The following is a 113,262-nucleotide window of genomic DNA, read 5'->3' on the forward strand; positions in this document are numbered from 1 at the left end:
TTCATCAACTTGTTATCCACTGGTACTAACGTTATTTATACATACATTCATGGAAAGAATAAAAACAAAGACATTAAGGAAATTTTTTACTCATTCATTATCAAATGTCTTGTTGATACTATGCAGGCTTAGAGCTCACTGTTGCATGGAGCCGTATGCCATCGCCACAAATAGGCAATTGAGTACATTGCACCCAATATATAGACTATTGCATCCACATTTTCGTTACAATATGCGCATAAATGCAAATGCTCGTGAAAGCCTCATCAATGCCGGAGGCATCATCGAGGGCACATTTTCTACAGCATCTTATTCCATGGAACTTAGCTCTTCAGTGTACAGAGATCAGTGGCGATTTGATGAACAAGCATTCCCTGAGGACTTAATTCGCAGGTAAATTAACCAATTGAATTTAATTAGCAAAGACAGCTTAATAATTGAATGAAATTAGTGACAATATATGTTTTGGTCACTGAATTTAAAACTAGGGGGATGGCGGAAAGAAAGAAAGATGAATATGGTCGTGATATTCTTGAGTTGACCATCAAAGACTACCCTTTTGCAAATGATGGTCTCATATTATGGAATGCTCTGTTGGAATGGGTGACAGAATATGTGAACCACTATTATGGAGATGATGAGAATGCAGTAATTAATGATAAAGAGCTGCAAGCTTGGTGGAATGAAATCCAAGAAAAAGGGCACCCAGATAAAAAGGAAGGATGGCCTACATTAAAAACCCGAAACGATCTCATTAAGATTGCATCAACCATAGCATGGGTAGGAAGTGGGCACCATGCATCTGTCAACTTCATTCAATATGCATATGCAGGCTATACTCCCAACCGACCGAGTATTGCAAGGACCAACATCCTCACAGAGGATTATCACCAACTTCCAGAAGAATTTATTGACCTGCCTGAAAATGTGCTACTTCAAGTTTTTCCTTCAGTAGATCAGGCTACTATGGTGACAACAACTATGATTTTGTTGTCAGCACATTCTCCAGATGAGGAGTATATTGGGGTCGAGGTAGAGCCAGCTTGGGCTCTTGAGCCTGCCATAGATAAGGCCTTCAAAAGGTTTCAAGCCAACTTGAAGGATCTAGAGCAACAAATTGATGAAAATAATAAAAATAAAAGCTTGAAGAATAGGCATGGAGCTGGTGTTGTGCCTTATGAGGTTCTAAAACCAACTTCAACTGATGGAATCACTGGAAGGGGAGTTCCATACAGCGTTTCCACCTAAGTCCACAACCTGAGGCCTCTCTTTCCCTTCCTACCAATAAGATATGGATTTGTTCCATTTTTGTTCGTGTGTGTCTTTCATCTCCCATTTCTTGTTAAACAACTATTGTGTGAGACATTTATGTTCATCACCATATTCCACATGTTCTTAATCACAAAATAAAGCAGGAAGGAAATGCACTTCTTCTTTCTTGATATTATCATTCTTCGTGATGTTTTAATTTTCTTTTTCAGTTACATATATCAACCAAGTTGTTATTTATTACATTTACACAGGTTAATTCGCATCCGTATTAAAATTAAAAAACGCATATGCAATGAGACTTTCGATGTTATCGATTATCTAAGTCTTTATTCATTTTCATTTATATTTGACAAACATTTTACACTCTATACAGAACAAAACTACTAAAAACAAAATTCATTACACTTGATCTTTTCATGAAGTATAAATATTTTGTCAAGAATTTTATTCTTAATAACTTTTCTTTTGTTATTTATTAATTTTCATTTATATTCACTTAATGTAGAATATTTTTAAATTATGTTTCTTTCATGTTAGAAAATTTTGTTTATTTTCATCTACATTTCTAGCTGAAAATAATTAACAAAAGAAAAATTATGAAGAATGCCTAAGTAATACAAGTATAGAAAAAGAAAAAAGAAACTAAATATTTAAATTAAATAGCAATATTATTTTTTATTAAATTTTTAATAACATCAATATGCAATGTCGAAGATCTAATTGATGACCATAGTATTATACGTTGGAGATCTAGTGGAGATATTCGGGTGCACCTATTGATCCAACGTATCTTTTTCAAAAAAAATATTTTACATGATTTTTTTTCTTTTTTGCAATTTCTATAATCATAATAAAATGGTTATTTAAAGGGATATTTTGTAAACAATTAAAACTACGCACTAAAAAATAACAAAATCTATCCAATATAATTCTTTGCAGCTTATTTAAGTTTGGGAAATTACATCCGATGACAAAAAAATTTAGAAAAAAATAGCTCATAGTACCTCTTTTTTTTTATATTGCGAATATGACAAATATGACAAACAATTAATGATATCAAATGCACAGAGCTATAAAAGGGTTATCCAATTTTAAATTTGTTACCTTTGCAATTTAAAAAATGTAATAACATAAGCACCTTATTATCATAAATTCTTTTCATATTTTTGCAAATGCCTCTTTAAGTTTTTTTTACTATATTTTGTAAATACTTTTATTTTTTTTCTTTTTATAAGAATTTCTTTTTTTTTTTTATATACATATACACTTCATTATTTTCAATTGATAAAAGAATTTTATACAATTCTAGTAACATTTCCATTTCCACCTATAACCAAACACCTGATTCTCCGCAATCCTAATCCAAGTTATATTTTAAAGTATTTCTTAGTTTTATTGGAAATGTCTGGAAGCGTTGAAATAGCTTAAATGTAATTAAAATTATTGAAAATCATAAGAAGGTTGGAAAGCGTTTGAACACAAATACAAAACGAAAATGAGATAGAGTACGAGAAAAAGAGAGTTGGATTCAACTCTCGAAACGTATTATAAGTTTTGCATTAGAGATGGAGTTCACTCATGGCTAGCAATGGCACGTGGATCAAGCTAGAAAGAAGGTTTGGAAGAAAGAAGACCGTTAATACTATTAAGTTAAGTTTAGAAAAGAGGTTTTTCAAAAATAGAAAAATTTCAAGTACTATGACATTCATTAAACAAAACCTTTCAAAGACAAAGTTAATTACGCTTCGTAGAAAATGAAGCGTAAATATTTTGTTGATATAATTTTGAGATTTGTAATTCTGTAAATGGGACAAAACATTCAACTTTATATCCTTATAAACAAAGATCCCTATGTGTTTTCTCTTCCTCCCTCGATCCACACAACAATTAAATCCCTTTCCATCATCTTCCATTATCGCTTCAATCACACTCTGCTTCATCTTCTCGTTCTTGAATTTCTTCTACATATATTTTTAAAAAACGAAGAAACTAGACTTGATGTGCAAAAAGAAATGGAAAATCCAAGATCCCCAACTTCACCATCCTGTCTAACGCAGATGAATATTCTATATTCTATTATTTTCTTGTCTTCTCCGATGAAGGTGCTCGTACAGGATTTGGATGGATAGGATTGTTGAGAAACAAAATCTTCATCAAAACCTTGTCTTATTGAAGTTGCTCAACTTTGGTAGAAGACTATCTGATTATTGCATCCATTTTGTGGAAAGCTGAATAAATATAATAAAATTTCGAGTTCAAGAAAAAAAAAAAAAAAAAAAAAACTGCAAGCAGTTTTAGTTTCAATTTTTGTTGTGTTCAATTCCACAATGAACCATGAAGAAGATGCTTCCAGTTCGTTATTCATACCCTCAAAATTCCTCCATTACCAATCCCCCATCCCCACCTCCAAATTCCTCTTCAATTATATAAACGTTGATATATCTAGCTCATTGTCACGATGTAAATTTAGAATAAAATATATATATCTGGAATAAGTTTGTCGTTACGATGATTAGATAAGGTTGGTACGTAGAATGAGTAATTTTGATATTATGGCATATTGGTTTAGAAGAAAGCAACAACATAGCCTGAATGCGATGGGGAGGTGAGATAACAATACACGAGGCAGGACGTGAGGTACATATAATTTTATGGGATTCAAATTCACATTTAAAAGAGAAATAACGATCCTGGGCATGGTGGAGACAAGATCGATGGACACTGGACAGTAGTGGACAGGACCACCGTATATGGTTTTTTCCCCATGTTTATAATATTGCATTCTTTTTCTCACTTTATGGAAATATTGAGGTATTGATCTCATAGAAATATCTATGAAAATTTTATAAAAATTGTTACAATTAATTAAAACTTTGATTATAATTTAATTAGATATCTATTGTGAATGCTCATGAGAAATGTAAGGTAATTACGAATTCATATAAAAATTCTGTCGTTTTTCCAAATCCAATTCTTTTAGAATATGTAAGTTTTGGGGTTTAGAATAAGCTAAGGTTGAAATTTGAGAAAAGTCCAAAGCGGGAAGATATATATATAGCAAAAATAATTATAGAATTGTCTGTAATTTAGACCCTGAAATTTAAAAAGTTGAATTGGGTAGTTAAATTAATTCCAAAAACAAAAAGAAAAGACAAATTTTCTCGAAATATTAAAATTATTTTGTCGAAATATGAAGGCCATCAAAATCTCAAAATTTCAAAATTTTCCACATGTTTTTCTCCACCTTTTAAATATCTTATTTGTGTATTTTAATTGAACAAAATTGAATAAAAGACTAAAATTATCATAATACCTCAATCTTGGTGTGTTCTTGATAAGAGTTTTATTGTCCGAATCCTCCCTCCTCCATTTATACTTAAAAACTTATTATATAGTTCAACCAACGATAATTCTTATATTATTATTTGGGAATCAGAGGCTTGAATATTATAAATAATAATAATTAACACTAGAAAATGATGGTTGCATGTTTAATTATAAACATTTACTCATATGCTTTTAGTGTGTGTTTAGTCTAAAGAATTTTGAAGTAAAAGTTGTAAACTTAATCTAAATTGCTTCACACGAAAAGATCTCTGTAATAGATGAATAGAATAACTTGTTGACTACCATATAAATGACTCAGTTACACATAATTATACATAAACTTGGTCATTTATATAAAATAATTGCATGTACAACACAATCTCGTATAAAAAAGTTTTAGAACTTTATAAAAATTGCTTTCATTTTTAGTTTTTGACTAGCATATAGACGAACGAACTCTCAAAAACTCTATAATAGATGAAAAGAATAGGACATATACACGACTTTACTAGTACAAACTTGGGTTTTAACGACATAAAATTTGCGTCATAAAGATATTCGATGACACAATTTTTATATCATTGAAACTTATATAGAAATCGTATTTTGAATCACTCAACGACTTTTTTATTCAATAAAAGGAACCGTCATGTAATGTTGAGAACATCTCACTAAATAATCATATCTTTAGGAAATTAGCAAATATAGACCAAAAGTAGTGGCCAGTAACCAAGGAAGGAAACAATCTAGAGAAGTGAGGATGCATAGACTAAAAATGCAATAGGAGAGAATTTCTGGACAAAAATGGTACATACGAAGGAACATCATTCTTAACATCACAGATGACAAGTTGTAGAATAACACACTCTTGAAGATCGTCATTACATGCAGAAACAATCATATGGGCAACGTCAGTGCAGTAACATCCTATCAAGTAAACACAAAAATGGAAGTTTAAAACTTAATGTACACATATTAAAAGACTAGCGTTGGCATATTATGCTACTTGAGATGCAATTGAATTAGTGCAAGGGGTAGTATGGATCGAAGTTCTTTGGGATCATAAAGTCCGATCATTTTGCAACAAGTGGGAAGACTATACCAAGGTTCATTTAGTTATTGTCTTTTGAAACTATCTGAAGGTTTGCTGTCGAATTACAAAAAGTAGGTAGGTTCAACAGGATCACAATGAGACTATTGATAGGTGTAAAAGATCGTGTTAACCTCAGAGAAATAGGTGGCGTAAGACATTTTGTTAGTGAGCAGTGAGATATCCAATTTCATAATATTCAATGATCTTAGAATATGTTGATTTATGGTAATATGAACTGTGGAGGCATCAAATTATTAAATACACAATATGAAATTCCCTAGGAATCTCAATCACTAAAACTTCAAACCAACTCAATTTCGATCCTAACAAATTAGCTAGACACAAATTTCCTACTTAAACTAAGATCAATATCTTAGACAAATAACAAATTCTGTACCCAAGATGCGAATGCTCCCCAGATAGTAAGATCAATCCCACTTCAATTTGATATCCATTGTAATCTCATTAAAATAATCTAATGACAAGACTTAGACTAATGCATTATAAATAGGGTATACTAGCAAATTTTAGAATAATGATTAAATATATAGCAATACTTTTAAAAAATTACAAATATAGCAAAGTCTATCAGTGATAAACTAACATTTGCAACATGATTTACTAGTGATAAAATTTCTATCATTAGTAGATTTTAACAGATTTTACTATATTTGTCATCTTTTTAAAATGTTGTTATATACTTAATTATTTTAAATATAATTGCTATATATGCAACTATCCATTTAAACCTGAGTTAAGAAAGGATAAAATAAAGAACAAAATACTAAAATTACATAAAAGATTATTAAATAAATTAATTTAATTAATAATTTGATGCTCAACGGTTGATATTGGATTGATAATGTGGCTAAAATTTCAACATTGGTGATTTCCTTAATTAGCTTTGTCTTTATATAACATCAATCTCAATATCGTTGTAATTATATTTATCCTTATTGATGATGATGATGATTGAAGATTTTAAAATATGTAATGGAATTTATGAATATTTTTGTGGATACTTGAAGCCAAACTTTTATATTGTCCTTAGTACTACTTGGTAGTACTACTTGGCATCAATCCACGTTTGAAACACCATGGACAAGTATACGTGAATAAATTAATAGTTATCTCCTCTACAATCCATATGCACCAATTTAGTTTCATAAACAATTTAGTTCAAAGAGAAGAGAGAATCAATGTATGGTCAATTTCTCTTTTCACTAATGGACAAAGTTGGCATTAAAAGTACGAGGCATCCATTCACTAATGGACTAATCGACCACCATCACACTTTTTCTTTTAAAATAAAAAGATGCATTGGATCAATAAGTGTATTCGGACATCTTTACTAAGTGGACACTCCCTTAATACCATAATCATTTCTGCTTCATTAATAAATCAAAGTACAAAAAATAAGGAGAGACGAAAAGAAGGGTTAGAGATAAATCCAGACAAACCCAAAAAGAAAGAAAAAAAAAAAGAAACAAAAGCATGAAAGTTTAGAGCAATAGATGAGGTCGAATAGTTGGTGCAGCTTTTAGATCTAATTGACCATAATCCTGTGAGTGCTTTTACATCTTCCCAGGACGTCCAATGTAGTCTTTTCTTTATCATTGAAAGTTATGTTGTTTCTCGCTAGCCAAATTTTCTAGAGTGTAATCGACCACCGTCACACTTCAATTTTTCATTTTTAAATTTTCTAAAAGTAACTTTTTTTTTACAAATATTTATCAAATTTTCGTTAATACAATTTTTTTTTACTGTATTCTGTGAATAGTTTTAATATATACGTGTTTGTTTGCATCTATAGGATTTTCTCTCTTCCTTTTTTTAATATTTTTTAAATTGAAAATGAGATTGTCCTTTGTCTTAAAGAAGGAGAAAAAGAAAAAAGAAATTGTCTTTGATTACATTCGATTATTTTTTTTAATTGAGCATTTTTGTGGCATTATGCTTTTGAGTTTTGTATGATTTATTACTTAATGTTAATATTTTTTTCATATTTCATTTTCCAAAATATTTTTAGATTATGATATTTCATTATATTTGTAAATATTTTCACAAATTGTCATTTAAAATATTTTTTCTATTTTAAATTTTGATTTATAAATAGAAGAAGGTAGAAGAGGATAGAAGAGGTTGGGATAAAAAATAAAAATAATAAAGCCAAATTATTATGAATGATAAAAAGATAAAACCATTTACAAAATATATATATAGCAAAAAAACTCAAAAGGGCTATATAAACGTTGAGGAATTGTAATTTCGGAATTCGAATCTCCAATATTGTTTTGCATCCCTATAATTCAATTTCGACATTGATGGCAAATTTGAATGTATTTTCATATAAAATTATGGAGTTTAGTAATTTAAAGTTTAAATGTTTCGTTTTATTAAACATAGTTTTGAATATGCATGCATGGCAATACCGACACCAATTAGAGACCATGAGAAGTCGAGTCCTATAAATAAATATTTTTTTTTTAAAGTTTAACGTTCAAAATGGAGTATTGTTTGATTCGTTGAATATTTAAATATTAGAATTTAGTTTTTTTATAAGATGAAAATTTGATTTTTTTTTTTTTAGAATCAGAAAAGAAAAGGGTTGATTTCAAATGCACTTTTAAGTATTAAATATACATGTTAAACCAAATTAATTCCTTTGCTAGCCAAAGTTGCCTCATTCTTAGGAAGAAAATGGAAACTTATTTTCCAAAAAGAAAAAAAAAAAGAAAAAAGAAACAAATCCTTTTCTGAAATAAATCTAATTTAAGAAAAAAATGGTTGTAATTAATTAAAAGAGTGAAAAGATAAATTAAATTGTTGAGATGAAATGATAAACTCATTTTTGTTGAATGCTACATTTTAGGAATCATATCCTCTTCCAATGGTTGAAAAGACAGATATCTACCAGAAATACTTTCTTCAATTTGGAAAAAAAAGAAATTGAAATTTGTTGTTTATTACTTTGGGTCACCAATTCCTATTTTTTATTTATTTCTTTTCCTTCAAAGATCATTCTCTCTCTTAATAAATTTTGTTGTTTTTTCTCTCAGGAAGAAATTTATGAGACAAAAGAACATAATACAAATAATTTTCCATACTACTTTTTTTTTTTGTCATACTAAAAGACATTTAAAAACCATGTAATATGTAGTTTCTAAAATAGAATAATAAATTATATGTTTACATTTTAATTTTGGCTTAAAAAAACAATTTATCCTTTTAAAAAAATTAGATTAATTTGAGAAATCAGCATACTTACATACATGATGTATATATACATTTCTTCTTCTTCTTTTTAGAACGTGGAGAGGGCCGTGTTTTCTTTTATCGGTATCAAACACTCTTTTAAGTGACGGGTTGCTTTCTTCCTCGTAAAAAGCAAATGTATAGTGTCATTTACTTTAATTAATTAAGCGATATAGTTTATCCACTAACATGAATATAATTTATTTTAATCGATAAATAATATAACTATCTCGATTTTGATTACATGACATGTCACAAAATGATTTATTAATTTATTAAATATTTTATTGTATGAATCCCACGTAATTCTTAATAACTCTTAGTAGTAAGAAAAAATATCCATAGTATTGACAAACTACCCGAAACTTCGTTTATATTTGTTGTATTGCGCGTTAGGAGATGTGACAAAATAAATTGAATGCGATGGGATGTTAATAAAACCACATATCAATTATTTTCTTTGATTCACATTTAAAAGAAAACCACTGTTGGATTGACAGGAACACCACATGGGTTTTCTCCATGCTTAAATATTTATTTTAAATTGACTTGACTTTCTATCCCGGTTGGAAATAATAATCGATACTAAATGAAAATATTGAAGTCTCGACTTTATAGAAGAATTGATGGTATTTTACGAATTTTTTTTTATGATAGAAAAATATTATAATTAATTATCAAAGTTTGAGTACGACTTAATTAGACTACTATTTTTAATTTCCGTTTCTACAAAACAAAGATAACATTTGCATATTTATTTTTAAGGAAAATTATATAAAAAAAACATTTGATGAAAAAATAAACATTTGATAAAATGTGTACACTTCGTAACAAATTCAATTTTAACAAATTTTATCGTTTTGTTCTATGGAGTATAAATAGTTTGTCATTTTTTTTATTTTTAAAAAATTCTCCTTTTTAATTTGTGTAATGTACATAAAAATTTAATAAAATAATAAATAATTACAAATTAATATAAATTTTAGAAATATTTTTAGGAGAAATAACGTGAAATTTTAATTAAAAACAAGTTTAAATGAACTTTAAAATAAATATAGGTTTCCTTTTTGTGTTGTTTTTTCAAATCCAATTTCTTTTATAAATGAAAGTTTTGGATTAAAATTAAAGTTGAAATTTGAAAAAAAAGTTGAAAATTGAAAAATTAATTCTTTCAGTACTGAAAAATTATGTTCAATCATCACAAAAAAAAAAAAAAAATAGAGTTGGTTAAATAAATGTAAAAAAAACAATCCAAAATAATAGCATATATAATACATGGATAAATTAATTGCATAATGGCACAACAACGTTATACTTATCTATTGAAAAAGAACATTGCAAATACTAACAAACAATTTAACTTTAGTCCCCTATAAGTGTGAGACTCTTTCAAGTTTCACAACCATTATCGACCTAAGGTTTTCTTGTCTCGTAAAGGATACCCTTCAGTTGAGAAACTTAGGTCACCTTAAAGTGTGAAAAACTCTCTCACAACAAGTTGCTTCATACGAAAAAAATAATGATCTAGAGAAACTCTACGATGAATGAAAGAAAATAATAATTTGTTGACTAGCACAGTTACATAGGAACTTTAGGTATTCATATATATATATAAAAAAATTGTTTCTTCAGCACAATCTCGTATAATAAAACTAAAGCATATATAAAATTACTTCATCTTTGAAACATACGAACCACTCATTTAGAAACTCTCTTTCGAATCACTTCTAATAACTTTTTTATTCGACAAGGGGCAACCATAAATTAGTGTAGGAAGGAAATAATCCAAAATTTGTGATAGGAATGCTCTTCTCTAGCTCCCTTCACTGGTATCCTTTCAAAAAAAAAAAGAAAAATGGACCAATGGCATCAACAGTAAGGGCACCTTATCTACATCTCACACTTCAAACAATTTTATTTTTAATGTGATAGTTATTTTTTTAGAACAATACGAAGAAGAGAAATTATCCGATGTATTCCGATATCTCAACTAGGTTAACATAAAATGTGACACTTGTTAAACCAAATTAATTCCTTTGCTTCACTGGTCCGATCATGTTTTGGTGAAACATTTTCCTTATTTGGTTGAGTCTTCTGCTTGTTGGATTTTTTTGGTTGCTGAGTCCTTAATTTTGTTTTTGTTTTTGTTTTTTTTGGTCGAAAGATAATAAAATTTTGTCATTCAATTTCTAACACACACGTATAGATAATGTTTTTAGTTTTTTTGTTCTCATACATATAGAATATGTAGACCCCTAAATCTGTACCAAAATTTGTTTCTTTCTGCAATATTTTGGTGTCTTTTTCAATACGTTTTAAAATCCAACTTTTTAAATAAATAAAAAATTCATTTTCTTCTTCTGTTTTTGAATAAAATGATTTTTTTCAAAAAAAAAAAATCTTTTTGTTTCATTTTTTAATTTTCAAGAGAATAATATTTTTGTATTCTTTTTCATTTTTTGCCTTTATTGAAGAATAAAATTTTGAGTTTTAATTCAAATATTTTACAAAAATGAAAATAAAATTTTTGTATGGAGAATAAAAGTTTTATTGCTCAATATTCTTTTATTTGAAAAATAAAATAAAATTCTGACAATTTTTTTTTTAAAATCAATCAAACAAATTCTCAAATTATTTTATTTTATTTCTTACTTCTAAATTTGATTTGATTTACTTTTTCACATTCAACACACAACATGAAAAACCCTAGCCATTATCTCTCTCAAAATTTCTTGTTTTCCCATTGTTCCATAAATATCTAAAAAACCACAACTAATTTCTTGTATTTAATTTAACTATGTTCTCTTTCTTTTCTTTTCTTTTTTTTTTTTTTATTTTTCAATGTCTTATTAAGATTGACTTGAAGTGGAGATTTGAATTCGAGACATTTTGTCTTCGAAAGCATCAAATGTGTCAGTGAAACTGAGTTTATCACATTCTCTTTCTTTTGCTCCCAACAAATCTCTATACTTTTTTCTTCCTTGTCCGCATTTTCTCATTAAAGTAAGTTGTTATAATTTATTTCTTATTATTGATTTTCATCTACTAATTTTAAACACAACTTTTTTTAAAATTTAATTGTATGTACATATTATTTTTTTGTGAAGTCTTATATATGTATGTTAAATCTCTAGGTTATTAATATTTTTTCGCAATATTTAGTTTGTTTAGTCCATGTTATTTTCATATTCTTATTTGTTTGCATTTTTATAGATATCTAAGATTGATTCTTGAAATATTTCTCCTAATATGTATTATGATATTCAATCAATGATATATATATTTTGGATTATTTTAGTATTTGGCTTTCTTTTTACAAAAACCAAACTTTTTTAATGACGAAATCTTAAAAGCAATTGGGATGCCGATTTCTCAAGGTAGAAATCAATATTTTGGGATGATAGGGTTTGATCTTAATATGTTTTCTTCTAAATTTTTTTTGATAAAAAAATCCTTTTACACGCATACACATATATATTTTAAGGTAAATTGTCAAAAATAAAATATTTGACAAAACACGTACATTTCATACAAAAATCAATTATAATTAATTTTATCAGTTTTATTCTATGGAATGTAAATAGTTTGTCAATCTATATTTTATTTATGTAAAAGAATACAAATTATTAAGAAAATCGTTTTCATAAAAGGATTTTCTTTTCTTAAAAAGAATCAACTTTAAATTATATCCTTTTAAAAATCATCCATAAGTACTTTTTACAAAATAATAAATTTAAAAGTAAATAGGATTTCACAATTTCCCCCCCTAAAGACGTGGTTTTAATTTCCTTAAAAGATTTACTTTTTCATTTATTTTTAAAATAAATAAACAAAATTAAAAACGATTTATAACTAATTCTTAAAACAATTTTCAAAATATTTATTTTTACACATTTTCTAAATAAACCAAAATCATTTTCAAAGTATTTTTCAAAAAATAAAAAATTTCCTATGACTGGAGATTTAAAAAGTCGGAATCTTTTATTTGCGCACCAATTTAACATATTTTAGGTGTTCAGTCACACCCTCTAAATCAAGAGGGGTGGTGACTTCATTTTTCTCCTCTGGGAGCAACGTCAGCTGCTCTACGTCTGATAGTGACATAATAGTTATATAGATCTTTAATAAAATATTATACAAAAAAAAAAAATTGAATGTAAAATTTTAGTATTTTTAAAAATTACTTCGATATATCTCCATTAGATACATCCGGGTGTACCTACTGATCCATCATATCCTTAATGAAAAATTTAGATATTATTTACCAATATACTTAAAAATTACAATCTAACTATGATGATTAAATTATAGGTTTGGTTACGTTCTAAATTTTGAGATTGTGTGTAATAATTCCTTAAACATTTAATTTATTCCAATAAGTCTCTTGAAAATGTTTGATAATCTTTAAATTTTTATTAAGATCTACAAAAATTTAAAATATTTCAAAACCATTTGTTTAATTAGATAAAAAAAAAACAAAAATATACAATTGTGTCTAAATAGTAGAACATTTGATATTTTTTTATTTTTAAATTAATAATTACATTAATCGTAAATAAAGCACAACTATTATAAATGTAAAACTTAAATTTAGAATATTCTAATATATTTTAGAGTGGAAGGATGAGAATGTTAAGGGGTGTTTACCTAATAAGATATATAGACGCACTTGTTAACTTGATCCGTATCTTTTTTCAAGAAAAAAAAAATAAAATCTAACATAACATTTTAGTTTTAAAAAGTTTTGAAATGTAAGAGAGAAAAAAGAAAAAAGATATTTTAGACATCTATCAAACACAAAATCAAGAATTAGAAAATCTATTAAATGTATGACTTTATGGTGTGTGTATATATTATAAACGTAAATGTGAACATGACATGTAAATTTGAATTAGCGACACAAAATGGGACATATATAATTTTGAAGTTCATGTCCTAAAATTTTATTAAATTTATATAAAATTATGTAAAGTGAAACGTGTAATTTACAGATTTGTGATCCACTGCCTTCAAAAGAAGGCAAGTCTTCTTGTGGACGATTGTGCAAGATGACCTCAGGACAAAGGTCATAATAAAACCTCAACGTGTGTGTATATTATATGTGTATATATTAATGATCCTAAGATTATGATAATCCTATTATTATGATAATATGTATTTGAGGAAAAGATTATTATTGGTAGTGTTATGGTAATATGTGTTTGGGAGAAAGAATAATATGAAATATAGTGTTATGATAGTATGTGTTTGAGGGAAGGATTATGATAATAGTGTTATAGTAATATGTATTTGGAGGTCCGAGGAGACAGATCTATGGGTGGAGGATAAGAGGACACAGATAGTGGGCCAGTTGGGTGTCTTCTAAAGGAGCTTAGAGATGGACACGTGGGTTAATGGGATTGGCTTTGGTATCAGATGCTTTTGTGGAAAACTTAGGTGGTTGGTTGGTTCTTTTGGTGAGAGAGAGTGATTTGTAAATTCATTCTTTACCTGAATTCTTCGTAATAATATGTATTTGGAGGAAGAGTTATGATTGTAGTAATTTAAAAAACAATAATATAATTTGGATTGGATTATTTGGGCAGGATAATGCAAGATTGTAAGAAAGTAAAAAGAGGATAAAAGAGGATAAGATAGGGTTATTTAGGGATCAGGATAACCCTAAACCCATTTATCATAATTCTTGGGCTAAATACGGTTTGGTCCAATTTCCTAATCCTTTTCCCCCAACCCCACCCCAAATATGCCCTAAAGTTTTATGGGCTTGTTTGCAGCCACCACAAACTATATCCTTCTTATTTGATAATTTTCTACAACATTAAACGAACACTGAGGTCACAATGTTGGAGATGTTGAGAGTTTCACATTAAAAAAACCAAGAAGACTCAAACTCTCCATATAATATATAGATGAGCTACTTCTCTCATTGCCAATTGGCTTTGAGATGGAACCCCTTACTATCAAACACATAGATCTTATGGATCAACTAACGACCTCACTGTCACTATTCTTTGGAATATATCTAGCTTGAAACAAATAGACCATTTCAAGGTGTAGACAGCCAACACAACCATTTTTGAGATGATATTCTTCTCATGGCTAGTCTAATGCAGAGTTACTAAATCAAATCCTTTTATAATTATGATGTATTTATCTTTGCACTAAACTTAAAGGGTTTTCTCTAGTTTTCTCACTTTTTTAGTTGGAGCTCCCTCTAGTTCTTCGTGTACTTTGTATTCACCTCTCGTTTTTTTGCATCTCTTTTGGCCTTAGAATATGATGCGGATGCTAGAAAAAAAAGTTTATCAATTTGTTTCCTAAATAATTAATAATATAGATGTTAGGAAAAATAATAATTCCGCAGCTTTTAATAAATGAATCCAAACCTACATTAAAATTTTGTTGACTCTAAACTTTAGCATTAAAAATTTTGTTAAAGAGAAAGCAGAAAAGTTATTATTATTTTTAATATTAATAATAATGCAAATGTGAACGTGAGGTTTGAAACTTCGATATCTCACCTAAGTTTTTGCATGGAGAGAAAAGACACAAATGGCTGAAATAAGAAAGAAAGAAAGAGGTAAAAAATGGGAATTAGTGAGGGCAGACCAGTAATTTGAAGCTTCAACAACTATTATATAAAGGCCTTCTTATGGAGAACCAAACTCACAAGTTTCCCTTCTCACCTTCCCCTTCATTCTCTACATATAATAATAATGTTGAAATCTCCAGCCTGTGGGTCTTCAACTCAGGTGGCTCTGGTGACTCTCTGCCATTTGCGGAGGTCTTCGAACCGCAGCGGTGCTTTGTTTCAGCCATATCCAAATGATATTAACTTGAAGAAGCAGCTGAGGGGGAAAAAGAGTAAGAATAATGGAGTGTTGAGATTAGTGTCCGGAGGTGGGATAATCAAAGCAGCCTTAGCCACAGCCGCCGAACCCACAACTACGGTCATCACGAAAGTGATTGTGAAGAAGATCACCGGAGAAACCACCTCGTCCAACCTTATGGAAGCAAGCCAACCCCCTCAAAAGTTGCTACAGCTTGGGTTCGCTAGCATTTTACTAGATCCCAGTAACTTTCTCTTTCCTTACACACTTAATTAATTATCTAAACAGAAACTATAATAATCTTCATTTTATAACGCCAAACTTTTTAAACCCTTTTTCTTTTTCTTTTTCTAACACATGGTATTTGCTCATTTCCTCCTATCCCTCCGTCCAAGCTATGGTTTCAGTTAGAATCATATGGACAAATAAAATTACGAGCAAATATTAAGTGCAACCTTATCACCTGTACTACCCACATTTTCTATCACACAAAAAGATCAGAGTTGGAAAAAAAACTTATTTTTCTGAAAAATAAAAATGAAACGTGGAAACATTTAATTTAATGGACCATGCACCAAGATAAGTGCATCCGAGGGAGTATCCAAGCTTTTCTCTAAAATTATTGAACTTTATGTTTTATAATAAAGATAGTTTATCACTCTCTCACTCTCACCAGTGACATCATAAATAATTGCATTTATTGACAACTAACTGATTTGATAATTAAAAAAAAAAAAAGTTTGTGGAGAATCTATATAGACATCATTTTTATAAGATCTACCATTATATCCTTGTCAATTAACTTTAAGGTTAAATTTTAATGTGTGTTACCTTATATAGTTTTCGAGTCCATGATGAATCCAAGTGTCTTAGAAATCATACTGTGTGTGGTTTGAATTGTCAATCTAAATTCTCATACTAAAAAGGAAAAAGAAAAAAAAAATCCATAATGAATTCGAAACTACTTTTAAGTAAAAGGACACACATAAGATTAGAAGTATCAATCATGAACATCTGAAGTATTTATTATATAAAAGTTAAGATTAAGTCAATGATATACTTTCCCAAGTTGTTGTTTGAGAATAAGAAACATTTATATAGTTGTAGATCGTAGAAAACGAAAAGGTGATATATATACCTTTACAAACTCTCGTTGAGATCGAGAAGAGAATGTAGTCATTTTATAGTTCTAATTAAGATAGCAAATGTAGAATAGGAAGATTCTAAAAATTTTGACGATTTTAATAATGATCGATGATGATAATAAGAAATTTGGTTGTATTTGGTGAAATAAGGAACTGGATCAGAGAAACCCCCGATCACTGTTCAAGCAAAATTAATAAGTGAGGATGAGGTGGAAGAAATTTACGAGGCTAGTTTGGAAGTTCGCTCAGATTTTGGAGAGATTGGGGCCGTAATTGTTGAGCACCACAATGAAAAGGAGATGTTCATCAAAGAGGTTCATCTCAACGGCCTTACTTCTGGTCCACTCAACATCAGTTGCAATTCATGGGTTCAACCCAAGACTTTGGTTCCCACCCAGAAGAGAGTCTTCTTCACTAACAAGGTAATGCTTAACCCATTTCTTAATCGTTCAAATTTTAACTCTATGATAGTTTTAAATTTGTTTTATTTTCCTCTTTGATGGCGTACAGTCATACTTGCCATCGCAAACACCTGCTGGTCTTAAATCCATGAGAGAAACAGAGTTGATGAATTTGCGAGGGAATGGTACTGGAGAGCGTCAGAGTTATGATAGAATATATGATTATGATGTATACAATGACCTAGGAGATCCTGACAAGAGTGAAGATCTCAAAAGATCTATTCTCGGTGGCCCTGATAATAGTCCTTATCCTAGACGTTGTAGAACCGGTCGTCCAGCTACTAAGACAGGTTTACATTACTCTTGGATCTCTATTCTCTCCATCTCTATTAGGATTGCATCCATCCTTATTAAAATGTCTATGTAATGATTATGTAGATCCAAATTCAGAGCAAAGGGCAACAGAAAGCATATACGTTCCTCGAGATGAGGCATTCTCTGATATAAAGAGCAAGGCGTTCAATGCAAATCAGTTATCAGCTGCGTTACAGACCCTTATACCTAGACTCCAAGTACATTTTGACCCAAACGCAGGATTCCCCAACTTCAAGGCAATTGATGCACTTTTTGATGTTGATGGTTTCAACTTGTCCCCTCCTGACTCCAGTATATCGTCTTTCAAAGATCTTTTACCTTGGATTTTCAAACTCATCTATGAGACTGGAGAATTTCTCTTCCGCTTTAAGCCTCCTGTACCTATGGATAGTGAGCACCTTATCTCTCATTCTCCCCCCTCTACTTCTTTAACTCTTATGCCCCTATATTTAAACTTTCTTATCATCATTATATTAAATAAATAGGGGACAAGTTTTTTTGGTTGAGAGATGAAGAATTCGCGAGGCAAACTCTTGCTGGTCCTAACCCATGCAGCATTCAATTAGTTAAGGTATTGTATTGGACTATGATACTTAAATCTTGTGAATTTGTAATTCATACACACTGCTTAAAATAATATACATCGCAGGAGTGGCCATTAAGTAGCCAACTTGATCCTAAAGTCTATGGTCCTCCCGAGTCTGCATTCAACACCCAAATGATTGATCAAGAAATCGGATCCATGACCGTTCATGAGGTGTTTCTTCTCATTTAATCAGTTGATATTAATTCTTAGTCACGACCAACATTAGCATTTAATTTTGTACTAATATATCTTTCCAAATAATCCAAAAATGAATGCAGGCAATACAAAAGAAAAAGCTATATATGTTGGATTACCACGACATGTTGTTGCCATATGTGCAAAAAGTAAGAGCCCTTAAGGGAACAACCCTGTATGGATCAAGAACATTATTCTTTTTAAATGAGGATGAAACACTCAGGCCACTAGCTATTGAGCTGACACGACCGCCTATGAATGGAAAGCCTCAATGGAAAAGAGTTTATGGACCCAGCGAGAAGGCTACTAGCCTCTGGCTTTGGAGGTTTGCTAAAGCTCATGTTCTTGCCCATGACGCTGGTTATCATCAACTTGTCAGCCATTGGTTGAGAACTCATTGTGCTGTGGAGCCGTATGTTATAGCCACAAATAGACAATTGAGTGCAATGCACCCTATCTATAGACTCCTACATCCTCATTTTAGATACACTATGGAGATCAATGCATCTGCTCGCACCAATCTTATCAATGGGGGTGGAACAATCGAGTCCACATTCTCACCTCTTAAATATTCTATGGAGTTGAGTTCTACCGCATATGATCTTCAATGGCAGTTTGACTTGCAAGCCTTACCAGCTGACCTAATTCACAGGTAAAATTAAAGCTTACGAGTCTTAATTTTGAGTAATTTGACATGTTATCAAAGCTTAAGGTCTCGTGTTATTCGAACTTCTTGTTCTCTATTGATATACAAAAGGTGACCCTTTCTATGGCCTGTTGGGCAGGGGATTAGCTGAGGAGGATCCAACTGCTTCACATGGTCTAAAACTGCACATAAAAGATTATCCTTTTGCTAATGATGGATTGATCTTGTGGGATGCTCTAAAACAATGGGTGACAGAGTATGTGAATCATTACTATCCAGACCCATACCTTGTAACAACTGACACAGAGCTACAAGCATGGTGGACTGAGATTAGAACGGTAGGACATGCTGACAAACAAGAAAAGCCATGGTGGCCACTCCTCAACACGCCTCAAGATCTAATAGACATAGTGACAAACATCGCTTGGGTAGCATCAGCACACCATGCAGCTGTGAACTTTGGGCAATATGCATACTCAGGGTATTTTCCAAATAGGCCAAGTATAACAAGAACCAACATGCCCACAGAAGACAATAACCCCGCACTTTGGAAAAGCTTCTTAGAAAAGCCAGAGGAGTTGCTTCTAGATTCTTTCCCTTCGCAATTTCAAGCAACACAGGTAATGTTGGTGATGAATATGCTATCAAGTCATTCTCCTGATGAAGAGTATATTGGAAAGGATATGGAGCCATCGTGGGGCGATAATCCAACAATAAAAGCAGCATTTGAGAGGTTTAGTACAAGTATAAAAAACATGGAGCTAATAATTGATCATAGGAATTCTGATTCAAACTTGAAGAATAGAACTGGAGCTGGGGTTACTCCCTATGAACTTTTAAAGCCATTTTCAGAGTCCGGGGTGACAGGAAAGGGAGTTCCATACAGTATTTCTATTTAAATAATGACAAAGGCCAGATGATGCAGAAACTAAGTACTGAAAGCTTTGAAATACTAAGATGATTTGAATTTATGTATCAGATATTAGTGTGTGATGTATTATATATCAATGTGTTCAAAATAAATATCAACTTTTGTTGTACCTTTAATCAAGATATATAAAACCAAACTCATCTCATTGCCTGCCAATGCCACATAGATTGAGCAACACCATGTGGAAGCAAAATCGTTTTTTAATAATATTCTTTTAAAATATAATTGAATCAATAAGCCCAATTGTTTGCTAAAAAAAAACTAAACCAAACAAACAAATTGACTTAGATAGATTGGGTTTTTTCATTTTTAGTTTTTTATTTTTCTATTTTCAAGATAAGGCCGGGTGTGGTTGCACCCATACATCTCAATTATGCATTGACATATCTTGTAGCAGTTTCATCTCATACTTCGACTAATTTAGATTACTCGTGAATTTAATTTTAGAGTACTAAATAATCAAGTGCAACCCCAGTCCCCCCCAAAAATTTAACATTAATCAATTTTGATTAGTTCGTTGATGTTTAAATTAATGCAGCTATAGAAAAAGATCGAGAGAAAATCAACATTTAAATTAAATGGCAGCAATATTTTATTTAAAAGAAAAATTGATCTCACAAATGTACAATATAAAAATCTAATTGGTAATAAATGTATTAATTTTAGGAGTACTCGCAAAAATAGTAAAATAAATAAATAAATATATATATATATATGATAATAGAACACATGTCACTACATTTTATAAATTACAAAAAATAACAAATTTAAAAGCGGATAATCATCTAATAACCCTCTAATAGTCTTTCAATAGTCGTTTGATATCACTAATTACTTATCATATTTGTCATCTTCTTATATGAAAAAAAGAGGTGTCATGAGCTGTTTTTTTTTTTTTTTCCTAAATTTTTCTATTATCTGATGCAATTTTTCTTAAATTTACGTAGATGTTTTTGCAATTCAATCCTAATATAATAATGATTAATTAGTTAATTACTTGTTTAAATTAGAAATAATTAGTTCGAATGGATAAGAAAGAATATAGTATATAATTTTATTGACATTTCTATTTTCATGTGCAATAACCAAGGAATAAAAACAAGGATAGGAAAAGTAATAACGGCACGTGATATTGCCTCATTGGAACATTATATCTTTTTAGTTCAATCACACATTATTATTAATGGAGTTTGACCTTGATGAAGGTGGAGACAAAAATATATTTATTTAAAATAATATCATCATGGAATATATATTAAACATATATATTTTATTTGTCACGTTTATAAATTTTAGAATAAAAAATTATTTTTTTGTATTCTTTTGTGCTATATAATGCCAAAAATGAAGTGACAAAATAGTAAAATCATTATATAATTTAGGTAAGAGATGATCCGCTAAACAAATAAATATGACTTTGTCGATAAAAGAAGGTCAATTTATCTGAATGTAACGAAAATAAAAAATATTTATAGTTCGTACAACGAAAAATGAAAGCTCATGAAACTATCATTATTCCATGCAATTTATTCTTCTCCTCTTCATATTATTATTTTTTCTTCTTCATATTCCCACTTCTTCTTGTTTACGATTTTTTCATTTCCTCTTCTAGAATTTCTTCCTTCTTCTTCAACTCTCATCTTCTTTTTTTCTTCTTGGTATAAGATCTAAACAATATTTGTATAGGATATAAACGATCGTGTACTAATACTAAACGATTAGTTATTTATCTCAGTTTGACAGAGATAGACCACTATCACTAATAGATTGTATATTTGGTACAAGATCGTTTAAACTGGCCGGTATAAGGTTGTTTAGACTAAGTACAAGATCATTTACACTTGGTACAAGATCCTTTAGATTGGGTACAAGGGTATAAGATCGTGTAGGAAGATCGTTTTTTCACGTTGTGTGAATGAGAGATATTTTTGTTGTTGTAGACTTGTGGGCTTGTGGTTTTTTTAATTTTTAAAATTGTTCTATACAGTACAAATATTTCGCACTTTGTTCTATTTTTTTAAAATCCGAATAAAAGAAACTATATATATAAAAAAAAACAAATCAATAAGAACATTATTATTATTATTATTATTATTATTATTTATTATTATTATTATTATTATTATTTATTATTATTATTTGGTGGTGTATTGTTTAGGAGATGTGGGAAGATAAATGGAAGATGATATAATTCAATTTAATATAAACTTGTCAGCTCTAATTGTATCTGAAACATCAGGAGATGGCATGCAGTGAGTAGACATCGATATCATTGACAGGAAACACCACGTTGCTTCCCTCTATTTTATTCGTTTATTTTTAATTGGGGTTGGCCTTTCATACACATTTCATATCTATCTATATATATGTCTTATTCATTTTTTCTCAATTCAACAATATATATTGCATAAATTGTTGCTTTGATAATTTTGTGCATAATTTTCAGAGCTTTTCTTCTTTCTACTCTAAAGAAGTTGTTGAGTTTAGTTTCTTCCTTCTTCTTCTTCTTCTTTTTTTTTTTTTTTTTTTTTTTTGTCTGAGTAATTTATTTCAATTATAATTATTTTTAAGGTGAGTCTTGTATTTCTATTATTAACTTAATTAGCTAGAGTAATGCTTGTATTATATTACTCCAAAATTAGAGGTTGAATTTCCATCAGGTAAATTATATTAAAAATCATAATAATAATTAAAAAAAAAGCTAACAAAACATTATACAATGGCGGTGACAATTTAAATTTTCCAACTCTTTTAAACTAAATTTGAACACTTGTGTTCTCTTTTTAAATAATAATTAACGAAACATTTTCTTAACATGCATGCATCATAATAACAATTAACAATATAGACTATCGTTAATCGAACATATATAATACAATATTACTAATACAACGTTACTTAAATTTTTAAGGGTGAAAGAGAAACACACACATATATATATATTGGTTTTATTCCCATACCTGCCCATATGGATAAGTCCATAACAAAACAAATAAAGTGACTTAGATCGATTTAGTTTTTCGAGGAATAGTTTTTTTTATTAACAAATATTAGTATCTCTAAATTATGAAATTGTATCGATTCTGACCTTGAACTAATAATTGTATTAATTTAAACGATCTTCAATTTTGAGTGTTGTGTTAATTTAAATCTTCAACTTTTATAAGTGTACTTAAATAAAAGATAAAAAGGAGTTAAGTCGATACAATCATGTAAGTTCGAGGTTTAAATTGATACACCTATAAAAGTTTAGAGCATGAATTGATACAACTATTAGCCTGAGGTTTAAATTGATAAAGTGATCACTATGTCAATTTTCTTAATGGATATCTTTTATTTCTTTCCCTTTCCTACAACTTTTTTTTTGGAAATATAATATACATTTTTTTTTTGTGTTTTTAGATATATTGAGTTAAACAAATACGTATCTGATAGACAGTTTAGTTTATTTTATTTTATAAAAAAACTGATTTTAGATTTTGTATATGGTAAAAATTTTGAACAACATATTTATATTTTTCGGAGTGTATTAGATATGAATGATAAAAAAGGGAAATTCTTACTGATAGGAAAAAATTGAAACTATTTATAAAATACAGCAAAAATAAATAAATAAATAAAATGTGCTAACGAAAATTTGATAGATTGTGAATTGTCTGGTAAATAATTTCAATTTTTTTTGTTATTTTTAAAAATGTCTCTGAAAAACTAAAATAATATCAATATAGCCTAATGATAAAATAATTGTATATATATCACAAAAATCCAAAATCGAGCTTAAAACAATGTCTTTAATTTATTGTTTGTATTTTTTAAACCTAATATTTACCGGTTTTTTAAGAATAATAATAAAAAAATAAACTATTTACAATTTATGAAAAAAACCACTAAAATAAAAATCAGCTACACTTAATTTTTTTACGAAGTATAAATATTTTGTCTATTTTGGTATCTCTCACAATTTTCATTCCCTAATTTATATTATTTATATAATTTTTGGCTGCAATCATATATTAACATTATCAATACACCAGATCCCATCAAATAAGCTTCATAGTTAAACATGCTTGGGCGAAGATGATAATTTGAAAAGTCCACGTGTTGCATTCACATCTAAAGAGACAAAATGTTTGGATCGGAGTAATAAACAAAGGTTAAAAAAGTATATTAATATTTAAATATGAATGATTGAGATTCGATCTCATGAAACATGTGCATAAAATCATAAACCAATTAAAAAATGTGACTGCACTATCATCACATTATTCAACTCATCAACTTGAACTGAACCATTATAAATGAAAATGTGTAACATGCATATCATTTTTTGCATTATGTTATTCTAACTTTATCACCTTGAAATTTTAAATTTTGTAAAAAGATGCAAATCACGACCACTTCTCAAGATCAGGTCATCCAACATACTTACTATTACTTTCGTCTAAACATGTTTAATTACAGAATTATGGTGGGATTGATGCATTAGGGTTTTGTCTCTACTCTATTTCAAAATGTTTATTAGAAAAAAAAAGATGAGATTTTTTTTTTTAAAGGAAACAGCTAGATGGGACTTAGGACTGTGCCTAAGACCGCACTAGACACACAATTTTATTAATGAGGGGCTAGAGAAAAGCCCAAGATCTAATTACTGAAGGTGCTAAGGTTTAAAGCAATTGAAGCAGCCGAATAATTTTTAAAATAAGGATCTCTACTGCACCAATTGCCTATAAGGATTTTACAGTCCTCCCACATATTAGCAATTGTTTTATGAGAGCTAGAGGTTCCAAAAATTCTAAAGTTCCTTTCACACCAAATTTCCCAAAATAAAGCTATAATTCCACAAAAAAAATAACCTTATGTTTCGGGATGGAGCAATTTAGAGAGCGGAAGAAGGAGAACATACCATTTCCATACCAAAATTCAACATAATGTGTTATATGATATATTATTTTAAATCATATGTCCACACAAATTGTTACATTTTGTTTTTATATGTTGGAAAATATATAAAGGTAATATGACAAATAATGGTAGAACTTTGATATTGTGATCATATAAGATATTGTTCAATGCACATGCACTTCAGCACACACACCCATACATATATATACACACACACCCCTTTAAATCTTATCCATAGATCCAATGCAACCAATAACAATTTAAAATAATAATATATGATCAAGAAGATAGCATTTATTTTTCAAACTATATAATATATGATCAAGAAGATAGCATTTATTTTTCAAACTATATATATACTAACTATTGAATAATATATTATGGTAAAATTGACAATAAAAACACGGTTCTATTTACATAAAATATGTTGTTTTAAAGATGAATAGGGTTAGAGGTTAGAATCTCACATCTAAAGAAAAAAAATCATATTGCAAAAATGAATAATTTTTCTGTAAATTTTTATTTATTTCATATTGTAAACATGTTTTCATAATTCATTGAGCTCATTCATGTCAGATAAAACAAGAATAATATATCAAATTCCATCGAAGATTGATGATGGCTATAAAGTAACTATTGTTTTCTTCAACTAAAACTTCGAATGTGTGTCCTGGGGCTGGGCGAGATCTTTCTTTGATTCAAGGAAAAATTACTACTTTTATATAGGATTTCCATTAAATTCTAATCGATGAATGAGCATTTACATATTTAGTTCATACTTAATTAGGAATCTGGAGTCTTAATTAAATAGATGGAATATTAGAGTTCAATCCACTAAAATAACTAAATGTGATAAATTATTAACTTATATACGTAGTCCATGTTTCAATTATGCGTACGTATTATTTTTCAAATATACAAATGACCATTATATTTTTATATCATTAGTTTTATGCATTGATTAAGGAATATTTCTATAAGGAGGTTTGTAATCATTTTGTAAAAGTATATGAAGTTTAATTAGTTTTTTATATTACAGTATAAATTGTGACAAATAAATCCTTTATTTTATTAGAAAAAAAATTGTGTCTTATTGAACAATCAAAGGTAAATTAAATTTTAAAAGTTGTTGAACCTTAACTATTAAACATAAAATTAATAGTAAAAAGTGATATTCATAACATTTAGTTGATGTGAAACGAGCTTAATTCATCTATAATTAATATGATCTCTTATATTCTTAAGACGATAGGTAATCAATAATCATCATTTTTACTATTGTTATACTCAATATAATATTTAATTTTTATAAGTAAAAAGAAATATATTATTACATACAAAATCGATATATTAGAGATCTAATAGCAAAAAAGAATTGAAAACCCAAAAAGAAATTAGATTTAAAAATAAAAATTGAATTATATATATATATATATAGACATATGTGTTATACTTCTAATTTTATATAAATCTCTGCTGGTGGCACAAAGTTTTAAAAATGCCATTGAAACATGTGTAATTAATTTATTGGTCCTGTTCATAAATAATTAACAATATATAAATTTGGGGCAGCATTTAATTCCATAGATTTTAAATTTCAATGGATGAACTCGAAATTAGAACTAAATTTTTGTTAAAGTTGAGGAGGAAAGGTTATTATTATAAATCTTATGAACCTACATGTGAGATTCGAAGCTTTAAACTCTCCTCGTAGTTTTTGTTAGAGTTTTTTTAAAGGGGTGTAACACGAGGACTTCTTAGTGGTCATCCAACTTAGTAATACTTTCGTTCAAGCACGTTTAACTGCGGAGTTTTGATGGGATCCGGTGCATTAGTAGTGTCGGTATGATCGCACCCATAGTTTTTGTTAGAGTTATTCTCACCTTCGAAACAAAAATATTTGAGTGAAAAAGAAAGAGATATTTAAAAATATATATTAAATTATTTCAAAAGAAATGAAAAATACCAATTTTTTTATAACAAAATATATTATAACGATATAATTGAATGTTTTTTAAATAATATATTTTTTAAAAATAATATCAAAAATATGGTAAAAGACAAACTATTGACAAAAATAAGATAATATGTACATACGACTTTGTTTGGAAGTCGTGGATAGTGTCCACACGTTGAAGTCATGGACCCCACACCACTTCGCCCAAATTATCATATTTTTGTCTGTAATTTACCTTCTATCCTATTTTGAAATTATTTTTTAAAAATACATTATTCAAAAAAAGATTCCATTGTTCGGTAACCATTTTTTTTTTTTTTTGGCTTTTGTAAATTAAACATATCTCTTCTCAATTTCTTGCCATAATTTGCCATTATTAAATACAATAATTGAATTTTTAGATAAGTTTCTAAACGGAAATAAAATTTTAATAGCTATCTTTTTTTCTAATTTTCAAAATTTGACTTGTTTTCTTAAACTTTGAAAAAGGTAGAAATGTAGAGTTTAAGGAGTGTCTTAATTATCAAAACCAAATAATTACCAAACAGGTTCGCGGGTGAAATGTCGTCTTTGATAATTTTAATTAAGAAAATAGGGGTTAGTGAGGGCAATTTCGTAACTTGAAGCTCCAACACTACTATATAAAGACCATTGATGAAGAACCAAAAACTCACACCAATACCAAATACATATATTCTGCATTCCATCTTCATAAAAGAAAAAAACAAAAGAATTATTACAATGTTGAAATCTCAAGGCCTTGGTTCATCCATAGGGGTGGCGCCGGTGACTCTCCGCCATATGCAGACATCGTTGGCACGTCGTCGCAACATTGATGGCAGTGCTTTGGTTCCTTACCAGAATAATAATGATCTCCAAAAGAAACTAAGAGGGATTAAGATCAAGAACAATGATAATAATGGAGGTTTGAGATTGATGTCTGGGCCGAGTGGAACAATCAAAGCAGCCTTAGCAACAGCCACTGAACTAACCACTAGTGTCATTACAAAAGTTGTTGTGAAGAAGATCACAGGAGAAATCACTTCATCCACCATTATCAAAGAAAACCAATTAGCCACTCAAAAAGTTCTCCAGCTTGGGTTCGCCAGCATTCTCACTGATCCTAGTAAGTTTAATTCTCTTCTCATTAATGAGTTATACAACTTGGATTTTAGTTCCATAAGTACCTAGCTAACGATAGAAATTTAACGAACTCCATAAGTGGACTTTGTCGTTTCAAAATTTGGAAGAATCTATCTTGTTCAGTATGTGTATATATTTTTTTTGAAACACAGCTTTATCTTATAAAAAATTACGAATGATACAAAAAATCCATTAAACTTTGATCATTTTAGATCTAGTAGTATTTTTCAAGGCAAAATAAAATAGAAGATATATTTTTTATATGGTAACCTATTAAAATATATTTCAATTATACACATCCATACTTCTAAATTAACAGTGTTAAAATAAATAAATTATGGAGCAATTGATTTTGTATAGATTTAGATGGTTGAATTTTTCCTCAATAACCTTTTTAATTTTTGATAAGGAAATAAACATTTATACTTTGATTCCACTCCCTAGCATATAATAGTATTATAGTGTATAAAGAAAGTTCGTTTTGCTTGGTGGAATAAGGCACTGGAGCAGAGAAGCCCCCCATTATGGTTCAGGCAAATTTGATACATGAGGATGTGGTAGAAGAAATTTATGTAGCAAAGTTGGAGGTTCCCTCAAATTTTGGGGAGATTGGGGCTGTCATTGTTGAGAACTTCAATCAAAAAGAGATGTTCATCAAAGAAGTTGACCTCGATGGCCTTACTTCTGGTTCACTCACCATCCCTTGCAACTCATGGGTTCAACCCAAGACCGTAGATCCCACACAGAGAGTCTTCTTCACCAACAAGGTCGTGTTCAACCCATTTTCCTTTTCTTTTTTTTTTTTCTTTTTTTGTTACCTTCCAAATTCAAACAAAAAGATTTTGTTTGACGTTTTCCACTTTTGGTGTGGTGGGTACAGTCATACTTGCCATCGCAAACTCCTGCCGGACTTATATCCATGAGGGAAGCAGAGTTGGTGAATTTACGAGGTAATGGTACTGGAGAGCGTCAGAGTTACGATAGAATATACGATTATGATGTGTACAATGACCTTGGAGATCCCAACAAGAACGAGGATCTCAAAAGACCCGTTCTCGGTGGCCCTACCCGCCCTTATCCTAGACGTTGCAGAACTGGTCGTCCACCTTGTCAAACAGGTGTCTCTATTTCTTCATTTATATATAACTAGTCACACCCTTATCCCATACTAAGTTTATGTATTTAAATTTTTATGTAATAATCATGTAGATCCACAATCAGAGCAAAAGGCAAAAGGAAGCATATATGTCCCTCGAGATGAGACATTCTCTGATATAAAGCAGGCACAGTTCAATGCATCAACTTTGTTGAGTGTGTTACGAACGATTATACCCAATCTTCAGGTGCATTTCGATCGAAATGCTGGATTCCCAAACTTCGAGTCAATTGATGCACTTTTTGATGTTGATGGTTTCAACTTGCCCCCTCTTGAATCCACTACGTCTTTCAAAGATCTTTTACCTTGGATTTTCAAACTCATCTCTGAAACTGGAGAATTTTTCCTTCGCTTTCAGATTCCTGAACCTATGGATAGTGAGCACATCATCTTTTATCTTCTCCCCGTCTCTCTACTTATCTTAACTCTCTCTTTCTCTCTATCTTAACTTTTCTTTATGCTCATTAAATAAATAGGGAATAAGTTCTTTTGGTTGAGCGATGAAGAATTTGCAAGGCAGACTCTTGCTGGTCTTAACCCACACAGCATCCAATTGGTCACGGTATGAATGAACTAACTATCATGCTTATTGAATTCATAATCGATACTCAATGCTTTAGTAATATTGTAGGAGTGGCCGTTAACTAGCCAACTCGACCCTGCTGTCTATGGTCCTCCTGAGTCCGCATTCAAAACCTTAAATATAGATCGCCAAATTGGCTCCATGACAGTTCAAGAGGTATGTTTTTCATCTTCAATGTATATTAATTCATAGCTATACAACGAATAATGTTAGCATTTGTACTAATATCTTGCCAAATATGCACAAATGGGTTCCAGGCAATTGAAAAGAAAAAGTTGTTTATTTTGGATTACCACGATCTTTTGTTGCCATATGTCCAACCAGTGAGAGCCCTTAAAGGAACAACCCTTTATGGATCAAGAACATTGTTCTTTCTCGACGAGGATGGAACACTTAGGCCATTAGCGATTGAGCTAACACGACCACCTATGGATGGAAAGCCTCAATGGAAAAGAGTTTATGAACCTAGCGAGAAAGCCACTAGCCTCTGGCTTTGGAGATTTGCCAAAGCTCATGTTCTTGCCCATGACGCTGGTTATCACCAACTTGTCAGCCATTGGTTGAGGACTCACTGTGCTGTAGAGCCTTACGTTATAGCCACAAATAGACAATTGAGTGCAATGCACCCTATCTATAGACTTCTACATCCTCATTTTAGGTACACTATGGAAATCAATGCATCTGCTCGTAGTACTCTTATTGATGCAGGTGGAATAATCGAGAGCACATTTTCACCTCTTAAGTATTCCATGGAGTTAAGTTCTTCAGCATACGATCTCCAATGGCAGTTCGATTTGCAAGCTTTACCGGCTGATCTAATTCACAGGTAAAATTAAACATTTTTAGTTGATTTTTTATTTAACATGATACCATAGCAAGAGGTTTGGAGTTTAAACTCTTGTAATACCATTTTTCCTAGTAATATACGAAAGGTGACACTTTTATGGCATGATTGTCAGAGGATTGGCTGAGGAGGATCCAACTGCTTCACATGGTCTGAAATTACACATTAAAGATTATCCTTATGCTAACGATGGTTTGATTTTATGGGATGCTCTAAAACAATGGGTGACAGAGTATGTGAATCATTACTATCCATCCTCGTACCTTGTAACATCTGACACAGAGCTCCAAGCATGGTGGAATGAGATCAGAACAAAGGGACATGCAGACAAACAAAACGAGCCATGGTGGCCAGTTCTCAACACTCCTCAAGATCTAATAGACATAGTGACAAGCATTGCTTGGGTGGCATCAGCGCACCATGCAGCCGTGAACTTTGGGCAATATGCATATTCAGGGTATTTCCCAAACAGACCAAGTATAACAAGAACCAACATGCCCACGGAAGATTATAACCCTACTCTTTGGAAAAGCTTTTTGGAAAAGCCAGAAGATTTGCTGCTAAATTCCTTCCCTTCACAATATCAAGCAACACAGGTAATGTTCACATTGAATGTGTTGTCAAGTCACTCTCCAGATGAAGAGTATCTTGGTAAGAATATGGAGCCATCGTGGAACGATAATCCTGCAATAAAGGCAGCATTTGAAAGGTTTAGTGCAAGGCTAAAAGAATTGGAGTTGATAATTGATACTAGGAATGTTGATCCCATCTTGAAGAACAGAACTGGTGCAGGAGTTACACCCTATGAACTTTTGAAGCCATTATCAGGACCTGGAGTAACTGGAAAGGGTGTTCCATATAGTATTTCTATTTAATCGTTTGAAATACTAAAATCTATAATTATATGTACCAGACATTAGTCTATACTGATGTATTCTATCGTATTGCAAATGCAAATAAATGCTTTTGTTGTTGTTTAAGACATTGGATATATATATTATATTCTATAATTTTACACACAAAAATGTCGGATTCCAATGTATCAAAAAGAACTAACTATGAATTTGTTGAATTTGGCTAAAGCAAAACTAAAACAACTTGTATTCATTAACTAGGAATTTGTTAATCTTTTGTTTGCCTTGAAATAATAGTTAGAAATTTGAATTTATTTCATTGATAATGGGCTTGATGTAAAAAGTTAAAAATGCCTCTTATTTTTTAAAACAATTTGATTGTTATGCGATTGCTATCGGATAGTTGATTACCTTCTGCATTTATTTTAAAATTTTAGTTAGCTTTGTGAAATAGTCATTTGTGAGTATTTTCTAATTGTCATCTGATTACCTTCGATTGTTTTACTTATCTTGAGATTGTTAGTTGATTGCCAGATGAGATTGTCAATTGATTACCTTCGAATTGTCATCTAATTACATTTTATTTATTTATTTTTTCAATTTTAGTTAGACTTGGGAAACAATCACTTCATTATTTTTTTATTATTATTTTTGCCATAATAAACTTTTATATTGTTTGATTGCAACTTCTATTCTTTGACATGCATTACAATAATTTTCGTTTTTGCTGACACAGAAAAACATGGACAGTTCTTAGGAAAAACGTGGGCAAAGCTTCTGCCAATGTTTTTTCTACGTGGGCATGGTGCGTGGTCGAAAAACCGTCGTCTTTCTACCTATTTGATATTTGATTATTGTCTAATTGTTATTGTATATTTATTTATTATCTGATGGTTGTTTGATTGATTTTTTATTACTATTTGATATAGATGTATATATATTTATTTGTTTCCTTAACTTCACGTGACTTTAGTTTTCTTTTGTTAATATTGTTAAACCCTAAACCATAAGTCTAGTACCTAATATGTAATGAAAATAACTTGAAAAATAAAAAAATAATCGAAAAGAATTTGTAACATACTTTAATATCATACAATCATATAGCAATGAGATAGAAAACATATAGCAATCAAATCGAAATTCCAATGTTATTTTTATTTTGAGGAAAATGAATCACGCATCTCATTCTCTTCTATTCATTTTACAAAACAATTCAAACATTTGACAAAAAGAATTTTTAGAAAATTTAGAATCACAAGTTAAAAGAAAAATGATTTTCCAAATACATTTACAAATATAAATTCAATTCAAAATGATCTTCGGACTCCATTGTAACGTACATATACAAAGAATGAAATTTGTACTAAATGAAATAACACAAATTAGAAAAATGAAAGAATTTTTAATTTTCTCTGATTTTGGTCTTAATAATAAATCAATTAATGGTGAAAAATGGATGATAAATGAAGAATAATCTGAAGAAGAACATGCTTGCCAATGCCCAGAAGATGACAACGATGAAAAAGAAACCAGGAGAGAACAAAATAAGAAAGAATTTAGGCATTGACCAACAATTGTTGAAAAGACAAAATTTGTTAAACGGGCAAAATGGGAACAGAGAGAACAACAATTTGAATCTGACCAACGACACACTTCAATTATTTCTTAATTTCTTTGGCCATATGTTGCAGTTTCCCATTTTGATGTTGTTATCATCTCTCTTAACTCATGGAATTTAGTTTAGGGTTCCTTATCTGTCTGCTTCATAATTCAAGTTCATTCTAGTTAGTTCTGAACAAAATAATTGAAGAAAGACCCCAACATCTTTTATGTTTAAACTACGAGTTCAATGATCAGAATAATTTATTTGAGATATGCAATATGAAGTTTTAATTTCTAATAGATATCAAAGGCCCTACAAAACTCAAATGCATATTCATTTAAATCGTGAAATTCGATCCAAGAATAGTAAACATAAAAAAGCATTATCTTGTAAATAATGGTGATCGATCTCACATTTTTTATAGCTTTTTGAATAGTCGAATTAATGTCATATATATCATTTGAATTATTAAATTAGGCATATTTAATACATTTGAGTTTTGGGTATGGAAAGTCGAATTTTTTAAAGAACTCTAAGTGATATTTTTATTCTTAGAACCCAAGGACTCTCTTGTACAACTTATAGTTCATGTTCGAGTAAGGTTGTAAAATCTTTTTCTTCTATGCAAGCGACATCAAAAACGTCTTATGTCAAATTACATCATGATCAAGTTACAATCAAATGAAACCACGTGAAAAATAGAGAGAAAAGTAGATATGACTAATCTGGAAACTTATGATGGATACCCCTAAATAAATAGTTACCAAATATAATACTTGAGAGAAAAAAAAAATAAAGAAGACTTATTTCAAAGACTCTTCAATTATAAGACTCTTCCATTATTGAACTCTCTTTCATTTGTGTGCATTCTTCTTTTCTCACTTGGTTGTTTTTTCAATGCAATAACAATTTTATTAATTTATATGATTGTCATGGATAAATGTAAAATACATCACTCACACCAAAATTAAACATAACAATAAAAATCCTACTCTAAATTCATATGTGAAACTCCACTTTAATCTACTCTAACATTTAACCTACTAAATTTAACTAATTTGTTGTTTGCCGACTTTCATATAAATCAATTCACATCTAACTTATATAAGTTACCTTTTCTCTCATTTATGTATCTTTTGGACCTGGACGTCATAAGTGCGTTAAAGGAATGTCAACCTAGTTGGAGATATCTGAGTGCGGTCACTGATCCCTCAACCTCTAATTCTCTTTTCAAAAAAGAAAATAAATCAACTTATAACTTATTTAATTAAAATAGGTTTAATTTTCAACCTAACCCTCTCATGCTTTGCTAGACAGACAATATCGTGCTAGTTATTTTGGCTAGGTTGAATAACATAAAAGAAAAGTCAAAGTGAGCGTTTAGTTCAATGATAATTGGCATGATCTTTTATTCTAGAGGTGGAAGGTTGCTGTGTCCTATGCAAACAAAACTAAAAAACAAACCCCATCTCGCCATCTCTATTTTTGACCCATCATTAAAAGAAAACAAGACTTTAGAGAGATTTGCATCAAACACAATCTAGCAATCTTACAATCTAGTAGCTAGTCAGACTCAACAACTAACGAGGGTTCAAAATATTATTATTGTCATTGATTTAGTAGTTAGTTACTATAACAATATATTAAGACTAAATTTTCTTTGTATATATATTTTTATATAGAATCAAACATAGAAACTTAATTATAACTTTCTTGAAACATTATTTTCAATCCAAACTAGCACTAAAAACATTTTAAAAGGAAGTCAATGAAGAAACGAAAATAGAGAGCAAAAAGATTTCTTCACTAGAAGAAATAATAGAGACCACAACAAATAAAAGACAAGACAATTTATTGATATGTTTCTTCCTTGAAATTGAACTAGTGTGAATGCAAGTTTCCTTTAAAAATTGAGAAAAATATGGACCATGTTTTCTTTTTCTTTTTTTTTCTTAAATAGCCATATTGAGTGGAGAGGTTTCATTTACACATCCATGTACTTGGTGTTAGTATGGTTTATATAAATATCAAACATGATGGTTGCTACTTGTTCCATCCCAAGTCTCTCATCTTTTTAATTGCTTCAAAAATAAAATGTTGAACTCTTCAATACTTTATAGGTCAAAGCAAGCTTCGTTTGCGTATCAAAAGCCATTTATTCATAGAAATTTTGAAGTTTTATCACTCCATCTTGATCAAGGATTCAAACCAAATGCTTCTCGTATTGGTTCCACCAATAATCTCAGTGTTGTTAAAGAGTCATCCTTTGCTATGACTTCCATCAACAGACCAATTTCAGTCAAAGTTGTGGTTACAATTAAACGGTGCATTAATGAATTGTTTCCACATTTTGGGTTCAAACCAAGGCTTGACCATATCACTAATTGGTGGCCAAGTCAAGCACTTAGTTTGGAGTTCATTAGCGTTGAGATGGATCCAAGTACGTTAATTACTTAGCTTTAGATATTAATGTTATTAAATTTAAAACATATATAGTCTAGACTTCATATATATATAATGTATTGATCAGCAACAGGATTGGAGAAGGGAACAACAAAAGCTTATGCAGAGAAAGTGAAGAGAGAGGATAATGAGGTAATTGTGTACGAGACAAAGGTGGTAATTCCAGCAGATTTTGGTGCAATTGGAGGAGTTTTGGTTGAGAATGAACGTAACAAAGAGTTGTTTCTTATGGACATTGTGATCCATGGAATTCCAACTCAATATCATCTTCATTTCCCATGCAATTCTTGGATTCAGAGCAAAGATAAAAGAATCTTCTTCACCACTAAGGTCATTTCTATAACATATTAATTATTATTCTTTTTCCACTTTCCCATTTATGATCCATCTTTGACCCAACTAATTATCTATATTTGAAATAACATCAACATATTGTTTAAGGGTGTGTTTGGAATGAATTAAGAAAAAAATATTTTCTAAAAAATACATTTTTTAAAAACTCTTTGAAAGAAAAATACATGTGTTTTTGGCAATTTTATTTTTTCAAATGTGTTCTTAGACAAAAATTTGTTTGATTTGTAATAGAGTAAAAGATTTATATATATATAGAATTTGTTCATGGAGATTTTGATAGAAGACAACGTTCATCGAGGATGGTGGTTTGAGGTGATCCAAGACATTCACCGTAAAATGATAATAAGAAGTTGGCGACAATAGTCATTGGAAGTCAAACAATGACAATTACAAAAAAAAAATGTCGGCAGTTGGCCAATAACAGACATAGAAAAATGATTGACAAAAGTTGACTAGTAACAGTTACCATAAAACAATTGACAAAAATAAGCCAACAACGATCACAAAAAAAATGATCAATTTAAAAACATTAACCATTAAACACACGAAATTTATTTTTCTAAAAGTTGGTTTTAGGTGTTTATCATAAACCACGTTATTCTGTAAATTCATTTTTTCAAAATTTATTTTAAGTGGTCGTCAAACACATGATATTTTTTTCAAAACAACTTATTTCTTAAATTAATCACTTGAGAATGCAAAACAATCGCACCTTAAATCTGTTTACATTATATTTTTAACCACTTACAAAATCTAAGAAAAAAACAAATTATGTAAGTTATGAAATTTTCCCTTTGAGGAAGTTTTGATTTTTTTTTCTGATTTTTTTGATAATAATAAATGGGAAATAAATGATAGAAGCCCACTATTCATTCGTTCATCCTTTTGGGTGCTTCAATTTTGTGAGTTATTTGTTGATTGAAGTGGAAACATTACAATTATTATTTGTAGAAAATATAAAAACTAATCACGAATATTGCACTTAATTAACTTCTATCACTAATTAACCTTGAAATTATTCTCCATCATTCCCAATAAGCCATTAGTTCCTCTCGGTAATTAGCAAATTATTCAGCCACTACTATAGCGTTAAGTCTCAATGCTTTTGTGTTATTTGTACTCTATTGACTTGTCTAGAGCTTATCTATAGCCGTTTTTGTTGTTCTCTCTTGTTTCTTGTATTCCTATTTTATATATATTAATGAAACACAAATGATGATGGTGCTACGAAAATGTCTACCTAGTAGAGATGTTTCAGTGGACCTGCTGATCGAGCTGTATCTTTTTTAAAAAAAATAAAAGCCATTAGATCAGTTCCCTTTAATGTAGTTATTGTGATTTGTTTTCAAAGAATTTACAAGAGGAAAATAAGGTCGATAAGATGCACTCATATATCTGACTAGATTCACAAATTATTAATGGCCTAAGTGAAGAAGGTGATTCATGGTCACATAAAAATAATTACAAATAATGAATACAATTACGCACTGAAGTACTGAGTAGAAGCCAATTATTAATGGTCCACAAGAAATAGTACAATGTGTTGTGTTGAATAGATTGGTTAATTCATGGCACAATATAACAAATTAAGCTCCCCCTCCAAAACTTGACTCACGGCTTTTTCCTTTTCATGTTGTACACTTTGTCCAATATACTGTCCTTTTGAATAGTTGGGTGATTCTAAAAATCACTTGTGAAATAATTCAAATATAATAAATGAAACCAAACTTCTAAAAATCACTACTACAATCATAACTTTCAAACAAGAAAAAACATAGCTTGAACGATTATATATATATATATATATACATGCATGTGCCTAACGATTTGGTACTGCGATGTATGTTCAGTCATACTTGCCACCAAATACACCAGATGGACTAAAGAGATACAGAAGAGAAGAGCTTAGGAATTTGCAAGGCAGTGGGTACAAGAAACATGAGAGCCACCATAGAATATACGACTATGACGTGTACAATGATCTCGGTGATCCTGACAAAGGTGTTCGCTATTCAAGACCCATTCTTGGTGGTAAACAATTTCCTTATCCTCGACGTTGTATGACGGGTCGTCCTCGGACCTCATCAGGTTTTCTTGCACATTTTTCTTCTTGGTATTATTTCTATTTTTTTGACTTTTCTTTCTTTTAGTAAATTGGGAAAGTAATAATTATTAATGTTAACTGTAGATCCATTATCAGAAGTCAGAAGTATGGAGTTTTATGTGCCACGAGATGAAGCATTCTCCATATCAGAACAAGGAAATACATTGATGAAGGCATTTTATTCCATGTTATATGGCTTCTTACCAGCTTTAGAGAACATCTTCACTGAACATAATTCCAATCTCTTTGAAACAAAACATCCTTCTCCTTTTGCTAGACTTGTCCAAATCCTTACTGATAAGGCCATGGATATCTTACTCTTGCATTCTTCGCAAACATCCTATGGTAACATAACAACTTTATAATAATATTTTGTCTTCTTTATTTAGTTATTTATATTGTGATGGAGTTTAATTTAATTTCTTCATTATTTTTCAGGGGACAAATTCTTTTGGTTTAGAGACGAGGAATTTGCTAGACAGACCCTTGCAGGTCTCAACCCGTATAGCATAAGACTTGTCACGGTACGACATGCAAGCTTGAATCTCATTTTAGTTACGAAGTAAACAAAAATAAAAATGATCCTTTTCCTAAAAGAAAGATACTTAGGTGATTCTTGGACAACACCTATATATATTATAATCAATGAACCTAAAGAAACAGTACTGTCAATAATTGATATAACTTTCGAGTAAATGAAAAGACTAATTAAGCTAAGAAATTTCCCCAGGAATGGCCATTGAAGAGTGAGCTTGACCCTTCTATTTATGGTTCCCCTGAATCCGCAATCACTGATGAAATAGTTGAGCAACAAATAAAAGGAATCATGAGTCTTGATGAGGTATATTTATTATATTTCAATATTAATATATATGGTTTCACTTAGATTAATTATCATATAATTGTAGTAACTAATATTTGAATATGTATCATTTGTTTGTGAGGATGCAGGCATTGAAACAAAAGAAGTTATTTATATTAGATTATCATGATGTGTTCATACCATATGTAGCAAAGGTAAGAAAGCTGAAAGGGAGAACGTTATACGGTTCAAGAACATTATTTTTCTTAAACCCAGATGGCACTTTAAGGCCACTAGCCATTGAGCTTAGCAGACCACCCATTGATAACGAACCACAATGGAAAGATGTTTTCACACCATGTTGGGATGCCTATGGCCTTTGGCTTTGGAGGATCGCGAAAGCTCATGTGCTTGCTCATGATTCTGGTCATCATCAACTTATTACTCATTGGTATGTGATAGATGATATAATATTAAATTTTACTTGCACTCGTTGAAGACTTTTTGGTTTTAATCGGTGATCTAAGAGTGTATTTGTTGCAGGCTGAGAACCCATTGTTGCGTGGAACCTTACGTAATTGCTACTCACAGACAACTAAGTGCAGTGCATCCCATTTATAGACTATTGCATCCGCACTTTCGGTATACCATGGCGATCAATGCAGCGGCTAGGGAAGGCCTTATCAATGTAGAAGGGCTTATTGAGAATATCTTCTCAACAGGAAAATATTCTATGGAAATTAGTTCCTTGGTCTATGACAAACAATGGCAATTCAACTTAGAAGCTTTACCTGCTGACTTAATTCACAGGTAATTTTATCTTTAAAACTTAAAAAGTGATGCACAGTACATAACTTAATACATATATTATTTCGATGTCTAAAAATATCAATAATTAAAACAAGGATAATTGTTTTAAGTTAGAAAAACTATACCAAATTTTTATTTGTTTTGTTATTCTCTTTACCAATGTTTTAAAAAAGCAAATAATATTTTGAGAACTAAATTAACAATAAATTTTTAAAAGGGAAGAAAAATAAAAATTACAAATTGTTATCAAATGATCATATATGTTTTTGTGGTTGTTCTTTAAAAGGGGATTAGCTGTTGAAGATCCCCATGCAGCTCATGGTCTAAAGTTGAGTATTGAAGACTACCCTTTCGCTAATGACGGGCTAATTCTTTGGGATGCCATCAAAGAATGGGCTACAGAATATGTAAATCATTACTATCCCAACCCAAGTGTTGTGAATTCAGATGATGAACTTCAAGCATGGTGGACAGAAATTCGAACTGTAGGCCATGCAGATAAAAAGGATGAACCATGGTGGCCAATTCTCAACACTCCTAAAGACCTCATTGACATTGTCACAACCATCATCTGGGTTACTTCAGGGCACCACGCTGCGGTTAACTTCGGACAATATTCTTTCGCGGCTAGTTATTATCCAGCTCGACCTAGTCTTACACGACTCAACATCCCTACAGAACAACCAAACTCACAGCTTTGGAATTGCTTTCTTGAAAATCCAGAAAACGTGTTTTTAGAAACTTTTCCTTCGCATTTTCAAGCTACGTTACTTTTGTCGATTTTGAAGATATTGTCAAGTCATTCTCCAGATGAGGAGTATTTAGGAGGGGATATGGAAGCAGCATGGGAAGATGAGGATGTTATAAAGGAAGCATTTTATAAGTTTAGAGCAAAATTGCAAAATTTGGAAGTGATTATTGATGAAAGAAATGCTAATCCTAACTTGAAAAATAGACATGGAGCAGCTGGGATTGGACCTTATCAACTTTTGAAGCCATTTTCAGAGCCTGGTGTTACAGCAAGAGGGGTTCCTAATAGTGTTTCCATTTAAATATTTTCTTACAAAATCGAATCGTAAAAAGTCGTGTAAATAAAAATGACTATTAATCGAGGAGAAAATAATATCGGGTATATGAATTATTTGAAATGATATTTTACCTTCCATTCTGTCTTTCTTTACTGTAATAGCTAGCTAGCTTTAATCATGTTCCATGTACTACGTGTGGAAACAACTATAAGTTACAAATAATAGCTCATTTGACTTAAAGGTTTCCTAAGATCTATTTAATATCTGAAGTTTCAACATTTTCAATTTCATCTTTACATGTAATTAATTTTTCATCTTCATTGGAATTAATTATCTGATGGCGTTGTGAAAATAAAAGATAAGTTAATGATTTAAAACAATGCGACACAAAAAGAGAGAAAATTGATTAGATATATATGTAATTGGGATTCCATGGGCCGTAGTATTTGTTGCTTATGTGGACAGAAGATGTCGTTTAAGTAGCAGACCATGTTTGTTAACAACTTTATGTAGGTCGAATGAGATTCATATCTTGTTTATTCTGGTATATTTATGGAATATTAGCGGTTGACAGAACTCATTTTTTACCGTCTTTCTTCCTTTACTCTTCGTTTTTTGCTGCGATTTCTTTCCATTTACTTTTTTTTTTTTTTTTTGTCATTTAGATTTAGTTCCAAATCTCATTTCTTTCTATCGTCTTTCTTTTTTTCTCTTTTTTTCACTGCGTGCATTGTCTTCCTTCTTTTTCTTTTTCTCTACATCGTTTAGATTTGGTTGGGTAACCAAATCTGATTTCTTTCTATAGTCTTTTTTCTTTTGCTCTTTTTTTGTTCGCTGCGTGCATTTTTTTTTTCTTCTAAAATTCACGATGTTTATAAGATTGTGTATAAAAAATCTTTAAAAAAATCGTTTAGCCAAATCTAAACAATCGTGTATCAAATTTTGAAAAAAAAAATCATTCAAATCTAAGCGATCATGTAACCAAATCTAAACTACTATTTAACTAATTAATAACTAAAATCGTGTAACCTAATTAATTAAAGGATCGTGTAACCAAATTAAACTATAGAATTAAAAAAATAAATAATTTAGATTTGGCTCCAAATCTAAACGAACTAATCTAAACGATCATGTACCAAATATATTACGCGTGGACATTTTTTGTATTTTTCATAGGAGTCTGTGGGCTTTTTTCATTTTTAGAATGGTTCTATATGTAAATATTTTGCGTTATATTTTTTAAAAGACCCTTTAAATTATTATATTTTAATCTAATTATTGTAATTTCTTTCATGTATATTTAATTTTATTACATTTTGAATTTCATACCTTTAAATTCAATACAACCTAAACATATACATGCACTATTTATTATAATCCAAAACTACGCATTATACATGTCATGCACGTATCTTTTACTAGTATATAATAAAAAACCAACATGAGTTTAGTTCAACTGTCATTTGTATGTACAAAATTAAAGGTAAAATAAATTTAGAAAAATCTCGAAAAGCAAACTTTTTAGATAGGTGTAGGTATAGATAGATAAAAATAACTATTACATTTAAAAATATATTAATGTTTTTTTATATAAAAAAATTCTCTTCCCTACAAAAACTATTATACTTTTTTTTAAAAAAATCATTCTCTAGGTGAATATTTAATTTTTTTTTAAACCAATTTGTTCCCGAAATCTATTATATATCTAAAAAAAATATGTCCCTGTCAGGAATATATCAAAATCTATTATTTTCTTAAAAAAATTTGTTCAATCTTACTTGTGAGACTAAATAATAGAAGAGAATGTGTGGGGTTTTTTTTATTATTATTATTGTATTTGTAATTAGGTGAAATTACATAATGACTCTATCACTAATGAGTGAAAGAGGCAAATGGGAGAAACAAAGATTAGTACTCTATTTTATTTAAATACAATTTTAACAAAATAAAATTATGGGTTGATTACAAATATAATAAAATGAACTGAAATATTTATAAATATAATAAAATATTACTGATGAACAATAATATTATTATTTTTTATAAATTTTTTTAGTAGTTTTGTCATTTAAAAACAATTACCTTACAATAATGAATAATTTAAAAAAGAAAAACCGAAACATTATGTTAATTAAAGATTTTTTTTTATCATAGGTATAAAATTGACCTAAAAGTTCTTAGATCAAGAGATCAAAATCAAAATAGACATGGTACAACGGAAAACTATTATAAATAATAAAACTATTAAAAATATTTATAAATATATAACAAAATTTCATATCCGATCAAAACACCAATGAAACGTTGATAGACTTCTATTAATGTCTATAATGCCCCTGGAAAATCATATATAGTAAATGAAAAGGTTTAAACAATGTGTTAATATTGTACATGAGACATGATAAAAAGGAAAAACAAAAAAAAGTGTAATTACAACTTAGAATTAATTATTACAAATGTAAAATAAATAAATAAAAACTTTCTACTTTGCAAAGCCAGAGGGATTCGTCAGCTTATAGCAATTATATTAGACCCTTCGGTTGAGTTTTCACTTTCAAATTGTGGACCAAATTTTTATAGACATGTGTTTTAAATTTGGGATAAAAAGGATACTTTCGTCATTCTCTTTTACGTTTAAATAATATCATATGTTTATCTCAAAATTACACTTATCTTTATATTTTTAAATTTTGAATAAAAATAAGTATATAATGTCTGAAATACAATATATATATATATATATATAAAATATTAAAAGGGTCTTTTCAAACCTTAGCTGTGCATGAAAAATGATATATTTTTGCTTCTTTACACAAATTATTGAGCCACGAATTCCAACTTCCACATGATCCTAATCTCAAATAATAACTCTCTCTTGCTCCCTATCTCATTTATTCACAAGGGTCCTACTTTTATTTATTCAAATCTCAATAGATATATGTATGCATACATATCTATATCTATATGTATGTCTATACATACATATAAACATACATATATCTATGTGTATATATATATATATATATATTTATAACAACCTTTAAAACTTTAGATTTACATATGTCAATTTTGGTTAATTTTGCATATGTCATTCTCGAGAAGCATCTTTAGAGATTAAAAAAGAGAGAGAGCCTTTGAGAGGATTATGAAAGCTTTTATTGCATGAACAAATTTGCCTTTTTCTCTTAAGGAATGTGATGAAACCGTCTTACTATTAAGAAGCTGGACAACCTTCAAAGTGTCAAATGATTTGTTTGTCTAACTCATATTATTTAATTGCAAGCAATAAAGCTTCAGCTTCGAGGCTAGCTAGCTAGCTAACACTCCCAACTCTTGACTTAAATTTGCAACCACCTCGGATTTGTACTATCATTTCGAACAAGTATCCATATTCACTACTTGTCGATCTCCTAAAATGGCATGCATCTACCCAACTCATTTTAAGAATTAAAATTGAAGTTAAATTAACCACAATTATCAAAATGAACACTTTGAAAGTATAAATATTGAAGTAGTATTTAAACCGATTACACATAGATATTAACTACATCTTATATACATTAAAAGAAAATGGGTGATTAATATTTTTTTTGTAGGGTTTATGGTTTGAAAGTTCCTAAGACCTTTGATGAAAATATATATATATATATATGAGAGGTATACAAAGTTAGCTAAACTGTCTTTCTATTATGGGGATTTTTTCATATATATATATATATATATATATATATATATATATATATATATATATATATATATATATATGTATGTGTATTTTTCAGTTAGTCCATCAATACGGAGGGTGACACACATTGGCCGTACTATAATTGAATTTAGATCCACAATATGGTGTGGTTGAAATCCATATCTGATCCTGAACTCCACTAGATATTTCCTGCAACATTTGGCCTAACTATTATTTTCTTCCACAATCCAATTCCACATGATTTTCTCCTGCTTACTTCCTTTTTTCTTAGCCCATTCAAATAATACATATTACTAAATTTTTTTGAACAAGATATGGATGGATCAGTAGACGCACTTGGACATTTCCACTAAATGGACACCCCCTTAACGCCTCATCATTCTTACTTCATTAATTATAAAGAGATAAGGTACACGAAGCACGACAAAAGCAAAGCAGGCCCTCGATACAGAAAAACCAACCTTTAAATAAAAGCTTGTATATTTATTAAAACTATAGAACTAGCATCGTAGCTTTTGAAGAGCTTAAATCTTGTGGACCAGAGGCCGGTGAGAGCACGAACTTCATCCCATATTTCACTAACAGATTTCTCCTTCCCCAGAAAATTCTCTGATTTCTTTCCAACCAAATAGCCCAGAATAAGATGGATATGAGATTAAAAGTGATGGCACCTTTTGTATGCTTTTTGGTTGATTTAAACAGATATCTTTACAGAGAGATTTTACACCATTTTGAGAGAGCTGCCACTTAATGAGGTTTCCAGTTTTATCCCAAAGTTCTTTGGTATACACACAGGAGATAAAAGATGTGGTCAATGGATTCAGAGTCCTTTTTGCATAAGGTGCACCAGTTTGGATTCAATAATGTGATGGCAACCTTTTTTTGTATAGTGTGTCAACGGTATTTATACATTCATATAACAAAAACCAAATGAAAAACTTATCAAGTATATATTACTAAATCTTAAAATACAACGATCTACAAATATCGTACCCGTTCTACATACGCTTAAATATAGAATTTCGATAGAATTTGATGCATTAGTGCGGTTTTAGACTTGGTATAGTCATACCAACAATAATAGAGGACTTTGATCAAATAATCAACTTTTGTCATTTATCTTTGTGTGCAATATACAGTATACACCACTCTGATTGACGTGAATTCCCTTGTTAAGGATATTTGTTCTCTAAATATAAAGACTCAAAAAGGGCTGATAACTTTCAATACCGTTGTTGTGCTACTTTGGAAGATTTGGTTGGAAAGAAACAGTAGAGTCTTCAAGTAACAAAAAAAAAGAAGTTCAAGACCTTTGGGAAGACATCCTTGCACAAACCGGTTTATGGAGCAGCAAATCAAAATTATTTTCAAATTATAATTGTAGTTCCATAGCTTTAAACATTTCAGCTTTTGTTTAAAAGGGCTTATCTCCAGCCCTCCTCCTTTTGCTTCTTGTAATGATTGTTTACTTATATTAATGAAGCGGGAGTGATGAGGGTGCTAAGGGGGTGTCCACCTAGTGGATATGTCCGGGTGCACCTAATTGACCCATCGTATTCTTTTTCGAAAAAATATACAGTATACACCACAGGTTTGCATAATATCTACTTACAAGGATAAAACTAATGTTGTTGAATTATATATTATTAATTAATTAACTTAGGAATATATTTAATTTTAGGGGTAATTATGAAAAAGAAATTAACGTAATCAATTTTTATGAGTGAATTTTTTTTTTAATTTAAAATAAAGAAAGGGTATTAAAAGTTCAGAAAATGAATTTAAATCCATGGTATGGATGGACACTAGAAAAATGAGAAAGATAATAAAGAAAAATTATCTTGTAAATAGGGACAAAGAAGTCCTATTCAAACCAAAGGAGAAAAATTAAATAAATCTCAACTTCTCAATAACTCTATATTTTACTTATTATTTTATAATTCTACTTTTTGGGATTTAAAAATAATAATGTATGGGATTGATATTAGGTTGATATATATGTCCAAATTGGTTTATTTTTAGTAATAATAACGAGAAATTTTTCTAGTAGAAATGTTTGGATGGTACCTATTGATCCAAATGTATTTTTTTAGAAAAAATGTATTTCTCTGCATATTATATGGCTAATAATGTTGATTAGTATAATAATTAATTTTGTTGTGGTCTTTTTGGTCCATTTGGTTTGAGAGGAATGATAGAATCTTGTTTTGGTCGATCTAACTGTTAAGCTTTGGGAAGACATTTGAGCCCTCACTGGATATTGGACTAGCATATCTACCCTTTTCGTCAACTATAGTGCTAGCTCAATTGCCTTAAATTTTGGAAATGATGAGAGCGTTAAGGCAGTATTCACCTAGTGAAGATGTCCCTGTGCACCTACTACTAATCCATCTGTATCTTTTTCAAAAAAAAAAAATTGCCTTAAATCTTCAAATTTTTGTTTAACTTCACTTGTGGTCCCTTGTTCGAGCTAAACTCTAGCCCCATTAGCTTGTTTTGATTCCTTGCTTCTTATATTGTATTTCTTTGTCATCAATGAAGCATGAATGATGAGGGTACTAAGAAGGTATTCTTCTAGTGAAGATGTTTGGATGCACCTGCTGACCCTTTTAAAAAAATAACTATGTTTACTTTCTTACTCCGTTTCACAAATTCAATATATCTCTTTTTTTTTTTTTTTTCCTTTGTATAGTTCAAATGAGAGGAGGGATGGGTCTAACATTTATAATCTTGAAAATTCACAACCTTCAAAAGGAAAAAGATGAGATTTAACCCTTGTGGTTTGTTTGGTTAAACATGGTAGAAAGAGGGAGAAAGGATAGTAGTTTAAAAAATTCTGATGTCGTAATCGTAACATATTTATTAACCTTAATATGCTTCTTTCGAATTTTTCAAATATAATAAAATAAATAAAAATATTTATAAAACATGAAAAGAAAAAAAAAACTTCAAATTTAGATTATAAAATTTTGTATGTTCTCTGGCATTTATAATATTTGAATGAGTTGAATTTTTTATAGTATATATATATATTTTATCCACATTTTTCATGATAAAATTTGAGACATCATGTTAATATAGGATTTGGGATTGGGCTCTAGCTGACCACACAAAATCTGTGCAATCTGAGATACGAATGGGAACACGGCAGTTGGCTCCCATGGTCCATACCTTCTTCTATACTGACTCTCCAGGTGCGCTCGCTGTTTAATTTCCTTAAAATAACCATTCCCTTTTGTTTCTTTTTACATTAATTGTTTGAACATGTAGAAGAGATCGATTCCTTATTATTCAATCAAATATATTAATCCCATATTTCTTTCTACTTCCCTTTCGATCGGTACAATTTTATTTACCAAACAAAACTTAAACTCTGGGGCCGCTTCAATATTCTAAAACAATCCTAATCGAGATGAGTAAACTTACAGCAAAACTTGTATTTACAGTCTAACTAACAAAAGAGGGAATAATATGCATGTGAGACAAATTCATTTACTTACAAAGAGGGAATAATATGCATGTGAAACAAATTCAATTACTTACTGTTTGGGGTGTAAAATGAAACCACATTTAATTTTTCAAGTATAAATAGACATACAAAGGCATGGAGTTCCCCGTGGAGAGGAGAGGAAATTAAGTATCGTTGTAAGTAGATTAAAGAAAAATGCTGAAGTCTCATCATGTGTCTTCCAATTCCAGTTTAGAGGCTGCAGTGTTTGTAAACCCAAAGCTATTTCTTTTGAGTAATGCAAAGACGACTTTGCTTCCAGTAAGATGGGAGGGTGGGAGACAAAATGCAAAGTCTCATCGTCTACGCTTGGCCGGGCGGCCTGCCACCGTAATCAAAGCCAGTTCCGTTGCCAGTTCAACGGAGAAGGCGGTTGCGGTTAAAGCTTTCGTGACAGTAAAAAGAGTTTTAGGGACTGGGTTGTATTTGGAACGAGGGCTTGATGAAATTGCTGATCTTTTTGGTAAATCGATTATTTTGGAGCTCGTCAGTGCTGAGGTTGATCCTGGTTAGTGCATGCATTATTCTTTTCTCAATTGATTTAATGACTTAATTAACTTTACTTAATCATGTGCTTTCTTTTCTTATTTTGGCATTTTAATGAGATCTCTTAAAACTGACCATACCATGAATCGTAAGTACATTCACTGATCTGTTGTCTACTTAAACCAAAATAGAAAAACTTGTCCTTTTTTCTTTGTGAAATTTATCAAAATAAAACCTTACTCACTTGGATGGATTATTGCTCTATGCTCTTTTCCTATCTCACTCTCTCAACCTCCCCTCTCGGTCTCGTCTCTCACACCCCTCTCTCGTGCCTTCTTTCTCTCGTTGTCTCGCTCTCTTTCCGATCTCTCTCCTCGTCTCATCTCTAGTTCTCTCATGTTGTTCCGGCCTCCTCTTTCTTGCTCTCCGCCGTTATCACCATCTTTCTCTCGATCTATTCTCTCTCTCCCTTCAATGCATCGGATGGTTTAGAGGAATATTAGTATTTACTATGAGTAACACAAATAAGGGAAATTTTGTAACTCTTTTAGCCAGATGATGATGTAAGTAAGAGATAGGAGAATTTTTAAGCTTAACAAAATGGGGCCATCTGCAAAATTAACAAAAGAAAAAAAAAATTGATAATAGGATTTATGTCATTACATTTTCTAAATTGCAAATGTAGCAAATTTAAAAGCGAATAATCCTCTAATAGTCATCTGATAACCTTCCGATAATCATATTGGAATATTGGCAATATGCAAAGAAAAACAAAAATGTTATGGACTATTTTTTTCTAAATATCTTTTATCATATAATTTTCCTAAAAAAGGGGTAAAAACCATTTTAAGGTTTGAGATTGGAACTATAGTACAATTTACCTAGTGTGAAAATGGGTGCAACTAAGTACTAAAACTAATATATATATATATATATATATATATATATATATATATATATATATATATATATATATATTTCAACCGTTTTACCATTTAAAGTAATTTTTTTTTTTTACAAAGTAACAATTTTAGCATCTATATAATTATATATTTTTCTAAAAATATTAACAACATTAGATATTTATTAGCACCTTGTTCTTTTATATACATATACACAAACATACAAACAACATAATTGTTTTAAATGACAAAACTACTTAATATATTTTCAAAATTTCCAAAAGAAATATGGGACAAATGCCTATTAATGTTTATTATCTAATCACTAACACTAACAGATAATGACAGTTTCTTTTTTTTATACTCGTAAATAAGTTAGTCCGTTTTTTCATTTTCCTATTTTTCAAAGTAGCTTAACAAACAAAATTACACTCCATTACTCCTTTACCCCTTCTTTCCTTTGGTGTTTTGAATGGTATTCCTTAATGATGTTGTAAATGAATACTATTTAGATAAAATTATTATTTTGAGATTTAAATCGATACAATTATGTTGAAAAGATAATATATAATAAATGAATATAACTAAAAAAAAAGTACGTGTGCATGGTTGTTGTAGTAACGGGATTGGAGAAGGCGACAATAAGGAAATATGCTCATAAAGAGGATACGGAACGTGATGAGATTATCTACGAAGCAGATTTTGAAATTCCTCCAGATTTTGGTTCAATTGGAGCCATTTTCGTTGAGAATGAACATCACAAAGAGATTTTTCTCAAGGATGTTGTCATCGAAGGCCTCCCTTCTGGCCCTCTAAACTTCGTCTGCTCTTCTTGGGTTAATGAGAAGGATCATCCCGACAGCAAGAGAATCTTCTTCACCACTAAGGTAATAATTAATCAACACGTCTCCTCATTTTAACTCCTCTTTTTGTCTAATTCTAAAATATTATATTCCATGTTGGTCAGTCATATTTGCCATCCAACACTCCTGAGGGCCTAAAAAGACTTAGAGAAGAAGAGCTCAAAGCTTTGCAAGGGGATGGCGTTGGCCAGCGTGAGGTCCACGAAAGGATATATGACTATGATGTCTACAATGATCTAGGCGATCCCGATAAAAATCTCAAACTCAAAAGACCTGTACTTGGTGGAAAACAATTTCCTTATCCTCGTCGATGTAGAACCGGACGCCCACGTTCTAAGGAAGGTTGCTTTTTTTTTTTTTTTTTGGTTGCCTTTTCTATATTATAAATCTAATTATGATGTATACTAAGAGGGATGAGTGATTTATTATTACTATTGTAGATCCTTTATCTGAATCAAGAAGTTCAGACAATTATGTGCCACGAGATGAAGCATTCTCACCCGTGAAACAAGCAACTTTTAGTGTGAAGACACTGAACTCGTTGCTAAAGGGGCTAATACCGGCTTTGGAGTCGGTTTCTACTGACACTGATATATGTTTCCCACATTTCCCTGCAATAGATGATCTTTATGATAATGGAGTTCCATTGCCTGCTGCCAAAGGCGGTTGGAAGCAGATCGCTACTGCCCTTCCAAGGCTTATTGACTCTGTTGTTGATAGGGCTGAGGATTTCTTGCGTTTTGTTCCTCCTGAAACATTTGATAGTAAGAAACTAAACTAAATATAACCCAACTATATATATGGTGTTTTATCATTCATGACATTGTTGTTGTTCCTTCTTATTATTCAGAGGACAAATTCTTTTGGTTTAGAGATGAGGAATTTGCTAGACAGACACTTGCAGGTCTCAACCCGTACAGCATAAGGCTTGTTACGGTATGACATTGTGTTTCAACCATGGCCATGTTTTCTAATCGATAGTCAAAATTGTTCTTTTGATGTCTCAATCGCAAATGTAATTGGATTTTTTTTTAATCACATTTACGGACGTTGATTACGATTTAGGCTATTTTCTTTGTGTTTGTCTAGAATCAGTGTCTTTTTATTGTTACCCTTTAGAGTCGATGGTAATTATTAAGTAACGGTGACAAATTCATAACTTTATTACCGTAGACATTATGCTATATATAACAGCAAACGAAAAAATTGTTTAAAATTATCTGAGAAAAAGCTACTGGCTCTCCCGTAACTTTCAAATGCAATGGGATACCCATTTTCCTTGGATAATGTACAAAACACCATTAATTAACGCTAACCTGATGAGGAGTTTAATTAATGCAGGAATGGCCATTGAAGAGTAAGCTTGACCCTGCTGTTTATGGTGATCCTACATCAAAAATCACTAATGAAATAGTGGAGCAACAAATCAAAGGTTTCATGACTCTGGATGAGGTATGCCCTTGGAGATTGTTCACACTTTGACTTAAAGATTGGCTTCTTTAATTACGTGTTTCTGATAACATGTTTTTTCGGGGGTGCAGGCTTTGAAAAACAAGAAGCTATTTATACTAGATTACCATGACCTCTTCCTACCATATGTAGCCAAAGTACGAAAACTTAAAGGCACCACATTGTATGGTTCAAGGACATTGTTCTTCTTACACAATGATAGCACTCTAAGACCGTTGGCTATTGAGCTCACTAGGCCACCCATTGATGGCAAACCACAATGGAAAGAAGTTTTCACACCCTTTTGGGATGCCACTCGTATCTGGCTTTGGAGGATTGCCAAAGCTCATGTTTTAGCCCATGACTCTGGTTATCACCAACTTGTTAGTCATTGGTGAGTCTTTTCCTTTCAAATCTTAACTATGGTCAAGTTTTAGTTACACTACTTTGATACTTTGCTTCTAAAATTATGTGCTTTTGGTTTCCTATGCAGGCTTAGAACTCATTGTTGTGTAGAACCTTACATAATTGCATCAAACAGACAACTGAGTGCAATGCATCCAATCTATAGACTTTTGCATCCTCATTTTCGATACACCATGGAGATCAATGCACTTGCCCGTCAATCTCTCATCAATGCAGATGGGATCATTGAGAGTTGTTTTTCCCCTGGAAAATACTCAGTAGAATTTAGTTCTGTTGCTTACAAAGCTCAATGGCAGTTCAACTTAGAAGCTTTGCCTGCTGACTTAATTAACAGGTGATTATTATCTTTAAGTACTCTTGTTCATCTTAACTTGGCTTTAAGTTGGTTTACCAAATTTCCTTACCATCTTGTGTACATTGTTGTTACGGGAAGGGGGTTGGCCGTTGAGGACCCAAATGCACCACATGGACTGAAGCTTGCTATTGAAGACTACCCTTTTGCCAACGATGGCCTGATCCTTTGGGATGCCATCAAAGAATGGGCAACGGAATATGTCAATTACTATTATCCAGATCCAAGTCTTGTTAAGGCAGATGAGGAACTTCAAGCATGGTGGAATGAGATTCGAACTGAAGGTCATGCAGATAAGAAGGATGAACCATGGTGGCCAGTTCTCAACACTCCTGAAGACCTTATCAATATTGTCACCACCATCATGTGGGTACCTTCAGGGCATCATGCAGCAGTGAACTTTGGCCAATACTCTTTTGCTGGATATTTCCCAAATCGACCTAGTATTGCTAGAATCAATGTTCCCCTGGAAGATGTAAATGAAGAGAAGTGGGAAAAATTTATTAATAAGCCAGAGCATGTCCTTTTAGAGACATTTCCTACACAGCTTCAAGCGACGAAAGTCACGGCGGTTTTGAACATATTGTCAAGTCATTCTCCAGATGAAGAGTATATGGGAAAAGATATTGAAGCAGCATGGGCTGATGAGCCTTTTATAAAGGGGGCATTTGAGAAGTTCAGTGGAAAATTGAAGGAACTAGAAGGGATAATTGATGAAAGGAATGCTGACCGAAATCTAAAGAACAGACATGGAGCTGGAGTTGCGCCTTATAGACTTTTGAAGCCTGAATCAGGGCCTGGAGTGACAGGACAAGGAGTTCCTTACAGTATTTCTATTTAGAACCCATGGCATATTTGTTTTGATATGGGTTCAATAACAATCTCACTTAATTATGGTTTAAATAAAGAGGTCATAAGAGTTGCAAGAATGTTGAATGTGTCCAAACCACTCAGAAACATTAAAGATAACATTCTTGCCAATACCGAAGATTTTAAACATCGATCTTCATATCACAACAGTTAAATTGAAAATATTAATGATTTAAAAAATAAAGAACACTATTTGACAAAGTTCAGTATGAAGGGCAAATTACATATATATAAACATTTCTCATTTCTCATAAAGAATCTAAACATGTATGGCAGCTAAACAGACATAGTTCTTCATGATCAGTTTATTCTTTAGAATAATATATAGCATCGACATTACAAAAAAAAATGTATTAGATAGTTGTACTAGAACTCATAAAGGAGGATGGATCAGAGGGAAAAGAGACTTCAATAGCCCCCTCCAGCATTTGTAGAACTTTTTTCATGGTAAGCCTTAGGGATGGTTCCTTTTGAATGCACCAAATTGCTATCATCACAAACTTCTTCACCCTCTTCAAGTCCATCCTTGCCTCCTCATCGTTTTCTACCAACATCTCCACTTTCATCTCTTTGAAGCACTCATAAGCCCAGTCATAAGCAGTCATCCATTAGTAAGACTCTCAAACTTCATGACTAAGAAAAACTAAGTTGATAATTAATTCTATCGGATAAACACGTCCTAAACTTTCAAATTTCATTGGATTAGACCATAAATAATCTAAAAAAGGTCATAGCTAGTTCTGATCACTTTGATGATGAAAATAATAAAAGTAAACAACTGAGAAGAAAGTACTAAGAGATGGAACTAATGAAGGAAGATGGATGAGGGGGAAAGGAAACTTCAATGGCACCTTCCATCATCTGTAAAACTTTCTTCATGGTTGGCCTTAGAGATGGTTCCTCTTGAATGCACCATATTGCTATCATCACAAACTTCTTCACCCTTTCCAACTCCATCTTTGCTTCTTCATCCTTTTCTACCAACATCTCCACTTTCATCTCTTTGAAACACTCATAAGCCCAATCTGTCAACACCTTTTGTTTTTCATCCTCTGCTTTCTCCTCCAAACTCCTTTTACAACATATTATCTCCAACAACAATATCCCAAAACTATAAACATCCACCTTTTCTGTGATGGGGAGGCCTCTGAACCACTCTAGAGCTAAATATCCTTCGCTTTCTCTAATTGTCGTTGTCATCGGGGTGGTTCGAGCTTGATCTTTTTTCACAAATTGGGCCAAGCCAAAGTCTGCAATCCGTGCGGTAAACGACTCGTCGAGAAGGATGTTTTGAGGCTTAATATCACAATGAATGGTTTGAGAACTACACCCTTCGTGTAGATAACACAGTCCTCTGGCCGTCTCTAAAATAATTTTAATTCTGCTATGCCAATTTGGTTTCGAAGTCCCAGAAAGGAAATCTGCAAGAGACCCATTATGCATGAATTCATACACCAACATTCTATGTTCTCCTTCATTGCAAAAGCCAAGCAATCGAACTAAGTTCTTGTGGTTTGTTCCAACAATAGCACTCACTTCAGCTTTAAATTCTTGGTCTCCCTCTTGCACTAAATTGTCCAACTTTTTAATAGCAACCAAGTTATTGTTGTCCTCAGAGTCAATAGTCCCTTTATAAACAGTAGCAAAAGAGCCACGCCCCAACTGGTGGATGAATCCACTTGTGGCCTTGTTGAGCTCTTCATAGCTAAAGATCCTCAAATTCACATCTAAAATAGATGGATCTCGTTGAACAGGCTTTGATTTCCTTTTCTTGAGTCTGTAACCAATGAATAAAGTGAGAAGGAATAAGAAGAAGTTGAGAAATACAGAGCTTCCTAATAGAACTGATCCAACGAAAACTACTGTAGGTTTATGGACAAGATCACTAGGTGGGAAAGAAGAGTTTTGTTTCCTAACTTTGAGAAGTGCTCTTCCACCAACACTGGGATCCATTCGTCCATCAGCTAGAGGAAACCTCTTCTTCCAACATTCACCATTCCTAAAAAAGGAAACCGCACAAAAACAATCGTTCATACATTCGTTTCTGCACCATTCCTCACTTACTGGTTTGAAATAGCCATAATCAGCCTGAGGCCAATTAGTATTTTCCAAAGCAACAAATTCAAAGTTATCAGTTTCAAGAAAGGATTGATCGCAACTCTGAGCTACAAAGTTGGGTTTACAACCCTTGATCTCATCATTTGGATCAAGCAAGACATAGCCAGGTGGACAAGAACAATATGGCCTCTGATCATCCCCAAGCCTACAATAACTATTAAACCCACACACTCCAGATCCCCAACCACCCTGCACCAAGATACAAATGTTTATAGAGTCTGACACTTGAGACCAAGCTCCAGGCATAGACGAACTATGAGTGGGCTTTGGGTAAACATACAATCCAAAAATCCCATTATGCTCGAGAATCGCCCGTAGGTAAAAATTTCGTGGCAAAAGGGTAGTTGATACCACAGTTGAGAGAACGGTATTATTGTTTGCAATGACATCAACGGAACCAGAGAGGTTGAACACAAGTTGGAAGCCAGAGCCCACAGTGTTACTTGCCCAGTAAGCTTTACTTACTGTATCCAAAGGGACTGCTCTTGGGTAAAGCACAAGATTCCCATCAGTTTGGAAACCTTCCACTCTTATAATTGGTTTCTGAATAACGAGCAACAAGATCTCCACCCATATTCAAAGTTTGTGATGGTAAAATTGTATCAGTAGGCACATCAAAGCTTTGCCACAAAATTTCAGAATTAATCGCAGCCAACACAAAGTTTCCACTATCAAGCATCGCAGCATAGGAAACAGATCGATTAGTATTTCCAGAGGAACTTGCAGTTGCCGTCCATATTTGATTGCCTTCAGGATCATTCAGCACAAGTTGACCATCACTAGTAAAATGAATTGTGGAACCTTTAGGTACCAAATTATCACGATTAGCTGACCAAACCACAGTTTTTTCATCAATTTTGTCGAACCAAATGGCCAACAAAAACCCTTTACTTCCCAAGGGTAGAAACCCAAAAGCAAAATCACCAGATTGGGAGACCCAATAGTAGTGGTGATCATTTAGTTGAGTTGCAGTGAGAGATGAACCCAGAGTTACATTTTTATAAAGCTGAGAAAACGAACAAGTTGGTAAAACAAGAAGAATAGCAAGAACAAGAAGACAATGAAGAAATGGGGGAAAGAGGAAGTAAGATGATGTTATTTTAAAAGCCATAAGCCAAAGAAAGGTAAGGCCTTTGTGAAATAATGAGTGGCGTGATACTGATATTACAGTTCATATATAACTTTCTTTTCATTTTCCAAGTTAGTTTTTAACGGGTCATACATATTAAATTGGGAGGAAAGATGATTTTCGAAAAGAAAAGTAGCCGACTTTGAAGGCTAGAAATTTCTAGTCAACTTGGGTCGGTCAGTGTGTGGTGATTCTTTGTTATTAAGATGGCTCATTTCCTCAACACATTTTTCTCATAAATGTTGTCGAACCAAATTGTCAACAAAAAACCTTTACTTCCCAAGGGTAGGAACCCAAAATCAAAATTACTTTTTTATAGCGTTGAGAAAATGAAGAAGTTGGTAAAACAAGAAGACAATGAAGAAAAATGGTGGAAAGAGGAAGTAAGCTCATGTGATTTCAAAAGACATAAGCCATAGAAAGGTAAGACCTCTGAAGAAGTTGAATGGTGTTATAAAGAGTCCAAAAGATATATATATATATATCTTTTGGACTTTCCAACTTACTTTTCACTCAGTCATATTAGTAAAATTGTCCAGTTTTATAAATAGCAGTTGCAAATGAATTTAGCATATCAGAAAGTAAAATAGAATAACAATACGTCAACATAGCGACTAACAAAATCTAGAAGACAACGACTTTTACTAAAATTTAAAACCTTAAATTATTAAAAGTGATTATATTATTTTGCATCTTAGTCATCCAAATAGAAGTTCCTCACTACTTTGTTAGAATTACTGAATCTTAAAACATGAACCAAATTTTGTTATTTTTAAAAGTTTATGAATATAAATAAGATTTAAAACCTTAATTTTTTGTAATTGTCATTAAGTTAATTAATTTAGACTTTGTTTACTTTATGGTTGAAAAACTTCTTCAAATATCATATTAACAAATTGGACTATTAGACTGAACATTTTTTAAAATAACAAAATATTAAAAATGTTTACAAAATTTATCGAACTTTTTTTTAGTAAATTTTAGTTTTTTTTTATATATTTTGTAAATAGTTTCAACATTTTCCGATTCATAACTATTTTCCTTTGCAAATTTGCCTAGAAATTTTTTATGTCACGATGTTTTTTCAAAATTTAAATCGACGAAACCGTTAGTTTATAATTTTTTATTTTATTTTTATGACAATATGTAAGGTGAGACAAACACATCCTAAACTTTCAAATTACATTGGATTAATCAGGCGGCCATAAATCTAAAAAAAAACACCTAGTTTTGATCAATTTTATAAAGAAAATAATGAAAGTAAACAACTGAAAAGAAAGTACTAAGAGATGGAACTAATGAAGGAAGATGGATGAGGAGGAAAGGAAACTTCAATGGCACCTTCCATCATCTGTAAAACTTTCTTCATGGTTGGCCTTAGAGATGGTTCCTCTTGAATGCACCATATTGCTATCATCACAAACTTCTTCACCCTTTCCAACTCCATCTTTGCTTCTTCATCCTTTTCTACCAACATCTCCACTTTCATCTCTTTGAAACACTCATAAGCCCAATCTGTCAACACCTTTTGTTTTTCATCCTCTGCTTTCTCCTCCAAACTCCTTTTACAACATATTATCTCCAACAACAATATCCCAAAACTATAAACATCCACCTTTTCTGTGATGGGGAGGCCTCTGAACCACTCTAGAGCTAAATATCCTTCGCTTTCTCTAATTGTCGTTGTCATCGGGGTGGTTCGAGCTTGATCTTTTTTCACAAATTGGGCCAAGCCAAAGTCTGCAATCCGTGCGGTAAACGACTCGTCGAGAAGGATGTTTTGAGGCTTAATATCACAATGAATGGTTTGAGAACTACACCCTTCGTGTAGATAACACAGTCCTCTGGCCGTCTCTAAAATAATTTTAATTCTGCTATGCCAATTTGGTTTCGAAGTCCCAGAAAGGAAATCTGCAAGAGACCCATTATGCATGAATTCATACACCAACATTCTATGTTCTCCTTCATTGCAAAAGCCAAGCAATCGAACTAAGTTCTTGTGGTTTGTTCCAACAATAGCACTCACTTCAGCTTTAAATTCTTGGTCTCCCTCTTGCACTAAATTGTCCAACTTTTTAATAGCAACCAAGTTATTGTTGTCCTCAGAGTCAATAGTCCCTTTATAAACAGTAGCAAAAGAGCCACGCCCCAACTGGTGGATGAATCCACTTGTGGCCTTGTTGAGCTCTTCATAGCTAAAGATCCTCAAATTCACATCTAAAATAGATGGATCTCGTTGAACAGGCTTTGATTTCCTTTTCTTGAGTCTGTAACCAATGAATAAAGTGAGAAGGAATAAGAAGAAGTTGAGAAATACAGAGCTTCCTAATAGAACTGATCCAACGAAAACTACTGTAGGTTTATGGACAAGATCACTAGGTGGGAAAGAAGAGTTTTGTTTCCTAACTTTGAGAAGTGCTCTTCCACCAACACTGGGATCCATTCGTCCATCAGCTAGAGGAAACCTCTTCTTCCAACATTCACCATTCCTAAAAAAGGAAACCGCACAAAAACAATCGTTCATACATTCGTTTCTGCACCATTCCTCACTTACTGGTTTGAAATAGCCATAATCAGCCTGAGGCCAATTAGTATTTTCCAAAGCAACAAATTCAAAGTTATCAGTTTCAAGAAAGGATTGATCGCAACTCTGAGCTACAAAGTTGGGTTTACAACCCTTGATCTCATCATTTGGATCAAGCAAGACATAGCCAGGTGGACAAGAACAATATGGCCTCTGATCATCCCCAAGCCTACAATAACTATTAAACCCACACACTCCAGATCCCCAACCACCCTGCACCAAGATACAAATGTTTATAGAGTCTGACACTTGAGACCAAGCTCCAGGCATAGACGAACTATGAGTGGGCTTTGGGTAAACATACAATCCAAAAATCCCATTATGCTCGAGAATCGCCCGTAGGTAAAAATTTCGTGGCAAAAGGGTAGTTGATACCACAGTTGAGAGAACGGTATTATTGTTTGCAATGACATCAACGGAACCAGAGAGGTTGAACACAAGTTGGAAGCCAGAGCCCACAGTGTTACTTGCCCAGTAAGCTTTACTTACTGTATCCAAAGGGACTGCTCTTGGGTAAAGCACAAGATTCCCATCAGTTTGGAAACCTTCCACTCTTATAATTGGTTTCTGAATAACGAGCAACAAGATCTCCACCCATATTCAAAGTTTGTGATGGTAAAATTGTATCAGTAGGCACATCAAAGCTTTGCCACAAAATTTCAGAATTAATCGCAGCCAACACAAAGTTTCCACTATCAAGCATCGCAGCATAGGAAACAGATCGATTAGTATTTCCAGAGGAACTTGCAGTTGCCGTCCATATTTGATTGCCTTCAGGATCATTCAGCACAAGTTGACCATCACTAGTAAAATGAATTGTGGAACCTTTAGGTACCAAATTATCACGATTAGCTGACCAAACCACAGTTTTTTCATCAATTTTGTCGAACCAAATGGCCAACAAAAACCCTTTACTTCCCAAGGGTAGAAACCCAAAAGCAAAATCACCAGATTGGGAGACCCAATAGTAGTGGTGATCATTTAGTTGAGTTGCAGTGAGAGATGAACCCAGAGTTACATTTTTATAAAGCTGAGAAAACGAACAAGTTGGTAAAACAAGAAGAATAGCAAGAACAAGAAGACAATGAAGAAATGGGGGAAAGAGGAAGTAAGATGATGTTATTTTAAAAGCCATAAGCCAAAGAAAGGTAAGGCCTTTGTGAAATAATGAGTGGCGTGATACTGATATTACAGTTCATATATAACTTTCTTTTCATTTTCCAAGTTAGTTTTTAACGGGTCATACATATTAAATTGGGAGGAAAGATGATTTTCGAAAAGAAAAGTAGCCGACTTTGAAGGCTAGAAATTTCTAGTCAACTTGGGTCGGTCAGTGTGTGGTGATTCTTTGTTATTAAGATGGCTCATTTCCTCAACACATTTTTCTCATAAATGTTGTCGAACCAAATTGTCAACAAAAAACCTTTACTTCCCAAGGGTAGGAACCCAAAATCAAAATTACTTTTTTATAGCGTTGAGAAAATGAAGAAGTTGGTAAAACAAGAAGACAATGAAGAAAAATGGTGGAAAGAGGAAGTAAGCTCATGTGATTTCAAAAGACATAAGCCATAGAAAGGTAAGACCTCTGAAGAAGTTGAATGGTGTTATAAAGAGTCCAAAAGATATATATATATATATCTTTTGGACTTTCCAACTTACTTTTCACTCAGTCATATTAGTAAAATTGTCCAGTTTTATAAATAGCAGTTGCAAATGAATTTAGCATATCAGAAAGTAAAATAGAATAACAATACGTCAACATAGCGACTAACAAAATCTAGAAGACAACGACTTTTACTAAAATTTAAAACCTTAAATTATTAAAAGTGATTATATTATTTTGCATCTTAGTCATCCAAATAGAAGTTCCTCACTACTTTGTTAGAATTACTGAATCTTAAAACATGAACCAAATTTTGTTATTTTTAAAAGTTTATGAATATAAATAAGATTTAAAACCTTAATTTTTTGTAATTGTCATTAAGTTAATTAATTTAGACTTTGTTTACTTTATGGTTGAAAAACTTCTTCAAATATCATATTAACAAATTGGACTATTAGACTGAACATTTTTTAAAATAACAAAATATTAAAAATGTTTACAAAATTTATCGAACTTTTTTTTAGTAAATTTTAGTTTTTTTTTATATATTTTGTAAATAGTTTCAACATTTTCCGATTCATAACTATTTTCCTTTGCAAATTTGCCTAGAAATTTTTTATGTCACGATGTTTTTTCAAAATTTAAATCGACGAAACCGTTAGTTTATAATTTTTTATTTTATTTTTATGACAATATGTAAGGTGAGACAAACACATCCTAAACTTTCAAATTACATTGGATTAATCAGGCGGCCATAAATCTAAAAAAAAACACCTAGTTTTGATCAATTTTATAAAGAAAATAATGAAAGTAAACAACTGAAAAGAAAGTACTAAGAGATGGAACTAATGAAGGAAGATGGATGAGGAGGAAAGGAAACTTCAATGGCACCTTCCATCATCTGTAAAACTTTCTTCATGGTTGGCCTTAGAGATGGTTCCTCTTGAATGCACCATATTGCTATCATCACAAACTTCTTCACCCTTTCCAACTCCATCTTTGCTTCTTCATCCTTTTCTACCAACATCTCCACTTTCATCTCTTTGAAACACTCATAAGCCCAATCTGTCAACACCTTTTGTTTTTCATCCTCTGCTTTCTCCTCCAAACTCCTTTTACAACATATTATCTCCAACAACAATATCCCAAAACTATAAACATCCACCTTTTCTGTGATGGGGAGGCCTCTGAACCACTCTAGAGCTAAATATCCTTCGCTTTCTCTAATTGTCGTTGTCATCGGGGTGGTTCGAGCTTGATCTTTTTTCACAAATTGGGCCAAGCCAAAGTCTGCAATCCGTGCGGTAAACGACTCGTCGAGAAGGATGTTTTGAGGCTTAATATCACAATGAATGGTTTGAGAACTACACCCTTCGTGTAGATAACACAGTCCTCTGGCCGTCTCTAAAATAATTTTAATTCTGCTATGCCAATTTGGTTTCGAAGTCCCAGAAAGGAAATCTGCAAGAGACCCATTATGCATGAATTCATACACCAACATTCTATGTTCTCCTTCATTGCAAAAGCCAAGCAATCGAACTAAGTTCTTGTGGTTTGTTCCAACAATAGCACTCACTTCAGCTTTAAATTCTTGGTCTCCCTCTTGCACTAAATTGTCCAACTTTTTAATAGCAACCAAGTTATTGTTGTCCTCAGAGTCAATAGTCCCTTTATAAACAGTAGCAAAAGAGCCACGCCCCAACTGGTGGATGAATCCACTTGTGGCCTTGTTGAGCTCTTCATAGCTAAAGATCCTCAAATTCACATCTAAAATAGATGGATCTCGTTGAACAGGCTTTGATTTCCTTTTCTTGAGTCTGTAACCAATGAATAAAGTGAGAAGGAATAAGAAGAAGTTGAGAAATACAGAGCTTCCTAATAGAACTGATCCAACGAAAACTACTGTAGGTTTATGGACAAGATCACTAGGTGGGAAAGAAGAGTTTTGTTTCCTAACTTTGAGAAGTGCTCTTCCACCAACACTGGGATCCATTCGTCCATCAGCTAGAGGAAACCTCTTCTTCCAACATTCACCATTCCTAAAAAAGGAAACCGCACAAAAACAATCGTTCATACATTCGTTTCTGCACCATTCCTCACTTACTGGTTTGAAATAGCCATAATCAGCCTGAGGCCAATTAGTATTTTCCAAAGCAACAAATTCAAAGTTATCAGTTTCAAGAAAGGATTGATCGCAACTCTGAGCTACAAAGTTGGGTTTACAACCCTTGATCTCATCATTTGGATCAAGCAAGACATAGCCAGGTGGACAAGAACAATATGGCCTCTGATCATCCCCAAGCCTACAATAACTATTAAACCCACACACTCCAGATCCCCAACCACCCTGCACCAAGATACAAATGTTTATAGAGTCTGACACTTGAGACCAAGCTCCAGGCATAGACGAACTATGAGTGGGCTTTGGGTAAACATACAATCCAAAAATCCCATTATGCTCGAGAATCGCCCGTAGGTAAAAATTTCGTGGCAAAAGGGTAGTTGATACCACAGTTGAGAGAACGGTATTATTGTTTGCAATGACATCAACGGAACCAGAGAGGTTGAACACAAGTTGGAAGCCAGAGCCCACAGTGTTACTTGCCCAGTAAGCTTTACTTACTGTATCCAAAGGGACTGCTCTTGGGTAAAGCACAAGATTCCCATCAGTTTGGAAACCTTCCACTCTTATAATTGGTTTCTGAATAACGAGCAACAAGATCTCCACCCATATTCAAAGTTTGTGATGGTAAAATTGTATCAGTAGGCACATCAAAGCTTTGCCACAAAATTTCAGAATTAATCGCAGCCAACACAAAGTTTCCACTATCAAGCATCGCAGCATAGGAAACAGATCGATTAGTATTTCCAGAGGAACTTGCAGTTGCCGTCCATATTTGATTGCCTTCAGGATCATTCAGCACAAGTTGACCATCACTAGTAAAATGAATTGTGGAACCTTTAGGTACCAAATTATCACGATTAGCTGACCAAACCACAGTTTTTTCATCAATTTTGTCGAACCAAATGGCCAACAAAAACCCTTTACTTCCCAAGGGTAGAAACCCAAAAGCAAAATCACCAGATTGGGAGACCCAATAGTAGTGGTGATCATTTAGTTGAGTTGCAGTGAGAGATGAACCCAGAGTTACATTTTTATAAAGCTGAGAAAACGAACAAGTTGGTAAAACAAGAAGAATAGCAAGAACAAGAAGACAATGAAGAAATGGGGGAAAGAGGAAGTAAGATGATGTTATTTTAAAAGCCATAAGCCAAAGAAAGGTAAGGCCTTTGTGAAATAATGAGTGGCGTGATACTGATATTACAGTTCATATATAACTTTCTTTTCATTTTCCAAGTTAGTTTTTAACGGGTCATACATATTAAATTGGGAGGAAAGATGATTTTCGAAAAGAAAAGTAGCCGACTTTGAAGGCTAGAAATTTCTAGTCAACTTGGGTCGGTCAGTGTGTGGTGATTCTTTGTTATTAAGATGGCTCATTTCCTCAACACATTTTTCTCATAAATGTTGTCGAACCAAATTGTCAACAAAAAACCTTTACTTCCCAAGGGTAGGAACCCAAAATCAAAATTACTTTTTTATAGCGTTGAGAAAATGAAGAAGTTGGTAAAACAAGAAGACAATGAAGAAAAATGGTGGAAAGAGGAAGTAAGCTCATGTGATTTCAAAAGACATAAGCCATAGAAAGGTAAGACCTCTGAAGAAGTTGAATGGTGTTATAAAGAGTCCAAAAGATATATATATATATATCTTTTGGACTTTCCAACTTACTTTTCACTCAGTCATATTAGTAAAATTGTCCAGTTTTATAAATAGCAGTTGCAAATGAATTTAGCATATCAGAAAGTAAAATAGAATAACAATACGTCAACATAGCGACTAACAAAATCTAGAAGACAACGACTTTTACTAAAATTTAAAACCTTAAATTATTAAAAGTGATTATATTATTTTGCATCTTAGTCATCCAAATAGAAGTTCCTCACTACTTTGTTAGAATTACTGAATCTTAAAACATGAACCAAATTTTGTTATTTTTAAAAGTTTATGAATATAAATAAGATTTAAAACCTTAATTTTTTGTAATTGTCATTAAGTTAATTAATTTAGACTTTGTTTACTTTATGGTTGAAAAACTTCTTCAAATATCATATTAACAAATTGGACTATTAGACTGAACATTTTTTAAAATAACAAAATATTAAAAATGTTTACAAAATTTATCGAACTTTTTTTTAGTAAATTTTAGTTTTTTTTTATATATTTTGTAAATAGTTTCAACATTTTCCGATTCATAACTATTTTCCTTTGCAAATTTGCCTAGAAAATTTTTATGTCACGATGTTTTTTCAAAATTTAAATCGACGAAACCGTTAGTTTATAATTTTTTATTTTATTTTTATGACAATATGTAAGGTGAGACAAACACATCCTAAACTTTCAAATTACATTGGATTAATCAGGCGGCCATAAATCTAAAAAAAAACACCTAGTTTTGATCAATTTTATAAAGAAAATAATGAAAGTAAACAACTGAAAAGAAAGTACTAAGAGATGGAACTAATGAAGGAAGATGGATGAGGAGGAAAGGAAACTTCAATGGCACCTTCCATCATCTGTAAAACTTTCTTCATGGTTGGCCTTAGAGATGGTTCCTCTTGAATGCACCATATTGCTATCATCACAAACTTCTTCACCCTTTCCAACTCCATCTTTGCTTCTTCATCCTTTTCTACCAACATCTCCACTTTCATCTCTTTGAAACACTCATAAGCCCAATCTGTCAACACCTTTTGTTTTTCATCCTCTGCTTTCTCCTCCAAACTCCTTTTACAACATATTATCTCCAACAACAATATCCCAAAACTATAAACATCCACCTTTTCTGTGATGGGGAGGCCTCTGAACCACTCTGGAGCTAAATATCCTTCGCTTTCTCTAATTGTCGTTGTCATCGGGGTGGTTCGAGCTTGATCTTTTTTCACAAGTTTGGCCAAGCCAAAGTCTGCAATCCGTGCGGTAAACGACTCGTCCAGAAGGATGTTTTGAGGCTTAATATCGCAATGAATGGTTCGAGAACTACACCCTTCGTGTAGATAACATAGTCCTCTGGCTGTCTCTAAAATAATTTGAATTCTGCTATGCCAATTTGGTTTCGAAGTCCCAAAAAGGAAATCTGCAAGAGACCCATTATGCATGAACTCATACACCAACATTCTGTGTTCTCCTTCATTGCAAAAGCCAAGCAATCGAACTAAGTTCTTGTGGTTTGTTCGAGCAATAGCACCCACTTTAGCGTTAAATTCTTGTTCTCCATCTGGAACCATATTATCGAACTTTTTAATAGCTACCAAGTAATTGTTGTTGTCAGAGTCAATAATCCCTTTATAAACAGTAGTAAAAGAGCCACGCCCCAAGTGTTGTATGAATCCACCTGTGGCATTGTTGAGCTCTTCATAGCTAAAGATCCTGAGATTCACACCTAAAATGAAAGGGTCTTTTTCAACCACATCTGATTTCCTTTTCCTGAAATGGTAACAAATGGATAATGTGAGAAGGAATAAGAGGAAGTTCAGAAAAAAAGAGCTCCCTAATAGAACTGATATAATGATTGTAGTTTTGTTCATTTGATTCTTTACTATATCACTAAGTTTGGAAGTAGAGTTTAGTTTCCTGACTTTGAGAAGAGATTTTATGCCAGCAACCTCAGGATCTATAAGCCCAAAAGCAAAAGGATATCTCTTCTTCCAACACTCACCATTTCTGAAAGCGGCAAGCACACAGACACAATCATTCAAACATTCGTTTCTACACCATTCCTCACTTACTGGGTTGAAATTGGCGTAATCACCTTGAGGCCAATTCGTATTTTCCATAGCAAAAAATTCGAAGTCATCAGTTTCAAGAAAGTATTGATCGCAACTCTGAGCAACAAAGTTGGGTTTACAACCCTTGATCTCATCATTTGGATCAATTAAGACGTAGCCTTGTGGACAAGAGCAAAATGGCCTTCGATCATCACCAAGCTTACAATAGCTATTAAATCCACAAACTCCACTTCCTGTACCATCACTGACCATAATACAGATGTTTACTGGGTCTGATACTTGAGTCCAAGCTTTAGGCATTGATGAATTACTTGTCGCTTTCGGATAAACATACAATCTAAAGATAGCATCGTGCTCAAGAATCGCCCGGAGGTAATAATTTTGTGGTGAAAGGGTATTGGGTACCACAGTTGTGAGAATGGTATTATTCTTTGAAATCACATAAATGGAACCAGTAAGGTTGAACACAAGCTGGAAGCCAGAGCCCGTAGTGTTACTTGCCCAGTAAGCTATGTTTGTTGTTTCAAAAGGGAATGCATTAGGTGAAAGCACAAGATCCCCATCTGTTTGCATCAAAAGTTGAAACCTTCCACTCTTATAATTGGTTTCTGAATAACGAGCAACAAGAGCTCCACCAATGTTCAAAGTTTGTGATGGTAAAATTGTATCAGTAGGCACATCAAAGCTTTGCCACAAAATTTCAGAATCAGTCGCAGCCAACACAAAGTTTCCACTATCAAGCATCGCAGCATAAGAAACGGATCTACTTGTATTTCCAGTGGAATTTGCAGTTGCCGTCCATATGTGATTGCCTCCAGGATCATTGAGCACAAGTTGGCCACCATTAGTAAATCGAACTGTGGACCCTTTAGGAACATATCACGATTAGCTGACCAAACCACAGTTTTTTCATCAATTTTGTCGAACCAAATGGCCAACAAAAACCCTTTACTTCCTGTTAAGAAAGTGCTTTAGGATTGAAACATGCTCATGTGTGTTTATCTTTGTTAAGTTAATTTAGTCCAAGTTTGTTCCTATTTCTTAGGAATTAGTCATTCATGATTTGTAATCATGGAGAAAGTCTAGGGCCATGTTGATTAGTGGAGAAAGTTTAGGGTCATGATGTTAGTGGAGAAAGTTTAGGGTCATGATGTTAGTGGGTAGTTATTTTTAAGACTTTAAATACTGTATTTTTCTTTGAATGTAATAGAAATGAATTTGCTTCAATTTGCCATTGCAATATTTATTTTTACTCTAGAAAATAACAATTGGTATCAGAGCTCTCTTCTTAAGGGATCTGTGAGTGTGAGTTGTTGTGTCATGGACGCCATAACAAGTTCTAGTTTCACTTCAATTTTTCCATTGATATTTGATGGAGACAACTACCAAGTTTAGGCAGTTCGTATGGAAGCTTATATGGAAGCTTTGGATATTTGGGAAGCAGTGGAAGAGGATTATGAAATTCCTGCTCTTCCAGACAATCCTACCATGGCACAAATCAAAGCGCAAAAGGAGAAGAAGACAAAGAAATCCAAGGCAAAGGCATGTCTGTTTGCTGCAGTCTCATCTACTATCTTCACTAGAATTATGACTCTGAGATCAGCATATGAGATATGGAATTATCTCAAGTCAGAATATGAGGGAGATGAAAGAATCAAAGGAATGCGTGTGCTAAACTTGATTCGAGAATTCGAGTTGCAGAAGATGAAGGAAACAGAATCAATTAAAGAGTATTCTGTTAGGTTATTGGACATTGCAAACCAAATCAGATTACTTGGTTCTGTGTTCAAGGACTCAAGAATTGTAGAAAAAATTCTTGTATCAGTGCCTGAAAAATTTGAGGCATCTATTTCTGCCTTAGAAAATACCAAAGATTTGACTCAAATCACTCTTGCAGAGATACTCAATGCTTTGCAAGCGCAGGAACAAAGAAGAGCCATGAGGCAAGAAGGTGCTGTTGAAGGAGCCTTGCCAGCGAAGCATCATGAGAACGTTAGGAACAATAAGAAGAAGAAGTTTTTCAAGAAGAATCAAATTTCTACTAGAGAATCTTCAACTTACAACAAAGCAGGAGTCAAGAAGGGATCCTATCCTCCCTGTTCACATTGCAATAAACAGGGTCATCCTCCTTTTAAATGCTGGAGGAGACCAAACGCCAAGTGCACCAAATGTAACCAAATGGGGCATGAAGCTGTAATTTGCAGGAACAATAATCAACAACAAGGTGTAGAGGCCAAAATTGCTTATCAGGAGGAGGAGGAGGATCAATTGTTTGTGGCAACATGCTTCGTGGGTGGTGAGTCAAATGAAAGCTGGCTGATTGACAGTGGATGTACCAACCATATGACTCATGACAAGGAGTTGTTTAAAGATCTGAAGCCAACAAATATCACCAAAGTCAGAATTGGCGATGGAGACTACATCTCAGTCAAAGGAAAGGGGACTATTGCGATTGCCAGTTGTAAAGGTACAAAACATATACAGGATGTTCTTTTTGTACCTGACATTAACCAAAATTTGTTGAGTGTGGGTCAACTTATTGAAAAAGGTTTTAAAGTTACTTTTGAAAATGAATATTGCTTGATTAAGGATGCAGCAAATCAAGATATTTTCAAAGTAAAAATGAAAGGAAAAAGTTTTTCACTTAATCCTTTAGAGGAGGAGCAATTTGTTTTTTCTCTCAAAGAATATGAAACATAGCTTTGGCACAAAAGAGTCGGTCACTATCATCATCAAGGGCTGCTACAACTAACGGAGTTGGCACTTGATTTTCCCAAGCTTAGTGAAGAAATCTCAAGCTGCAAAGCGTGTCATTTTGGAAAGCAAAATAGGAAGTCATTTCCCAAGTCATCTTGGAGAGCCACTCAAAAATTGCAGCTCATTCACACAGATGTTGCAGGTCCTCAGAGAACACCTTCTTTAAAAGGCAGTCTCTATTATATTGCTTTTATTGATGACTTCACCAGAATGTGCTGGATTTTTTTCTTGAAGTTTAAATCAGAGGTTGCTCATGTCTTTTGGAAGTTCAAGGCAAGAGTTGAAAATGAAAGTGGTTGCAAAATTCAAATGGTAAGGTCTGACAATGGGAAGGAGTATGTTTCGGCAGAATTTGACAAGTTTTGTGAAGATTCAGGCATAAAACATCAACTTACAGCTCCTTACACTCCTCAACAAAATGGAGTTAGTGAGAGGAGAAATAGATACATCATGGAGATGACAAGATGCATGCTGCATGAAAAGAGTTTGCCAAAGAAGTTTTGGGCAGAGGCAGCAAATACAGCTATATTTCTTCAAAATAGGCTTCCCACAAAAGCATTGAAGGAAAAGACACCATTTGAGGCATGGTATGGGTACAAACCATCATTGAAATTTCTCAAAGTATTTGGTTGTTTGTGTTTCACTCATGTTCCACAGAGCAAGCGTGACAAACTTGATAGGAGAGCTTCACCGGGTGTCTTTATAGGCTATAGTTCTATCAGCAAAGCCTATAAAATTTTCCAGCCACAAACTGGAAAGATTGTCGTGAGCAGGGATGTTCACTTCGAGGAAGATGAAGAGTGGAAAGATTGTCGTGAGCAGGGATGTTCACTTCGAGGAAGATGAAGAGTGGAACTTTGATGATGCAGAGAAGAAAGGTCAGACCTTGGAAAAGATGAAATTCAAGTTTTTTGATTCAAGCATTGAAGAGGAAGATGACAGGCAGAATGAAATAGTAGATGATGCTTCCGTGAGAGGAACAAGGTTGCTTTCTGATATTTATGAAAGGTGCAATGTTGCTGTGTGTGAACCTGCAAACTATGCAGAAGCAAAGAAAGATCAAAGGTGGATAGCTGCAATGGAGGAGGAGTTGTCAATGATAGAGAAGAACAAAACTTGGATCCTAGTTGACAGACCTCAAGATAGGAAGGTAATTGGAGTTAAATGGGTGTTTAGAACCAAGCTTAATGCTGATGGCTCGATTAACAAGCACAAAGCCAGGCTTGTGGTTAAAGGGTATGCTCAAATCTTTGGTGTTGATTACTCTGATACTTTTGCTCCTGTTGCTAGAATGGACACAATCAGGTTACTATTTGCAATAGCTGCACAAAAGGGGTGGAAATTGTATCAGTTGGATGTCAAATCAGCTTTTTTGAATGGTGTCTTACAAGAAGAAATTTATGTTGAGCAGCCCGAAGGATGTGAGAAGCAAGGTGAAAGAAATAAAGTCTATCTTCTCAAGAAGGCTCTTTATGGTTTAAAACAAGCTCCAAGAGCTTGGTATAGCAAAATTGATGAACATTTACTGAGCTTGGGATTTTTGAAAAGTCTATCAGAATCAACCTTATATGTTAAGCACAATGGTACTAGCATTCTTATTGTTTCACTGTATGTTGATGACCTACTGGTTACAGGAAACAATGCAGATCATATTCAAAATTTCAAATGGGAGATGATGAAGATGTTTGAAATGACAGATCTCGGGCTCATGTCCTACTTCCTTGGCATAGAGATCAAGCAAGGGCAAGGTGAAGTTTTCATTTGCCAGAAAAAATATGCAAAGGAAATACTAAAGAAGTTTAAGATGGATGAGTGTAAGGCTGTAAGCACTCCAATGAATCAAAAGGAGAAGTTGTGCAAAGAAGATGATGCTGACAAAGTTGATGAAGGATATTTTAGGAGTTTAATTGGTTGCTTGATGTATCTCACAGCAACAAGACCTGATATTTTGAATGCTGTGAGTATTTTGTCTCGTTTCATGCATTGTGCAAGTGAATTACATCTTAAGGCAGCAAAAAGAGTGATACGATATGTCAAAGGCACAAGTGATTTTGGTGTTAAGTTCACTAGGGGCAAGGAGTTCAAACTGATTGGTTTTTCTGATAGTGATTGGGGAAGTTCCATTGATGATATGAGAAGCACTTTAGGTTACTGTTTTACTCTTAGCTCTGGTGTTTTCTCTTGGAGCTCGAAAAAGCAAGAGATTGTAGCCCAATCCACTGCTGAAGCAGAATTTATTGCTGCAACAGCTACTGCCAATCAAGCTTTATGGCTGAGGAAAATTTTACTTGACCTTGATCTGAAGCAGAAGAAAAGCACGGAGATTCTTGTTGATAACAAAGCGGCTATTGCTATTTCTCATAATCCTGTGTTTTATAAGAAGACTAAACATTTTAACATCAAGTTATTTTTTTTAAGGGAAGTGCAGAAAAGTGGAGAGGTGATTCTTGTCTACTGTAAAACAGAAGATCAAGTTGCAGACATATTAACTAAACCGTTGCCTACTTGCAAGTTCGAGTTTCTAAGGTCAAAACTTGGTGTTTGCAACTCCTAAAGCAAGGAGGAGTGTTAAGAAAGTGCTTTAGGATTGAAACATGCTCATGTGTGTTTATCTTTGTTAAGTTAATTTAGTCCAAGTTTGTTCCTATTTCTTAGGAATTAGTCATTCATGATTTGTAATCATGGAGAAAGTCTAGGGTCATGTTGATTAGTGGAGAAAGTTTAGGGTCATGATGTTAGTGGAGAAAGTTTAGGGTCATGATGTTAGTGGAGAAAGTTTAGGGTCATGATGTTAGTGGGTAGTTATTTTTAAGACTTTAAATACTGTATTTTTCTTTGAATGTAATATAAATGAATTTGTCTTCAATTTGCCATTGCAATATTTATTTTTACTCTAGAAAATAACATGATCAACCTTGTAATACCCTTGTGGGCATTTGCAAATTGGTCTCTGATTTTCCCCTGTTTCACAATAACTATTATACCCACAAACTCCACTTCCTAACCCATTATTTATACTCTCACAAATATTCGAAGGAATGAAATCTGAAACACTCTTCCAAGCCTTATCACTCTTGGAGTAAATGTATTGCCTGAAAACACCATCGTACTCCAAAATGGCTCGACGGTAGAAATTTTGTTGATTTGAGGAAGGAGTTTCTGAGGTTAAATAGGTTAAAGCAGTTCCATTTTTTGCAGAGACATAAATGGAGCCAGACAAATCAAAAACAAGTTTAAACCCAGAACCCACAGTGCCACTTGCCCAATAAGGATTCCCTTGAGAACCCAGAGGAACAATTCTTGTATACAGCACGAGATTCCCATCAGATTGCATCCTCAAATGAAATCTTCCCTCTGAGTAATTTGTTTTCGAATAGCGAGCAATGAGAATGCTGTTCTGTTTCATAACCTGTGATGGTAAAATAGTATCAGTGGGTTCATCAAAGGATTGCCATAGAACTACTTGGGAATTGTTGTTAGCAGCAGCAAGGATGAAGTTGCCGGTGTCAAGCATGGCAGCATGAGAAACCGTTGTGTTTTCAGTTCGGAAATTTGCGGTCCATATTTGGTTAGCTGTTGAGTCATTAAGCACCAGCTGACCATGAGTGGTGAGTTGGAGAATGGATCCGGAGGGGACTAAATGGTTCGGATTGGCGGACCAGACGATGGTGTTTTCAGGGATTTTGTTGAACCAAATGGCTAGTAGAAACCCATTACTTCCAATATCTAAGAAACCAAAAGCGAAGTCACCAGATGGGGAGGACCAGTAAGAATGATTGGTATGGTTGCGTGGAGATGCAATGAGAGATGAGCCTAGAGTTATATTCTTGTAAGGCTGGGAAAATGAGAAGGAGGGTAAAGAAAACAAAGGAAGAAGAAGAAGAAGAAGAAGAAGAAAGAAACAAGGGAAAGCCATAATAAGGCAAAGAAGTTGCTATACCATAGCTTCTGCAGTGTAAGATGATGAGTCCATTTATAACAAAGAGGGATTCTCTTAATGAAATCTATGTGAGTTTTTGGATGAAATTAAACTTTTTCTTTGACTCGGTCTTATCATTCTATAGTTTATTGGAACATTATTCCACACAACATCTATAGTTTCACACAACATGTTTTTTCCTAATTTAGAACCTTTTTCGGTCTTTACCTTTATTTTCAACTTAAAACTTTCGATTTACAAAGAAATTGCATTCGAAAAAAACCACAATTTTGAATTCTATCGATAATATAAACTTTTATCACTGTTTATCGACGTCACCTATCATTGTCTATTGATGATAAAATCTGAAATTTTGTCATATGTTGTAAGTATTTTGTCAAATTTGCTATTTTTTACCATTTTCCAAATTTCGAATTAATATGATTTTTTTTCTTTTACTATCTAAAACCTTTATAATTTTCTCATCCTTTCACCTAAAAATATTCTTAAATTTCATATAATGTTATTATTTTCTTATTCATTTTAAAAATATTTTGTTCTCGCATGAACATTTACACGTACATTTATAATAAACATATAAACAGTCTTACTTTTATCGAAATTACTATTAAAATTGTTAATTATATAGTCTAAGTTTAAGTAAGTTACAATCAAAGTTCCATCAACTATTAATTATAACAATTTTCATAAAAAAAATTCTAAATTTTTATCTATATCATTATTTTCATAAAATCGGTACCTCGATATTTTCATTGACATCGATATTTCAAACATTAACCTTGTCCAAATGTAGAGTGGTCTAACCTAAATATTAAACGTAAATTGAAAGGAAGGATGAAGGAATTATTAGTGGGGAAATAAAAGTGGGATAGTTGAAAGACTTGAAGTTTCTAGTCAATTAAGGTTCTTCAATTAAATTTTATGATATATAGTCAAAAATAAGAAAATTAAATTCTAAAAAGACATTTAGCTCGACTTTTCAATAAACTCTTTCATTTACTTCTAGCTAACCTCTTAAAATTTGTTTAGTAATATCAAAAATTGGAAGTTTGAACTATGAATCTTTTGATCTTCGGTATGCATAGATGCTACTTAAGCTAAGTTTTTTTAGATGTTAGGAAAAAGTTTCAACTTTTTATCTTTGTATCAAATTTAACAAAATGTGTGTTTAACTCTTGATTCACGTCACTTTTTTAACCAAATTTGCATAAATTCTTTCATTTTCATAAGATCAGGTTTTGCTCGAACGAGGAATTTAAACAACACATATTAACCATTAAACAATTTTTTCAAATTTCAAACAAACTATAACTCTGAATGTTTCTAAATGTATAGCAACCAAAAAGTAAGTAATAATCATGTAGAAATCAGATGACAATAGCAAACAACTTAGAAACGAATAATCATATAGAAATCAGGTAAAGTTTAGATAGCAATCACAAACTACTTATTATCAAATAGCAATTAGATTTCAATCACAACCTACTAAATATCAAATAATAACAATCAGATAAGAATCGCGAAGTAATATCAAATAAGAATAAGATGACAACGTAACCTGAGGGGCATTTTAGTTTTCAACTATTTCAATGAACTTGCTAAATTTTATTTACATACATGACTATATGATAATGCAGATGAGTCATTGGATTATACATAAAATATGGAAGAAGAGAAAGAGACAATGTTATTACTTAATTGCACTAATAAATGAAGATGGATCAGGAGGAGTTGATACTTCAACTGCACCTTCAAGCATTTGTACCACTTTCTTCATGGATGGCCTTAGAGATGGCTCCTCCTGAATACACCATATTCCAATCTTAACAAATCTCTCCACTCTCTTCATATCATCTCTTGCTTCTTCATCATCTCTTACCAACTTCTCAATTTCCTTCTCATTCATACAATCATATACCCAATCACTTAGTATCATTTCATCTTCGTCTTCTGTTTCCATTTCAAAATTCTTTCTACAACAGATTATCTCCAGCAACAGAATCCCAAAGCTATAAACATCAACTTTCACTGTAATGGGAAAGCTTCTAAACCATTCAGGAGCCACATACCCTTTTGTTCCTCTAATTGCAGTCATGGTTCGTGTTTGATCTTTCTTCAGAAGTTTAGCCAATCCAAAATCTGCAATTTTTGCACCATAACTGTCATCAAGAAGGATGTTTTGTGGCTTGATATCACAATGAATGATCTGAGTACTGCACTCTTCATGTAAGTAACTTAACCCTCTTGCAATTCCTAAAACAAGCTGAATTCTTGTATACCAAGTTGGCTTTGAAGGCTTAAAAAGAAAATCTGCAAGAGACCCATTTTCCATGAACTCATAAACCAACATTCTGTGTTCTCCTTCGTTACAAAAACCAACTAATTTAACCAAATTCTTATGGTTTGATCGAGCAATCGCACTTACTTCAACTTTAAATTCATTCTCTCCCGATCCTCCCTTCGCTATGTTCTCCAACTTTTTAACTGCCACCAAGTTGTTGTCATCAAGAGTCCCTTTATAAACAGTAGCAAATGCACCACTTCCCAGTTGCTCTTTGAATCCCTTAGTGGCTTTGTTAAGCGCTTCATAGCTAAAAGCTCTTAGATTCACACCTAAAATGAAAGGGTCTTCTCCATTAAACTTTAATTTCCTTCTACTGAATCGATGGCCGATCAATAAAGTGAGTAGGAATAAGAGGATATTAAGAAATAAAGAGCTTCCTAACAAAACTGATCCAATGACTATCTTTGTTTTGTTATTGCAATTCTTGTCAAGGTTTTGAGATTGCAGAGTTGAATTGCTTCTCCTGATTTTGATAAGAGCTTTTCCTCCCACGCTATAATCCATTTTCCCAAATGAAAGTGGGAACTTCTTCTTCCAACAATTTCCATCTCTAAAAATGGCTGCCGCACAAAAACAATCTTTTAAACATTCGTTTCTGCACCAATCTTCATTGACTGGTAGGTAATGGCCGTAATCAGATTGAGGCCAATCCGTATTGTCCATAGAAACAAAATCAAAGTTATCAATTTCAGGATACGCACAGCTTTGAGGAACAAAATTGGGTTTACAACTTTTTGTTACATCATTTGGATCAAGCAAGACATACCCATCAGGACAAGTGCAAAATGGCTTTTGATCATCCCCAAGCCTGCAGTAGCTATTGAACCCACAAGCTCCACTGTCCGAACCTTCACTAATTGCCAAACATATGTTGGAAGGAATGAATTTCGACACCGACCAAGCTTTAGGCCAAGATGAGTTTCTTCCGGTGCCGCTCCTTGGGTAAATATAATGTCTAAAAACCCCATCATGTTCCAAAATTGCTCGCTGGTAGAAAGTTTGAGCTGTGGGATTATTTGATGAGAGATTGTTGAGAATGGTTTTATTCTCTGCGATGAGAACAATAGAACCAGAGAGGTTGAAGACCACTTGAAAGCCGAAACTCTGAGTGTTAGGTGACCAATAATCTGTACTTAGTACATCGGAAGGAAAATTTCTTGTGTAAAGCACGAGATTCCCATCAGTTTGCATAGAAAATTCAAATCTCCCACTTGAGTAATTCGTTTCTGAATAAGAAGCAACCAGTTTTTTTCCCTTATTCAGAATCTGTGACGGTAAAATCGTATCTGTCGGGTAATCGAAGCTTTGCCAAACAATTTCAGAATCGTTAGCTGCGAGAATGAAATTTCCATTATCAAGAAGGACTGCAAAGGAAACAGATTGATTAGTAGCCGTAAAAGTTGAAGCCCAGATTTGCTTGCCGGCAGGGTCGTTGAGGACGAGTTGACCACTTTTTGTAAGTACAACGGTGGAACCTTCCGGCGCTAATTTGTCCCGATTAGCAGACCAAACGACGGTTTTATCATCAATTTTATTGAACCAAATTGCTAACAAATAGTCTCCCCCTAAAGCTTGACGAAAACCGAAAGCAAAATCACCAGAAGCAGAGGACCAGAAGGAATCGCCGGAATGAGCAGTGAGAGATTTGCCTAAAGTTATATTTGGGTTTGTTGTCTGAGCAACGGCAAAAGAAGGGCTAAGAAGAAAAAGAAGAAGAAGAGATGGGAATGGAAAGCAGAGGGAGGCCATGGAAGCGAGAACATGAAATTACATAAGAAAATGGAAGTGGGTTATTAAGATAAGAGGGAGATAGAATTGAGGAGGGAATGGCGGGGCAGATTGATTGGAGGTTCTGAGAAGAAAGTTATGGTGAAATGTTTGAACTTTGAAGAAGACGAAACAGGGGAAAGTCAGTTTGGTTGACTTTGAATTGTTTTATTGCATTGAAAATCTTATTTTATTTTCTTCTAATATGGGATTAATTAGTTTATCTAATTAACTATATCAATTAAAATTTTAATAACCTTAGCAATTAATTAATTCATTTTTCTCCATCACCATTGGAGGACTTCTCAAATCAGAATGATATTTTTATTAAAAATTATGATAAAAGATTAGTCCAATTTGGTTTGAATGAGTTAATATCTAATTAAAAAAATTAATTAGAAGCTTATTAAGCTAACAAATATTTAATTCAAGTTTACTTTCTCTCCCGGTCTATGTGATAGATTTTTATCGTTGATATTTTTTTCCAAATTTGCAATATTGATAAAATATTGTTATATATAATAACACTTTAAATCTAATTTCTATATTTGCAAATAATCAATAATTTTATTCTAAAAGTATACTATTTGAAATTTCAATTTCTATTAGGGTTGTCGATTAATTTCAATTTACCAATTTATTCTAAAAGTATACTATTCCAAGAGTATACTATTTGAAATTTCAATTTCTAGTTTTCTACCCCATGCTTAGGATTTGTGGTCTTCGTCGAAAAAAAGAAAAAGAAGATATTTTCTTATGTGTCTTTCAATTTATTTTTTCTACGAAGAGAGGTACAAAGATGTGTAGTGTTTAGATTGCACTATATTACTTAATTTTATATTGACAATTCCACGTCGAGAAGCTCCACCTATTTCCCACCTGAAATGACAACTATCTTCCTTATCGACCATGTTGTCCAATGCCCACTATGAGTGACCATTGGTAGGTCATAGTGCTTTAAATTCAAATTTGAAACCATTTAATAGTTGCATCCGTGTTTGTGCAACTTATACTCAAATGAGTATAAATTTTATCATGCACTAAATTATTCTTTTAAAAAAAATTGCTTTCTTTATATTTATTTAAATCTTCAAAACATTTTTAAAGTACAGGGCAAACAAACTTGTATATAAAAACATCTGTGAGAAAAATTTGCCAAATAAATGCGTGCTTTATTTTTAAGGTTCGATTCAAAATATTAGCATATATAGCAATATTTTAAAAAAAATTGCACCAAAATCTTCCTTAGGTTAAATCACTGATAGACCATGTTGCAAATATTGGTCCGATATAAGTTTATCATTCTATCACTGATCAACTTTGCTATATGTACACTTTTTATAAAATGTTATGTACTTAATTATTATTCATAAAATTGTTATCTATTATAGTTAGAGGAATAACAATGGATAACAAAAAAATGAAACTATTTACAAAATATCACAAATAATTTTAAGGGACCGTACAAAGGTCCATGAATTTCTCTATATTTTGCATATAGTTTCAATATTTTGTTACATTTGAAAATATTCCTTTTATTAACTCTATTTTTTAAACAGGTTTTAAAAGCAACACAAGTATAACTCGATTATCATAAGCTTGTGCCATGAAGCTCAACTAGTAATTATTTAGACTCTTTTTTGTAACGGTTTCTTACCATAGTTTGCATCTTTTCAAGTGAAAGAGTTGGATTTTTAGCTATATTTCAAACACAAAATCAAATTCTTAAACGACTTTTTTATTGATTCGATTCTCATAAGAAGTAGATAACAAAGTGAAAATAGCACCTTGTAAGTCTAGATGGACCTCGGTATATCGTATGAAAAGCATAAAGTTGAGAGAAGCGATACCAAATCTGTTGGTACTCTTACGTCTCATATTTGTTTCCGATTTAGAAATACTAAGAATGAAGAATCTACTGTGTGACAAAATAGAAGCTAAGACGCTGAGTAATTTCTTATGAATCCAAAGTGTTCAATAACATCAAATCTGGACTTTTTGCAATTCCTAACTCATCATGTCAGTGAAATGAAAAGAAGTGAATGCAGTAAACACAGAAATCCAATATAGTTCTAAAACCTCCCCATCTAACTTAGTTATCAATAATCTATAATCAAAAACAAAGAAAGAAACTGCAAAAATTTGGAAAGAGAAAAGAGAGAGATTGGTTGGGTTGGTTCAATCTTTTCTCTTTCACTGGCACTCTAAGATGTTTGTACAAAAAAAAAAGGGGGTATAGAAATATTAAACAAATTAGTAATCCATTACTTGTTCTGCGTGGGATTTGATTTGCTGGGTGGCGCCACTCTTAGACTTGCCTCTGTAGATCTACTACTATTCATCTTGTTTCCATTAATGGAGAATGAGGAGAGTGAAGAAAGGAGCAATCTTCTTGATTCAATTAGGGCGGCTGCAGTGGGAACAAGATGAGTAGATCTGTGATGGTGGATTCTGATGGGAAAACAGATGAATATAGAGATGAGAATCAAGGCAATGAGACAGAGAAGAGCTCCAATCGTCCGAGAAATTTTCATAATGAGTGAGAGTTTACAGATCTGATTTGGAGTAAAAAAATGAGCATTTGGGGAAGTTTGAGGGTTTTGTGTGTGTTTGTTTGTTTGTTTTGTCAATGGAAAATAAACATAGTTAACATTGTCGTGTGTTTTTTCTTTTCTTTTTTGTTTTTTTGTCACATGGGTCATGTGAGCTTATACGGCCCAAGTTTGGCCTAACTTAGTGATACCTTCACTTATGGCTTAGGATCCAATTATGATAAGTAATACTCAACCATTTTGGACCTAACAATCCCAAATCAATATTAAGATTGCAAAGAAACATTAGCTAAAGACTAAAAGAGAGGTTAGGTTTGTAGTGTGACTGCAAAATGATTGACAGAATTAGCTGGGTGGTTCTTAACTCCTCAGAATCTCTCGTTCTTACCGATTGTGAAAGGGTGCAACTCTTTTGGCCCATCAAGATCCTCGAATTCCTTGCTATGGTGAGAGATCTGAATGTTTCTTTTTGACAGTTTTACCCTTATCTCCTCTCCCCCAATTTTTGTTGAGTCTGATTGTACTGAGCTTATTAATACTTTATCCCATAAGATTATGGATCTGTCAGAGTTATCGAGCTTTGTTGAGGGCATTGAAGCCTTGGTTTTGTCTGTCCATGTGTGGGCTTATGTTTGGTGCTCGTGCTCTGCGAATAGGTTGGCCCATTGTTTGGCTCGGGATGCTCTGGTGCATGGTAATTGGGGATTGTTTTGTTCCTGTCTCTATCTCTAAAGAGGGGGGGTGGGGCTTCCTATGTTTTCCTGAATGGATTCTTCTCCTCTACCTTTGTTGGTGAAGCTTGTGTCCTTGGTTAGCTGTGGGGGCTCAAAATGCTCTCTTTACTATATTTTACATGTTCTTTTTTGACAAATTATATAGGCCTCAAAATATACATCTTTAAGAGTTGTAACTCTCACAAATTATGATATCATTATCAGTCATGATATAACAGTTGTAGGGCTCATTCTTGAGATTCATATGACATGATTAAGATTCTTATGTTCATATAAAATTATTTGTTAAATCTTGAAATGAAATGCACCTAAATTTCTCCACTAAACCCTTGAAAAAGTTGAACTCGGCTTTTAAGGATTCCATAAATCAGGACAAACTTGCATGTGAGGTCAGAAGATTTTTTCCTCTTAATCTGGGTCGGCCCAGGCTGTCATGGCTTAATGCCATAGCTTTGGTTAAATTTGAACTCACTTCTGTCCTTTGCACAACTCAATTTGTTCCATTACTTCAACACAACAAAAGAAAAGAAAAAAAAAATCAAACTTCCGATATCATTAATCTGGATATGTATATTGTTGAATCAGCAACCACAAAAAAAAAAAAAAAAAAAAAAAAAAAAGAGGTTCATTCTTTCATCCCTCTCCCTGTTTCCCCTGTTTTGTAAGCTGTAAGGCTGTAATGTAAGGTAAAGAAAATGGAAAACAGTTACAAGACAACTACATAATTTACATTATACAATAAGAATGAATCATAATCAACTAACTAATCTATCTCCTTGAACGCTTCTGTGGTTTACTACTGCTCACTTCCTCCCTTTGCTGCCTCTTTACTGTCACTGTTTCTGTTTTCTTCGGCGGCCTCCCCACTGCTTTCTTCCCTCTCCCTCCTCCTCCGCCATTCCGTCGTACCCTTTCTTTTTTCCCTTCCTTCTGCTTCTTCACCTTTCTCTTCCCTTCCTCTTCCTCTTCCTGTTCTTCTTCCTCCTCCTCCTCCTCCTCTTCTTTTATACACTCATTCTCTGAAGCATCACCATCTTCTTCTGCAGCTTCGTTTGGAGAATTCTGCTTCATTCTCTTCAAGAAGCTTACAGCCCCTTGCTTTTTCTTTGTCACTCTCTCTTTCTTTTCCATTCTAACCTCCATCCCGTCGTGAGAGCTCAATTCGTTTCCTCCGTATTCGTGTTTCACTTCCCCATTGTTTTTGCTCGTCGATGATGTCCTTGAGCTTCTCTGCCCTGAATTAACCGGTGTCGGAGTGGGTGTGGGTCTTAGTCTCTCTTTTGAATTCGATCCCTTCTTCCATGTACCCTTCTCGTATATTTTAATCTCAGAAGAATCAGACACCTTGGGTTTCACTTCAACATCTCTAGAATTCTTATCGGCTTTTTTGCAATCCGTCGCAACAGAGTCGCGTTTACGACACCCCACTATGGTAGTAGATGGTTTAGTGGTAGGCTTTGACGATGGAAGAGAAAGATCCGTTTCTTGCTTGGGTTTTGATTTAAGGATAACGGGTTGGGGTTTTTCTATACTGTCTTTCATTTCTTTCAATACGAGAGCTCGAAGCTTAAGTGCTGCACCATTTTCAGGGGAGGATCTGTGGAAGAAAATGATGGCATTGTTGAAAAGGAGGAGGAGATCTCGGAAGAAGCGGTGAATTGAATCCGCATACGCACCTTTAACCACTCGACAACGAATCGTTCTCAGATCAATATGTTGGCGTATCAAATTTTTGTATCTATCAGATTCCTGCAACAAAATTACAACAACGGAAAAACTATTAACAGAGAATGTCAGACCCACCACTTCCTCCACCATCACTCTCAACTCCCACAGACTCGGGTCAAACCGGGATATTATAATGTCCATCTCATCGAACCGGACTAGATTTGATTTGGGTTAAAACGACGCAGTTTTCACTAACGGAAGGATATACGGCGGTACTCCACCGTTTTGCCAAATATAACGAACGTATTAGGATGACAAGGCTCAAATTCCACGTATGACCATAGCATGTCACCTAACTGTCCAATTGTAAGGACCAAAATACCCTCTGTTTGTACGTGTGAATGACAAGAAAGTCCTTAAGTGTATCCAAGTGGCAAGTACACAGCCGTAGATTTAACATCCACGTGGACGACTTGAGGATGAATCATCGAGGCCGTTCATATTCATAATGTGATTCCTACTCTCTTTACACGTTACTTTTTCTTATCCAATCTCTCTCTTGTAAAAAAAAAAAGGAATTAATTAATTAAAAAGGAAAGAGGGAAATTGAGAGAAACGCACCTGGCTCCGTAGGCGGCGCTCGAAGGTAGAGCCAAGCTGATGGGAGCGAATGGTGTCGAGAAGTTTGAGCAAGGGTTCAGATTTGACGGCTAAGGGCTTGGGCTTGGGCTTGGCTGGAGAAACCTCGGGCTCTTCGCCACTGCTATTACGACACCGTTTCCTTTGAGACAAGCTGCCTGAGCTTTGCACGTCGCTGCTTTGCTGCTTCGACACCGCCCCTTCTTTCCCATCTTGCTTCGACTCGCTCACCGATTCCCACGCTTCGTTCGAATCAACCGCCGCCGCCGCCCCCTTCCAATTCCCCCAATTTCTTTCTTTCTCTCTCCGTTTATATCCTCCGCCCGACTTCTTTTCTCTTTCCGGCTTTGCTTCTGGCTCCGCTCCTTCGCTGTTGAATGACCATTCTCTCCCCGGTTCATCTCCGGTTTTGGGAGGCCCGGTTTCTTTAATCTTTGACATATTGACTGATTCGATAATCGGGTTCTCCTCAACCATGCCGTTCTGTCGAACATCGTCTTTTTTACTTGTGGAATTGGATTCGTTGAGGGATCGGTTCTCGCGATCGTCGGAGTCGTCTCCAGAGGCGGCCGGATTTTGTAGGTGGAGATTCGTTTTGGCTTTGTCGGTGTCCAGATCAGATCCCTCGTGGGATTGGTTGAAACTCCGGTCTCTCTCCTCCTCCAATCGCTTCACCTTCATTTCCAATGACCTGTTGACACAAACAAAAAAAAAAAAAGAAAAAAAAGGAGGGAAAGATAGATGTTCAGATCTCTCAACCAACCAATCAGTTGGAGTCAGATCTCTGAGTGGAAGAGCAAAGAATTTTACACGATCAATACATCCCGTCGTTCAACATCACGGCGGAGTTCCTGGACCCGAATCTTTCTCAACTCATCGAGCATAGGCATGAGAGTGTTGGTATCAGAATCAGAATCGATGACGTTTTGGGAGAGGAATCGGCGCTTGAGGTCATAAAACTTGTTCCTACAATCTTGGGGAGTTAGAGAAGAAGAAGAAGAAGAAGAAGAAGAAGGAGATTGAGAGCATCTATTCTGTATTTCCATGGCGACTGATTCCCAACTGGCGGTTCCATGGCGGTTCACGGCGGAGGCTAACAAAAGCTCCTCCAACGTGCCCCATCGTTTGGCGTTGGTTTCGCGTTGCTTAACCATGTTTGAAAGCCCACTCTCACGTCATCATTGGCATTCGAATTTAGGGTTTATGGGGATTCAATTCAATTCAAAAACAAAATAAGTAAATACATAAATAAATAAATAAATCCAAAAGGCCTTTTTCTCTCTTTCTCTCTCTTTTAATTTTTTCAATCCTAATTTTATTTTGGTTATTTGTTTGTTTGTTTGTAGCGTTCTTTTGTGTATTTGTAGAATTAGAAGAAGAATTTGTTGTCCTCTTTTTTTTCCCTTTAATTTTGTGAGAGATTTTGTTCCCATAAATATTTGGTCTCCTTTTGATCCATCACCCTCTTTGCAACCCCACACAACCTCCCTTTAAAAAAATTAAACTATGTAGTAAGAAATTTTGACAATTTCAACCCCAAATTTAAATTCATTTCTAACCAAATTTCATAACAATAGCCTCAGAGACCCGCTAAGTCAACATGATAGAATGAGATTTGATCTTAGTTTGGATTAGGAAATTCATCTCTTAATAGTATACTATTTATGACTGAGACTTCATATCATGTAACTTAAACTTCTGACTTCTTTTTTATTCTAATAATCATTTTTTAATTATTTTTTAGGTTTCTATTTTTCTCGAAATGAAAAATAGTTGGGTTATAGACCTAAAAAGAAAAGCATATTTTGTTACATAATAGGGGTTGGTTTGAGGGTGGGAGATAGGGGAGTGATTTAAGTTTCCATTTATAATGTTTAGAATATGAAATTACTTTGGTGCTTCCACTTCATTTCATCACCATTTTCATTTCCATCCATATTTCAATAATTCTAAATTATTATTTTTTTTTAAAGAATCGACGTGTTTAAATGAAGGAGTAAAAAAGAAAATATGACTTTTAACTCGTCACCTTTTAATATACCTCGAACATTTTTTAGGTAAAAGGTGAGAATTGATGCACAAGTATCGATGACATTTTTTTTTTTAATAATTTTATTTAGACCAAGTCAAATATTACTTTCAATTTTAAATTTATTAAATTAAATTTTGCATGTTATAAATATAGTAATTACAATAAAAGATATTTGTAGTAAGTTATTACAATCAACTTTAATATAGACTAAAATTCATATGCAATATTTATCGTGCCGAAAGATTTAGCATAGGTAGAAGAGTTCGGGTCTTTCGAAACTTTACAATCTCTATATAATAAATATAATTATTATAAATTGCAAACCGATAAAATATTTATAAAATATAACTAGATTATATTTAATACATTAAATTTGCTATATTTGAAAATAAAACTATCTTTCCATCTCCCTCCACTCTTTTGCATCACTTGTTTGTTGATGATTTTGCTGTGCATCACTCAGAAAATCATGGAATGATTTAGCAGAAGATCCATTGAAGCTTTCCCTTTGTTCCCATGCCTTCTCCATTGTCTCTTTAACTTTCTCTACATTTCTCCTCATTATCTCCTTCTTCTCTTCCATCACCTCTTCCATCTTCTTCACTACATCTTCACTATTCACTTCGCTTTTCTTTCCTCTCCCTACCTCCACACACACCCCCATTTCCTCCTCTAGATATTTCGCGTTGAAGAACTGCTCTCCGGCCAGTGGCCACCCCATCAACGGCACTCCATGCCCTAGTGATTCCATCACCGAGTTCCATCCACAGTGCGATAGAAATGCCGATACTGCTCTGTGCGATAGAATTTCCACTTGGGGTGCCCAGTTCTGTACCACTAACCCCCTTCCTGTTGCTCTGTTTCGCTCTTCGAACCCTTCCGGCAGCCATTCCTTCCCATTGAATTCTGAGTTTATGTCCACCTCGATCGGTGGTCGTACTACCCAGATGAAGTTCTTCTGGCTGGCTTCTAGTGCTTTCGCTAATTGCATCATCTGCGACGACGAAATCGTGTTCATCGACCCAAACGAAACGTACAAAACAGAGTTCGATGGCTTCGAATCCAGCCATTTTAGAATGGTTTCTCTTGTGATTACTCCTGTTGTGTTCCCAATACGATCCCGGGTCTTTAATCGCAAAACAAGTGGGCCGATTGGACGAACATGAAGCCCCGGGAACTTACGCCTGAAATACGACAGCCCAATTTGATCAAACTCCTCGACTGTGTTGAAAAGCAAGCTCTGTGAGTCCACCCACGCCGATAAATTTTCCCGCTGGAAAATCGACCAATCGTCTTCACCGTCAGCTTCCGCGATGTTGGTCGGCAACTGGGTCTTATGGAGCTGAACGGTACCTTCTTTAAAATCCGGCAGAGAGAAGTCGTGGGCGACGACGTTCCGATGAGGAAGGTTGAGCCAAAGAGAGACGTAGCAAGCGAGGCCAAAACCACCAGTGCCGCTAAATATTGCGTGGTAGACGCCGAGTTGTTTGGCGACATTGGCAGTCCAACCAAGAAAGATGTCAGAGATGATACAGAGTGGGGGGCGGCCATGGCAGCGAGCTGTGAGAGCTTGTATTGCTTCTTTGAAAGAGGATTTGAATTGGAGAGAGGCGGAAGCTTGATAAAGGCGAAGGATGAGGTGATAAGGAAGGGTATCGAAGTTTTCAGAGTCCGGTGGGAGGCCATGGGAGGAGCTTGAGAAAGGGATTTCAAGAAAACGAATGGAAGAATATGAGGGAAGAGAAGATCGGAGTTTCTTAAGGTTCAAAGGAGTGTTTACAAAGTAAATGGCGTAGTTGGTGTTTACTTGTTCAATCTGGAGAGCTAAAGCTAGAAATGGAATGATATGGCCTTGCCCCATGAACGGGAATAGCACAATGCTTTGTTTTTCATCCTCCATTGTTGATACAAAGGATGCTAGAAGAAGAAGAAGAAGAAGAAGAAGAAGAAGAAGAAGAAGAAGAAGAAGAAGAATGGGAATTGGTCGACTCTTTTCATGTGAGCATATGATATATATATATACACAAATGTCACGAAATTAATGAAATAGAAACCTAAGAAATTTTTAGCCGACACTGATTCTTAGTATCAAATTTATTTCATTCCACAGTTAGTTTTCTTTTAACACTCATATGTTTGTTAGGCTGTTTTCATGTTCCCATCTTATTTTCGTTCTGTCCTCAATTCCTCACGTGTGAAATCTCTAAAGAGTCCTCAATTCCTTGGCATATTCTCTAGCCATACTTAGGTTGAAAAAAAAAAAACCTAAGAATTCAAATGGCAAGGGACTCTTCGATTAGGAAATAGGTGCTGTTTTTTTTTTTTTTTTCCTTTTATACTTAAAAGTGAAAATTTTGAAAATAATATCATTAATATTTATAATCACATTTAACGACTAGTTTTATAATTTTTAGACCTTATATTCCATCACAACATTACTCAGGGGTTCACCAGAGGCTAAAAAGCAAAGTCCTAAGCTCGACATAAATGATTGTCGAAATATGATCATTTTCTCGATTGATATAATTTGTTCGAGGTGATTAAAATATAATTAAAAAAAAGTTTAATCTAAATAACTATCAATAGAATGACAAATTGAAAAGTGTTATTAAAAGAGGAGAGGGTGGCTGCATTGAATGCAAAGGAAACTCCCTTTAAAGCTTCAAATCAACCATATATTTCACAAAAGTCAAAGCAAAATAAGAAACGTTACTATAATTAGGTCATTCTTTCGATGACTAGAAATAAACTCTTAAATTAATTCTTTAGGTAATACATTTTAAAGCTATATAGCATAATATTACAATCTATATGATAGTAGTTGATCAGAATCTCTCTGTAATAGATGATAACATTTTGATAGACGGTAACTGTTCGCGGAATGAATTTTCAAACGTAATTTGTATACGTATATAGAGCCTAAATACGATGGAATTGATTATTCATTAACTCTCGTCAATTCTCCTCACTTGAGCGGTGGCTTTTAGAAGAGTAAACCAAAGAAATTGGACATATTTAGTCTACCTAATCCATCAACTCAAAACTTGGGCTTTTCTCTTTCAATCCTTTTTGGACCTCAACTCTCGTACTCGTCAATCTTTTGGATTAGTTTTTTAAATTTATCGTTTCTGTGATTTAGTAAATGCAGTGACACAAATCTTATTAAGATAATTTGTACGTATAATCCGTACTTCTCTCGTAAAGATCTGTTGGGGCATTTTTGCAACATCACTAACCAAATTGGGTATTCTTCAATGGGCCATTGCTACACCTAATTCCATACTTATTTTTTTCAAAAATAAAAACTATCATGTGGTCATGTGGCAGTGTTTTATTGGATAGCTTTGTGAAGAGAGCCACCTAAGATATTTTTTTTTCTTCTTCAATATTGCAGCTTTTAGATAATTCAAGCAACCCTCCAAACTGAGATTCTTATTTTAGCAGTGAATCATTGGATTGGATGTAAACCTTATAAGATAAGGTTGGATAGTTACCATATGAGATTGTTCTTCAACTTTAGCACAACCTCAAGAACAACACCCCTCTTATTTTGACTTAATCTTAACAAGTTTGATATATCCATTCGTTATTATAGACTTAAAATATATGCATTAAAACACATGAACAAAAGGTCACGAAGTGAGCATACTCCTCCACTCCATTGCAAGCAAAGAATTCACTTAATTTGATTGATTTTCTACCTCTATTCTTATATAATTTATATATGACAGCTTACCGGTTATGCTTGAAAAAATGCAGTGTCCAAATAACTTCGATGGCATGAATATGAAGAAGTATATAAGATGATCACCTTACAAACCCCAACATATGAACATCTAATTGAGTTGAGATGTTAAATAACTTTGGGGAAATCTCAACAAAAAGGACAATAAAGAACAATCCCCCAAACACTTTTAAGCAAGTGACTTATACCTGCAAACTACTTTACACCTTAAAATTTTTTCTTGTACATAAAACCCTGGCATCACCATGATCTTAACCCGGCTCGGACCATTTTTCTGCCTCTCTGCAAACACGTCGTCCATGTAACTCGAATCGAAGCTTCTGTTCTCTTCCACTCTAAGGATTTTAAGTGGTGGATCGAACGAGAAGGCGAGCAAGTGAAGCAGCCAAATGCATTTGCCTGCTACAAAGAATGCTTGAAGCAGTTGCTCTGCCCATGGTCTGGTCCAATTCAGAGTTGTGATTATGCAACTCATCTTCTGATCACAGAACTTGCTGAACTCTTCGCTGTAGTATTTTGTTCCCTTCCTTAACACTTCATTCCAGCTGAGATTTCGCAGCGCCACAAATGACGAGAACTGTGCTTGGCGATCTTGGTGAGGGTCTAGCAGCTTGGGGGAGCCATTCTTTTGAAACACACAGTTCTCAAAATCTTGGTAGAGTGCCTGATTAATAATAGCTTCCAAATGGTACAGCACTGCTCTTGAGTACTTGGAATTTAGGGATAACTTGTAAGGTTGTAGAATTGAGTTCAAATTCTCCATCAGGGTATTGTCAGTTTCTTCAATCTGGCTTACAAGTGTTTTGCAGAATTGTTTTACTGATAGCCTTGCTTCTGATACTATTTGCAAGAAGCCTTCCACCATCACTTCCTCGCTCACTGGCATTCGGTTCTCTTCGTTCATCCCTGCGGTTGATGTTGTTCTCTTATGCAAATTGGTAGCAGTTTGAAGATCTCTTGCATTTGTTGCTTGCTTCAAAGCTCTCTTCAATTCCTCACAGTAATTCTCTAAGCCCTCCAGCTTCTGCCTCAGCTCACCTAAAGACGTCTTCATCTCGCTAACTTCCATCAACGCAGCATCACGTGTTTCGTTAGCATTAATCAATTCTTTTTTCAATGTTTCAATTGACACTATCCCCAAATCCTTAAATATCTGAGAGACATCCTCTGACTCCGTCCTGTTTGGGGAATTCTCGTACTTATTCTTCTTTTTTAACCGCGGGAACAACCTCGAAATTACTCCCCGGCTTTTCGGTTGCGATTGAGTAGACAAGTGAGAATCTGTCAGTGGCACTATGGTGTTTGAAAGCCTGCTGTTCTTTGCTGTATTGTCGGTCTCCTTCGTAATAATCGCAGGCCTGCATCGGTTGCATGAAGAAACCGATTTCGAGTCCCCCAAACTATTCCTCCTTGATGATTTGAAGTAATCATTTACAGGCGATGATTGAAAAGCATGTCCGGTGAGATGCTTATGATCCTCAGCAGGACAAATATGAGGTTCTAAATTGGTAAAGTCTTTTGAAATCTCCTTCTTATAATCGGATAAAACTGTTTCATCTTCATTTCCTCCTCCTCCTCCTCCTCCTCCTCCTCCTCCTCCTCCTAATCCATACTCATCCCAGCTTTCTGAAAAAGTCCCGATTCTCATAGGAACTTGATGGTATCCATTCGTTGGCTCATCTTCATAACTCTGTTAAAGAGATTTCAAAATTCAACTAAACATCACCGAAACCCATGTTTTTAATTACTCACCAAACAAATTGTCTCAGCCTTTGACTGACAGTTAAACCCCCCATATATGTAATTGTTAGTCTAAATCTTTTCGTACACAGCCATCAAAACATACCCAAAATTTCAAAATAATCAATCAAACCAACCAAGAGAAAATGACAGAAAGAGAAAGACGGTGGATCCTAAAATGTCCTAAACTCAAGAGGAGAAGAAACCCATTAAATGCTAACCATAAATTCCCATCCGTGTCAGTAATGCAAATAAGATCCGTTAATCATAATCAAACAATCATATAAAATACATAGTTTTAACTTCTTTTAAAAGAAGAAAAAAAAAAGAGAGAGAAAGGTAGAAGTTGAACTCACGGGGGTGAAAACAGGGTAATCTTGAGCAGAGAATTGAGAGATAGGAGACGCTGAAGGGAATCGAAGGTTAGAAGGACTACTTCCTTGCATAAGAGCAGCGTGAAGAGCTCTCAACTCGACAGCTTTAGCAATGGCAGCTTGAATTTCTTGGCGACTAACATCACCGGCGTTGTGAAACATTTTGGTAGCACTGGTTGCAGCCATAAGAAACAGAGGTTGGCATAGACCCAGAAAAGAGTAGAAGAGAATTGAAGAGAAAGATATGAACTTTCAATTTCTAGAGAGTGAAAAGAAGAGAGAGAGAGAGGCATTGAGAAGAAAAAGATGGGGGTGAATTGAGAGAGCCATGGCTGAAAATCCAAAGAGGGAATGAATGGAATGAAAGCATGTGAAGGAGAGAGAAGAAGAAGAATGTGGGTGTGGAAAAATGGGTAACATTTCTGAAGAAAAGAGGCTAAGAGTAGTTCTAATTTTAACCGTATATGCAATATGTCCCTCTCTCCCTCCCACAATCATCTCATCACTTTTTTTAACACCATTCACCAAATTGTATCTTTAATCCTCATTTCTGTCGCTTAAAACAATACTCGAGTCTTCCTCGAGCCTATACTAAATTCATTGGTGCGTGCGTTCTAGAAGAGAATCTTAAATGAAAAGGCAAGAAGAGAAAGGGAATTGTATTTACATACCTTAAAAACCACTTTACAAGACATGTAAATGATAGCATGTCTTATGTATCATTATGATACTTTTTTTTGATCACATGTAAACTTTCTAAAACCCCCTAATTTCACAAAGCAAGAATCATTTTCCATTGACTTTTTTGTTTTGTTTTTTTTTCTTTTACTATGATGAAGAAGCATATAATACAAAGAATATGGTTTGGGTTTGTATAGGAATTAAAAAGAAAGCATATATATATATATATCCTAAAGCAAAATAGAAGAGACAAATGATGAAAAATGGGATGATATTGATTGAATTGATAAGAGTTAAAAATTGAATATATGTTTGTATGATAATAAGAGGATTGATTAATCTTTTGTTGGTAATAAGAGAGAAAAAGAAAGAAAGGGAAGGGACATAGCAACTACCAACAAAGCATCCAAAACCTTCCAAAAGCCTCAACCTCACCCCACTCCCACCAAATTATCCCCCATCTTATCTTTCCCCAATACACACACACACATATATATATATTTGCAAATTAAAGCAAGTTAGAAAGGGGTTTGATGCAAAACTTAATGAAATTAATAGAATGAAAGAAAATTAGGCAACTGTGCAAAGATTGAAGTGACAACTCTTTCTCAAAAAGAGCAACAAAGTTTAATTAGTGAAACACTAATTTTGTGTTTTGTTGAGAAGAGATTAAGGAGGTGATGTTAAAATGGGGCCAATATCACACATCCCTTTGTTTCCTATCAATCATTAAGCAACAAAACTCAAAGCTAAGTGTTACTTTTTTTTTCCCTTCCCATATGCTTCTTATTGACTTTTATAAAGTAATTACCAATATATATATATATATATATATATATATATATATATATATATATATATATATATATATATATATTGATATATATATATATATATTGATATATATATCAATATGGTTAGGTGAATGTGGTAGGTTTCTTTTTCAAAACTTTTCCTTTTCTTTTGATCAATTTCTCTTTTTAACTTTCCTAACCCTATCCTTTATTGATATATATTTTATTTCTAACATCTTTTTTTTTTTTTAATTATATATACCAAAAAAATAAAAAGTGAGAGAATGGAGAATCTAACCCACATATTTACATGATTCATTAACCGTGTGTTTAATTATGTTCTATAAGACAAAAAGAGAGGACAATGTTACGTTATTAGAGACGATAATAATACATTATCATAGAATAGAGATATGTTTATAGAGCGTAAAGAGAAATTAGGTAGACTGCACTTTTCCAAACACTATATATATAGACATAAATGTAAATAACTTCGGTTTCCGGGAGTGTTAGTCCTCAAACCTCCACCCGGGCATGTCATCCTTGGACTTTGATTGTTCACGATCGTTCTCTGTAGAACATATTCATTATTTAGATTAAAAAATTGACATGAAAACATTTTAAAAAATAATAATAATAATAATTTTGAGAACACACATGAAAAGAAAATTAAACTACCCCTAGTTGTGGTTTTTTTTTTTTTAACTGAATAAATAATTTGGCTAGAGAAAGGATAGTTGTATTAATTACCTTATTTATTATCTATATATATATATATATATATATATATATATGTATATAATTAACTTTTTAATCATGCAGCCCACCAAAGTAAAGCTCACTCCAAAAGAAAAAGCCATCCAATTAGTCAATATATATGATTTTTATTACATAAACAAATCATAATGATCTATCCCACATATAAATTAAAAATAAGGTTGATGACTATACGTATATATATAATAGATCAAAAGGAAAAAAAGAAACACACTTTTGTGAAATGTTTATAATTAACAAACAAAAGGATGATCATATACACACTTGAAGAAGAAGAAGAAGAAGAAGAAGAAGAAGAAGAAGAAGAAGAAGCACATGGGAATCACTATGTAAGTATTTTTATGATCATATATGGTGTAAAGTTTTCATTTTAGGGTTTGGGCATTGGAGGGATGATTGCATAATGTGGTCTCCCTCTACACACTTTAACATTGTCAATGCAAAGTCAGCATCATACACACATAACATAACATAATATATATATATATATATATAGGAATATTATTTTGAAATTTTATTATGATTATTATTAGCTTTTGAAAACTAGAAAGTAGAAAGTAGAAAGTAGAAAGTAGCCTCTTCTTTTTAGTAGGTTAAGTATATGTAATTTTTTAATGGTTTGTCTTGTAACATTTTGGGAGGTTCTGCCACAGAATTATTCTCATTTGCTTTCACAATATATTAATAATCTATCTATCTATCTATCTATATATATATATTTTGCTCCCATGCATATTTCTAATATCCAATTTCTCATTAATTCCCTTTAATCAAAAGGTGATTTTTATTTTATCAAATTGTAGCCAAACCCTAAATCAAAGTCCCTATTTTAATTATACTTAATAATATCCTAATTTACCTTATCTTCTTCAAACCTACCTAATAGTAATACCACATTTCTCATTCTCAACTCCTCATCATGTTCATATGAAATCAAGCTTTAAATAATATTTTTGATATTTTTAGTTTTTAACAATTTAGTCTTTGTATACTTTTAAGTTTGTAATATAATTTAGTCCCCAAACGTACAAATAAAACGTTAATTTTTTTTTTTTTTTAAATTAGCTTGTCTTGATGCAAAGATGTTACTAAAATAATAGGAACTAAATTGTTACAAAATTAAAAATATTGAAACTAAATTGTTAAAGATGAAAGTTTGTAGACTAAATTGTTGCTTTTGTAAAGTTTAAAGACTAAAAATAAGCTTTAGCTATTGTTTATTCTAAATTCATATTTGTATCTTTTAAAAAGGTGATTTTTTTTTTCACCATGTTACACAAAATGAACGATATGATTCTTTCTTTGTTTTATAATTAAGTGTATAAGTTGTATGTAAGGATATGTAAGTAGTTATAATAATTATATGATAAGGTGTGAAAATGAGTGATGTGTGGTTTCGGCAAATAATGTTGATATGTCTTTACTGTTGTTTGGACTTCTGATTACTACCAATACTCTATTTTCTTCTTTTGTATTCTACTTCTTCTCCTATCACTTAATCAAAACCAATTTCCATTAATCCTTCTTTATTTATTTCTATATATATATATATATATATATATATATATATATATATATATATATATATATATATATATATATATATATATATATATATAATTTTTTGTTTTTTGTTTTCTATTTAAATAAAAAAGTTGACTTGATAGAAACCGAATGTATAAAATACTTAAGATTTTGTAGTTTTTATTACGGAGAGATTTTTGTTCTACGATTTGTAAGCAAGAAATGAAGTGAGTTTAATTAGGTGTCAAAGTAGTCGATAGAAAGGTTTTTCTTTCCATAACTTTTCATCTATATATTCTTTGTTAACGTCAAATTTTGGTCGAAGGAAAATAGTACATTTGATATTAATTATGTGACAACAGTAAGTTTTTGACAGGAGAAAGAGAGGGCATGCAAAATAAAGAAAAAGAGTTGTAATGTCTAAGCCAACAAAAGAACTGAGCAATAGAAAAAAAAAAGTCCCAAGTTCTTAAATACTTCACGTGGAGCCGTAATGAAATTTTATAAAGAATTTGATTTAAGTTTCTTATCCCACATAGGTTAGATTATCTCTTAAAGTGTAATGAGTCAATACATGCATTTGATATATCGTTGTTCATCCAATTTCAAGGCACGATCACTACCTCATTATTGGCCAAGGCCGAGGCCAATAAAGTTAGTTTGAGCTTTTGACCTAAACGACCATTTTCTTCCCAAAGGCCAAAATAGGTCATAGTACTCTCCATTCAGAGAAAAGGTTGGTCTCTACCTCATCGTTGGTCGAGGTAAAGGACAAGGAGAGAGGTTGGTTTTATTTAGGATTCTGACCTAAACCATCATCTTCTCAAAGCTCAATTAGGGTTGTAGTATGCTTCATTCACCAAACGAAGAAAGTCGTCCTTAGCTAAGGTTGAGGCTAATTGGGTTGCTTTGACTCATACCTTAATCAATCCTTTTCCTTAAAGTCGTCATTCTCAACCCAACTGTTTGTCTATTTATTGTTGGTTTTTTTTTCTTGTTCGATATCTTCACTTCTAATCTTTACCCCCCCAAAAAAAACATATTTCAAACTATATTATTCATTTTCTTTTGGCCTCCAACATGCATATGATCTTCATGAATGGTTAACATTTGCTATTTTAAGGCAGTTTCTAATTATTAATTAATGTAATTTTCTAAAGAGAAAACATAAATGGGGATGTGAGTGGGCCACCTCAATCATATCACCAAACCCAAAATTATACAAAATTGGGCCAAAGCCTTGTTCTTGACTTGAATTTAACCTAAGGTTTGAGGCTATATAGGGTTTGTATGGCCAAATTTGGAGTGTGTATACTATAGCAAAGCTTTTGGATTTCATAACCCAAAATGTTATTACCCCAATAATCATTAGTAGTTGCACTCTAACTAATTTTTTCCTTCCATCTTCTTTAGCATACATTGTAATAATTTTATGTTAAATAATTTAAATATTGGTGGAACCGAATTAGTTATTTTTAATTACCGATTCATTTCGAGTCGTTTTTTTAGCCCTTAAAAACTCTTTTTAAGCACTCTAACAACTAAGATTTCATACTCGTTCTTCAATGCTCATTCTAAATATGCTCTCAATTGTGTATGAAATTGAAAGCTTAATGACAATTACACACGTGTCTAAAACTTAAATTATTTGTTGTTGGTCAACTTCAATGTTAAAGACGCAACCTTAAATGCTTTGAAGCTCTGAAGTCCAAAGATCAAAGATCTTAAACTTCACAATCTCAAAAGATTGTAGTTTTGAGTGTCCATAGCTCTACAGATATTCATAGAACAAAACTACATTAAAGTTTTGAATATCAAAAGACGTACTAAAAAAAATTTAAAGACTACAACTCCAAAGATCAATTGTTGCTCTCCTCCTTGAGATCCAAAGACACCCATAAGATTTTTTTTTTTTAAAAAAATCAAAATATTCTTTAAAGCTTTTGAAGTCAAAAACTTCAAAGAGTTAATCTAAGCGTAAATCAACAGAGTCAAAAACTGATCCAAGTTGATCAATATGCTCGAGATCAATGCAAAAGAGAATTTATTAAATTTATTTATTTATTTTAAAAATCAAACAACAAACATGTAATATTTCAAACAAAACTTTATTTGTGTGCTTAAATAATTCACTTATGTGAATTTAAATTACTTTGTTACTAATTCGATACCATTACTAAAATTTTATCAAATAAATATAACTATGAAATAATTATTTAAATTGATATGTTCCCAAAAAAAAAAGAAAAAACCAAAAAGAAAACATTAAATGCGTACGCCACACGGATCTGGCATATTATTGGTCAATTAGTAGTGCCACGGATCACAATCCAACCTTCAACGAATCTGATCCGTTAGATTGTTTTAATATTCACATGAACGGTCCAAATAGAGGCTCGAAAAAGTTTGAAAGCCGTGGCCTTTTCGTTTCCCAACAAAACTTGGAGGATTTCAAGTTCCCGCCTTTCATAATTTGGTCTCTATATAACAATCCCCCAAACCAAATTCATCAGTATCGTTTTCCAATTTCTCAAGAACAACCCAAATCAAATTCCCTCTTTTCCATCTAAAATCGTTGATATCTTCGTCTCTAATGGCACGGACTAAGCAAACCGCCAGAAAGTCAACCGGAGGAAAGGCTCCGAGGAAGCAACTGGCCACCAAGGCCGCCAGGAAATCAGCTCCGGCGACCGGTGGAGTCAAGAAGCCCCATAGGTTCAGGCCAGGGACCGTGGCATTGAGAGAGATCCGCAAGTACCAGAAGAGCACCGAGCTTCTCATCAGGAAACTTCCATTCCAGAGATTGGTGAGAGAAATTGCTCAAGATTTCAAGACCGATCTTCGCTTCCAGAGTAGCGCTGTTGCGGCTCTTCAAGAGGCGGCTGAGGCTTACCTCGTTGGACTCTTCGAGGATACCAATCTTTGTGCCATTCATGCCAAGAGGGTCACCATTATGCCTAAGGATATTCAGCTCGCTAGAAGAATCAGGGGTGAGAGGGCTTAGATTTAGAGATTGTGATGGTACTTTTATCTAGTTTTAGTGTTCTATATATTACTGCACGCTTCTGGTTTAAGATCGTGTTGTTGATCTTGTTTGCTACCTGTTTGATGATGTCACTCTGTAAAATTCCTCAAGTTTAATGGTTAATTGATGAAACAATATTTGAGATTTCAGTTCTTCGTCTTGAATTAAAGTCTACGCAATCTTTTTTTATAATTTTCTGTATGGATACACAAGCGCTAGAAGATACAGGAACGAACGATTCTATACTCAACAATACCTAAGAACTTGTTTTTTATATAGTAAATTTTAGAACATTTAATTTCTCTAATCAGATATGTAACAATAAGTAGAGCAACCCAAATATCATTCAGTTGCTTGATAGGGAAAATTCGTGAAATCTGAAGGAAAGTTCACCAGCGGTTTCTCGTTCTGTTCTGATTGACGACGACTCATCTGTACTCACGCTTCCACTCTCACTGAATGCATCGGCCGGCAATGGCTGTATTTGATTATCATTTGGTTGGCGAGGTAATTGAAATTCTGGAGGCAAAGCCAGTCGTGCTGGAGCAACTGGTTGCGAAGATGTCGATCTTTGCCTAATTGGGGCAGCGCTGATTAGAGAAGCTAACAATTCTCTGTCCCAGAGAAAGACGTGTAAGAAGATTGGAACCTTGGCGTGCCTATGCAACGACAGCTTCTGGCTAAGTGAAACCGTGTCGAAGCATCGAATTGCTCCGGTTGAAGATACAATCCATGGGAGAACCTTTTGATTCGAAACTCTAGAGATTATTAACAACTTGGATGCATTTTCAGCTTCCTTGTATAGATGGTTCAGCCCTGACCTTGAAGATGGCGCATTGTCATCTTCATCCACCGCTGAAACATAGATAAATCCCTGCCATTTTACGACCAATTTAGAAAAGGCAGTTATGATTCAAATAATTTAACTTGATGGTGAGTCGTTGAGTTGAAAATTACCTCTTCCGTGCGACCAATGGAAAACCCCAGTTTAGAATCACCTTCTTTAAGCTTGATCTCAATAGGAAGCTCTCCTCCGAGTGGAGCATACCATAGACGAACAGATCGAACGACACCAATATCAACCCCATGGTAATCTTCAAACCCATAGAGACTGGCATTGGCGAGATTGGACAAATCAGACAAGGACCCAGCACTGACAGTAGAAGAAGCTGTATCTCCAGATATCTAGAAGTTAAGCAGAAACAACAAAGGGTGGGTGTTAATTTGTTGTTTATTGAAAAAAGTATGTTCTTCATAAAATAGATAGATATAGACCTTTGTTAAGAGAGACTCAGTTTGGATATTCATAAAGACAATGGGGACACCAGTGGCCTGAGCTGAATTGAGCCAAGCATTGGCTCTTGCAAGGGTGTCTTCCAAATCATTGTAGCGAGTGGCAACTTCATTAGCAGCTTTTGGAAGAAGAAGAATGGAAAGAAAAGAGCTTGAATATGAAACAGATAGCGATTCATGCATTCTTCTTTCCCATGAGTATGTTACATATCCATCTTGAAGCCTTGTTCTTTCTAATGCATTTACCATTCTGTCACTCCTAGATGCTGCAATTTTTCATATTAATTAAACCCAATCTCTTAGAAACCAAAATAATAATCTCTCTAAAAACCCATATTCTATTATTCATTAAAACCTAAATTCAACAACTACTCTACTATCCATAAATGATTAAGAAAACAGAACGTAGAGAAATTCTGTACAAAGCGGAATCATTTGGTCGAAAAGAATAAAGATGAAATTCCCTTTTTGAACAAAACAAAAACAGAAAAAGAAAAAATCTAAAGGAAGGAAGGATGATTTTTGTTTGACACGTGTGAAGGGATAAAACGAAAAGTCAAAAATCACGGCGGGAAGACGAACCTTGAAGGTCGAAGCATTCTGACTCGGTGCGATCCATGAACCCGACAACGTAATTCGGGTCAGTGATGGAACGGAGAACGTACTGCTTTTTTCCGGCGGAATCGTTGGGGACAATACAGGCCTGCAGCTCGGAGAAGTCGTCTCGGCCACGGCGGACACGAACCAGGATGGAAGTCTGTTTGTCCTTGAAGGAATTGTGTAGAATTTTTTGAATTCCGGAGCGGCCGTGCTTGAAAGGGGATCTAACACAGAGAGATGAACCGATGGTTAGCTCCTCGACTATGTCGCCGGTCTGAAGCATGTCGCCGGTCCACTCGTCGGCGCGTGAGCTTCCTTTGATACATTCGATGGAGAGAACCATGAGCCTGGTGCTTGGGGATTCGGAGGTTGGCTGAATTCGGTCCATGGGCATCTTAAGAAGAAGAAAAATACAAAATTGGTGAGAGATGAGAATGGAGAAATGAAAATGAAAAAGCTTCGATCGGCACGGCTGTGTAGAGAAATATGAGAAACAGAAACCGATCCTTTTGCTTTTGTTTTTGTGTGTTTCGTAAAGTCAATATTTTGAACTTTTTGTAACCAAATTAAAATTTCAACCAATTTCTTCCAAATGGTTGAATTAAAATCCTTTCTTCATATTTCTTTTGATAAAGATTTCTTTTTTCCCTTTGCGAAGAATTTTCATTTATTTATTTATAAAAAAAATTAAGGTTATAAATACTAACCCATTTATCGACTTTACAAAATATCGCTTATTTAATTTCCTATCTATTTATTAAGAATCACACGATTAGAAAACGTTTAAGTAGGTACTAGGTAGTATGGCCCTCTAGGCTCTACCTATGTATTATGCAACTTTATACACAATAGCCGAACTAGTTCGAACCAACTTAGATGAAATTACAAGGCGTATAAAAGGATCAAATCGATTGTAAATTTTTAACCTTTAATCTTTAAATAATAGAAAAAACATAACAAGGGTTAAAAGATTTTATTTGAAGACTTCGTATTGAGTATTTATTCGACTAACGATCACATCACATGTCATTTTAATTAATAAAATAAAATTGGGGTAAATTTCTAACTTATTTAAAATTTCCCACTTTTACTTACTTAATTTTATGAGCTTTTTCTATAGTAAACTAACAATGAAATTAATTAAAAGAGAAATTATTTAAAATAAAATATATCGAAAATATTTGCAAAGATAACAAAAGTTTAACGTTTAGTTGGTTCATTTTACGATATTTGAAAATAACCGTATATACAAAACATATAAGTTTAACGTTAAAATTGCAACGTAAATAAAAGTTGATTAGAAATGGTTACGATATGATAAAAAGGAAAGAAAATAAAAAACAAATTTTCATTCAACAGATATTGACAAATCTTTTGGACAACTAATAGAAGTATTGTTTTAGCCTCAAAATCTTTCTTAATTCTTATGAATATCAAAGTTTATAATTTATAGCCAAACTCATTTAATTAAAAAAGACTAATAGTTGACAAATTAATTGATTATTCATATATTTTATATATAAACTATTCTTCTAAGATAATACTATATATATATATATATATATATATATATATATATATATATATATATATATATATATATATATATATATATATATATAGATAGATAGATAGATAGCTACCAATGTCATATGATTCAAGATTTTATAAAATTAAAAACAAAAAGAACATTTCTTGAAACCTTCCTCTCAAGAGGAAGAAGGTTTCATATTCTTCAAATGAATATTTCATTAGAAAAAAAAAAATATGTTTCTCAAATATCTTCTTTGGGTTTTTTCTTTTCTCTTTCCTTTTCATAATTAAAAATTTTTATGAAAATAATTGTTGGATATTTTTAATATTTTGAATATCTAATATTATTTAACGAGTAAAGTTTTAATTGAGAACGTGTGAGCTCCCTTTAATCTCTTCTTTCTTTTTGTTTTAAAGGTTAAGAATTGTTCTTGAGCATACAAGCTAATGGGTGTCGGAATAAGAGACTTTAGAGGCTAACTTAAAGACCGTTTGAAGCAAATATTATCTAATAGTGTAATAACCACCTTTTGCTACGGTATTTAGTATTCGATATTCATTATTTTTTTTTTATTGTTTGTTATAATGTTTATTATTTTCCTTTTAAACTAAAATAATCTACACCAAACAAATACTAGTATAACCGAAATTAAAATAACATATACTTCATTTTAATCAAATTATTTCTTGCTCCAAACATACTCTAATAAAAAAAAAGAATTTAATTTAAGAATTTTTTTTGTTCTTGAATTTTAGAAAATTTTCCAACAATATAATGATTATATAAAAATAGAAAAAAGAAAAAGAAGGAAAAGTGGGGTTGGGAAAAAAGTCAAAGGGAATGAAAGACTGAGAGGTGGGAGAGTTCCAATACGATTGGCCGCCGGTTACAACATCAGCTGACGTGTTCTTTTTACTTCATACACGTCATCAAAATGATTATTTCAACCTCAAAATTTTACTTTCTTTTACCCCCCCCCCCTTTTTTACACGGTGTTATTATTTCCAACCAAAAAGAAAAAAGGAAAAAGGAAAAAAGGAAATCAATTTTTATTCTTTACTTAAATTCTTTTCCAAACAATTGGGATGACAAATATTCCAAGTAGGATGATGTAAACAAAGTTTAAAATAATAGAATGGCCAACACTTTATGATGACCTTAAAACATATTTGGAGTGTTTTTGGGCTTAATGAAAATGATTTATTAACTACTAATTTTGCTTCCTTTCTGAAGAAATTCAAGAAAACAAAAAGCAGCAACCAAATTAGGACTTTGAGGAGACCATGTTCTCTTAAATCATACACATTTTAATTGTATTAACTAACAATATTGACATTACATACCATCATGTTTCACAATTTTGTGCATCAAATTCTTCAAAACTATGGATTTCGAAGTGTGAATGCATAAATGCATTAACTATCTTCCACCAAAATCACTTTCCCACCTAACCTTGAACCCATCTTTCTCAATGTTCCAACTAACATAGTTTTGCACATCTTTGTCTGTTTTATTAAATATTTCTCTTTCGTTGAGGTGTGTCCTTAGCCACAGTTTGTAAGCGTCTTCTCATATTTGTCGAATCGACATTGCCATTGCCATTGCCACGGACTACTACCTCTCCCCCTCTTTGCCTGGACGATGGCGTTGACGACGTAGTTTCTTGTTTTCGATTGTTCAGTGATATTTCTTTAAAAGGGGTTGCTGCCATTTGAGGCTTTGAGCGAGAATCTGAAGTTGAAGGTCTCTTTTTAGTACCTGATTTCAGGGATGTTCTTGTCAAACAAGGCTCTTTGTTTTGGATATGATGAACAATGTTATCCTGCTTTCTTGTGGGGGGAGGTTGTGAGCTTTCTGAATGGGAGCAATCTGAGTCTGAAGATGAGGGACTCGTACTACTTTCCATGTCGTAAAGAAGGTTATCCGTCATGTAAGGGATCGGCTGCATTTCCGACTTCGATGTGCACGAAGAGGGCCTTCGAAGCCTCGTCAGTTGAATAACCTTAAATTAAAAAACACACACAGAAGATGAGAATCCAACTTGTAAAAAACTAAAATTTGGTGTGCCATGTTTGTGTTTTCTTTTTGGTACCTTCTGTTCAAGAACAACCATGTCCTTTTTCAGCTTTGTAATAATCATGTTCTTCCGACGAATGATGTCTTCCAACTCCGAAATTCTCTGTGGAAATGGAAAATGCAAAAAACGTCCATTAGAGGAGAATCCTTGAAAAGGAGGGGGAAATTGAAGAACTAAGGAGTACTAATATTATTACCTGTGAACCATAAACCTCAGACGAATGGAGTAAATTAGTTAATTCCTTGATGCTTGCGTCTTTCTCCTCGCAATCTTTCTTCAGAAATAACATATCTTGTTCAATGGATAAGGTATTCATCTGTAACATGAAAGACTATATCTTTAGCTCTTATATTTATTCTTTATACTAAGTACTGCAATCCACAAGGGAACAAATTTTAATATTCAAAAAACTATCTCAAAAGAATGGTCCACTGCTAAAACATTATAATATTCCGAAAATTTCAGATTGGACTGACCTGTATATCAGCAACAGAAGTGACACTGGAAGCCCAATCAGACAAATCAGACATTCTTCGCTCCTCTTGCTCTGCTTCGTTAATGAGTGGCATTTTGTATTGCAACATTTCTGCTCCGCAAGAGTGTTTTGTTGTGGCGTTACCCTGCTGAAGAGAAACAAAAATGGGGGATTGTGATTGTGAGTTCATAAATTTCAAAGAGACACCAGAGAATTGAGTGTTTGTACCTCCAATCGACTGAGTAAATCCAGATGCTCATCGCAAAGCCAACACCCACAATCAACAAACTTAATTTTATCGTTCCCAAAGTCAGCATTCTTTCTCAAAGCCATGTCATTTTCAGTTCCAGATTGATCCTTAACAGGATTCACTTGATTACATAGATCATCAAGCTTCTGTTGCATGCTTAGAAGCACTTGATCCTGTTAATTTCAAAAGCAAAATCAGTTACCCTTAAAGAACAACTGCGAGAAATCGAGCAATTTAAGCTTTAAATTTGAAGTCTGAATCAAACCAAACCATGGAGCAAGGATTTATTTTTAGTATTACTTTGAGTTCCCATAAAGCGAATGAATAGTTAAACGGTCCAAACTCACCAAAGGATTCTTAATAATAAATCTTTAGATATACTTGGAAAGACAAATGGGGCCAGAGGATTAAGACAAACAAAACTAGTGGTATGAAATTGTAAAAGCATACTTGCAAAGTAGCTACAAAGTGAGCAAACTTTAAAACATTTCATAAAGATTCAACATAAAGAAAAAACCATTACTAGTTCAGACATACCATTTTATTAATTCTAATTTACATTTTCATGGGATGAAATTAAAGAAGCAAAGGAAAAGAAGAAAAAGCCCTAAATAATTTAAAGAAATAGAACCAATACCCTAAGTTCAACAGCTCGTTTAAGCTGGCTTATCCGATGGTTGCTCTTGGACTCAGAAACCGCGACGCCAATGACGGCAACTATAAGAAACCGTTCAATGGGGCTGAACAACTGCCAAGCAATGGCTTCGTCAGGGCCAAAGCCGGCTCCAATAGATCGGACGGAGCTGGCTTGTTCGGCGTTAACGAGCCTCCCCTGAAGAGAAACCCAAGAGAGGCGTCTAGCGGAGGGGATCGGGGGTCTGGGTTGAGTGAAGTTACTGGAGAGACGGCGGTGGGAGGGAGTATGAAGAGGGGATGCGAAAGAGACGACATTAGGGAAAGATTGAAAAATGTTTTCTTGGTTATGGTGATCGTCGTCCATGGCGGAAACAAAAAGAAAAATGGAATTGCAAAATGCGGTGGGGAATTTGGAAAATTGTTTTACTTTTTATTTATTGGAAATTCAAATGAAGAATATTCAAAATCATAGTTTTGAGAGGGAAATTTTGAAATTATATGGAAAGTGAACGTTGGGTTCTTCCATATATCTTTTACTTCTTTGTCTTCTTTTACATTAAAGTTTAAATTTTGCACTATACACTTTGTAATGTTTAATATACACTTTGTGGTGTATGAAAATATTATTAAGAAAAAAAGTAATTACTTGGGTATCACTTAATTTACGATTCATTCTCAATTCAACGGATTAAAAAAGAATATAACGCAACGATAATTGCAAAGCTAGCAAATGTTGACCAACTAGTAACTTTTCTTGAAATGTCAAGTATTGTCTTTCAGTGATAGAAACTGATAGTCCATTTCTTAGTAGCTATTAGTGATGACAACAATCAATGCCAATAGCTTTCGGTTTTGAGAAACTGGAAAAAGCCTTTGAAATAATAGTTGAGCACGAGGGTTTTGTTCGTCTTTTACTAATTTTTATGCTATCTATGTAATTATTTAATTCTTATCCTATATATGTAATTATGTTTTGGTTGAATGTGATTTATGCTAACTCACCCTTTAAAAGAACAATTTAAACTTGAATTTTACCTTTTAATTAGTATATGCTTTTTTTATTTCTTTTAAGATTTTAAGATTAGTATTAAAAATTGATGATACATTGAGCATAAAAAGATCAATTGAAAATTTTGTCATCTTAAACATCAAATTTACCACTATATTCACTAAAAATGTATATTTGTTGTTAGAAAGATATACAAAATCTACCTCATAACTTTAAATATGTTTTTTATATTATTATTATTATCAATTAAGATCAACATATTTAAATTAGTAGTTCATGTTTTAACGACAACTATTCTTTGTCAGTTAGATTAATTCTTGAAATCTTTTTCAAGACCCACCCATGATGAAAAATAACAACAACATGGTTGATGTTGTCAAGTGTTCTTGTTTGAACAACAACAGTTTTCATGGCGATGGTTGAAAAATAAAACGAAAGATAACAGTTAACCGAAACTCTACGAAATGACCTTTTAAGTAGATACAAATTAAGATTTGTTGAAATTGCAAAGAACAAAACAAAAGAAAACTTATTGAAGTTATAAATAGATTTTTCCATTGTTTTATCAGTACCTTAACGTAACTATCCATTTGTAATAGAAGCACAATTTAATATATTTGTTTGTATTTCCTTTCTAGCGATGTGTACGTCTCCATTTAACTTGTTTTTATATTTCTCTTTTAACATAATCTAAATTATCATTAAATAAATCAAAGTTCTTCTTATTAACACAAATTCAAAAAGAAAAAGAAAAACTATTGTTTTTTTCAATAGTTTGAAGATCTACAATTCTCCTCACATATTCACTTCCAATATGGGCTATGGCCCATGGACTTCTATTGGTGGACCTCAAGAAATTGGGTACCTACATTAAATGGGCTTTTATTGATCCATTCCATTCCTATTATGTCCTTCCAATTCTATTTGCTTTGTACACTCACTTTCACAAAACACTCCACAAAATCCCTCAAATCTCTCCTACGTTTACGCCAAAGCCCCTCAACTTTAGCCATTTTGTCCTTTCCCCAATCTTCTTAGTCCCTCAACTTCTCACATTTTTTATTTTCAAAATCACTACAACAAAGAAATCAACTACTTCCCAAACTACATTCGTTCTTTCTAGTCTAAAACTTATCGGATCAACTTATAATTTATTTCCCATACGATTTCATGTTTGGTTAAAGTTGACCTCCGTTTTGGTCGAGGCTATGTGAGCTCAAAAGTAAAGAAACATCCGCAGATGTATAGAAAAAATATAGAGAGTGGAAGGTTTGAATGAATTTTTCTAAATTGAGTTATTTAGGTATACGACGTTTCATTTTACAATGGAAAATGTATAGATGAGAGAAACAGGAAAACTGTACAACAGTTAAACTGAATTTTAACAACTAAACTATTTAGTAACAGTTTTATGGATTTTCTTATCAGGCAACCTTAATAAAAAGTATTACTTAGGAAGGTTAAGACATTCTTAAAAAATGTCTCGTTGGGCCTTTGGCAAAGGTTGACCTTAAGAGGATGGGAGCGTTAGCTTGGACATGGCCAACTTATAATTTTCCTAGCTAGACTCACTTGATTTCTTTATAATTGTTAGTATCGCTTTGTACCGTACTTTTTTCTAAACTTTGTCGCGTTTAAAATGTATAAAATTATATAAATTTGATAGATAGTGAATCACCAAAATTGATTAGAAAGAGAAAGGGTGTTGTATGCATGAATGATTGAAGTATGGGTAATGAATTTGGATGTATCCTTGCATTATTGAATAATAATGTTATAACACAAATATAATATATAGTCTATAAACTTAGATACAATATTTCCTCAATTAACGTGATTTTGGGTTTGAATTAAAATGCTTCCATTTTACACAAAATGAATATGGTTGACCACCCGGATTTGCCGTTGACTCCCCCAGTAAACACCCAAAAGGCCAAAACACATTTCCAACTTTGGATGTTGAGAATTGGAATCCTCTTCACACCTTCCTCCTCCTCCTCCTCCTCCTCATTTTCATCTATTTCCCTATTTATAAAAAACTAACTCTTTCCCATAATCACATCTATCTTTACATTCTTATATAATACATATTTGGATGATCCTATTTCGAGGGTTTCAGGTCATTCAGCTACATCGCTTGAACGAAAGGCATTCGAATTATTTTGAATTTCCTCCTAAAACGTAGTAGTTAGTTTTCCATATTTTCGAGTTGGGATGTCTCCATTTAAAACTTTTGTCATTTTTAAATTTTTTTTTATATATATACATATATGCCTTTATTTGCATATATAATTAAGGGAATTTGTAATGGATAGCACCAAAAAAAAAAAAAAGAAAATATTATTAGCAAAATTTTCGAATGAGCTATGAAGAGTTTGGGGAAGTTTGCTATATTTCGTAAATAGTTTCGATATTTGTTATTTTTTAAAATATCTTTATAATTAAAATAAATATCGTCCACTATTTCTTTGGGTTATATCATAATTTTTATTATTTTTAACGAGATATTCCAATTCCCATTCCATTTCCAATTAATATTTATTTTATGAAGATGTTAAAATGTGATATATTATTTTGTACATATAAAAATAATATAAATTGTATTAATTAAAAAAAATCAAATTAATCCCTACAAGAAATTGCATTTTTAGTAATGCACATAAAAAGCAAAAGCACATTGCCAAAAGTATCATCGACACAAAGCCATTGTTGTATTCGTTGTTAGAACGCGTCGCAAAAGATATACTTTTAGTGACATTTGTGCGTTACTAAATACTTAAGTTTAGTAACATAACACTATTTATAGACATAACATATTAATAAAAATAAGTTCAAATTAATAAAATAATTGTAAATTTAAAGGCATTCCAATACAAACCCTACTAAACAAAAAATACAATAATCAAAATATTCCCAATTACCTAAAACAAAAATATTCTAACAAAACAAACCTAATAATCTAAATGTGCCAACAAGCATCTAACAATATTTTGATCATCCTATCTTCCAAAAGAAAGTAATTTTAATTTGGAGGTAATTTGTAGTACAATTGAGTAGAAATTACATGATTAAACACATTGATTATTATTATTAGTGAATTATATGGCAGAGGAAGAAATAGATTAGTGTTGAATTAAAGAAATAATAACAAAGAAAATATGTGGATTAATTAAATGTTTATATAAATAATGTATATGATATGAGACAGAAAAAAAGTTGGAAATCCAAAAACATGGATCTCTTACATCTGCTGTCCCAATTGGGTCATTGTGTTTGGTTCTTCACAGATCTCTTCACATGCACTTCCACATGCAAATCATATATATATATATATATATATATCTATATATCTATATATTATATATATAACTTAACCAAACACCCACTGAATTAATCTTAATTTACTATATCATATACACCCAAGAAAAACACAGCTTTGTTGTGTTCTTCAACTCCTATGTTTAAATAATTGACTTTGTGGGATGATACTTTTCTTGAAGTTTTATGCATAAGAGAGTCTATATATTGTTGATTTACACAATTGAAAGTTTAATATTATATTGGATACAAACAAATACAATTATCTGTGTTATGGATTTATTAATTTTGGAAAATTTTAAATATTTTGTTAGATGTTATAAGACAAAAACATTTCTAGAAACTTGTAAAATAATTTTGTAAAGTTACAAAATCATAGGTTAGAGATACAACCTTGAATATGTTTATAACAATAATTTGTATAGAGAGTATGAATTGAACATTTAAGTTTGACGTTGATAATACAAACAATAAACTTATGGATTGATGCTCATTTTGACAATACAATTATAAAAAATTATTACTCCATATAATAAACCGAAAAAATATTTACGGTCCGTGCATCAAGGTGACCATTTTATTTAAATAATCCAAGTTTCTCTTCTTTTTATCATCTTTCTTCTTCTTTTTTTTTTTTCAAACCGTTATTTTGTTATTCAACATTGTGTATCAAATATAAAAGATATTTTTTATTTTTATTGTTTTTTCAAACTGTTATTACTGTTATTTGGTTGTTGTACTAAATATAAAAGATATTGAAAAAAACGTCGCAATCGTAGTCAAATCTAAACGGATCGAGTAGGAAAGAATCTTGAAAAAAAATCGTTTAGCCAAATCTAATTGTATATTAAAGAATCTTAAAAAAAAAACGTTTAGATTTGACTATCAAAATATACAAATCTAAACAATCGTGTACCAAATAATAGTAAACGTATTGTTGACGACGTGGTTAACAGAACATTTATGATTTTTTCATCGTGGGCTAGTGTCTTTTTTCCGTTTTCGAAATTGTTTTATACATTGTAAATATTTTGACAAAAAGGTTCCAATAACAGATGTTGAATAAAAAATAAAATAAAAGAGAGAAAGAAAGAGAAAAAGAAAATATTAATTTGAAGGTTGAATTGAATGAAATGAATTGAAAACCTAAGTAAAAGAATATATGTGCTTTGTAACAATTAATTATAACTTTATAAATATTTGAGAATATCAATAAATTAATCCATAATGTGGATGCATCCTACGTGGCTCCTTCCCTCCCTTCATTTTGGAACAAATTAATTAATTTAATCATTTATCCACAAAACACTCCTCAATATCTTACTCTCAATAATAATAATAACAACCATTATCTTTCATCTTAATTCATCTTTTTATTTCTTACTCCCCAACATTCTTTATTTAATCAATGCCCTTTACCTTTTTTCAATTATTTCAGTGACGACACCTTTATAATGAATGTCGCTATACCTCTTTAGATAGCTCGTAGTTAACTTTATTGATCTCACAAAAGAAACCATCTCAACGTTTTCGTGTCTACCAAAAAACTGTGTTTAAGCTAAAAGATGCACATATTCCCTAATAATCACTATCTATCTTACCCTTCACACCGATGAAAACCCATCATACGATAACACAAAAGAAGGATATATTTGTGCTCATCGAACAATATGTATGTAACTTTTTGTTGGTAGAAACGTAAGAGTATGAAGATGTTATTAGGAGAACCCAACATTGGTTCCATAGTTGAGGATATAAAGATCACTCGAAACCTTTTACATCTAAACTGTGCAACCAATCGTTATATTTACATTTGAATACATGAAAAGAAGAAAAAACTCATGTCGGTTGGGAGGATATATATTAAATTGTGTATATATATATATATATATATATATCTTCCATTGCAATGATGAATTTGAGATATTGATGGGGACAGAAAAAAAATGAAGAATGGTCCCATTGAGAAACGTGGTGATCTTCAAATTCATGAAAATTAAAACCCAAACAAGCAATGTGTACAGCTTCATCATAACCCTAAAAATTCAAACCCCCCCCCCCCCCCCCCCCCCACTCCAATTTAATGCATTACCAAAAACGACAAATCGTTTTCTGTTCGATCATATACCCTTATGACCCACTTTTAATTAATTTCTTTTTTTTAACTTTCTTCGAAATTAATTAAAAGCCTCACTAATTTCCAAAACCCTATGATTCCCAAATGGGAGACACAATTTTGGGTACTTATGCCTCTTCCCAAATTTAATTCAATTTTTTTTTCACTAATCATAGACATATATATGTTTTCATTAGTTATTCTAATTAATGATCAATCATGTGTTTTTTTTCTTAATTAGCTAAAAGCTTTAGTTAGGCCAATTTCATTTAGTTGTCACAAATTATGATCCAAATTAATTGATGAACAGCAGCTAGTTAATTAAGCACTGCCTGCACCCCACCTCCCAATTAGCTCAAATTATAATAATAAACATCACATGAGCTTTGTTGTACTATAGTCTTATTTAATTGGGATCTATGATTTTAAAGTATATATAATATTTTAAAAAAATAAACGATGATATTTTAATAAATAATATCAAAAATAGAGTAGACGAAAACTATCGTAAAAGATGGATTAGTGAAGTCAACTACTCAGTCAAACAACATTGTCATGTGTCTTTTTACTATATATATAATTATATTTGTTCTATAAGTAATAAAGTAAAATATGAGTTTTTCATAATTTACCCGTACCAATTTATCTTTAGTAACTTTTTCTTTTACCAAACTCAAATTTTGAATACTAATAATCCAAAAAAAAAAGTAAAATTAATTATTTCAATTTTTTTATATATTTTAAATATACACTCAATTGACTTAAAATTACTTTCTCAAAAGAAAATATTTTCTTCTAATTTAAAATTTAAATTTCAAATTAAATTGTAGGATAAAAGATTGGGTTAAAAACTTACCATTTTTATTTTTATTTTATTTTTATATTTTATAAACTTCATGTTTATTCTTTTTTGACAATATATTTTTAAGAAATCTAACATTCTTTTGGGTCTAAAAAATTTGAATTGCATCAAAATATTTATTGAATTTCTACTTATAAAATTTGGTAACCCCATTAATTAAACAATCGTATAACAAATTAAACGATAAAATTGAAAAAACAAATCTAAACAATCGTATACCACAAATTTAAACGATCGTATATCAAATCGCGTTACCAAATATATTACATGAACATTATTGATGGGGTATTTTCAATATTTTACACGTTAGGCCTCTAAGTTTTTTTCATTTTCAGATTTGTTCTATACAGTATAAATACTTTGTTGTTTTTTTTATATTTTTGAAAAGATCCCTATATGTTATATACATGAAGTTATACATTATTGCTATTCCAAACATGCGGATATTGATTGTGAAACAATAGATGTATTTTAAATTACACTCATCTTTCATATATTATATTATGTTATGAGTTTTTAATTATAATATTTCTTTTCCAAACTATGAAGATGTGATTTGCAATTATTAAGATTTAGGACTGATCTCCAACCTTTACATTCTCTCCCCCTTCTTCTTCCTTTAGTTTTTCTGACACACACACTATCATAGCATCCAACTATATTTAATGGGGCAAATAGACCTAATAACTCATTCACTATACCCTACTTCTACTTGCCTCATCCCCACTTTTCATATATTCAAGATTCATCACATGTCATTATTCTAAACATTATATCAAGTATTGGTTACATAATAAATCATATCTTCAAGTACAATTAATTAATATGAGAAAGATAGGTCCTAAAAAGGAACAATATTACTTTCACATTAACGAGTACCAATCCTCTTCGTACCACTATTAATTCTTGTAATACTATGTTATGTTTATGTTAAGTCGTTGCGAATGACCTTTAAACTAATTGAAATAATCTTTCTTAATGTTTAGTTTTTATTTCAACATGAACATAGTTCAACTGATACAAATAAACTATAAATTTTGAGATTTGAGATTAGGTTCTCTCTCGCAAACACACTTAAATATTATAACTTTGCATGAAAAAAAAAAGGTTTTGGTATACTTTTCAATTTATAACATTTTAATAGTTTTTTCATGCACTAAAGAAAGGGAAATATTTAAATATAGTACATGAAACAAAATATTTTCAAGATATAACAAAATTTAGATTTGATAAACATTGATAGAAATTTATCATTGTATATTAGTGTTTGTTATTAATAGAATCTAAAATTTTAATATATTTTCTAAATATTTTCAATAGTTTTTTCATTTACAATAATTTTCTTAATGGTTAACGAAAATACTAAATTCAAAGTATTATAATAAGATGTGTAAATATAACAAATTTTAGATGCACTGATAAATCATATCATTAATAGAAATCCATCGACAATGGAGATTAACACATAGATTTTGTTATATTTACGATTCCTTA

The 113,262-nt window shown here is 32.6% G+C and overlaps 18 protein-coding genes and 1 long non-coding RNA gene across 21 annotated transcripts in view; 8 read left to right on the top strand and 11 right to left on the bottom strand.

The window, feature by feature from the left end:
- The window catches only part of LOC103491544 (lipoxygenase 2, chloroplastic-like), a 4,253-nt gene extending 2,809 nt beyond the window's left edge, over positions 1–1,444 (top strand). The window contains exons 7-9 of the mRNA XM_008451532.3: positions 1–22; positions 127–393; positions 489–1,444. The exon at positions 1–22 is cut by the window's left edge and continues 280 nt beyond it. Of these exons, the coding sequence (XP_008449754.1) occupies positions 1–22; positions 127–393; positions 489–1,248 (1,049 nt within the window). The 3' untranslated portion in view covers positions 1,249–1,444. The remainder of the gene's footprint in view (positions 23–126; positions 394–488) is intronic.
- Positions 1,445–15,615: 14,171 nt separating this feature from the next.
- Positions 15,616–20,045, top strand: LOC103491539 (linoleate 13S-lipoxygenase 2-1, chloroplastic-like). The gene is given in 8 exon segments (NM_001328472.1): positions 15,616–16,021; positions 17,073–17,344; positions 17,433–17,673; positions 17,762–18,088; positions 18,184–18,269; positions 18,348–18,455; positions 18,563–19,131; positions 19,265–20,045. Coding segments are annotated over 8 exon segments (2,721 nt in total). The 5' UTR covers positions 15,616–15,663; the 3' UTR covers positions 20,025–20,045.
- Positions 20,046–27,596: 7,551 nt separating this feature from the next.
- On the top strand, positions 27,597–31,621 carry LOC103491540 (linoleate 13S-lipoxygenase 2-1, chloroplastic-like). The gene is made up of 8 exons (XM_008451527.3): positions 27,597–28,041; positions 28,557–28,825; positions 28,939–29,176; positions 29,268–29,591; positions 29,691–29,776; positions 29,846–29,953; positions 30,055–30,623; positions 30,757–31,621. The coding sequence occupies exons 1-8, from the start codon at positions 27,657–27,659 to the stop codon at positions 31,514–31,516; spliced, it is 2,739 nt and encodes a 912-aa protein (XP_008449749.2). The 5' UTR covers positions 27,597–27,656; the 3' UTR covers positions 31,517–31,621.
- Positions 31,622–35,132: 3,511 nt separating this feature from the next.
- Positions 35,133–35,924, top strand: LOC107991006 (linoleate 13S-lipoxygenase 2-1, chloroplastic-like). The gene is made up of 2 exons (XM_017045245.2): positions 35,133–35,538; positions 35,629–35,924. The coding sequence occupies exons 1-2, from the start codon at positions 35,193–35,195 to the stop codon at positions 35,910–35,912; spliced, it is 630 nt and encodes a 209-aa protein (XP_016900734.2). The 5' UTR covers positions 35,133–35,192; the 3' UTR covers positions 35,913–35,924.
- A 1,236-nt stretch (positions 35,925–37,160) lies between these two features.
- On the top strand, positions 37,161–40,912 carry LOC103491674 (linoleate 13S-lipoxygenase 2-1, chloroplastic-like). Of its 2 annotated transcripts, none has more exons than XM_017045244.2 (7): positions 37,161–38,003; positions 38,104–38,364; positions 38,458–38,543; positions 38,750–38,860; positions 38,971–39,272; positions 39,365–39,631; positions 39,918–40,912. In XM_017045244.2, exons 1-7 carry the CDS (start codon positions 37,754–37,756, stop codon positions 40,681–40,683), a joined length of 2,043 nt encoding a protein of 680 aa, XP_016900733.1. In that variant the 5' UTR covers positions 37,161–37,753; the 3' UTR covers positions 40,684–40,912. The 2 variants fall into 2 exon arrangements, with proteins under 2 accessions (XP_016900733.1, XP_050941010.1); XM_051085053.1 differs by having other exon boundaries at positions 37,908–38,028.
- Positions 40,913–47,982: 7,070 nt separating this feature from the next.
- On the top strand, positions 47,983–53,310 carry LOC103491538 (linoleate 13S-lipoxygenase 2-1, chloroplastic-like). Its single transcript, NM_001328471.1, is given in 9 exon segments — positions 47,983–48,381; positions 49,880–50,148; positions 50,229–50,466; positions 50,565–50,888; positions 50,975–51,060; positions 51,466–51,576; positions 51,666–51,967; positions 52,067–52,333; positions 52,433–53,310. Coding segments are annotated over 9 exon segments (2,709 nt in total). The 5' UTR covers positions 47,983–48,029; the 3' UTR covers positions 53,193–53,310.
- Positions 53,311–53,428: 118 nt separating this feature from the next.
- LOC127149476 (G-type lectin S-receptor-like serine/threonine-protein kinase LECRK3) lies at positions 53,429–67,695 on the bottom strand. Its single transcript, XM_051085052.1, has 2 exons — positions 65,284–67,695; positions 53,429–53,789 (listed from the first exon to the last, which is right to left on the bottom strand). The coding sequence occupies exons 1-2, from the start codon at positions 67,247–67,249 to the stop codon at positions 53,575–53,577; spliced, it is 2,181 nt and encodes a 726-aa protein (XP_050941009.1). The 5' UTR covers positions 67,250–67,695; the 3' UTR covers positions 53,429–53,574.
- Positions 53,789–56,488, bottom strand: LOC127149473 (G-type lectin S-receptor-like serine/threonine-protein kinase LECRK3). The gene is given in 2 exon segments (XM_051085049.1): positions 53,789–55,856; positions 55,858–56,488. Coding segments are annotated over 2 exon segments (2,436 nt in total). The 5' UTR covers positions 56,451–56,488; the 3' UTR covers positions 53,789–54,013.
- LOC127149474 (G-type lectin S-receptor-like serine/threonine-protein kinase LECRK3) lies at positions 57,608–60,578 on the bottom strand. The gene is given in 2 exon segments (XM_051085050.1): positions 57,608–59,593; positions 59,595–60,578. Coding segments are annotated over 2 exon segments (2,436 nt in total). The 5' UTR covers positions 60,188–60,578; the 3' UTR covers positions 57,608–57,750.
- LOC127149475 (G-type lectin S-receptor-like serine/threonine-protein kinase LECRK3) lies at positions 61,358–64,331 on the bottom strand. The gene is given in 2 exon segments (XM_051085051.1): positions 61,358–63,330; positions 63,332–64,331. Coding segments are annotated over 2 exon segments (2,436 nt in total). The 5' UTR covers positions 63,925–64,331; the 3' UTR covers positions 61,358–61,487.
- Positions 67,696–72,155: 4,460 nt separating the features above from the next.
- On the bottom strand, positions 72,156–73,235 carry LOC127149381 (G-type lectin S-receptor-like serine/threonine-protein kinase LECRK2). Its single transcript, XM_051084594.1, has 2 exons — positions 73,203–73,235; positions 72,156–73,097 (listed from the first exon to the last, which is right to left on the bottom strand). The coding sequence occupies exons 1-2, from the start codon at positions 73,233–73,235 to the stop codon at positions 72,156–72,158; spliced, it is 975 nt and encodes a 324-aa protein (XP_050940551.1).
- Positions 73,236–74,748: 1,513 nt separating this feature from the next.
- LOC103491537 (G-type lectin S-receptor-like serine/threonine-protein kinase LECRK3) lies at positions 74,749–77,457 on the bottom strand. Its single transcript, XM_008451524.3, has one exon. The coding sequence runs from the start codon at positions 77,293–77,295 to the stop codon at positions 74,893–74,895; it is 2,403 nt and encodes an 800-aa protein (XP_008449746.1). The 5' UTR covers positions 77,296–77,457; the 3' UTR covers positions 74,749–74,892.
- A 2,717-nt stretch (positions 77,458–80,174) lies between these two features.
- LOC127149477 (uncharacterized) lies at positions 80,175–80,763 on the top strand. Its single transcript, XR_007821106.1, has 2 exons — positions 80,175–80,311; positions 80,418–80,763. It is a non-coding gene; the product is annotated as an uncharacterized LOC127149477 (long non-coding RNA).
- A 360-nt stretch (positions 80,764–81,123) lies between these two features.
- LOC103491536 (uncharacterized) lies at positions 81,124–84,276 on the bottom strand. Its single transcript, XM_008451523.3, has 3 exons — positions 83,717–84,276; positions 82,889–83,597; positions 81,124–82,348 (listed from the first exon to the last, which is right to left on the bottom strand). The coding sequence occupies exons 1-3, from the start codon at positions 84,058–84,060 to the stop codon at positions 81,368–81,370; spliced, it is 2,034 nt and encodes a 677-aa protein (XP_008449745.1). The 5' UTR covers positions 84,061–84,276; the 3' UTR covers positions 81,124–81,367.
- A 950-nt stretch (positions 84,277–85,226) lies between these two features.
- LOC103491535 (UDP-glycosyltransferase 92A1) lies at positions 85,227–86,931 on the bottom strand. Its single transcript, XM_008451522.3, has one exon. The coding sequence runs from the start codon at positions 86,836–86,838 to the stop codon at positions 85,333–85,335; it is 1,506 nt and encodes a 501-aa protein (XP_008449744.1). The 5' UTR covers positions 86,839–86,931; the 3' UTR covers positions 85,227–85,332.
- Positions 86,932–88,714: 1,783 nt separating this feature from the next.
- LOC103491534 (IRK-interacting protein) lies at positions 88,715–91,334 on the bottom strand. Its single transcript, XM_008451521.3, has 2 exons — positions 90,780–91,334; positions 88,715–90,373 (listed from the first exon to the last, which is right to left on the bottom strand). Exons 1-2 carry the CDS (start codon positions 90,981–90,983, stop codon positions 88,853–88,855), a joined length of 1,725 nt encoding a protein of 574 aa, XP_008449743.2. The 5' UTR covers positions 90,984–91,334; the 3' UTR covers positions 88,715–88,852.
- Positions 91,335–97,010: 5,676 nt separating this feature from the next.
- On the top strand, positions 97,011–97,747 carry LOC103491532 (histone H3.2). Its single transcript, XM_008451518.2, has one exon. It carries the CDS (start codon positions 97,167–97,169, stop codon positions 97,575–97,577), a length of 411 nt encoding a protein of 136 aa, XP_008449740.1. The 5' UTR covers positions 97,011–97,166; the 3' UTR covers positions 97,578–97,747.
- Position 97,748: 1 nt separating this feature from the next.
- On the bottom strand, positions 97,749–100,063 carry LOC103491533 (uncharacterized). Its single transcript, XM_008451519.3, has 4 exons — positions 99,474–100,063; positions 98,874–99,157; positions 98,556–98,783; positions 97,749–98,472 (listed from the first exon to the last, which is right to left on the bottom strand). Exons 1-4 carry the CDS (start codon positions 99,883–99,885, stop codon positions 97,945–97,947), a joined length of 1,452 nt encoding a protein of 483 aa, XP_008449741.2. The 5' UTR covers positions 99,886–100,063; the 3' UTR covers positions 97,749–97,944.
- Positions 100,064–102,202: 2,139 nt separating this feature from the next.
- Positions 102,203–104,892, bottom strand: LOC103491531 (uncharacterized). Of its 2 annotated transcripts, none has more exons than XM_051085054.1 (6): positions 104,465–104,871; positions 103,806–104,000; positions 103,579–103,725; positions 103,299–103,418; positions 103,118–103,204; positions 102,203–103,027 (listed from the first exon to the last, which is right to left on the bottom strand). In XM_051085054.1, exons 1-6 carry the CDS (start codon positions 104,825–104,827, stop codon positions 102,539–102,541), a joined length of 1,401 nt encoding a protein of 466 aa, XP_050941011.1. In that variant the 5' UTR covers positions 104,828–104,871; the 3' UTR covers positions 102,203–102,538. The 2 variants fall into 2 exon arrangements, with proteins under 2 accessions (XP_050941011.1, XP_008449739.2); XM_008451517.2 differs by having other exon boundaries at positions 102,317–103,027; positions 103,579–103,722; positions 104,465–104,892.
- Between the last annotated feature and the right edge of the window lie 8,370 nt (positions 104,893–113,262).

This window comes from Cucumis melo, chromosome 5, assembly GCF_025177605.1.
Source record: "Cucumis melo cultivar AY chromosome 5, USDA_Cmelo_AY_1.0, whole genome shotgun sequence".
Classification (NCBI taxonomy): domain Eukaryota; kingdom Viridiplantae; phylum Streptophyta; class Magnoliopsida; order Cucurbitales; family Cucurbitaceae; genus Cucumis; species Cucumis melo.

What these genes read in the sequence shown, in the direction of transcription:
- LOC103491540 (XM_008451527.3), top strand. Translation starts at nt 27,657, where the DNA reads ATGTTGAAATCTCAAGGCCTTGGTTCATCCATAGGGGTGGCGCCGGTG. An exon ending in GATTCCTGAACCTATGGATA is followed by an intron (nt 29,592 to 29,690) that starts GTGAGCACATCA and finishes TTAAATAAATAG; the next exon opens with GGAATAAGTTCTTTTGGTTG. An exon ending in CCGGCTGATCTAATTCACAG is followed by an intron (nt 30,624 to 30,756) that starts GTAAAATTAAAC and finishes CATGATTGTCAG; the next exon opens with AGGATTGGCTGAGGAGGATC.
- LOC103491533 (XM_008451519.3), bottom strand. Translation starts at nt 99,885, where the DNA reads ATGCCCATGGACCGAATTCAGCCAACCTCCGAATCCCCAAGCACCAGG. An exon ending in CTGAGTCTCTCTTAACAAAG is followed by an intron (nt 98,784 to 98,873) that starts GTCTATATCTAT and finishes CTTAACTTCTAG; the next exon opens with ATATCTGGAGATACAGCTTC. An exon ending in CCATTGGTCGCACGGAAGAG is followed by an intron (nt 98,473 to 98,555) that starts GTAATTTTCAAC and finishes GTAAAATGGCAG; the next exon opens with GGATTTATCTATGTTTCAGC.
- LOC103491531 (XM_051085054.1), bottom strand. Translation starts at nt 104,827, where the DNA reads ATGGACGACGATCACCATAACCAAGAAAACATTTTTCAATCTTTCCCT. An exon ending in ATTTACTCAGTCGATTGGAG is followed by an intron (nt 103,726 to 103,805) that starts GTACAAACACTC and finishes GTTTCTCTTCAG; the next exon opens with CAGGGTAACGCCACAACAAA. An exon ending in CTTCTGTTGCTGATATACAG is followed by an intron (nt 103,419 to 103,578) that starts GTCAGTCCAATC and finishes TTCATGTTACAG; the next exon opens with ATGAATACCTTATCCATTGA.
- LOC103491535 (XM_008451522.3), bottom strand. Translation starts at nt 86,838, where the DNA reads ATGGAGGATGAAAAACAAAGCATTGTGCTATTCCCGTTCATGGGGCAA.
- LOC103491534 (XM_008451521.3), bottom strand. Translation starts at nt 90,983, where the DNA reads ATGGCTGCAACCAGTGCTACCAAAATGTTTCACAACGCCGGTGATGTT. An exon ending in ATTACCCTGTTTTCACCCCC is followed by an intron (nt 90,374 to 90,779) that starts GTGAGTTCAACT and finishes TCTCTTTAACAG; the next exon opens with AGTTATGAAGATGAGCCAAC.
- LOC127149476 (XM_051085052.1), bottom strand. Translation starts at nt 67,249, where the DNA reads ATGCTTGATAGTGGAAACTTTGTGTTGGCTGCGACTGATTCTGAAATT. An exon ending in AGTTTTACAGATGATGGAAG is followed by an intron (nt 53,790 to 65,283) that starts GTGCCATTGAAG and finishes AGTGCTTCAAAG; the next exon opens with AGATGAAAGTGGAGATGTTG.
- LOC103491532 (XM_008451518.2), top strand. Translation starts at nt 97,167, where the DNA reads ATGGCACGGACTAAGCAAACCGCCAGAAAGTCAACCGGAGGAAAGGCT.
- LOC103491674 (XM_017045244.2), top strand. Translation starts at nt 37,754, where the DNA reads ATGTATGTTCAGTCATACTTGCCACCAAATACACCAGATGGACTAAAG. An exon ending in TCGTCCTCGGACCTCATCAG is followed by an intron (nt 38,004 to 38,103) that starts GTTTTCTTGCAC and finishes TGTTAACTGTAG; the next exon opens with ATCCATTATCAGAAGTCAGA. An exon ending in ATAGCATAAGACTTGTCACG is followed by an intron (nt 38,544 to 38,749) that starts GTACGACATGCA and finishes AAATTTCCCCAG; the next exon opens with GAATGGCCATTGAAGAGTGA.
- LOC103491536 (XM_008451523.3), bottom strand. Translation starts at nt 84,060, where the DNA reads ATGGTTAAGCAACGCGAAACCAACGCCAAACGATGGGGCACGTTGGAG. An exon ending in CGACGGGATGTATTGATCGT is followed by an intron (nt 83,598 to 83,716) that starts GTAAAATTCTTT and finishes TTGTGTCAACAG; the next exon opens with GTCATTGGAAATGAAGGTGA. An exon ending in AGCGCCGCCTACGGAGCCAG is followed by an intron (nt 82,349 to 82,888) that starts GTGCGTTTCTCT and finishes ATTTTGTTGCAG; the next exon opens with GAATCTGATAGATACAAAAA.
- LOC103491537 (XM_008451524.3), bottom strand. Translation starts at nt 77,295, where the DNA reads ATGGCCTCCCTCTGCTTTCCATTCCCATCTCTTCTTCTTCTTTTTCTT.
- LOC107991006 (XM_017045245.2), top strand. Translation starts at nt 35,193, where the DNA reads ATGTTGAACTCTTCAATACTTTATAGGTCAAAGCAAGCTTCGTTTGCG. An exon ending in TAGCGTTGAGATGGATCCAA is followed by an intron (nt 35,539 to 35,628) that starts GTACGTTAATTA and finishes TGTATTGATCAG; the next exon opens with CAACAGGATTGGAGAAGGGA.
- LOC127149381 (XM_051084594.1), bottom strand. Translation starts at nt 73,235, where the DNA reads ATGGACTCATCATCTTACACTGCAGAAGCTATG. An exon ending in CTTACACTGCAGAAGCTATG is followed by an intron (nt 73,098 to 73,202) that starts GTATAGCAACTT and finishes TCATTTTCCCAG; the next exon opens with CCTTACAAGAATATAACTCT.